Source organism: Lathamus discolor, chromosome 11 (assembly GCF_037157495.1).
Source record: "Lathamus discolor isolate bLatDis1 chromosome 11, bLatDis1.hap1, whole genome shotgun sequence".
In the NCBI taxonomy this organism is placed as follows: Eukaryota; Metazoa; Chordata; class Aves; order Psittaciformes; family Psittacidae; genus Lathamus; species Lathamus discolor.
Window position 1 is genome coordinate 9,479,072 of NC_088894.1, and position 111,100 is coordinate 9,590,171.

Consider the following 111,100-nt stretch of genomic DNA (forward strand, 5'->3'; position numbering starts at 1 on the left):
GCACGGCCGCAGCGCTGTACCTTGTTTGGTGTCTTGGCATAGAGTGATGTTCAACCATGAGCTGGGTCTAGTGTTCCACCACTGTCCACAAATGGCTTCACAGGCAACCAGTGAGTCCTTGGCAAAGAACGGTTCAGTGCCATGTCATAATCTTGATTTGTCCTGCAACTGAAATAGAGTGTTTCATGTCATTTTGGGGTTCAAACTTAAACAAAGGAAGTTCAGGTTAGATATAAGGAAGAAGTTCTTTACTGCGAGGGTGGTGAGGCACTTGAATGGGTTGCCCAAGGAAGCTGTGAATGTTCCATCCCTGGCAGTGTTCAAGGCCAGGTTGGACAGAGCCTTGGGTGACATGGCTTAGTGTGAGGTGTCCCTGCCCATGGCAGGGGGGTTGGAACCAGGTGATCTTAAGGTCCTGTCCAACACAAACCAGTCTGTGGTTCTATGATTTTAGTCAACAAAAGGAGGGAAGATTATCTGGAGGAAAGAGGAGGAAGCCTGTTGTCTGCTTGGGCACAGAGCAACGGGCTGGGGCCAGCTGGATGAAACACAGGGCAGAGACAGAACGACCAGGGTGAGCAGCTCTTGTCCCCAGGTGCATTCTGCCCCAACTGCAAGGCAAGAACACCAAACTACAAAGTTACTGAACTGGAAAATTCACGACATATTTGTTTTTCTCCACATAACCTGACAGATTCAAAAGCAAATATGGAAATTTCACAGGGTGCTGCTGTGCGTTCCTCCTGGTAAAGTTCCTCTGCAAATTGGCCTGGTTCTTGTGAAGAAACAAAGAAAAAAGAGAGAAAAATGAAAGAAGAGATTTTCAAGTAAAACGAGCCAGATTCAGTCATTTTTAAAGTGACCGCTTTGGGTGACTGGGAAATTGGTAAAATAAAGACGTTTTGCAAAGTATTTATTGCCAAATCTGTTGGATTTTGGTTTTGTTTTAAATAAGGCTTTGATCCAATGTTCTAAATTTATCAAAATTAGGAATAAAGTGGAATCGAGGGATGAGAGGGAAACACACAAAATGAAACAGGGCAAAATGAAACGGCAAAGGCCATGAAACTTTCATCTGGGATTTACAGCATCATCTACAGCCCGCTCACACTGAACAGTGCATGCTTGTTCCAAGCACAATAAAATAGTCCCAGGATAAATCTTTTTCATTTCTCCTGGCCCCATCCAAAGCTTTCCTGGTCTGGCAGCAAGACCTCGCAGGTCTGCTGGGGCCCAACCGTGACTGCACACGAGCAGCAATGTCCCAGGGCATCCCAGGAAAGGCTTTCTGCTTCCCATGGTTCTAGTAGCAAAACATTAGAAACTCCATATTTTAAATGGGATTTTATCCAGGGCATAAAGCAGAAGTGTGCTGTCCTAGTCCAAAACAGGAAAACATGTTAAAAACTCAGCAGAACTGTAAACAAGATGCACGTTGGCAGGTTCATCAACCTGGGTAATCGCTCATAAGTTTAATCACGGTAGAAGGGGGGGGAATTTGGAAGCACTGCATCCATGGCACACCTCCCTGCTTTGTCACATCACACTAAACACTTGATAAAAGCTCCCTTTGAAGAGGAGCCAAGTCCTTCCTCGCTTGACTATAGCGATATTGGATTTGCTAAGCTGGGTTTCCAGTTGTGCGAAGGATTTGTAAGAGTTAGAATAAGGGTAGGAGTGAACAGAAACTGTTGCAGCTCAAAGAAGACTACAAAAGATGGAGCAGTAATTAATTAGGGGGCTTCTTTTTTTGTTGGCAGCGGGACAGAAAGACTACTATGTTGGTAAAACGTATTATGAGGGGACCTGCCTTCTCTATAGATTCAGATATATGACATTAAGTATTCAAAACTCACTTGCCATCTCCCCGGAATCATGAGATTGGTAAGCAAATCATAAGATTAAAACAAATCCTAATAGTAATGAAGAGTTGTCTTTTGTCTCTTAGCTTCTGAGTTGCTAGCCTGCCAAGCCAATTTCAATAGAAACTTGGTTAGAGGAAACTGAAAAAGGGAAGGTGAGACTTTCCCATGATTACACCAGAAGTTTAGTTTCCCAGGAAGGCGAATCTGTAATGTGATGAGATCACTTCCATGTGATGAATCCGAAGTTTGTTTTTAAAAGGCTAAAAACAGAAAAAGAAAAAAAAAAAAAAAGAAAGAAAATTAAGAAAAATCCCAGCACCCAAATGCAGATCACTTGGGCATTGGGTACTGGGGCCCTGCCTATGCCCAGCCAGAGCTCGTAAAGACCACATCTACCTTCCCTGCTTCCCAGTTAGGGCTACTGGTTTCCCTATCAAAATTCATCCCTGGGTAGAGGTGTGAGCAGTGAATGATCTGCCTCCTCTGCCAGATAAGAGACTGTCCATCCCTGCAAGGTGTCTCCTGGTGTGACCCACACAGCAGCCAGGAGCAGGTCCACTCAGAGCAGGGCACTCATTCATTCTGCCTCTTGCATTAGCATGGCATTAGCATGGGCTGGTGGCGATAGCATCTTCCTCCCACTTCTGCCAGCAGCCCCACCCTGGAGACCAACGGCTGCACAAACAGCCTCTGCCCACCAGCCTCCACTCCCCTTTCTGCCCCGTTCCTCCCAGGCAGGTGTTGTTTGCTCTCCCATCACAGCTCTTGTTCCTAGAGAAGCTGACGACAAAAGCTCTGCAGTCGTTTCTATTTATCCTCAGGCCTGGCTCGGTTTTGTTGGGATGCCCAGGGGAGTGGCAGGCAGTCAGTTCTTACACTTATTTTCTAGTGGATGGGGACATCAAATATTTGCTTTCAGAAATATTTGCAGCAGCTCCACAACAATTAACAACATCACCTGAAATGCTCAAAAAGGGTGGGGGATTGTCCCTGTGCTTTTGCTCTCTCCTGAGCTTTGCTAAAAAGACCCAGAAACTCTTGGACTTTGTTGCTTTGCTCATGGGTGACACATTAAAATATATGATGGCCTTCCCTTTGGTTTCCCTGGAAGATGCCCACAGGGGGAGATTAGAGACCTTCTTGTTCCTGTTCCATACCAGACAGCTTTCAGTAACACTAGTACCAATGCAGAGCAGCTAATGGACTTATCTTAAATGAACACTATTGCAGAACACAATTTAGTCCTTGCATTTCAGGAACAACAAAACTGCCTGAGGTTATGTGCTAATTACAGACTACCATTCTAGTTTACATTGCAAGACACCATCCAACCAACCAACTTGGGAAGAGTGTTTCATCCCTGGCATGAGGAAGCTCCAGATGTGATGCATCCGGTATGGATGTTGCATTCAAGGTGAATTCAGGGAAGGGCTTCATTTTAGATAGGGAAGGCTGAGCTGAGACATTCTGTGTATGAGCCACACAGCCTGGTGTCAGTAATAGAGTCAATCTCCATTGCTGAGATGTGTAAAGGCCTTTGTGCTCTGAGGGACTCATAGTGTCTCCAGATGTGGCAGAGGTGGTGGGCATGAATTGTTGCTCACTGCTGCAATAGGTATTCAAAGCCACAGCGCAGTGTAAGCTCTACAAAAAGGGGGACAACTGCCCAGACCACAGGATTGCTTGGTACTGAGCGTTGCGTTCAAAGATCTGTTAGTGAAGTGCTACTACCTGCAGGGTGAGACACTGCACAGCAACATCAGGACAGCAGAGAATGGGGCCCTTCAACCAGGAAAGTCTGTGACAGAGACTTTGGTTGGTGGGTTCAAGCCATAGCAGTCTCTTCCCCAGCTCTCATTACTTCATTACCTCTCCTGAATGACTGACAACAGGCAGTGTGTTTTCAGGAGCGTGTTTTTAACTAAGTGGCATTGATCACTAATAGGATCAGACCCACATATCATGCAGGGTATGACTCAGCCCTAAGTGCCTTTTAGTCTGCATTCCTCCTAGGCAGAGAGTGTGCTTTTGGCTTCATGTACTCTGCAGTTTCTCTCTTTTCCTTCTCTTTTTTTTTTCTGCCTCTTGTAAAGTCTTTGCTGTGTCAGAATCTGTCAAACAATTCTTCGTGCCATGTTTTTACAAGAATCCTACTTGCTGTGCGGTGCCAAGCACCCTTTTAAACAATACTCAGTGAAGTATTGCGTTGCCTGTGCTCTGCTCTTGCATGCCATATTTAGACAAAAGCTAGGGAATTCCCTACCCCAGATGAGGGCTTGAATGAGTACATTCTTTTCCCACCTCAACTGAAAATGTATGTGTTCACATCAGCGAGGCGCTCCACCAAGCTTTATTATAATTGATTCCACACTTTGATTTATCTACCTAGAAATCAGAAGGTGGGGGAGGGATATAGGAAAAGAAAAGGAAACGAAACAAGTGAATGTGGCCGCAGACACACGCTCAGTCCTGCCGGGTGCATTCCCAGAGACCAAAACCCAGGCAGCAGTGGAAACAAAACACGCAGGCCCCACACTGACACACTACCTGACTGCACAGCTAACAACAGCCAGATCGCAGCCAAAGGTGGCTTTCAGTGCTTTGGCCCAGGGTAAACAAACAGCAAGGCTATGGCCTAACACTGATGAAGATTGCCAAGGGGGTTTCTGGCCATGCAGGAGGACCTGGTGGCCACGTGAATCTCTGGGGCATCAGATTCCTCTGGAGCGAAGGAAAGCGCCAGGAAAGCAGTCAGCAGGCATGTGGGGAGCAGAGCAGGGAGCTCTGTGATCGCTGTGCGTATTGCCCTGCACGTTCACCCTTTCAAATTGGGAAAAGCCGGAGAGCAGGGGCTCTTTCCTGACACTGCAAAAGTCAATGGGGCTGCAGATCCTTCTGGAGCAGCTATTGAAAGGCCACATTCCAGAGCGCTACGCTAATCGCTTTTAGCCGGCCCTCCAACATCACTCCAGTCACTCATGTTTAAATTCATTGCCATACTTTTGTCCACAGCACATGGGCCCCCCAGATCTTCTGACATGTGGTTCTTCCACTCACTGCCAAGAGAGGATGTTAGCCTCACAGGACCAAAACAGATGCCTTCCATGCACTGACTCTATTGGAAAAGCTTCAGTGTTCCCTCCTCCTCTGCCCTGCAAACACTAAAAAATATTCATTTTTATCTGCCCCAAGAATCTACTTAGGAGAAAATTTGAATCCTAAAATGGAGTTCGAGCATCGTCAAATACAGCCTGAAACACAAGATGAAATACTCAAAAATAAGGCAGAGTTTGCACTACATTTCTGTTTTCAAATACATACACATATAAAAAATCCCATCTCAATTATATCTGTACTGCCAGTAGCAATGATGGGGAACCTACTGCAGACAGGATGCAGACAGGCACTCGCCTTTTAACTGCTGTCATTTAATTCTGTTCAGTGTCGCTTGAGCTGACATAATAACTGAGACATCACTCAAGCCTCGACTAGCCTGGTGCTGTTAGTGTTATTTTCACTGCTGGGAGCATGACGGGGACAGTAAAAGAGGAAAGAAGTGATATGGACATAGCTTGTAGTGTTATAAAATGCACCCTTAGGATCATATGTTCAAAAGCACTCAGTTCCCATTTAGAAACCTAAATGAAGTTGGCAGGATTTCAGAAGTGCTCAGCATCTATCAGCTCCTACCGAGAACATGCTGAGCTCTTCTTAAAATTGTTAGAGAAAAACAATTCAAAGATAAGAGCCAGCTTGTAGCTCACAATTAACATCATTGTATGGGTCTTCAGAGCAGTTTGGCAGGAACAAGAATAGCTGCTTTCACAGAAGTTTCTGTATATGAATTCACATCTCTCAAAGCATGGGGCCAGGTCTATAAGCAGTCACCCCCACTGCCTGCCTCCTGTTAGAGCTCTGCACCCCAAGGAGAATTTTCCACTTTGTGTCAGAGTGATGCCTTTTATAGCACTTAGTAAGTGGGAGTCTGCACCTGATCGTGCTAGGAGCAACCACATCAGTGGAGGTGAGAAAGGCCAGTATGAGTACCTAACAGCTCAGAACATAACCCATTGTGCTGCAGCCAGGGCAACTGTGAAAACATCTGGAGAAATGCACTAATTTAGCCCTAACCTATATTAGTTTTTGACATATAATTAGTAGCGATATTAAATGTCAGTTGGTACCTTTTGCCTTTGAACCCTGAAGTGCTCTTTGTTCTGTGATGAGAAAAATGTCTTCTCCCAGCGGTGACAGAAACAATGGTCTGCCTCACGCAGTCATGGCCGGGCTAACACCAGTGTGAGCCTTCAAGAGACAGAAAGATCTGTCAAATCTCTCCAATTGCTTTCAGAGGCATGAGTCCAGCAAAGAACTTAAACACTGCAGCAGTCCCACTCACTCTGCTAGAACCACCGATCTATTTAAAAGGAAGGCTGTGAATTCAAATCCTCCTACTGTTTGCAGCTCACAGCTCCTCCAGCCTCGAACCAGTTGACTCTTGGTACCACGCCAAAAACCCTCAAATTGAGCACAACAGTTTGGGACAGGTTTCAGCTCTCTCATGGATGGGTTATGATTCTTGAAGAGGACTAAGAACAAATTCTCACAAAGATCATCTTTTTCATAGTGTCCTTCATCTTATGTAGATTCCAGAAGCTATCTTCCAGGAGTAGCTTGCTGATCATTATTTCCTAGGTATTCCAAGGGTTACAATGCCTGCATACCCCTTAGACTGCTATTTTTGCCCGGTCTAATTCCATAGAAAATTCTAATTCCATAGAGCTTGAAGGTTCTGATGAGTGTTGCTGCCAATAGCTCCCTTGACTCACCTTGGTATGGGAGGCGAATCTACTGTCCTAGATGAGGGTGCTACACCTCAATCAGAACTGCCATAGAACACTACCACTCACAGTATCAGGACAACACATGGGGTTTTTCTCTTTTAGCTTAAAAGTTTCATGCTTATGAACAGGTCAAAATCCCATTTGTTGAAGGCAGGGGCAAATGTATTGATTCCAGAGGAGTTGCTGCTCCTAGAGACCAGCTCAAGAACTCAAGAGAGAGATTAAACACTGTGCAATCAGCAATTGCAAGACATTACAAACTCAAGCCACAGTGATTTACTTCCCCACATCCAGAAACGAAAACAAAACAACAGCAAAATACATGACACTATTTTCCATTCTGACTAAAACAAGTAGTCCAGCGCATGCATAAATTTAGCTTGTCACTCCTCAGATATAACAATTCATTATGATTCATTTCTCCCAAGTATTCTATCCATCTCCTTTCTAAGCTAATTAATCTTTTAGAAAGTAATTCACCCAGCAGGCACCAACTTTACAGGGGAGCACTCTATTCCCAGGAGGAAGGCTTCACTCTCTGCTGCCTTCCTTATGAGCACACAGCTACTTGCCAACTTGAGAACACAACTAACACAACCATGGTTGGCCAAGGAGCGCTGCTGTCCTTTCTGCCCTGAATTTGCTGTTTACACAACAGGGACAGCCTGAGAAGACTCATTTGGCTGAGAAATGGAGAATTCTCCATGACAGTGAGCAACACATGCCCAATCCAAACACAGTCTCCTTGGGAGCAGGGAAGGGCTGGTTGATCATTGCCACAGCCACGGAAAGTTAACAAATACTCATCCTTTCTCACAGGTGAGCTGAGCTCAACTAGGCAGGAGAGAGGATAAGAAGGAAGATAAAGACATTAACACTCATCCTGGAGCAGGGAGAGAGGAACGGTGAGGTGACTAGTGCAGCCCTAGAAGGATGATGCCCTATCCTAGGAAAGCAAATGGCTCACACAATTGTGCAATAGCATGGAGTTTGGACAAGATCTTTGAATGCTTTTCTTGGTCCCTTTTATCCCCTGTTCAGGATAACACATCCTTTCAGATCTTATGTATATGTAGACCAAAGAAAAACACCATTAACATGCCAAGGAGACTTTCAAGACAATTGTGTTGTATTAAACCTGCTTCAATCCTAACCTCTGCTTCTGTAAAATTACTCACTGGACAGGACAGTTTAATCCTGAGTTACTAAGTGCCATTTTCACTGTCAATCGATTGCTGTTTTCACAGGTCAGCCACAGCAGGATTTACAGGCAGCCCCTTCTGCATCAGGACCCTTGGTGTAACACAAAGGCACATTCTTCACTGCAAAAGTCTCCCTCCTAAAGCGCCAGCTCTGAGACCTGGGTACTGCTGCTGCTATTGAAACACCAAATACCATTTTGCTGGCATGCACTCGCGCTGCTCCCATGGGCGCTCCGCAGGCGGCTCTGCAGGAGAGCTGCCGCCTGAGTGTCACCCGGTGAAACCCAAGAGCTGGGTCCACTTTTAGAGCCTGCCTGGAGATGCGTTGCATTATCTGAGCAACACGTAAGCGAACAAAATGAACTGCAGCTCCCCCTGCCCCTTATTTACCTCCTGTTTAAATAGAGCCTCTTCGGCCCGTGCTGTTCCCCTCCCATGCACCCACTTACTTGGCACCTCTCGCGGGGCTGCCCAGTCTATTTTTAAACGCATGCTGCTGGCTTTTATCTTAAGCTGCCCGTTTTGATTGGTTTTTTAGCTCTTGTACTCTTTAAACTTATTTAAAACATGCTGGTGGATAGATGGATAGGTGGATAGTGAGGGGAGATACAGCAAATGCATCACGGCTGGCATTGTGATCGAGAATTGAGGCAAGAAGTAAAAACCAAACAGATTAAAAATAACTAGACTCAATGATTAGGGCCAAACAGCAGTGGTCCTCACTAAGAGGAGTATCCCCCATGCACTTGAAGGGGAGATTGATTTAAACCAGGACTTTAGGACTTGCTCTTGCTGGCAGCAAACATGCATGGATGCTTGCAGCAGGGAAGAACAGCAGACTGGCAGCTGCGAGGAGTCCTTTCCATGGGCTTGGCCCTTCGGCTGTAATCCATTCTGACATTGTCTGGGGTTAAAGGCTCTGCTGCTCCAATTTGTGATAGACATTAACAGCACTGAAGGCAGTGGACTCGCACGGTCACACAGGTGGAGGGAGTATGGGCAGGAGAGTCTCCAGCGCTGCTCATAGCTGCAGGAAGGCAGGAGAGTGCCAGAAACATGTGGCTTGAAACACCCAGTGCTCCCACTCATACCCGCAGTTGTGCCCCCAGACCAGGATGCACTTTTTACCCTTCAACAGGGAGGCTGGTGTCAACTGCAAGCCTAAAATCCTCAGCAGCAACTAAAGCAAGCGACTCTTGAGGCCATAAATACTGGCACGCCTCTAGATGCTGTAAATAGGGATGATGCGATACATCACTGACACATCACCTACTAATCTGAGAAACCACTTCCAAAACTTCACGTTTGGTAGCTTGGAGACTTTCTAACCCATGCTTTTGAACTAGATTTTTCTCAGCTAATATTCCGGTGCCAGGCTCTGACACCACTGCAGACATGTCATAAGCATCCTGCTGGTGCTCCTGTGGTGACCAGACACATACAGCTGCCTCTGCCGCACTGGGCATGTTTCAGGCTGAGCTAAGCTCCATTTCAGATTCAGGACATCTCTGAGAACTGGCTGAAGTGAGGACTCACTAACGCTTCCATCAGATGCTGACAGGCCTTTTTGTGCCAGGAAAACGGATGTGTGCAACAACAGCAAAGTGCCTGGAAGCATCCCAAAGCCTGAGTGGAATGAGGGAATTTTGAGTGGCATTAAACAAAAGGAGCAGTGATTTAATCTCCACAGATGGGGAGGGGGGAACAGTGTCAGGAAAAGCAGGAGGATGAGATTAGCTAGGCAATAAAATGAAAATGAGCAAGAGGTGGAGCAAACTGTGCCGAGATAAGAAGAGGTGGATTACAGGGCTGGCAGATGGAGGGGGAGCAGGCAGCCAAACAGCGAACAAAAACTCAGGTAATAAATCTGGAATAACTGTAATCAGCAACATTAAATACAATTTTCAATCCATTTTCTCCAAGGAGGAAGGCTGTTATAGCAGAGGGATGTACAGTGAACACCTTCTGCTACCCCTCAGGGTAGCAATGACACTGTCTGTGCTGCTGCAGCGGCTTTCAGCCCAGGCCACTGCAAATGGCCAGCAAGGTTTATCTGCTTGGACTCTAAAGTCTCTCAAGGTAGCCATAATCTTTCTTGACACATGGATAAAGCAGTCCTTTAACACCAAAAGGTGAAAGAAATTGCTTCTCTCTGGAGAGCCTGACCATCCGTTTGACTCAGCCTAATTCAGGAAAGCGACACATCGTCTCTTTTGCTGCCGAAAGGAGCATTTCCTCCAGCCTTGCAGGAGCTCATTAGTCTGGTATCTCAGTTCCGGATGATATGGCAGCTTTTATCAAGAAACTTTCATTAATGCAGTTCTACTGGTGATAGTGATTGATAGTAAACAGACATTTGACGCTATGAAAGTCATTTAGCCCTTGACCATTGAGTTTTTTTGAGGATAATCTCTAGAATATCTTTGGCTGTGTCACTTTAGAAAAGCCATGCTGCAGCTCTCCAGATCTGTGCATCCCCCACACAAATCTTCCATTATCCCAGGAAGGTCAGTGCCAGACGGCAACACGTCTATCCCAGTTCTTCCTATCTCAGGTTACGTGAAATCATTCATCTGTCACTGTATTTGAGTCTGGGTACTGAAAAAGAAATAAAGAAAAAGGGAAATGAATGGTTGAAGATAAGTAAGTACCTTGTGAATCTGACACCTCTTTGGGGTAGGGACAGCTTTTTGGTCTGTACTGGTGAAGTCTCCAGCCCAACAGGGTTCGTGTCACAGCACTACTGCAAGGCAAAGGAACATCATTGCAAATGTCTGTGTGGAACAGTAAATACCTATTGTGAGTTGACAGTTTCCCACCCAAATGTGGGGCAAGGTCAGATTAACCCCATTGCTGCTGAGCTGGGTTAAATGATCCCCACTTTCAGCCTGCTCCTTTCTTATTCCCCAAATGGAAACCTCTTCCCCCTCTGCCCCTTTAGCTTATTTAATGTGTCTGTAACCTCCAGCATGACCAGGAGAGGACACAAGCAGCAGAGTGGGGTCTGGGGAGAAAGATGGGGTTAAGGGGAAGGCAGGGAGAGCCTTGATCAGGAGATATTTGTACAAGAGCCTTCTTGAAAATCTATGTGACTCCTATCTGTTGGCATGTCATTAGGAATAAGAATTAGGAACTCTACCATGCTGAAATGGCTGCATTTGAAAGCATTTCTTTTCTTAGGAAAGTACTGTGGTCAGCCAGTTCTTGGATAAACTGTGGGAGTTAAGTGCATGAAATTCAATACTTTATGTTATGTACCAGAGGTCAGGCTAAGGCTACCTTCAGATTTAACATAAATTTAGCAAGCCATTACCAAAAAAGCCCTCTCTCCCCCGCCCCCAAATTCTCCCATTCAGCTTCTAGAAAGCTCTCAAAGAACATGATCCGGCTGCCCAAAGTTAGCAGAGACCAAAGCCATCAGGACTCTACATCTGACTTCAGCCATGAGAGCACTCGTGCTCCACAGCCAGAAGGGAGGCTCGGTAAACAGCATCACCCCAATGGAGCCCGGGGCTGCAGCAAAAAGCCTGGGGCTCCCAGGGAAGAGCCTGGGGCTCTCAGCTCTCCAGGCACCTGCTCCTCATTTGACCCCAGAAGCTGCTGTATTTCACATGCTGTTCCTCCCTTGCCCAAGCAGTGATGCGAGATCCAGCTCGTCCTGCTGGAAACTATAACTAAACCATAGTCTAAAAACAAATCCTCTTTCTGTGTGCCCGGAGGGGAGGAGCAGTCCCCAACGAACATAGAAAAATGGAGCATGGATAAATAGCTGAGCTGAAAGCGACCCAGGAGGGCAGCCCAGAACGGCAGCTTCAGAGGAGCAGTTTTAGATGAGGAGAAAGAGGATTTCAGCACGCAGCACCAGTCTGAGAAGGGGCCTGGTGTTGACTTACCAAGCTAGGATATGCCCAAATCCAGCCCACAACACTGCATATCCTGTTGCAGAAATCAGTTGTGTCAGGTTCAGGCGAATGGTTGTGCCTTGGCACCAGGTGTTAAGAGGCGCTGATTTCCACCATAGGATTAGCAGCAGGATATACAGCACACAGTCACTGCAAAACTGCGATAATATCAAAGCTCCATCTGTACTCAGGCTGGAATGCAGAGCTATTAAAGACTACTGTGGGAGAGCTAACATTGTTTTCTTATTGCTAGATAAATAAGCTCTCCCGCACCTTGAAAACCAATCATCCTTTTCTGTTTAAAGATACGTGCAAACATACCATTTTTTCCTATTTTTTAAATGTAGGTAATACGTACACATATAGGAAGAATAGCACAGATTTTAAGGAATAGAATATTTACGATGCTCTGTTTACTCGTCTCTTTAGAGGAGCTCAACTGTTCTCTGCTTAGATGCAAATAAGGCACATAGTTCCACCCTAGGTATTTTTGGTCAGAAGGAGAAGATAAATAGATAATGCATTTCTAACGTCACACTTTCAGCTGGCTTTATCTAACTTTGGTCAAGAATTTAAAACTTTGCACTGGACGCGAGCACATTTCAAGCTTGAACTGTAATTCTGTTCTGACAAGAATTTGCTGCTAACCGAGCCTATCTGTGACATGGGAACCAAGGGGCTAAAGCTGAAACCATGGCTGTCAAGTTCACTTCACTTATTAGTTATGAAATGGGAAAAACCAGTAAGCTTCAGTGTCACACGGAAACATGAGTGCAGCGGTGACATAGCCTTTCCTACAGAGTGTCAGCACTAAAAACAGGGTATAGATTATTTGGAACGCGATAAACACTGATCCCGTGACTCTGTTCTGGGCTGATCCTGTGACAAAAAGGGAAAAGAAGGGGAAAAAAAAAGCCAACATCAGAACAAAGGCAGAAACCGAAGCCCAGAGCAATTCACAGCGGTGCCTGTCCCAGGCAGTGCGGGCACTGCTGCAGCTCTGCTGTTCTGCTCCCCCCGCGCACCTTCCGATCCCGGGACAGGCCGATGTACACAGGGACAACTGCTGAAGTTAGCACCCCCAGCCGCACGCAGAGCTTGGCTGCCCCCAGCCTGAGCACACAGCTGCGCAGAGCCCGCTTTTTCCTCTTTCTCTTTCTTCTCTCAAGGCAAACAGGCAGTGCCAAGTTACGCTGGTGGGCTGCGCTCACGGGTCAGACATGGCTTCGCAAGAGGTGAGCTGCCTGCAGCACGGCGCGGGCTGCGTCCCACCAGCCATCCCAGGAGAATGCGCCCCAGCCCCAGGACACCCATGTCTCCACTAAGCCTCCCACCTCCGAGGTCGGGGCAGATGTTCGGAATGGCTCTTTCTAATCTTCAGCATGTCAACCCTTATTAGCTGATTTTATCAAGTTTCTCTCCAAACATCTCCAAAGTAACACTCGGTGTTGCTTTATCCCAAAATAGCCACTCAGTATGAGCTTTTGGCAGACAGCACAGAGGCTGGAGGAGACCCTTGAGGGCCGGGTTAAAAAGGAAATCACTGCTCAACATGCTCATCTTTTTGACGTCCACTGCTCCTTCCCAGCCCCACATGGTGCCAAAACCCCTTTGTTACCTTAGGAACGCTGCAAGCATCCCTGCCCCCCCTCCAGCTACCTAGAGCTCAAAACCAGGTCCAGGGCAAAATTCTGCTTACAGACAACCCCGGATCTGCCCTTGGATCCAGGCTGTTCAGGTGCAGGCACCTTCCACCAGCACACAGCCCTCACGACTCTTACAGTTACAATAGGCCTCTTTTTCCTATTGTCAGAGAGATGAGGTATCTACCAGACAGCGGTACAGAGACACTGCAACTGCTAATTAGTGAAAGCATTTATCGCTAAATCTGTGACTGAAACGATAGGGATGGGTGGGTAGCAAATCTTTTGTGAGCCATAAAATTGCCATGAGAGAACTTCTCAGGAGAAAGAGCTGGAGGAAATCAGTGTATTTTAAATATGATATGAACTCCTATCAGTGACTGTTTTGACACAATTTTAACCTCTGACTACAGAGGTTGACAATTTAAAAGACATCTGGCAACCGATGATTTTGCAAGGCAGGCAATTGAGAAGACACCTGGTAACCGATGGGTTTTCAAAGCTAGAAGTCCATTGCATACATTCAAATGAGCTCAAAAACATCACAGATGCATCTGGTTTCATGAACCAGAGCTCAGAAAAAAAACCCATTCCCTGTTGCAACACTGCTGCTGCTTCTGGTTTTGCCAACAGCAAAGGTGAAGGCTAGTCAAAAGCAGAGCGGGTCTAACCTCTGAGGCTGGAGGATGTGCAGATGCCTGCCTGGGTTGAGCAATCTGGAGCTGGTCTGCAGGGAGCTTTCACCTGTCTTCACCTGCATCCCAGGCCTGTGGTGCCTCCTGCTTTCCCAGGGGAGATCCTGTATTTCTTGTCACCATGTTGATGGTTTTGCCATGCAGCCGCTGTGCAGTGGCCACTGGCTTGGCAAACCTGGGGCCAGTGCCTTGCTCACTGCTGAGAGGCCATCATCGACAGAAACAGGCCCAGAACATCACAAAATGCCGGTTGTCTGCACCGTGTTAGTGCTTCTGCAGAACTGAGCGGAGGAAGCAAAGTTGCTTTCAGCTCTTGTTTAGTTTCAGTTAGATATGATAACACAAATGAGTTGCTGTTCATCCACCAGCTGTAGCCTCCCTCTTCCCCCAGTTCACATCAGATCTAACAAGCAGTGGTGGTCCTGTGATATAGCAGGTCTGTTACTCAGTCCTCAATCCATCCTTCTTAGTGCCAGGCCAGGAGCCAAGGCCACCTTTCCTTATCCTGAATATCATCTTTCTTCACCATAGAAGTATTTACATCTTTTCTGTACAAGAAAACTGGACAGATTCATCCCTGAGCCAAAAGATCCTCATTTGGCCCTGGATGTGTCAAAAGCATGGGTCACTCACCAGAGCTGGAGTACAGAAAATCCTGGCTGTGTAAGTAATAGGGAATCCCACCAAAAAGGCCAGGGAATTTTCCTGTAGCTGGCCTTAGGAGAATGCTTTCTCTGACAAAAGAAAAAGTATACATAAAAAATCCATCCCTTGCAAGCCCATGAAGGCATGGCCATGTGCCATGGAAGCTAATGGGATTTCTAGCTCCCCAGCAACGTCCCCCATCATAATTCAAATGGCAGGAACACACCATAAGAAGACCTCACTGCCTCCTTCCCCTCCTTCTTTTCCCCTTTGTTTTAACCAAAGCCATTAGATCCTTGGGGAAGGCGACAGCTCAAACTGTGGAAAGAGTTTCCCAAAGAGCTGCTGGAGGTGCTGAGCAGCCCCACACAGCACCAGAAGGTAAGTTTTCCACAAAAACCATGTTCTCCCCCTCACAGAAGAAAGCACTGGAAGGGAAAACCTGCCTTTGATGGTGTGGGGGAAAAGGTCTGTTCCAGTCTCAGCTGAGCAAGGTACGAATTTCCTCTTCCTCCCTACCCCTCCCAAAGGGGGTAAACTGCCCTCTTTCTTTAGAATCAGCTGCCCTCGAACCTTTCCTACTGACCAGATGTTTTGCACGTCTCTTTATCCACCATGCTGCCCATGCTGATGGAGAGGCCACGAGAGATCTGCCATTTCAGAGAGCTCCTGTGCTATGAGCACACTTAGTTACCAATGTAACCTTGGTCTTCCCTTCTTCAAAAGGAACAAATCTTCCAGCTAGAAAACCGCATTTTCCTCTAACTGTCCCCATTCCACCACCTGACTGAAAACCTCACTGAATTAAAGAAACCATGGCTTGACTTCTGACCAAGCCTTGCCAGGACAACTGCCTAAAGTCCTATTCACCAGGGTCCTATTATTCACCAGTCCCTAAATGCTTCTATTGCATTTGACGGGAATTCCCTCCAGCCACTGACTCCAGTAAGGGGAGACTCAGCTCTCTGTGTCTGAGCCGTCAGTGCTCTCCAGGGTATGTGCTATCTGGAGTTTTTCCTGCAGCCAGGCTGGCTCTATTCCAGGGGCTGGGAATGAGCTTCCTGAGCCATCCCCTCTCTTATCACTCACTGCCTTAAACAAGTTTGACCTTTTGATTGATTCGAACTTTGGACAGCATTAAAACACTTGTTCTAGCAGATGAGGTCAGTCACTCAGCTTTCTGCTTTGTGTAATGGGGCAGTTAATGCTACAGGGGTTTTAAATCATGGCACATTCCCAACCGTGAGGACAGGGGGAAAAAAACCCAGCTCACCAGAGTTTGTCCCTTGACACGGGGCCAAGCCAGGCCTGAGCCTTGCACAGTTTATGCTTCAGCTCTTGCCTCATGGTTACTTCTGGTCAAGCACATTTAGAAGAAAAAGAAACCTTTCAAACCACCTAGAAAAAGTTCTTACCTCTCGATCTTCCTCTCCTCTCCCTTGTCCCCTCATGACCTCTCAAAGCCATCCCTGAACTGTGGAAGATGCCTTCTGCAAAGGATGGTTGGGTCACTGCTGACCTTGAGCAAGGGTTTTAATAACTAACAATGACAAAGAAAACCTCAGGACTAAGCGACTGTTTCCATGGTATTTAAAATAGACTTGGAAGGAAAGAGACTTTGTCTAAACAAATAAACATGATCCTCAAACTGTCACAGGCCAAATTTGTAACATCAGGCTTTATGTTAGACTTGGGAAGAAAAAAACCCAACTGGAAAAGGATTACAAGGAGCAAACTGAAAGAAATGCAAAAACCCAGCCACGCAGAGAAAACCACACTGGAGGGAACCCAAATCTTTTCGTCATTGTAAAGGTATTTTTTTGTTAACATGAAGAGGAGTTTATTTTATTATTAATGCTGGATGTCTTCTCTGCCATCTCTGCAGGATTCCATATAGACAAATAGACGCTGTCAGCATCTTCATTGCTCTCAGTTTCATATAAAGGGGCTGGACGCACACTAATGGGCACTTCTCTGAGCCATGTGACAAACAGGAGTAATGATGGGCTGGTTTTTCCCTCTTGCAGAAGAATGCTCGTGAGTTTAAAAGATCTGCTAATGTTTGCTCATATATAGTTATGGTTGGAAATATTACAAAAGGAGCTCTTACTTGTAGAAGGGAGATTTATATATAAACCTAAGCACTGAGAAATGGTGTTTCTTCAGTGGTCTCCATACTGTGTATGCAGTCAAAAAGCCTCCTTGTTGGTCATTGCATCACTGCTGTAAGAGGTCATGGCTATGAATGTGGTGTCTCAGATTGCTGGGACATAAACCAAAGTGAAAGTACCTGGTTATAGTCATTTCTAAGGATGGTGTGACCACCATCTAGGAAGATGGGCTGATGCCTTTTCTGTCAGGTGAAACTTTTTTTACTGGTCTGTAGATTGATGTTTTTTAGGTGCAATGAATTCCAGTAAAAGTGCATGGAAATCCGGAATAAACACATCACAGCAGTCCAGTTCAGTACAGTCTTGTGGCTTATTTTCTATGGGAACATTTTGCTGCCGTGGCTGTTTGGATTTCCATAATGTTGGAGAATTAAAAAGCACTGGAGTGTTAGAGAGGACCTCCTGGAAGCCCAGCATTCGAAGAGCAACATCTTGAGCATCACCTACCTGGTGTCATCTTCAGCCAGCTTATATCCAGCCAGAGGCTGATTCTGGTGCCACAAGAGCAACTTTCTGTGTCAACAGCAGCTTCTGGGCAGCACTGGTCACTAATGAACGGGCATCACTGGGTGCTGGGTTCTCACATGGCCCTGCTGGGTGGAAGGAAGATGAGGGGCAGCCACCACCACAACGGTGGAGCATCCAGCAAGATGGGCTGCCTGGAGCCTCCCAAGGCTGTGGCTGGTCCGCAGCCAGGCAGGGTGCACAGCTTGCAGAGGGGACACCCCTCTGTCCTGCAGCGACTCGGAGTATATGAAGCCAGTGCCGCTTTACTGCTTCCATGGGGCTGATCCAGGAAGTTCCAACACCAGCAAAACCTCCCCAGCCCATTGAGTAACACCACCAGGAACTTCCAGCCTGCAAACCCTGCAAGACTTTTCATGTATTTACAAAACCACTTACAGCCAGTGCCAAAAAGCTTGGTTCACCCTTGCTGTTTCTTTAGAAGAGATCCACAGGGCCCCAGAGGTCTGCAACTGCCACACTTCATTATTTCCTGCCAGCTCTAGTAAAGAATCTGGTGTTACTTGCCCAAAACATGTCATTTTTTTCAGGGGATTATGGCTAAATCTTGAGTCTGACAGGTCTGACAGTTGGGGTGCATCAGTGCTTGCCTACAGCAGACAGCAAATGATGCAGTGCGCTCCTGCCAGAGCCGTACCACAGCATGGTGCTGTCTGCACAAGGTGTTCTGAAGCTCTTTCAGGAAGACCAGAGCCCTGCAATACGGACTGCATTTGAATACAAAGGGAGGGAGGAAGGCAGGAGAGCAAGAACACTACCCTGAAGGCTCATCATTCAACATACACACACAGAAATCCACAGGGGCCACTTGTAGGGCCCTGAACATCTGCTGGCAGGGAGAGGAGATAACAATATCTATTTGTTTTCATTTTTTCTTCCTAAAACCAAGCACACAAATGTGACTGCCTATAAATTTTACGGAGCCACATTCTGTCCTTTGGATCATCTCCCCATATCATATTTGGAAAGTTAAATAAAGCTAGTATCTTGTAAAATATTAATTAGAGCAAGCATTGCACTGGGTCCCACAAATCATTTTATGTGTGTTCAATATTTGCAAGTGTCACCATGGTGAGGAGTTTCACCTAGTTACAGTGCATTGGTTATAAAGACTAGTGAGCAACTGCTCAGCCATTGCTACTAGCTTCCCAAACTATAAACTTGTCATCTGGACTATGACAGCTCAGAGACCACAGAGTATGGTTTACAAGTCAAAATTGCTATTTGAATTTAATCCATGGCTCATGTCAGCTGTAAAAGGTTACAAATACAAAAGTAACTACAATAGGAAAGTATTATCTGATAAATATGCACACTGACCAGATAAAATACAAGTGAAGACAGGGCCTTTCACAGAAACCCGAACCAATAAATTAATGGGCAAGTCACTAGGATATAATATGAAGAGTGAAAACTTCAGTGATCACAAGAACAGGAAAAGAAAGCTCCCTAGCGTGCCCTCCCAAGAGATTCTGTGCACCCCAGTTTCAAGGCATATCTCTAGATCACTAGAGAAAGGGTCTTGCAGATTACCTGTTTTGGAAAGAGATTTGCAGAATGTGCTCCTACATTCGCAGAGATCTGTGGCCATATACAATTTCAATGTCCTATGTAAAAGCCGTGTCTCCTGTCTAGCAAAAATAGCACTAGTTGTACTTTTAGCAAATTTGGATCCGAGTACAAGATACTAACTTTGTTTAACTTTCCAAATGTGTATATGGGGAGATGATTCATTTACCATGCAACGACTGCCACCTGGTAGACAAGGTATTTTGTATGAAGTATCTCATGTGGCCATTTAGACACTTATCCGAGTCTTTCTGTATTGAATCAGTCACAAAAAGAACAATTGAACATTACTGAGCACAACATCTGGATCAGACTCTGAGACAGAGGTTGGCTTCTCCATGGCTTGTGTTGTGAGGAGGTTTTCGGTACTCTCCCAAGCTCTGTTGGGGCTGCAGTAATGAGATCAAGCCATTCCCTGACACTAAGCATCTGACCAATCGAACCCAACACACCCCTCCTCCTCCCCTGCTCTCAGCCCACTGATTATCTCAGATCATCAGTGTTTTGGATGACCGAATAAACAGGATTATCCTCTCCCAGTGCCTGTTAAGTCAAAACTGCATGGCGATCCTATTAGTGGATCGCAATAGTGTGAGTATATCCAAGCAGGAGATTATCTATTGCTTGCTCTGTGAAGCTGAAAACAGTACCGGGTAATTTCTAATCTCCATGAAGGGGACACTAGAGCTCACAGAAAGAAAATCAGATCCATTTTAATTATCTTTCTCAATCAGCTGCTTAGCTCAAAAAAAAATATCCCAGTTGACGAAGTCATAACCTTCTCATTGATATAGTACCAGATTTGGGATGCCAGTGAAAAACATCTTATGCGCATAGCCTTTTTCATCCAAACTGATCCCAGAATGCTTTACAAGCGCTGCATGCAAATGGCACGTGGGATTAGCAGCACTTTACAGTGGTCTGTCTCTGTTCCCACTGAGGTTAGCGAGAACACAAGTGGGACTTGCCGTTGAGTAAAATGGGAACCGGCTGGAACACGGCCAGGACACTGAGATCAAGACTCGCATTCATCTGAAAACTGCTGCCACAATGGCCCTATTGATCAGGACTTTGGGTTTACGCCTTGTCCAAAACAATGTAGCAGGCTACAATGGGGCATAAAATGATGCCACTTTAAATATGTTGGTAATTCATCATCGGTTATTTTTCAAGCACTCAAAGATAAAAATATTGAAAGGAGGAAATACCCATATCTAAATTAAAATCTTCTTAAATAAACTCCAGATTTTAACAGGGTAGCATGCAACCAAAGCCAGCCAGCGCCAACCCTGTTATATACGTGCATGGAGAAAAATAAATACCTTCAAAAGAAGCTTTGAAGAGCATAATTAAGCATGAAAGTTACCATATATTAAATTATACATCTAGCAAAAAAGAGTCATTAGCCCAACAAATGGGCTGCTAATGATTTTAGGTTTGCCTAAGGCCATAAGCTAATAAACTAGTGATTAACCAGTATTTCTGGGATGCTGCTGTTGGAGGCTGGCAGCCTAGCATCACGGCATTCACCCACAGCTTAGAACTGCAAAACATAAAACCCAGTTAAAAACCACACTGTACTTGGGTCACAGAAACAACCAAAATTTTGGGTGGGTGAGACCCCTGCTCTGAGGCACCATGTGGTATCCAAATGGAACCAAGCACAGTGGTAGCCAGGAAAGCCCCTTCCAAGGCAAGAGAAACTCCCCACAGTGTGTCCCAGCGTAGACCATGCCCAGAACAGCCCAAGTCACGAGTGCCTCCCGGTTTAAATCACTGCTGGTACCTTCTTGGGACACCTCCCTGATGCTCCTGACCTTGGGAGCTGCTACCTCTGTCCTCTGAAGCCACACTCTGGTGACCCTAGAGCCATTTGTATGGAAAATAACACCCCAAAAGTGTGCTTGGCAGCTTCCTTCAGACATTTCTTAGCAGCTTAGCAACTGGTAGTGAAAGTATAAAAACAACAGGCCATTTGGTCAGCCAGCTCTCTCCAAAGCACCCAGATTTACTTCTCTTGTCAGTTTGGAGACAAGGATATGGGAATGAAAACCTGTACAAAAAAAAGTCCTCTCCAAGGCTGGAAATGGCAAAAGCAGGGAGGATGGTGCCCACAGGGTACATGACAGCCTGTACAAGTTACCTGGGCAGGGCAAACGTTTTGAAATGGAAACACAAGCGTGTGCACAAACCTCACCTCCAAACATACAAATGGACATTTATCAATGAATTTCAGACAAGTAAAACACCAACACAAATACAGAGCACCAGGTAATGTTATAGGTCCAAAGAACTAGATAAATTAAGCAAAGTTTCTCAAGGGATATAATTACTCAAAGCAGAGAAGGGAAGCAATCCAGTAAATAGAAGAAAAAAGATGTGCATCCCTCAACCAGCATCTTCACCACCAGCCTCAGCAGAGCCCCTCAAATTTCGCCTTACTGTGGGCAAGGGACAGTGCATGAGGTCCCATCCATGTACATATTGCAATTCACAGAATAGTCCAAAATGGGAGAAGGACTTGTAATTCACATCCCACATTGTCTGCTGGAGCTCAGTCACCAGGGCTGGCTGGGGATGCCGGAGAGCCCAGCCTGCCTCCCCCAGTGGCCGTTTCCACCCTGGGATGGCTCTGCTGCTCCCTTCATTGCCAAGGTATCTGCCTCTCTCCTCTCTGCCTGGTCTCTCCTCATCATTTGCTTCCTGTGGTGAAATGCAAAGTGTAGAAACTCTATTTCTTCACAGTGGCCCCGAGCAGTGTGCCGGTGCTTTGCTCTTTGCTCCCCAGAGAGTTGCAAATGGTTTGATCAGACATAAAGTTCTCACACTTCAAATAAATGGTATAAGCACAGCATTCTCCAGGAAGATCTAAAAGCAAAATACTTGATTTAAGGAAGCTTTTCCTCAAGTAATTTTTAATGCTTTTAACTAACCAGCAGTCTGATTACTTTTTTCTTTTAATAAAAAATTTAAGTATTTTTCTCCTTCACTGTTTTTGTGATTAAGGTCCAAGACAGGCTGAGCAAGAGAAGGCTGCATGGAGACCTCATAGCAGCATTACAGTATCTGAAGGGGGGCTACAAGGATGCTGGAGGGCTCTCCATCAGGGAGTGCAGCTATAGGACAAAGGGTAATGGGTACAAACTTAAACAGAGGAAGTTCAGGTTAGATATAAAGAAGTTCTTTACTGTAAGGGTGGTGAGGCACTGGAATGGGTTGCCCAGGGAAGTTGTGAATGCTCCATCCCTGTGGTGTTCAAGGCCAGGTTGGACAGAGCCTTGGGTGAGATGGTTTAGTGTGAGGTGTCCCTGCCCATGGCAGGGGGGTTGGAACTGGATGATCTTTCCAACCCAAACCATTCCATGATTCTGTGATTTACATTTCCACATAAGAAGAAAACCAAACTGGATCCTGTTTCAGTAGAGGCAATGGCAAAACCTCCCACCTACTGCAGTTAGCAGGAGAACAAGGCCCACGTGTAAACTTTGGAAGTAAGTTTTTCTGGAAACTACTGCAAAGAGTTCACATTTTTTTCTGACTTTCTACTCTCCTTACAGTAACATTTAAAGCACAACCTCAGACAGTTTTGTTGTACATTACTGTGTCGTGTAAGTCATATGCATGGTTCCCAATCCTTCACATAAATGCTGATTTTTGGGGGTTTTTTCTTATTATTCCTACAAAAGCACATGGTTTGACTTCGGCAGCAGCTGCATAGACTGCAGATTAAATATAGCAGTCATTGACTTTCCTTGAGACTCAAACACTTCTGAAAATAAGCTTTTTGGCACCCACTAAGGAACACACGGAACATCTCCTTTAGTTACAAGCCCTCAAAATAAAAAGAACTTATAGAGTTCTTACATGCATCTGTAAGAATTTTGATCTGAGATCTTATTTAACTCTCCTTATAAATATTCAGGGCTGGTCCTGCTCTCACTGAAGTCAGAATATCTTGGGTGCAATCAGTGGTGGCCTCACAGTGTGCAACCGGACAAATAAGATAATAATTAAACGTAAGAACCAAATTACTCCTTTTTGACAGCCTCACCTGTATTTGTTGGCTTGTACAACAGAGGTCATTTAAGGGGCACCGGATAAACAACCTAACTAGTTCCTGCACGCCGGCAGCTCTAAACCTCTCCAGTGCACACAGCTCTGCCCTCCCGTCACAGATCTCAATATTGAAAATGACCTTTCCAAATCTGTTTGTTTTTCATACGTTAAAAAAATCTTTCCCACTGAAGCGAGCGGATTTTCCAGTGAACCCCAGCACTTAACCCTGCAGCATTTTACTATTTCGAGATTAGAGCATGAGTTTCAAGATCTGTCCTGAAGAACAAATATCTGCATGAAGTTATGATGACGCTGTACCAAGCCAAAGAGTCATCCTGGAATAGAAAACAATCCAAGCAACAATATTTGGCCCTGGATAGAAATTTTCCCAGAAGTTGAGGAGTAATTGCCTTTTTTCTGCTAAGGCTACAAATAATTCTGAGTCTGGGCTCCTGTGCAGTGCTCCTGACACGCTGCATAACCTGCCAAAATTGAATATGCTCTTGTGGATAGCTTATATTATTCCTTTTCCGATTAGGTTTTGCCCCAAAGATGACTTTCTGAAGGGGGCTAACCCTGAAACATTTTTACCTCCTAATAAGTAGATATGCCCAAGTACGGATGCAAGCAGACTGTGAGGTCTTCAACATTTACCTTTACAAGAACTACAACAGATTTGTACTCTTTCTTACTGAAAGCATTTTGGTTTGCTATCAAAAAACCCTAGCAGGAGTGTTTTAGTACCACAGCTGACCACAAGATGGAAATCCTTTTCCGCAAGACATTGCCTGATTAGGAAAAATACTAATTAAAAAAGATACAGCCTTTTTTTCCAGGAAGGTGCTTTAGAAGCAAAGCAGGGTTTCTCATCCCATCAGCAATTTGTGTAGGAGGCCTCATCTAGTTCATGTTTCAGAAGCTGATAAGACCCTTTAACCCAGGTGCACAGCCAAGCTGTCACATATTTCATTTATCTAGCAGGAGTTTAGTTTAAATTAAACCCAAGTCTTTTCCTGAGAAGTCTTCCCTTTCCTGAGAAGGGCTGTTCCACTCAGAAATCACTCTGATGGAAAACCCTAGTCGTTAATGCCAGCAGCTCAGAAACACCAAGCAGAGAAAAGCACCTGTGCTCATTGTTTAATTTGGAAATGTGAAGGATAAAGTAAACTCTTTCTTCGTACCACTACAGGCTCTTGTTTGGAGTTAAAAATCTCTCTGAGGAATAGTTCCAGCCACCCAAAGCCTGGGATGGCCGAGCTCAGGGAGTTCAGTGGGATTTTATGTAACCTGCAACACTGTACCCTGCACAATCAAAACCACTGCTCTGGGATCTAAATGCTAAATGCCATTTATCTTTATTGCTTATTTACAAAAACATGCAGAGACTTGCACTGGGATGCCACTGGGCATGAACAGAACTAAAAGGCCATTCCTGTCCCCAGAAGAGGGTTAGCAAACAGGGTGTCAGGTAGGAGACTGTCCCACCTCCAAAGCAGCCCAGGCTGAGGTACCTTCTGCAGCCCAGGATGGGAGGGCTGCCTGCGATGCTGCAGGGACCATCCCTCACGCTGCCACTTCATGTAGCCAGCCTCACTCCAACTTGCTCTTGAACAAACTATTACTCTGAAAGAAATGAAAGAATTACTTTTATGTTTTTAATTATCTGATTGAGTTTTCCCCTCTAAATCTAATTGAGAAGGCAAGGAGGGAGCTACATTTAAAGACAGACAAGATATTTGCATCTGGTTTGTTGATTATAGTAGCTGCACATTTTACTTTAAACACCAATGGCTTGCAACTGCTATTCAAATTATATGGAAATTGCTACTTTATACCAAATTTTCCCTTAAGCAACAAAGGAAAGGATTAGCAAATGGCTCTGTTCTTTTTCTTTTTTCCTTTTCATTTTAATAAAACACAGTGGCAGTGGAAAACTCTTTGATGGCTCATGAACAACACCTGTATCTTTTAATATTTTATTCACACCAAGCTACAGAATATTTTAATCCTTTTGAGTAACTGTTATGACAACAATTTCTAATTCAAATATCCTTTATCTGAAGCACTGCATTAACTTATTTTTCACAAGACCTCTTTGCACAAAAACATGCATACACAGTCTATGTGGATAGTTATTCAAGGGAATTGAGGTACCACCAATAATTTAGCATCATTTTCAGATTTAGGTGAAGCAGATGATTATATAGAGTCTGTCTTGTTGACACATGCCCAAGAAACATCTCTCATGCGGTCAGTCCCACTCAAGACTGAATCCTACCCATTCCCAGCAGTACACAGCAGAGCCAGTGCAAATGAGAATCAGACCACAGTCGAACCACAGTGTTATTTTTTTCCACTGAAGCTGTCATGAGTAGAATTGGTTGTGTTCCAATAGTTTGCAGGAATCAGTCTTTCAATCCCTGTCCAGCTCTGCACAATTTTATGCTATCCTAAACTCAGCAACTTTTTAGTGAATCTTAACAGTAAACTTCATTCTGGGCAGTAGAGGTAAAAGAGGTGAGGGATGTATAAAGACGGCTTTAGCAGTCTCCCAAAAATGGATTACTTTTACAAGACTGATTTAAAGCATTTTACAGATTTCGAATGTTACTGCAAGTTACTGATATGGTACAGAAACACAAGCAAATGTGCACCACTGACTTCTCACACACCTTGAAGGTTCCCACCAAGGAATAGTTTCAAGAGGACCATAACCCTTTTCCATCGACTCTGTTGTTACAGAGTCTTCATCACCCCATTGTGTACTTTAATCTAAACATCCCCTCTCAGCACAGCTACCCAGAATCTGCTGAAGGAAGTAAAAGCACATTACAAACAAAATCTTTCAACAATAATCCCATGCAGACACACTGACAGAATACACTTGTAAAACAGTTTGTCGAAAGAGACTGACTCACAATGTTTCTATTTTGATGTCAAAGCTTTGAGGCTTCAGGGAGAAAGAACAGTAGGAAATTATCAAGTGTTGACCAAAACAGATATTTGGTTTTGCTTGAAATTAGTTAATTAATTTAAAAGCTAAGACAGTGAAGTCAATCACTGGGTTCTTGTGTCCCTTAAGCATCTAGAGCAGGATCTGGTGAGATCACACATAGGTTTAGAAGAGAAATGCAAACAGAATGATTAAACTCAGTAACCCCTTTCCTTCAGTAGCAAGTTTCAGCGCACCATCCACAACAGACAGTAATGCTGATCTAGAACTGCCTCCATTACACAGAGGCACTAATCCTGCTCTTACTCACATTCCCTTGCAACCCCATTACCTTTGGTGGGTTTTTTTTCTCAAGAATGTAAAAACATTACTTCTAAACATTTGCCCTGCATTCATCACACTCAATCCAACACAACAGGGCTGGCTGCAATACACTGGCCCAAGAGCTCTGGTAACCATACTTGCACTTTTGGTTTTGTTAGTCCCACATGAATATTTACACGCATTTCCATGACGTGTCTCGAGGTTTGCACAGGGCACAGGTTGTCAGCAGCTGAAAGCCATTCACATCTGACAGCTGCTCAAATAGCTTGCTTGAAACAAATAGGTGGTCCCAGCTATTGTCTAGCAGGCAGGTGATTAAGGCATCATTACAAACTGCATCTTCTTTGGCAGCTGCACGGACAAGGAGGGCCCTTCTTGCACTGCTCAGACCTGCCAGGTGGAGGGGAGATTTAATTATCATCACTACCTAAAGGGTAACTTGTGGAAGATGAAGACCTGACAGGAACAGACAGTGGGCAAACACAGGACACAGATCACAGCCAATGAGGTAATTACAATCCAAATAAGAGGGTATGAGCTGACTGGGAGCAGCAGATGTTGCTGTCCACCAGCATCTCCATATAAAACGTATGTTCAAATGCTACTTGAAGAAAAGGCAGCAGAACATCATATGCAGAGCTACAGGATACTTGGAGGGGAATGCTGAGGGAGGAAAATGGGATTCTCACACGGAAAACCCAGGGGATCTGTCAGGAATAGACAGGTGGAGGACATCGAGTGCACAGTGCAGGGACTGCACGGATGGATACTGGGAGGGACCAGGGAGGAAGATACTCGTTGGCCTTCAACCTATCAATGGCCTCCCCTTCCAAACCTGCTTCATGGATCTGATTCTCAGTAGGGAGAGTAGGAATGAGCTGATGAATTGTAATTGTACTTGGAGGAAGAGAGAGGAAACCTGTGCCCTGGGCAAGCAGGATCGATGATTGTCCACCATGGGAAGATGGTCACATGTGACCTCTGTAGGTGGAAAAGGTTGCACACAAGGTAAGTAAAAGATGCCACTCAATCTTCTTTCAAATCATGGCATCTCACTTTCTCAAAAACAAAAGCATGTGTGGGGCAGAGATGAAATGGGGTGGTCAAATACAACACAAGGGAGGTGCAGCGCAGACAGCCCTTCTGAGATGCTGGAAATGCTTGTCTTTATACCACACTAATAAAGGCAATTATTCCACTCAAGGCTATTTCGTAAGTTATTGAAAAAAAAAAAAACCACACCATAAAATTGGTGTAAAAGCAGGAAATATCCATATGTGCACATCACTTCCTTGCAAACCATTTTATAGGCAACCCCCCCATCCGTTCTACCTCAACCTTTCTTCCAAAAGAAAACTAGTATTTATCTTCATAAATGCAACATTTAAAGGATTTTTGAAATTATTTTACCTACACAGCATCACCTTGAGGCTCGCGATGCTGTCGCTTTCACCACACTTCATTCTTCCCCCTTTCATTCTTCTTCCAAATCTGTGTGAATAATAATAGCAACACCAGTGTGGGTTGTAAATTGCCATGCAGCACTGTGTCACATCATAAACAATGATGTACATGAACAGCTTCCCTGCCTTTGATGCAGAGCCAGAATCAGAACTTTTTAATGTTTTCTTATTACGGATAAATTACAGAACAAACCAAGCATCCTAGAGTGAGATGGCCTTGGTGGGAATGGTGTGCAGGCATTAGGGTTTCTTTCTTTCGCATTGATACAGCCTTTCAAATATTGCAGCCTTTTCTCTGGAAACATGTAAAGGTGTCAGAATCACGGGGTTTTTCAGTAAAAGCATAATTCCTAGGTAATGTCCACCTGAAGAGAGAGCCGTGTCTTTTGATTTCGTCTGAGCTCACAAGAAGCGGTGTCGGATAAGATGACCGTATGTGTCACATTTTAGGAGTGAGTTTCCCATTTCACTTTGCCCTTTCCCAGTTGTACCACCCCCATCAGAAAGAAGAGAACACCCCGGGGACAACCCAGCCGGATCCTAACGTCACCCACAGAGCACGCTGCCACCTCTGCCTTCTGCGAGCTGTCTGTACCACCCGAGGGAGCAGGGGTGGCCGGGACAGCAGCTGCAGCAAACCCCACTGTGAGCCTGAGCCCTCCCAGCAGATGAATCCTTGGGCCAGTAGACATCGGGTCAGGCAGCGGGGAGCAGGAGGCTGTCCTGTAAGTCCACCTCCTCACGGCAGCTCAGCTTCTTTTGAGCACATAGGGAATCTGGCCTTGATCTCCCAGCAGATTTTTTCCCATGTTCTGTGTACATGGTTACTATTATAAGCGCAATCATGGTGAATGTTTGTGCAAATGATTAGGTCTGAATCTTCTTGGTGCTTTATACATATTTGTTACTATTTTTATTCTACTTGTATTTTTGGAAACAGTGACCACGGAAGCACACCCTGCTTTTCTGGAAGCGTATGCACACTACGGCTCTAATTCACAAACCTTGAGGTTAAGCAGAACAGCAAACATTTATGCCTCAAATCATCTGTAAAGAACTGACCCCCATTATCTACTCCCAGGGCTTACAAAATGCTCATTGCTGCATGTTTGTGCTGTGTATTTTTAAAACAAGCCCGATTTAAAATATGCACAATTAATATTAACAAAGACCTGTAGTTCTCAGCGAGTGGCTGGAACAAGCGCTGCCTTCTGTCTGATGTGCAATGACCTTTGGAAATATTTTTAGGCACTGTCCTATAAGCAATGTGTCCTGCACAGATTACTTCTGCCCAACATTAACCATGAGGAGGGCAACATGGGATGAATTTGTGTTTTCTAAAATGGGGGGGGGGGGGGGGAGAGGAAATTACTGGAGTTTATAAGAGGATTCATAAACTGCATCATTTTCTCTCTTATTTAATCTTTCATACAGGATCTTGTGCCATGGATAAGGATATTCACAACTGAGTGAAGTGTTGCATGATTTTCCCATTTTTGAGTAAAAGAAGGAGAATACAGTAATTAGTTCCTTGTAAGAAACAGAATTAATAGGACCTATTCCGCACTTAATTAGCACTGTATTCTTGAGGAGGAAGATTAATTTGGGTAACAACTGAAAGTTTTCAATCTTAGAATCATAGAATCATAGAATCGTTAGGGTTGGAAAGAACCTCAAGATCATCCAGTTCCAACCCCCCTGCCATGGACAGGGACACCTCACACTAAACCATCCCACCCAAGGCTTCATCCAACCTGGCCTTGAACACTGCCAGGGATGGAGCACTCACAACCTCCCTGGGCAACCCATTCCAGTGCCTCACCACCCTAACAGGAAAGAATTTCCTCCTTAGATCCAATCTAAACTTCCCCTGTTTAAGTTTTAACCCATTACCCCTTGTCCTGTCACTACAGTCGCTAATGAAGAGTCCCTCCCCAGCATCCCTATAGCCCCCCTTCAGATACTGGAAGGCTGCTATGAGGTCTCCACCTCATAGCTAAAAACTAAAGTTAGAAGAAACCGGTATGGAGAAATATCACTCTTGTGTTGGAAACAGCTGCCTCTCCTAGCCACAAGAGAAGCCAAACTGCAGTGTGTACTGTGGTATAAATTGGCTGATGCAGTTACATATCAATATATATCAATGATAAAAAAGTCTAGGAAATTATCTGAGGGATTAGGAAAAGCTCAGTGAAACAGAGAAAGCAGCAACTATTGTGTCAGGCATTTTCATACCTTAAAATTTTTGTCCAAGTCAGAAAGGGAATGTAGAAACAAAGAAAATGCAGATTCAGACTCAGAAACTTAGCAACTACCAAACACATGCAAAATACACATGTACACCCGATACACTTTCTGTAATCTATTTCTATGGAAAAGTACACAGAAAATAACTATTTAACTGTGAACTGACCTACTGGAGGAGGAGCTACCACACAGACTAACCTGCTTCCTGCAGTGGCCAACAGTCAATCTGCACGGAGGAGTATTACAAGCAAGTACAATGCAAGTCTTCAATGGAATACCCCCTCCATGCTATAAGCAGCACTGCTGGCACTTCCTAAGCCAGAGAATCATTTAAACCCACACTGACTTTAACAACAGGGCAATTGTAGCAAGCAGTATCATTCTTAGAAGTTAAACTTGAGGTAGCAGAAAGATTTGGTATGGGCATAAAATATACATATATGCAAATACCACACATAGAATGGATATAAGCTATATTAAAAAATTGTGAATGTACAGCATTCATTATGTAAAAACCAAACCAAACCCCCTGCAGCCCTCTGCACATACAAACACAACCTATACATTTAAAAAATGAGGCTTTGTTTTTAACCCACAGATTTTTTTCACACAACCATAAGCTCGTGAAAAAAAAAGACAGAATCAGCTGTATTTTAACTGCCAACGAAAACCAATGGATGTGGTTACCCCACAGACAAAAGCTAATGTACCTGTGTTCAGTCATTCTGTAGCAAATTAAGAGCTTCCAGGAAGCATTTTATCAATAGATCATACCACAAACCAAACCCTTGGCAAAATTTAGAGAGGAAATATAAGATTAAGGGTCTTGTTCTTACCCACTTAATAGAAAAGCCAAATGTCAGAGAATAATCATCACCCTTTGAAAGATGAACCAAGTTCCAGTTTGGTTTTTTATCTACTTAGCCAAGATTCCTGAAAGGAAAAAAAAAAAAGGGGAAATAAAACTCAATGTAGAAATACTTTTGATGCAGGAAAAACACAGGGTATGAGTGAATAAAGGATCACCCGCTTTAGATGACACTGCCAGACAATTTCCTTCCCTGTTCTATCACCATTAGGTTCCTTATTAAGTTCATTTCTTCATAAGCCACCCACAAAGGCCCCATGGCACCAAAATGTCATATTCACAGGAGGCTTTGTCAGTGGGGACAGGGTCCAGGCTCTGCTGCTGTCTGAAGGCTGCAATGAACATCAGGGATGGGAGCGAGTGGTGCTTTCAGAGTTAACAGCTCTCGAAGCTTGAAGGTGAGCAACTTTAACATATGGGTAGAGATAAGCAAAGCTTTGCCAGCTGCCAGCGTCTGTCTTTCCGGATACTTTGGCCGTGAACCTTTTTTCAATACAGTGCTGCAGTTCTTTGTCTGACCTGATCCTCTCTGAAGCTCACCAGTGTAGACTGTCACCAACCCCGAAACTCGGCTGGGTCTGAAAGAGCGAGTCCTGTCCTGACACAGGAGCCAAAAGGCATCACATCTTACCAGATTTCAGCAATGTCACCTGCATATAAAAGTCTCAGTGCCTACATTCAGCTCCACAAGTGTTTGTTCTTCCTTTCCTTGAGAACTGTTTGACCCGTGTTGGCATGCTCAGTCCAAAATCTGCTGCAGTCACCTGTTTTAGTAACATCTGTTGTTGAGAAGGACAAACAACAAGCTAAATAGTCTAACTGACATCAGACTATGAAGAAACAATAAAATCTTCCCTCCCCCCATTAAACCCAGATTGAAAGGTGCATTCTGTGTCATTTTTCCTGTTTGAAACTTGGATATGAAATTCTTCTGGTGTAATGGTGCCACCAGCAGATAACAGTTAGAATTGGGTTTAGCTGAAAAACCTAGGTAAGAACACAGATCTCTCTACATAGGTTATTTAAACTTCCAAAAATGTAGCCTTTAATTATTGAAAACAGTATTTTGATAAGAACGTGGAAGCTAAAAGTGGTTCTAACAGTGATCCATCAGTAGATAAAAACTTACGTTCATAATTCTCTGTGTAAGTTCCTTATGACATCCTCTATGATTTATAAAGATGGGAAAGCGTGTCGCACAGGGTGGGTTTTTTTTTCCCCACAGTAGAAATTACTGATTTTTTCATGCCTGAGCAACTGCCAAACACTGGAGCAGTAACGACAACATTGAACTCTGAGAACTGAATGACTGGAACTCTTCAGTGTTGTTTATGTGAGTATTGATCTGATAAACCCTGAACATCCAAGTGGAGCAACTCCTTTTCTCCATGGAGACCCAGGACTCTTTGACACTTCTGTTGCACAGGGAGGAAGAATTGAGAGCACCCATTTCTACAGTGTTGATATTCCCAATGTTACTGTCACCTTTCTATCTATAGCAGCTTTATTACATTTAAAATTGGTCATTTCTCATTCATATTTACTTAGCTGTTTCAGGAATTTAGAATATAACCCAACACGTGCTTAGATAGGTTTGCAAGCATAAAGGACTCCCAAGAAAAAAGTGAAAAAGGAAAGCAGACACTAAAAGGTGTCACTGGTCAATTGGGTAGAAAGCCAAAACAAAGCCCCGGTGCCGAACCTTGCCACAGTTTACCAGTGCTCTTTCATTCCCTTACCAAATTGTCATACCTCTTGGAAGCTACCAGCCAGGTCCACCTCTGAACTGCTGACTGATCTGCTTCTAACAAGGACAGCCAGAGATGGCACACTCTGCTTCTTTGCTGTTGTAAGATTGGTCTTAAAAAGTCACCTCCTTCACCTCCAGCCTTCTAACCTGGCCCAGCAAGGTCTCTCAATGGGGAAATAGGGCAAAGCGAGACATTTGAACAAAGTTTCCCAAATACATTTGCAGAAAGCAGCTGTTTGTAAGGTTTTCCTTATGTAATGTGTGGAGTCATTTCAGAAATAGCTGTATTAAAAGCCTTCATAAAGCAAAAACTATGAACTACTAAAAATAACATACTGTGGGGTATTCAAAATTAAAAGGTATGCTAATAAAGCCCGCTCTAGCTGAGTTTGTCTATTCTCCTGTAGACAGGAACTACCTCAGGTCATAAATAAAACTTCCAAAAATGCTTCCCAAGTCACCTTTAAAACAAGAATACATTAAAAATGCATTCTTCATGCTCGTTCTGCTGAAGCGCTGGAAAGCCTTATTGCATCAATTCTAACAATGTAAAATACAGTTATTTGCCCTTTGTTTTATAAGATCAGGCTTAAATCCTACTTGACTGAAATGCATAAGCTAAGAATTTTAGAAACCGTAACCAATTAATGATATATTCTTATCTGTTACATAAATAATGAAATTACTCCATTTAAGCAACTAGCACATAGCCCTAAAATGCTTATATCTTTAACAACTTATCTGAGAATGTATTTTCTTTTTAAACATATATCAATTAGAATCAAGTAACCAATGTTTCTTTAGGGTGCAGGATGTATTAATACAAGCTATGCAATAAACTAGTTTAATTTCGTACAGTTTAATCTTTAAAACTTGTCTTGGGGAAAAAAAGCACAATATCCTTCACATAAAAAAGAGACAGCCAACAATTCAGGATGGGCTGAACAAAACTGATGCTACAAAGCAAAAATGACACAAAACTTACCTTCCTTGCAGAAAGCATCTCATGCGAAACTGTAAGGAAAGCAAGGAAGCATCAGAATAACAGCTAACCTTTTATTTCCCTCAAAGATATCCCTATATTTTGCTTGCTATGATAAAGATTTAACAAGAAAAAATGCTGCAGCCTACAGCTGGGCATGGCTTTTTCCTCCCATAAACTTCTCTAGATAGTAAGTCAGCCTTCCACTTCATCAGCTCCAAAACTACATAGAAAAGGCATTAATGCTTCCATGATTTCATAGGTTGCTTCTTTTTTGTGATTAAAATAATTTAAAAGATTACAAGCTTCTCAGTTACTATGGTAAAAGGAGCTTTAAAATGTCTTGGTATAAATTTGCCCTGGTTTTCTTCAAATACACTGAAAAGTAGTAATTGTCCATACAAGTAGTCACGTCCATAACATGAGCTGGCAGTGTGCACTTGCAGCCCACAAAGCCGATCGTACCCTGGGCTGCATCAAAATGAACGTGACCAGCAGGGCGAAGGAGGTGATCCTGCCCCTCTACTCTGCTCTTGTGAGACCTCAACTTTGAGCATTGTGTGCAGTTCTGGTGTCCTCAACATAAAAAGGACATGGAACTGCTGGAACAAGTCCAGAGGAGGCCACGAGGATGATCAGGGGACTGGAGCACCTCCCGTATGAAGAGAGGCTGAGAAAGTTGGGGCTGTTCAGCCTGGAGAAGAGAAGGCTGCGTGGAGACCTCATAGCAGCCTTCCAGTATCTGAAGGGGGCCTGTAAGGATGCTGGGGAGGGACTCTTCATTAGCGACTGTAGTGACAGGACAAGGGGTAATGGGTTAAAACTTCAACAGGGGAAGTTTAAATTGGATATAAGGAAGAAGTTCTTTACTGTAAGGGTGGTGAGGCACTGGAATGGGTTGCTGAGGGAAGCTGTGAATGCTCCATCCCTGGCAGTGTTCAAGGCCAGGTTGGACAGAGCCTTGTGTGGGATGGTTTAGTGTGAGGTGTCCCTGCCCATGGCAGGGGGGTTGGAACTTGATGATCTTATGGTCCTTTCCAACCATAACTATTCTATGACACCATGGATTTCCTTTCAGAAAAGGAACTGGGAGTTAGATCATGTTTGCAGCAATGTAACTGAGCTAAACTCAACTGCCCTCAAAAGTTACTCCAGACTGAAATATGAATTGGGCAATACAAGAATCAGATCAGTTATCAGCAAGATAACTTAAAACAAGCCTCCCATCAGCTGATGTACAGATTTTGAATATGAGTACATATGCAAGAAACATATTCTGCAATCCTTTACAGCCATAGCCTTTCACTGTCCTTATCTTAAGTTCAATGGAGCTCGTCTGGAGCACTCCTGGCAGCCCTGTGGGGCCCTCAGCGCACAGACCCACAGCTCAAAGTCACTGTCACCCGTTGTGTGTTCACACTATTGCACCTGCATATTTTACTTCGCACACAAAAGGTCAGAAGCTTGCCAGCAGGCTGCCTGCCTTCTCCAGCACACAATGCACAGAGAAAAAGAACTCCAAGGAGCCGCTTGCTGTAATTTCCTGCAATTTAAGACTATTTATCTTTAAAACTTCTGCTGCCAACCTCCCCATCTGACTGTCACACTCTCGCTGGATTTTATCATCAGAACATAGTAATTTATTAGAGATCAAATCCAACCAGTTATTTTATTGTCTTGGTTTTCAATACTACTCAGCCGTTTTAGCTCTGAATCCTCAGGGCTCTCTATAATTAATGTTTCTTTAGCAGAGGCAGTGAGGGGACTGGCTGTGCAAAGCCAGTGTTAACCCTTACATAGACCAACATAAAACCACAGTGAGGGGCTGCATCTGCAAAGGGGTTGCAACAAATGATCCACAGAATTGAGTCTACTTTTGACATTTGAAAAGTTCTCCTTCATACAAGTGGGCTGCGTACAGCCACTGTCTACCCACATGATTAGGAACTGGTCTGTGCCTGCAAACATTAATTAACAGATGGGGGGTCACACTCACACATATGGCATTTTTGGAGACTGAAACTTCCGTAAAAGCTTTTGTGGCAGCTGAAGGGAATTGAGATGAGAGAATGGGAATGATCAAGCGAAAGGCTGAATATTCGCAGTGTCAGGTATGCACTACGCTGGCTGTAAATAGTGGCACTGCAGGGAAGATGCATGTGAGAACCAGGGGCAAGCTAGCACGGAATATCTGAGCCAGAAAATTGGGTGCGGGGTGATCATTACACTTCAGAGAGCACAAGAAGAGAATAATAAGGATGCCCAGCATCAGGCACACTGATTTTTCTCCTTCACATTTTCCCCCTGTCATATTTGAGGGGTAAAAAGTGTGGCTACAAAGAAGATGGAGGCACCCTTTTTACAAGGAATCACATGGAAAAGACGAGGGGTGATGGGCACAAGTCACTCCCAGGGAGATTCTGATTAGACACAAGAGGAAAATTTTTCACAGTAAGAACCATCAGCCATTGGAATAATCTCCCCAGGGAAGTGGTGGATTCCTCAACATCAGACACTTTCAAGAGTCAGCTGGACAGGGTGCTGGGACACCTTGCCTAGGCTTTTATTGCCATGAAAGGTTGGACCAAATTATCCTTGAGGTCCCTTCCAACCTGGTGTTCTGTGTTTCTATGAAGAATATTTGTAAGTAAATATTGAATTTTATTCCTACCTCGGAAGATAATCTCCTGTCAATAGGAGCTCTTAGCTCTCTAGGTCAATATTGCCATAGCCCAGAGAAGGTCAAATAGCAGGTATTTGGCAAGAAGTAAACATCATCGCACAGTAAAAGAAGCCCAATAATGAACACATTTTCCTTTAAATTTTAGCATCTTGTTGCCACCCTTTTTTTCCAGCTATGTGACCTATTGCCACGAATAGAAAATAACACAGCATAGGAAAACAACGATATTAATCAAGGTCTGCTCTCAGCTATATATTTTTGCATTAGTGAGCTTTTCATAGTTAGGAGGGCTGGATTTGACCTCAGCACATTCCAATAATCTGTTGTGAAAACAGAACCACAGAAAAATCACTACATTTGATACCCACTTATTAAAAATTATTACTGCAATTGGAATTCTGAAGGGGCTGCCCTAAGAAAGCTTTGTCCTTTTCTGGGCGAACTATTTAAAGCAGTATCCTGGGCTGAACTTCCAATGTTCTCACTAATTCGACCATGTTTGTCCTCTACCCAAAGCACTCCCAGCAAAAACAGCTGCCAGAGCTCCTGTGCAGTTGTTGTCTCAAGAAGAGAGACTCTGATTTTTGCAGCTCTCTTATACTGTATTTTAAGAAGCTGTTTTCAAAGTCTCTCATCAAATAGTTTTTAGTAGTGACAGATATAGAATCATAGAATCATTAGGGTTGGAGAGGACCTTAACATCATCTAGTTCCAACCCCCCTGCCATGCCTGGTGTCTGTTAGTTTCCCACAAGCAAAAGCTTTGGGGAGACTTTCAAGAGTGTAAACCATAGACATGGAATGAACTATAATTAACTATCAAGATCTATGGTGGGTACAAAGTGCTGCTGTAGACGTTGCTGAATAAGTGACAGAAGGCATAAACTAAACAACCATAATATCAGACTATTGTTCTGTTACTGAACTAATACAAAAAAAGTAAAACTGTATTCTGAACTACACATTATTTCTAAGGAATTCCTACCAAAGTAAGCAGGGAAACACTGAATTTTACAGATCACATTTACTGTACTAAATGGAGTCTGAAACCTACAAACAATTTGTAATAATCAAATTCTAAACATACTAATCTATGTTGGCACAATTCTTCTTATGACTGTTACTACCTACTTATTTAATAATAGTAAAAACAAGTTTAAATGAATACTTGCATGAGAGTTATATGATGTAAACCACTATGCCTCTGATACTGCAGCCTTCATCAGTGTGAAAAGTCTCATAGCAATCTATGAACTGAACAATACTGAACAAAAAAGAAACCTTACTGAATAAATTGCAATATGAGAGCAGAGCTTTATTACTATAATGCCTTCACTGCCATGTACTTTAGAGGCAGGCACTTGTCTTTCCTATCACACTTTCAGGGAGTTTGAGCCAGAAGCTCAATGAAGAAGGAAATAACAGCAGATTAAAAACAGCTAAAGTGGTTTCCAGAAAATTTTATTCTTCCCCTGCCTTTGTGTTGGTAGGAAAGGAACATGCCTCAACATGCAAACCAGCCCTGGAGTGCACTAGGGAGGAACAAGTCTTTGTTTAAAGCAGCACAAGATTACCACTGCACTTCCTTATTCAGTCAGCTGCTGGTAACCATAGAAAACCGGTATACAGAACACACAGCCTGAACGGTGGATGTAAATGGCTGTTGATAAATAGGCTCATACATAATGCTGGACACTTTCTTACCTTCCTCACTCAGGCTTGGCTAATCAGGAATCTTCACGTCGTTTTGACCGTTAACGAACACTGTAACTTCTCTCAAAAACAAACATTTTGCTTCCAATCCCTTGGAACTCTGGTAAAAAAGAAAAGAAATTAAAAAAGAAAAATAAGAAAAATGAGAGGAGAAAAATTCACCTATGGGCAAAGACCTAGTATAAAATAGGAAGCATCCTGTGGTATACACAACATTTTAACATACACCGTTGTCTAAGGTGAAAACCATAACCTAATTTTTGGATTTGAGTTAGCTCTTGCCATTTCAACTCCTCAGTGAGCACAGCCTCTGTTAGGTTAAGATTTCTTATCCTTCCCAAGGTTAAACCCTAAGTGCCTGCAGATAATGGGTTACTTATTTCCTTAGTTTCACTCAGAAACACAACCACAAAGCTTTCGGATTGTAGTCCTACCAGTAACAAGCACAAGGCTTTGTTTTGTAACACTACAGAGCAGCATAAAATGATGTCATTATTTTTGTATCTTCTGTAAGGCGTGAACATAGGCATGGAACAGACAGTTAAGCTAAAAAGTATATGCAGCAAGGAACAGACCGCTGTCAATGATCAATACTATCAACAGTTTCTAAGTGCATAGTCATGAAAAACTGAGTCATATTCCAAAGGAAAAGACATTCCTAACAGCAAAGCATTATGGTAAATGTAAGCATATACCTATGCTCCCAGCGGGTGCTGATTCCCAGGCTTGATGCATGTCCCAGAGAGTGTGGGCTAGAACAGAACAAATTCCATCACTTCCTCACTTCCTTTGCTAATGCTTCTGTATCATGCAGCACAAGGACTTATGTAAGTTACTTCTTTATTAAGCAAGAGTACGCCTGCATTCAGACAAGACAGATTTCTCAAGTTAGAGCACTTAAAGAAAAACAATAAAATTTTCAGTTTCTGAAAGTCAGATTTGATCACGAATCTTATTCTTTCAAAGCCCTAGAGGCACTTTCACTGGTTTCATAAAAAACCACGGAACTACTTGAATTCTGAAGAATAAAAATTAACCTTTAACCAATAATTTCAGTGGAAGTTACATGAAGCAGATTTGTCTGTACCCATTAAGCAGAAGCTGCTCTCGAATTCAGGCTTGCTTTCACAAATAGGTTGAAGCACACCACTGGGTACCAGAGCATCACCCACTCCCTGTTACAGGCTGAACCACTGATGTTCCTCAAAGTTACATTTCTATTTTAATGCATTTTGAGACATATGAATACCTTTAAAACTACTTGTGTGCTTTCTAGGAAATCCAAATGGTTTCACCTTCCTCTCATTTACAATTTTAGGAAGCTAGGGCCACAATATCTAAAACTGCCACATAGCTGTTTCGAGACTAATTTTTGAGTTTTAGCTCCTAATAGTTAAGCATTAACAGCGACTAGTTATATGCTGAGAAATTTGATGTGCTTTCATTGCCCCTCATTCTCCAATATGATTTCTCATCTTAATGCTTTAGCATTGCTGATTTCTGTGTCTTTGTGAAGGGGTAGAATAAAGAGCTAACTTGGTGGCAGGGAATCTGCTTCTGTCCTGTCTGTAACTGTTCACTCTCCAACAGAAAAGCTTTTTGTATTAAATTGTAAAGAAGTCACTGGACAAACTCGAGGAAAATGAATCAGTCACTGTAAAAAAAAATGCACTTTCAAATTAAATATTATGAATTATGTATGTTCCTTCATTCATGTTCTTTATTGGTATTTGCTGTGAAATAACAGCTAGTGTATTCAGCAAACAATTGAACACTAAGTGGTATTTTTATGTTTAAATCACAACTATTTCTCTGTTTCAGAATGGGATTATTTCCTATCTACTTGCTGACAGAAGAAAACAAGGTCGAATCAAGAAAAAAATCAGAGAACTTTCTCCATTTATATCTCGTGAGGGAACTTCCTTGATTTAAGGCATAGGATGAAGTTCACTGCCAAGTATGTATTTACAAACAGAATCACTGCCTAATGCTTTGTGATTGGAGCTGCATCCTCAGGGTGCAATTACAGCAATTATCTGGATGGATCTTTCATCAGTAACCTTTGACTCATCTCCTACAAACTGTCAGTCTTCATCACCAAATGGGGAAAGCAGCGTATTGTTTCTATTCAATCATCTGCTTCTGAGAAAGAGGAAACTCCACTATTAGGACAGCCTGCCTGCTCATACATGCGACCTCCTGTAGCTGGCCTGCATCTGCCAGACGGAGTGGCAAGCCCCAGAATGAACAGCAGTTCACTCCTATACTGTTCTCCTGTCAAGATGAAGCCAGCAGGCATCCTCACACACTTCTGCATTTCTCTGAGGAATTTCATGAAAAGCAGAGGAAAACATATCTTGTTATATGCAAATACTCATTAAAATCTTTAATGAGTATTAAAAAATACTCACTGCCTGAGTATCTTAGTCTGAAGACTAAGTGTTAGTTATGCATCAAATCTTCACAGTCCGAAGAGATCACTGCCTCAGCTCTCATCTAAGTGGAATGAATTCACTGAACTAAATGGATTTACTATAAACTTGCACCTATGCAAAGATGGAGCACAGTCTTATATTAACACTATTATGACATTTATCATCACACAATTGTTATTGAAGTAGAAGTCTTGCAAACGTTTTGTCAGAGAGCATGGCCTGGAGGATACAGCTCATTTAAAACTAAGTGATTTCAGTTCACAGCCAGTAATGCTAAGTGACGAAGGGGTAAATAACTCAGTTCAAAGAGTGGGATATTTAAAATAGTATGGGAAAACAACTACTGTGAAGTTTTGTTACTTTCACTTCACAGTGAAACTGCTGATGACTTACTGTAATAGAACAACAAAAAAATCACCATTGCCTTAGAGGGAGCACAGCTTAGTTGTCTCAGCATGCAGTTCTTCCAGAAGAAGGATGGCAGTTCTAAGGCTTAGTTATGATCACCATTAGTTGCTACTGCCCATTTGATTAGTTGGCAATAAAAGCAAGGCTCTTTCTTATAAAAGCAAACAGCTATGTCACTCCTTTGCTTTCCTCCCATTAGCTGCAAATGTTACATGGACAGGGCAAGGATAAAACCAATAATAACTGAATCTGGGAAAAAAAACCAAACCCAAACCACTGAAGCTAAAAATACACAAAATCATTCACAGCAGTAACTCAAAGAGTCAACTACCAAAGCAGAAAGAAACTAAATTGTTCATTGTCAACTGCCAATTCAAAGTGAAAACAGATTGGACCAAAGCTGTCAGAAAATTCTTTACCATTCTGTAATGATCACACAGCCATAATGCCAGACAGAGTCCAGCTGTTTCAGTGACTAACTTCAAACAATAGCTGGGCTGTTTAAAAGCACAACAAGAGCGAATGATGTTTGTCTGAAGATATACTGTATTAATGTAAATTGCTTTCAAATGCACATTATGTGTCTTAAACAAAACAAAAAATAGATATTAAAACCTGTGTGAGTGGAAATTAGAGCCATACATAACATTGTCAGCTGTAATTCAGTCATCCATTCGTGACTGCATGCAGTGAGCTTACATCCAGTGGGAAAGACTGTGATGAAGGAAAACATTATTCATTTTACTCTTTCTACTTAAGACTATGGAGTCTGTGTTCCCTTTATGAAACTTCCAATTACCATCAGATGATACTCCCTTTGTATTTCCTTCTTAGGAGATGCTATACCACCACTCCTGCCCATGGCTGTTAGTCATGCTGCTGTAGTGCCTTCGTATCGTCTTAAGCACTGACCTTTAAGAAGTTATAAATGTTATTTCAGTTTTAATTCTGAGTTTAATGTCTCTAGAAGTGATTAACAGCATTGGCTTAATGTGATTTGGTCCTTGACCATTTACTCACCACCTTCTGCTAATGTAACTTAATCATTACATGCTGCAACACCCCAGGTTTCTATTTCTAGTTCAGTGAGATTAAACTAGTAATAAGCAGCAGCATACTGTATCATCAGTGGGCTTCATTGCTCCTGAAGGCAAAAGGATTAAATCAGAGATTAATTTTGGTCTGTGCATCATCTTTGTCATCCGTACAATGGAGACAACACAGCTATGGTTCGAGAGACAGCTAGGTTTCCTCACAACAGAAATTAAATTCCTGTCTGCTAACTTTGTGTTAGTTATCTCTGCAGTATTACTTGTGAGACTGTTGAATAACAAATTGATTTTAACTAACAAAAAAGTAATCATGTCAAAGATCTTCAGTAGATGCACTGACAGACAGCAGACATGTCTCCCTAATGCTGACTTGGTAATCAGCAAAAAGCTTTGAAAGACAGGAAAAAGATTAGTTGGGATACAAAGGAGAGGATGGCAGGAACTTAAAGATGACAGTTCAAGAAAATTTCTTGGAACATGCACAAGAATGGAAATCAGATGGAAATCCAGCTTCCTCATCTACTCTACCAGAATAATGCTTAGATGATGAGTAAAGATCATCGCATGGCAAAACCTGACATCACAGCATGCAGAGAACAAGCCTTTGTGGTGATGCTGCATATGGAGCATGCATTTGATGCTTTGTTTGCAGCATAAGCTTTGATGCTTTGTCTGCATGCATCTCTGCGTGCAGAGAACAGGTCTTTGTGGTGACGCTGACTGTGCACCATTTCCACACTGCTGTGTCAAAGTTTAACTTGGAGAAAACAGAAAACACAAGCTCACCCTTTTATGAAGGACCAGAACACTCCCCATGGCCTATGTGCACAATTCACTTCACCTTAAAGGTCTTTTAAAATCTGTTGCTTGTTAAAAGCCCTAAAATCTCTGCAACTAGAGAATTCTTAGATAAACTGCTTACCTTATCGTTAAATAATAATTTTACATGGTATGTTAAAATGGTTTGTCAACAACAGAAAATATACAAACATGCCCCCATTGCACACTCAGTACACCTCCCTTGCAGTGGTGGCACTTACCTGACCTTCCATTGAGCCAATGCAGCCAAGTAAGCCAGAGCAGCAGACAAACACAGTGAAGGAACATGCAGGTTGAAAAGCCATTGCAGTCAATGCACATGGAGGGACCAGCCGTACAGCTGAGGCTGTGCCAGCTGCACTGGGAGCAAATGCAGCTGCATCCCAGCAGAAGGTATGCACACCCCATCCCTTCCTGACAGTGACGACTACACTTTGTAGTGAACACTGTGACTTATTACCCCACTCAGGAAAAAAAGTTACAAAGAACTCTTTTTATCTAGCTTTGAGGTACACAAAATCATCAGCAGGGTAGCTTAACAAGTCAGAACTAAGACAAAAAAAATAAAATCAAAGCACCTTTCACATTTTTGCAAGGGCAGGTAGTGACAGGACCAGGGGTGATGGCTTTAAACTGAAAGAGGGAGATTTAGATAGGCCATTACGTCCAATTGGACAACATCCAGAAGAAGTTCTTCCCTGTGAGGGTGGTGAAGCACTGGCACAGGATGCCCAGAGAAGTTGTGGCTGCCCCATCCCTGGCAGTGTTCAAGGCCAGGCTGGATGGGGCTTGGAGCAACCTGCTCTAGGGGAAGGTGACCCTGCCCGTGGCAGGGGGTTGGAACTGGATGAGCTTTAAGGGTCCCTTCAGCACAAACCAGTCTGGGATCCTATGACATGAACCACTTGTTTTTCTGCCCGCTTGCATGGATGTGAACGTGTACTGCCATCTACAGGAAGCTACTCTAATTACCTCTATCGGTCATCAACTCGGCACAACGCTTAATTAGAAGCTACCACGCAAGCACACGCTGCAGCCCTACTCTTGCTGACAATAGCTACTTTTCTTCATTTCCTTGGAAGGTTCTAGGATGTGTGTGGAAAAAGTACTTCAAAGCTTCAGAAGACAACTCAGTCTAATCGATACATCAAATCTCGCTTTTGCATCACCATACACCACTTACTGGCATCATTGAGGGTACTGTGCTTCAAGGTCTCAGTTATATTATGGAGCCCAGTTAGTAAAAATGTACCCAAAGTCATGGTTTTACTCTTTCTCTGCTTTTATCTACTGGGTATGTGTGCCTGTGCAGACACTGCTTCTCCTCAGGCATTAACTATTTAAAGCATAGACAATTTCTGCTTGCAGAGGAAACCCACAATGCATGCTTCATCTCACATAGAAACCTTCTTTTCCAAACCAATTAGTTATCTAAGAAAACTGTTAGAGAACACTATAGAATACTTGAGTATTATCTATTTCATGAAATGAATAATTCCTGTATATTTAACAATCAGTAAGTTAAAATATTTTAAAAATGGCATCTGTTCCAAATATGTTCTGTTTTAAAAGATATTAATATTGCATACTGGTCTAAAATATATTAATAACATCATTGAATTGTCTTTGTAAAATAAACACCTTAAACCATAGCGATGCAAATTCTTAATCATGAAAAACCATCACTGTTTGCGGTCAAAAAATGTGACCACTAGAAATAACTCCTGAAAAGGTCATTTCTTCTTGATTTCCACAGGGACACATTTCTAGCTTCTACCTATTTAAATAATCACTTCGCAAGTTCAGAATTAACAAGAATTTTTATTATTACATTCATATTTCACTCACGTAGTCTGATTTTTAGATGTCAGCACAAAATCAGTTTGATATTACAATGAACAACGTATATGCAGAAAACTGATCAAATAATTTATACAACTTCTAAAATTAATTTTAACAAATCCGCTGCTTGGAATTTATGGCACAAATGGAAACAGCACAACAAGAATAAAGTCAACAATGTTATTTAAGCAATTATCATGGGCAAAAATATTCTTAAGTCCTGTGATAAGGCAGCCAAAACAGATTATTAACTTTCTAAAACTGGGTAAATATTACCATTATGAAAGCAGAACCAGTACACTCGAATAACACAATGAATAAAATCAAGGAATAATTTTGATAAATTCAAATACACTGACTTCTCAGTGACTGCTAAAAGCGTACGCTACAAAACTGACTGGGTTTCTATTACTAAAGTGGTAATTCCTGTTCATATAGTTGATTGAGCTGATTAAGGTCTTGATGACGCTTTTTAGTGTAGAGTGGTCTGTATCTTCTGAAACTGGGTCATTTACTCCTGTAAGACAGCAAGTATCTCTTGCTAATACTGACATTAAGAGATAGATACTTAAGAGACTGTGAGACAGTTCAAGTTCCCAAGCATGGTCTGAGTCATTTTAACAGCAGAACAGCTGCTGAATTTAAGTTATCCCTGTAAAACAGGCATGTAGACACATTACCAAGTATAGGATAAAGGTGTTGATTTACTATACTAACTGGCAAAAACTAAGCTTTCATTTTTAACAGACTTTCCAAAGTAGCAAAAGTTAAAAGTTTCAGTATTCAGATGTCAAACTGCAGTTCACCTGGACTGCAAAGTACAGAGCAGAATTCACTACCCCCAACCACATCAGCGTAACTAGCATACATAGCTTGCTCTACACGCAACGCCAAACCTTTTCATATTGGTCAAATTCAGTACCATATTTATAATGAAGTTAAACACAGATGTTAATCTTGAAGTTAGTATTTTATTTAAATTATTTACCTGTTATATGCTGAAATATTATTAAAATTGGTAGCAATGCTACTGCTTACTTATAATGAAACATAAGAATAGCAGCACTAGAGATGAATACCTTAACAGTAGTTGAGATTTTATGAATAGGCTTCCAAGTATTAATTATAGATGACAAAAAATGAGGGAAGAGTGCATAAATGGCAACCGTGATAATTGTAACTAATTATAAAAATCAATAGTACTTACTCTAATTACTCTAACTATAGTAATTAATTAAGCAGTAAAACCAGTAGTTCAAAAGCCAGTTGAGAATTGTGACAATTAAAACTTCCCTGACTTTTAAACGTGCTATAAACATGAGCTTTCCTATATAACACAAGTATGTTTGATTGAAGACCTAATTAAAATTAAAGTCATGGGTGTGTTTTGGATCTAGTACTAAATGTATGATCACAATCTTACACAGCAGCACTTGCAAGAGGCTATTTAAAGGGGAAAGAGAGGGGAAAAAAAGCTGCTATCATCTACACTTGAAAGCCAGTCAGGTTAAGGCAACAGAAAGCTTTGCACGCCAAGAAAGGGTGGTTTCTGACATCATCACACACTGCTGCTGCTTCATTTTTGTCGGGCAGCTCTACATCTGTCCAGCTAACTGCTCTTAGTTTCCAATTAGATCTGCATGCTAATCCAATGCACCCCACAGCTGTATGGCTGCTAGAGCTGAAATAAGAGAGAAAAGGACATGGGGAAAAAGACAGGACAGGTAGTGTAATCTAGCCATGAACCCATACCCCAAAGTTTGTGGGAACTTAATACCCCAACAAGAAGCCAAAATCTGCTTCTGCCACTACTTTTCATGATGAAGTAAACTAATAACATTCAACAATTACTATACTCATTGGGCATAAACCCCAGCATATTTCTAGAAAAAAAAAATAATTGTATTTTAGCATTGTGAATTCTGTTAGAAACAAGAGTGTTTGCAGAAAGGAGATTCAGTAAGTCTTCCTTGTATTAAAAAATCACCGCCTTTCAGGTGCTCACCTCAGGAAAGTACTGAAGTTCACGCAGCTCTCAATTCTATACAGCTACTGAGGAATAAACTTGCTTCAGATCTGTATGCAATTCTGTGAGTGAATCTGGAAGTAAATACAAGGTGAAAGAAACCTATCTACCTTTCCACAAATTATTCTGAAATACAGCTGTTTTCTTCTCATTCTTTCATTACATATATGTAATAAAACAGGTGAAGGTTCCCTGTAACTTCCACCCTTTGGCAATGTTTAGGTTACAGAGTAGAAATTGCAACAAGAATAAAAATGATCACAGAAAGGCTTCAACAGCTTTCAACCAACACCTTTTCTAGCTTCCTAACTGGACACACTTTGAACTGCCCAGTTACAGTCAGTGAAACAAGGAAGACCAGAATCTATTTATGCATATTTGGCCACCATGTTGAGACTCCATTTCACAAATCACTTCAATTTTCTGTTCTCAGAGTTGCTGTTTCTATCCCATCTAAAACAGGAACAATCTTACTGGCACAATATTGACTTTTCCCAATGGAGAAATCTTGGAATGATTCCAGGTCAAGTTTGAAAAGAAAACGCAAACAAAAAAATCATTGTGGTGATTAACCAGAAAGACAACTAAATATGTCAATAAATTTAACAATATATAACAGCATATCTTTAATCCTAGTTTATTTGGAGAATGAATGTATTTCAGGTTGACTATCACATTACAAGCCATGTTAGTGAGTAGTATCCATGGCATTCTTATCAGGGGAAAACGAAGCATTATTTAACTGGAAATTTAGTTCTCATGTGCATGCACTTTCATTTTAATTTTTGGTTACAGCAAAGCATTGACAGCATCAATCTGACAAGTAATCTTTTGTAAAGCCACATACAGGATCCTATAGGTCCCTGCAAGTTGTATAAGAAGTAAACTATATACTTGCAAATATCAACTTTGGGGAAAAAACCTTCTGGAACAAGCACAGGCATTCCTAATATTTGTGTGAGTCAATTAATGGACTGAGTATTTGTACAAATCATGTCTAAAGACACATTATCTTAGCTCCAGAAAATCAAGTTTCCAGATGAAGGTATCTGTAAGATACCAAAAAGAAACTGTTTGCACGTAGCAAAACATTAATAAACAGCAAAATCTAATTATTGCAAAAACATAAACACTGCAGCTGTAGCACTTCTAACCATACCATTACAGCCTTACCAGTGAAAACAGAAGTGTCAATGCTAATGTAAACTCAGCTGCTGATATATATTCATTAGATTCATTAGATTCAGAAAAGCTCCAACATTTCTTCTTCTATGTCAGATCTTATCTGTCATCAGCCACAAATCAGTGTAGATACAATAGGATATACCAGAATGTAAGGTTTCAGGACACCTAGGACTTAGATATATCTCCATTCTTGTCTTTTTCTCCATAAAAATCACCTGAAGAATCCTACAAGGAGACTACTGTGGCTTTCAAACAGCATCTGGGAAGCAGAGGAGCAAAAAAATGACAGGATATTCTGGTCAGGCAGAGCTATTTTTTGGCCTTGGTGGCCCTGAAGGTGACGTCAGAAACACACAACCAACTCTCACCCTGCAACAGTGCAGAGATTCAGCATTAGATCAAACACACAAACGGAAGGCAGGATGCACGAGGATACAAGGCTCCTTGCCCATGCCCTGACCTGAATATTGTATATTGTGCTTTGTCTAATTCAACAGAGATGCACATAAATGAAATTATGAGTAGACACCTCCTCTGGGTTAAAATTAAACTTTAAGGTGAACCTGATATAATATCACTACATATGTGGTGACAGGCTAAGATTTATTTAAGAGAGTTAAAAGCCCCCAAAACTTCTTAAGTTTTTAGAGTTGAAAATAAGACAAAACAAATGATTTTATCAGGAATGCACTAGCATTACCCAAGGCACACCACTTACTGCTCTGGAGACAATCAACTGACCAATTATTCTACCATCACAATCTGCCAAAAGCTGAACTTACTTTCTGGGAGTCTTAACCTAAGGACAAAAGATGAGGAAGCAGAGAAAAAAGAGAGAAGGAAAGAGATAAACAATGGACCATCCTTTGAATAAATGCTCAGTGCTCAAGAGCTACCCACAATGAGCACCACTAGGTAATTACAAATAACTTTCTGATTGCACAGACATGCTGAACGAAGAGCTCTATAAACTGTCCTGATCACCTGTGCAGTATGACTCTAGCTATTTAAATCAGTAGTATTTTTATCATTATTTGATCACTCTCAGGTCTAAGTAGAAAAGAAAGAAGATGAACAATTTCTTTATTTCAATGTGCTACATCTTTTGTGATTAACTTACAACTTGAGTTCTGAGATTTGAAAGTTTTACATCTGGTCTGTATTAAAGCAGTATATTATAAATTAAGAAAACCCACTATGGCTTAAGTCAGTAAATTATGTGCTTCATCCTCATTTATAAAGGCAAAGGGAATTTGTAAAAGGGGAAAGAAAACAACATTTGCAGGCATTGCTAAGCAGGGAGCATAGGAAGACATTTGCAGGAACAGGGGAACAACAGTCCCAGAATGGGCACCTGAGCAGTGACCCAAATCAGATGATGAGAATTTCTGACACACAATGAAGTATTCTTCCATTATTAGCACTTAAATTAGCTTCATTGTGAAACAGTAATTAAGCAGCAGGGAGAATCACTGTCTTAGCCTTTTATTCTTGATTCTAATTTACATGATTAAATTCTAACTTATTCGCTGATTACCTTGTTGCTTAACATGCTTTTGGTTCTCATGGGGTTTATTTTTGTCCTTGCTTCTTTTTCTGGGTGTAGCAGGTTTTGCCCTCACTAAGCCACAAGTTTCAGCATGCTTATGCATGTTATCCTGTTAGCATAATGAAGCATAAATATATGAATCAAATATTAATGTATGTAAGCAATTTAACACACACAGAAAAAACAAATATGGTTCTGACAGAAAAATTCTGGAATGCTAAGTGAAAGGCTGAATTATTTAAAAACTTTCATAAAACTCCTTAAGATTTTCCAAATTATATATTAAAATTCTGTTTAAAGGAACACTGCCATTTGGTGGGTATAAATCAAATATCTAATGTTCTGGTTCCTGGATAAACAATAAAGTTTTACATGTAAAATCTGTATGTGGAAAAAAGGTTATTTTTACTTCAGCAGTGTGCACAGTTAACCCCAAAGCACAGATAAGTTCTAACTGCATATAGCTTTGAAGTGAATAATAATTTCTTACTTTCCTTGCTGAACTGGTCCTAGCACTCTTTCTTTTAAAATTTGTACCTCCACACTGCCTTTTGATTAATTTTAAGAAGAGTCTGTATTAAACATTCAATACTGAATTCCACAAACCAGTAACAACACTGAAAAGATTAAGCAGCATATATTTTCTACCTAAAGGGGAATATAAAGTTCTTTATTAATCCCTCAATGTAAGGTTTGGGAAAGAAAACAAACAAGTTTTGCTGGCTTAGCATTAAGGAGTTAACATTCCTGCAAGTATACTGGTTTTTACTCTCAGTCCTTCCTGACAATGTGATCTGCAATACTTAGCTAAAGATAACTCCACTGAGATTCCTTAAAAGGAAGTATCTTACCCAGAGTGAATAGCCCTTACCACATTTAGGGCATTCATAAACTATAGGCTTAATATTAGAATCATGGTGCTTCCTAGAGTGAAGAGTAAGAAGCTCCTTCTGTTGAAAGGTTTTGCTGCAGCACAAGCAAGCAAAGGACTTCTTCCTAGTACGGGTTTGTTTATATACAATTAAGCGCTGTTCCTAAAACAAAGAAAATACCTCTAACATAACTATCCAGCTCTGAGAGTTCAATAAACCACACAGGCACACAGAGGAGTGCATGGATGTTGCACACTCCTTAATTATCCTCCACTGTAAGCAGATACTGAAGAACACACTGGGATATTGCCCACTGACTTGGAGAACATGAGACGTTTTCTCCTAACCTTAGTGAAGTTAGCAGAGAAAATCATCAGAATGGAGCAATGGTACATTCCAACATACCAATGCCAAAGATGTGCTACCCTAAATGTATTCTTAAAAAAAATTACAGTTCAGACCAGATTTATTCTGTGGCGCTACCGAAAATCACATTTAAGGCTCAAATATTACAGTTTGTTCCTATTGTAATGTCACTGAAAGTGATTTATGTTACTTTGCACTTCTAAGCAGTTCATGTACCAACGATTTATCAAGAAGATAGCCTCAGACTTTACAGCATTTCAATTTTACTGTTATTTGTGAACCATTTATCTTGCATATAAACATAACTACACCATTTTAGTTACATTGCAGTCACAGAAGTTTTTATCTTAAACACAACCCCAAAACCCTACCTTGCCAAACTCTCAACTCAGTAAGCAATATTTTTACAGTGAGTACCTGTTTACATGTGTAGCTGCACTGATCACATTTGAATCTTCTTTCATTTCTATGAGTCTTCTTGTGCTGAACAAGAGCATAGCGCTCATGAAATACAGCTTCACAGTCACTGCATTTAATTGCCACTGCCATGTAGGAATGCAGATTTCGTAAGTGGACACCTGAACAATTATACAAAGCAATTAATTTTTACAGTAAATTTTTAATTTCCACCATTCTGAAGAAGACTTACCCTGTAAATAGCCCTGAGTAATGTATACATTGTAGAGGATACACAAAAAAAGAACTTTGTGTTCTTTGCAGTAGGAGTAAAATTGCAAAATAAGTAATTTTTCAAGGAAGTTAACTGAGTTGCAGCAAGATGTAACTTTACAGAGAGATTTAGTAGTTATGAGCCTAACTCTTACTGATTTCCATGGAAAACATTTAACAAATCAAATCCTTTGGAAAATTCCAGTAACTGCCTGCTTTGGTCTACACTTGAAATTAATTTTAAAATGCTAGCCAAAGTAGTACTTACAATATTAAAATGAACAGCACAAAAATACATGAACAATGAGATTGTATATATATAAGTAACACTTCTACCTTCAAATACTTAACAGACTTCAATAGGATCTTTATTTGAAAATACAAATAGATGCTAAAGACATCTTTGTATGTCTAAATATTTAATATAGCTGTTTCATTTATTTCTGTAAACTTAAAATTTTATATAGGTTTTGCTGGCCTTGGTCAGCTATATTGCCTCAAATACAGCAAATATGCTATAATTCTAAAACACCGATTAATAAAATTCTTATCTGTACAAAACTTTTTTCTTCCTAGAAAAGATTATTTTGCATATGAAATACATGGATAAGGACAACTTTACTGGTACTTGAAGCAAGTACTGTTCTAAAGAAGAGTAATTCAAAAATTTTATATATAAATCCTTAGTAAATTGCTTGTATTTCAAGAACTGTGGTTTGTATGAGGAAAAATTTCAATCTATATTCTCAACTACAATTTTAATTTATACTCTCAGTTTGAACCTCTGCATAGAGAATGAAGATGAACTTATGCAGTGGTTTGTTCTTTGCACTCTGGAAAAAGATCCCAACTAGCTAAGAGACATTTGAGTTTATTGCATTACCATCAATGTTTCACAAGTGTTATACAGCTCAAAAATAATATTTGATATTGATGTAATAGGATTTAGAATTCTAAGAGTTTTGAATACTGGAGGCACAGTAAAAGCATTGTCTGATGAACCAATGAAGTAAAAATTTAATTTGCACTTTACTAACAAACGCTATTACATGTATTTCTTTAAATTACAGGGACAATGCACTCAGCAACTAAACATACAGTTCAATTTTAGATTAAAAGGTAAAAGCTGATTTGGCATATGCAAAAACCCCACATATACTGAAACATTCAATCTGTTTTAGTGTCTCATATAGCTAGATGTATATATTCATTTTAACTACAGCTGAGAAAGAAGCAGAATAGGAGAACTGAAATGGCTTAATAAAAATCTGACTGTTTTCTGTGGCTTTGAGGAAAAACTTCATTACAACCTGGGCATGTAACTTTGTGAGGTACATTCTTACGGAAAACCATAGGGTCACAATGCCACCAAGTATCAAGCAAAAAAACCCCAAATTAAGGAAATTAGCACATCAACCACAAGATGTCACCACATCTCCTTGCAGGAGGAACTTACCTGTAAAACTGAATACATTTTCTATAGAAATATTCCATAATGATACCAAGTCATATGTAACATATTTGGTATCATTGTAAGCAGTTAACAAGATTTCACCTCTAATTACCTCTACAGTTCAATTTATTACTTTAAACTCACCCAGGTCACTTTTTCGCGCAATAAAGGCACTACAATGTGGACACTTGTATTTTGGCACATTTTCTCCATGCTTCTGTAACATGTGGATTTTCATGGTACCACTTTGAGTGAATCTGGACTGGCAAATATAACATTCATAGGGTTTTTCACCTGTAAAATACATATTATAATAACATATGCTTAGAAACGCTACTCATTTGATACAAATGCAAAATTGCCACAGGTCTCAACATCTCAACAGCAACAGTCTTCAGACCAATGAAAATGTTACTGTTAGTGGGCAAAACACAAAAGGCTAAACAAGTTTACATAAGTTTACATAGCCGATTAGAATGCAAAAACTTGGCTTCCAGAATCTGTGAGTCAAGCTGATGGAGCATAAAGCTATTAAAATTCTAAACTATTAATCAGGAATTATTTTAATTATCTTCTACTCTGTCCTGAATATTTAATGCACAAAAATGCAGAACTATCCTCAAAAGTGCATGGAGAAAGTTTACAGCTGTAACAACATCATAATAAAAGTGAATCAACACTAGCCAATCATAATTGTAGAGGAGAAAGCGGGAAATTGTCTTCGTGCCTTTCTTCCCTAAAAAGTCACATAAATATAATAAAAAAAATAATTTTGATGATGAATACCATACAGAATTGCATCACGACTGACAACTGACTCAGTCTACCTGATCATTACATCAGAGTCCTACCTGAATGAGTTATCATGTGTCTTTTCAGTTTATACGCATCTTTGCTAGCATAACTGCAAAGTTCACAGGCATAAGGACGTTCTCCTGTATGTGAGCGAACATGTCGTTTCATTTTGCTTGCCTAGTATAAAAATAAGAACATTTCTGCAGTAACACACTGGACACACAAACAATTAAAATACAAGCAATTTTACACAATACATCTATTGCAATTTAAAATAATCCATCAATCCCAGAATTAGCACTCATCCACCCACCCCGTTTTTCCTGTACAATCAGCCTGGTGTGGTTTTAGTTAACGCTTGTGTACTCTTTCCCCAAATGGTCTTACTTTCGTATCTAGTGTCAACATAAACAAAAGGAGAAATTTCATAAGAACGTAAAAGCTAGGACTTTTAAAGGGGATATTGACTACTTTCAGGCTACTTGGGTATGTCAAACATGAAATTCTTTGAAAATACTCAGGAAAATAAATGAAAGACCAAACTCATTAATCAAAGTCTGTATTCACCGCCAAGTCCCAATGAAGCAGTTTAATTGCAAATTCAGTCCACTTTTCAATACTGTTCTTGTGACACATTCTATATAAATACTGTAGGTATGCAAGCTAAAATTAGGAGTTACCTAATGTTCCAATTCCTACATTTATAAACATATATGAACTAATGAACTCTCTGAAACAAGGAAAATAATGGGAGACTTTAATATAAACTGACAAGTTTTTTAAAGATGCAAGCCATCCAAGATCTAATTAGTAAGATAAGTTGTGTGGAATAAAGTTCAGGCTTGCCTGCAGCTTTAGATTTGGATACAGCACATAAAAAACTTTAGATATTGAATATCCACTAAACTGTGACAGTGATTCAATCATAGATAACCATGACTGTGATTCAATCATAGGTACATCACTGAAGGCCTATTTTTCCCAGTGAATCCTTAGGCAGTCACTAACTTTTTTATTGCTAGATTAAGAAAATTTCAGTCCTGTAAAAAACCCCAGACATCAGCAAGCATAGAAACGTAACACATGAACTTCATTTTAGACATTAGCCAGTTTTGTCCTACAGTACATAGAATGATGCGTACAGGAGAATTTGTGTAGGATGCTTTTGCATGATCAAAGTAATATAGATACATTGCCTAGCAGCAATTTTAGTATAATAAAGAAGAAAACACGCTTAAAATGTAATTGGTTTAAAAAAGCTAAATATTATTGTGCAAGTTTGGCTATTCTTCCTAACTCAGGATGCACATGTACATCTGCATCACGAGCCAAGTATTAATACTGTAACTTGACATCTGCAACTACCTCTGTAATGTATTGAGTTGATTTCATATAGAAATCTGACAGTAACAAAAGGCAATACATGACAGTACAATATATGCACAGAAACTTCACAAGGTTAAAATTTATGCAAAAATGATAGAACTTGAAGTGTATTAATATCTTAGTATGTGAAAGCCTACAAACCCTTCCAAAAGATCCAGAAAGGCTGTACTTACTTCCACGCTAGAATATTTACACAACGAACACTTGAAAGGTTTCTCTAAGGTATGCTTGTAACGCCTGTGTCGTGAAAGCTCACCCCTGGTCACAAATGCCATATCACAGTCATTGCATTTATAGGGCCTGGTCCCTGTAAGAATACACCATTTCTTAGAATTTTATTTATCAACACATCAGTATTATTTGTTTGCCTTAATTATCATGCATAATTTTTTACCAGAACCTTTTCTGAGTTTCTGAATTGTATATACTATATACGTACATCATAAGTTTACTATAAACACAATTTATCAGTTTGTTTCATATGGTTATACAGCAAACTGAAAACATCACAAAAAATTTTATTGTGCACATGGAATCAGACGCAACTGAAGTCAACATTCAGTTAACAAAAATTATTAGGATAGTATTTAATAGAATAAATGAATACATACACAGAGAGCTACTAACTACAGACAATTTCTTTCCAGTGTAGAACTCCAAACAAACTCAGAGCACAAAATGACCACAGAATACAGCCCTAAGACGATTTTGTAGATAATATGTAAAATGAAGTCTTTTCACATGTTAGATACCTGTATGCACATTCAGATGGTTATGCAGGAGAGTAGCTGTACGAAAAGCCTTAAGGCAGAGGTGACACACATGAGATTTCTCATCAGAATGGGTTTTCACATGACGATTAAGACTTGATATTCTGAGTGAGGTGAATGTGCACAAATCACAGCGGAAAAATTCTTTTTCTCCTGTGGGAAAAGACACATTTAGATTATATGAGCTAGAAAATAATGACTTCTTCAAAAAATAGTACCAATTTCAATATAGCTCCTCTACTTTGGGTAAAACTACTTCGTACTTCTACATAAAAATACATCATAAAAAAAATTAAGCTTTCAGACAGAAATCATTGTATCCAAGACTTCAGTGATTTGCCCAAAAAAGTAGTGCCACGCATTACTGATACAGTTTAGAACCTAGTTCCAAGAAACTTAACTCCTAATCTAGCTCTCACCTCCAAGACAGGATGAAACTTCCTCTCTTGACAGCACCAATAAAATGTGGTTCATCACGGCAATTACAACCTGTGCAATACACTTCCTGATGACAACTGTATGTTAGTACTAAGCAAGCTTGTTCAAAGATTTGGAAATTACAAGTTAAGCTATTCTCAGCTTTCTGATAGTCCTGAATCCATAAAGTATATGTAAAACAGATCATGACATAAAAGGTCTTTTTAAAATTATTAGTTCAATTTGAGGAAAAAAGATCAGTTCCTTGAAGAAGTCAAATAAAGTTATGCTTTCTGGATTACAGAACATGTCCAAGTTCATGGCATAGCAGTAATGAATTTGAGTTTAGTAAGTTAAAAGTGAATGTGTAACATTTTCAGTTTTGAAGATTTGAAACTGCAAAATGGCAAATATGTCATATTCGAAGAGCCTTTCCAGAACAGTTGTCTCAGCTCCCAAATGCGCTCTTTGTAATAATTTTCATGCTGAGACCAAAATGTATTTTATACAATGCTTTACACCACACAGAGATATGCAGCTAACACTTCACTTCAATAACAGCAAACAAAAACACTTTATGGTTATTTATTCATTGTGGATTCATGCCCACACAGAACAACACTGTTAGCTCTGTTAAAGCTGCTCAAATGTGCTTCCTATAAATGCAGCAACTAAAACAAGGGACATTAAAAATTTGTACAACATCCGTACTTTAAACAACCTCAGCCAAGATACCTTAATATCCAGATACTACGACACATGTTTACAGACTCTTCAACATTACTGATGTCATCCAACTTTTACAGTACACACACAGTTTCTAGGGAAACAGATGCTTATGATTCCCTTCTGAGTCAGTCCTTAACTTATGCAACATAATGTTATGTTCCTAAAATCTGAAATCAGCCATTTTCTGTTACTTTTACTCAAGTTCTGGGAGATACCTTGCTGACAGGCATTGATACTTGCCCATCACCCTCAATCAGCAACTTGAAACCACTCTAAGCTCATCCATAGCCCCCCAGACAAGCACATTTCAAAGCTGAATGAGGAAACTAAGAAAGACTAAGTTACTAGGTTTATTCAAAGGCAGTTATACAATATTAACTTTGAAATCTCCCCAAAGAATTCAAATACCACATACTGTTCAAAAGGCCATTAAATTCTAAAAGCTATCCAAAACATCTCTCCTGAACACAGCGCAGACGATATCAGCCTAAACAAGCTCTTTTATCAAGTAAGGTTGAAAGGTATTGTGCCTTCTTCCAAATTTCCATAGAATGTTAAGATGAAACCTAATCTAAACACTGTGAAATTTGCTATTTCAACCTCCCTTAAAAATCAAACTTAACATGTTACCTGAAAGTGAACTACAAGGATTGCTAACTTTTTTTACCTTGTTTCTGATGTGGAGCACAAATCTGAAATTCTGGATTCTCAGGATTTCTCACCGCTGCTTGTTCTGATGGAGTTGCAAGTTTCTGCTCTTTACCTTCATCACTTGGGTCTGATAAATCATCACTGGCTTTGCAGCTCCAGCTCTTTGTTTCCCCAAGAGTGAAAAGAAGTTCCTCTACTCCCCCCACTTCAGATGGTGTCAGCTGCTGGACCTTATTTTCAAATGCAGTAACATCGTTATCTCTGTCAATCTCTTTTAAAAAGTTTTACAACTTTGCTAATCAAAGCTGGTGGCAAGGCAACCGAGCTACCAACAAAATACAAGCTACTCATTAAGTTTGATTTTTAGCTTTAAATACGATGGGTAAAACTGCAAGAAAACCCAAACTGTACGTAACATACAGCTGCTATGCCATACAGTGAACAATTACTACAATTGTGCCCTAGCTCTTTAAAATTTTACATAAACTTTCAGAGCATCATTTCAAGATTACAGCACTGAGAACACAGAAACTTGCGTCCTGATTTTTTAAAAAGAATTTCATTTCAGTACATTTACCTTTCAAAAGAAAACAAGAAGAAAGCATGTGCTCAATTTTTCACCAAACTAACACAGGACTTCTGCCGCCTAACTGCAATGCCTTCTTTGTCATACAACAACTAACAAGGTTGTGATACTTTTTGCATTAAACTTAAATATGACCATACTTAGAAATTATCTAGGGTAGCAATGAATTTTCAAAGGAAAAAAATTATTATTTTATTATAAAACCAATAGCTAGCACAGGATAAATACCAATGTTTGCATGTCCTTTCAATGAAATGCATTTCAAATGAGATCATATTACACATCCAGCTTTAACAATGACTGCACTATTGTACTATTGCAAGAGAAGGGAAATTGTCTAATGCTTCTTAAGATATCTAGCCTGTCAAACGAAACAGCACCAAACTGGTGAACTGAATTAAAAACTCGTCTGAATTTCAACCGATCAGTCATCTAAAAAGGCCAAATTTTTAGTCTGCCTTTTTAAACATGGGATGATATTCTAAAAAGCTGTACAAAGGATTAGATACTTCAGTCCAACAAATCTGAATGCCTAGAAAAAATAATACTGAAGTCAGAACCGAATCAGTGACACTGCCAGCTAAGAGTTAACCTACTGCCATCTTCACCACATCCAGAACTCGTACCTCAATTAGCAGCATGTCTGGTGGTTTCTCTGTTGGCTTGCTTTCTGAACTAATTGCTTGCCCTTTTTCTTGTAAAACATTACTCTGCGTCAGCCCTAAGTCATAAAACACACAGACCCCTTCCCGCACGCTTACAGCCATGCCTGCCGGCACGTTGTGCAGCACCGGCTGCAGCACAACCGCCCCAGCCAGCGCTGCCACGGCCATGCTGTTCTGCGGGTGGGCACTTATCGGGCAGATGCCCTCCAAGTCCTCCTCCTCTGTGCCTGGACACACTGTCTGTAGTGTCAGCAAGTGCTTTTCACCCTCTTCAGGAAACAGGCACCACTCTGGGGACACACTCGCCCCCGCCTGCATGTTGAGTCCCCACTGTGGTCACTGGTGCTGCTCCTCTCCTTCACTCGGGTTTTCCTGTCCCCATCACACTCTTCTCTCAGTCTCTGGTTTTTTCTGCACCCCCTAGTTTGGTGAAAGGCTCCAGCAGCCCTAAGGCCACACACACTTCCGAGTGAACCTGTTCAAAAGGCAAAGGTTAAAAACGAGGGCAAATCACAGGCTTTCAGGACAATGCCCTTGACCACCTCGCTTCCGGCCCCCCGCCGCCTCACTGGCGGCCCACGCCCCCAGAGCCTCCCGGCGGGCCCTCACCCCTTCAGCTCTCCCTGCGCCTTTGCCCCGGGTTCTCCCCACCCCAATCCACCTGCCCGCCGCCGCCCTCCAGCCTCCCGCTGGCGGCTGCGCTCCAACGGCGGGGCCCGGCCCTCGCGGGGAGGGCAGGCGGGGAGCGCGGCCGCTGCTCCCCTCGGGTGGAGACGGGGCTGTGCACCTCGGCATGGCGGCCCCGCGCAGCCAGCGGGCAGCCGGCCCCGCAGCCGCCGCGGGGAAGCCCGCTCGTGGGCAGCATCGCCCGTGGGGGGAGCTGGTTAATTCCATGGAGGAACCTCCAGGGACCATGCCCGGTGCTCAGCACAGAGCCCATCTCCTCACTGTGAAAGCGGGCCGCGTAGGCAGCAAGGCCTCCTGTCACAGCAGCCTGCCATTTTGCCACACTCGAGCCCTCGATGATGATCTCTCGGTCTTTAATTGCAGGCCCTTAACCTTCTGCTCCCACTTGGCTGGAGGCCACGGCGCTGAGCTCATTTGGTTTCCCCACTTGCAAAGTATTTGAAGTACCTCCCATGTTTCTCTCACAGAAGCACTTCATCCTGGGTGCCGTGTCACTGGAGTGGTGCTGAAGAGCGGGCTGACTGCTGGTGCCGCAGCAACGCGTACCCCCGGAGCTGAAGTGTTTCACAGAATTGGCTGAAGTAGGTTTGCAGAGGGAATAGAGCAATACATAAGCATCATTATGCTCTACTTTAGGCCAGGATTGGTTATTCAGTGAGAACAAGAAGTTTTAGACTTAAAAGAGTTCTCCAAAGACATTGTAAAAATGTCTTTGAGGTAAACTTGTATGATTTCAGAGAATTAACATTTAATTTTGTGTACCCTTCTAGACTAGCAATTTCCAACTGTCAAACAGTTTATAAGGCTCCATTATGCGCTAGTGCAAAGTACATATTTGGAGCTCTATCACTAAATACTAGTTCTGTGTGTAGCAAAGTACAGTACATTGCACAGTGCCTGTAGCTCGGTGCGGTCCAGATCCTGCTAAACCATGTACTGAACTTTAAACAAAACCCCTGAGCAATCTGTGGCTTTCACTGCCTGTGTAAGTAACACATTAAAACTTGCATTTGTGAAATATCCTTAGCACAAAATAGCAACAGATGCTGCTGGCCTATTTAGCTGTACCATTGGACAAGGTGGTGTTTTGGACAAAGCCAATATTATACAGTGTATTTCTGGTTGCAGTTAACATTTTTGGGTACCCAGCAGCTAAGCGCCCCTTTTCCATGATCATTATTACTATTTCTGTGTTGTGGGTGCCTGAGGGAGCCGGCCTAGATAATGCTGCTGGAAAAACAAGTGATTCTGGTTACTGCAAAGGATGCAGCTGTGAAAAGTACATTGGTGGGGTCACTGTAACAAGTTTGAAGAGTGAAAAATTAAAACTTTTGTATCTTGATAAGTGAATCTCGTAACAAGCCTCATTTTAGGTCCTTGACTTTACTGGGCCTTATCTTCAGAGACAGAAAGTTTCTGCAACTCTGATAAACACCCTTAACAATAACTTCACCTATCCACAAATCTGTAGAATCCTAAATGCAAAAAGAATATTTATTTTTTACATGTAATAACTGCAGATTAGTCACAACTATTACATTACTTGGAATCAACACAAATCCAAAGCAATTATTTAAGGTTGAATATGTATTCCAGCAATTTAGGGCTGATATTTTAGTTAGATACCGCATTATTCATCATCTACAGAATCTGTGGGCTCTTGAAACCAAAGAACAGGATGCAGAATACGCAATATATTCGCATAATTATGCTGCTGGTGACTGTAGCCAGAGATTATACTTCTTACACATTTCTGACTCTTTTCAAGTTGCTATGTATACTGTGCAATTATGATAGTTGAAGAGCACTGAGGAAAAAAAGTTGTTATAATAATATATCCTCCTTTAGGAAATTTTAATGAGTTTTTATGCATTAGAACAGTCATCAGCATCCAAGAGCTGTCCTGCTTTCTACTTTTGCGTTAGTAATACCAGCACCATCCATGCAGCTACAGTTAAAGGTCTGTCATTGTTTCCATTATAAACTAATATTTTCAAGGATTTAGAACTCAAATAATAGAATTCAGTTCATTTTCATTGAATTTAAAGGAACCACTTAGATCAGCAATCTGCAAATTTAACCACTTTCTAATTACACCTTGACACAATAGAAGTTAACAGCTCCATAATGGCGGTTATGGTCTATTGTGTATACAATCTCCAGTCACCACTGCTGCCTGCCGCATCATCTGTCTCTAACTGCAGTCAAGCTTTTACCCTCTCCTCTAAAGGCTGTATTTCTTTCTAACAGATCAACAGTCTGCATGAAAAAAATCTGTCATGAAAAGAATAGAGGACCTTTTTATTTTATAAGTGATATTGTGGGAGTAAACATAATTATTGTTTGTTAGGAGTATTTTATAAAGAACATAAGGAGTTTAATGTAAGCACATTCTCTTATGCTAAAAAGTAATGTTACATAAAGAACCAGAAATCACCCACAAAATAGCAGATAAATTACTGGTAAGACTCTACCAGTGCATGAAAGTAAATGCACGGACAACTAAAATCCTAAATCAGCAGAGAAAATTCTACTCTTGGCTGTACTACAGCAAACCTTGTTCCAATATGTATTTTTCCACCCAAATATAAACAGTGCAGCTGACTTACAATGAGTAAAATGTTGGATTATCTGTTCAGATTATCAGTCTGAAATCTGAGTAATGTCTTTTATAATATTTAAGATACTTAATGCTGTTTAGATGGAGCTGACTTTTTTAAAAGCTCCATTATCATGTACACAAAGCATATTTGACCTTGAAGGTAGTTCAGTTTTCAGTTTTATTTCCTTCCTGTGTTTTAGAAAATCACTTTGGATGACTGCAGAGGCTGTATAACCAACCTCTACTGCGTATGCTTTGCATCTCCGTTTTCCTATTATAGATCCTAAACTGCAATCCTCTGATGCCCACAGAAAGATTGCCATCAGTTTAAGTGGGTTTGGAATTAGGCCCAGAATAGATAACTGTGTGAAGCAATAACGTGCAATTTATTTACATATTTTTGACCTGTCCACAAAACTCCGAGTATATCAGCACTGTTGCAGTACGCTTGAAAGAGAGAAAAAAAAAAAAAAAGTACAAGAAAGACCAAATCCAAAAAAGCCAAAACAAGTAAGTCCCAGTTTAACCTGTAATACTAATAACTGTTTCATTTATGATACTCCATCTCATAGTTGAAAACCCCATTCTTCTCCAGAACATGACTCCTGTTAGTCTCTGAGAACACCCAGTCTTTGTTGTGACTTATTTTGACAGCTTTAATATAATTTTCCACCTGGCATCTGGAAAGTTTTCCATTCTCACTTTCCTACAGTGTCTCACTTTTATTTCCAAGTATATGTCGCATTCACGCTGCACCTGTCATAGTGGTATCTATGTGCCTTAACACCGGTCTGAAAACATACACGTCTTTCCTTTTGCCCTTACACCAGGGACAATTGCTACCTTCATCACCTGTTTTGCAGTGAAATATTGCCCTACTAATAACGACAGTAGCTTACCTCCTTAACACCATCATCTGTTTCAGAGGAAGGGAGAATACCTTTATAATCCTCCAATTCGTGGGGCTTCTTTTAATGTTGTTCAGTTTATGGAGCTGTAGTCACTAAATGATTGAAATCTTGCTGTGCTTTCTGGTACTGTTGTCAACTTGTCCTTTTAGCGTCCCACTTACACACATGGAGCTCTTCTTCAGAGACACCAAAAGCTTGAATTAGAAAAAAAAAAGGAAAGCATGTCAGCTAATGAGCAAAATTAAATATATAGATAAATATATTATTTTGTACGCTTTTCTAAGCAACTCAAAGTTGCCGATTTAGAGTTAACTTAGTGCTTCAGTGCTGACCTGGAGGATTCTCAGGAGAAATTACACAGTCTGAATTTCAGAAAAGGTACTGGTACTGATCACTAGGAAAGAAGAATATTATTAAATATTTTTTTTTCTTTTTTTTGTTTTTGCCCCCAGGCCTCTGCTTTTGAGGTGGGAGCTGCAGTTTATTCTAGCAGACATCATTAAGTATTCAGATCTGACTGGGATTTCTTGTCTACCAAAGAGAAGACAATTCTCTGATCCCTGTCTCGTCATATGAAAGCTAGTCAGATTTCAGACCCAGTGGCAGAGCTGCCTCAGAGGCATGGTGTTGGACTGTGGCCATTTGTGCATGATCAACTAGATATGGGCTGTGCTTAAGGAATGGGGAGAGCTGTGCTTTGCTCTCTCTCCAGTGCTCATCCTGACTGAAAAGGCAAACCATCTCTTTAAATATGAGTGGATCTTGTAAAAGAACCAAAGCAAGTTAAAAGGCTGAATGGATCTTAAGTATTGCTCTTAAGTATTGCCTATGCTTTTAAAATCTTGCTCCATGCTGTCAATTATTATAATTATATACCATGACAAAAAAAAAAAAAAACAGGGCACAAGAGCATACAGTTGCGGGATATATAAAAGGGGAAGTGTTTAACGGACTTATTGGAGCTGAAAGTACCAGGGATAATTGATTGCTTAGACACAACTCGGGGAAGTGGTCTAAAAATTATTAACCATAATTGCAATTTATCTATTAACCGTTTCATTTAACATCATGATATGTTTAGAAACAATTCTGCCATCCAGTAATGTACCACTGCTTGTGACAAACAGCAGATTTGCATGCCGGAGTCTGTTTGGAAGAAGGAGGTTTACCCGAGAATCACATTACTTCTTCCATTTCACAAGACATTAGCGTGGTTATACAGTTAAGTACACCTCAGTGACTTCCACTGTTTTTGCAGAATACTCTTTAATCTGAGAGATAGCAAAGAAAGTTTTAAAGACAACTCCCCTTAGTTAGTTAGTAAAGGTTTCTGCTGCTGTTTGTGCAAGGGTCAAAGAGTTAAGTGTTTAAAAGGCAGAAAGTTTTCCTCTTGTTTTGACTAAACTGGAGGAAACGTGCTGGAGCTGTGCAAAGTTTGATTGCCAAACACAAAGTGAAGATACACAGTGAGAAAAGATAGTAAAGGTTTAACCCAACTGATGTAAGAAACAAACTCCAAGGATACCCATGTTTCCTTGCTTTTATCACACTGTTAATCTTTAATCATGAAAACAGTTCTGAGAACAGCTCTTCGTGCACAGCTAAACAGGCATCATTGCTTGGAAGTTAATAGGATCACCAGGGAATGAGACTATTAAATCATTGTCCTAATAAATCAATGAGTTAGATGTACAGCCCAAAGGAGTTCAAATTCTGCTTCCACGTGGAAATGCAGCAAGTGCACATTAAACCTTGCAAAATCAGCAGTAAGGAGTCAGTTGGTAGGTTCAGAAGAGCAGTGGCTTCCCATGCAGTTGTTTTCCAGCTCAGGTAACAAATTGTCATGGGTGCTAAAAGTTTCCGAGGAGCCCAAATCAAGCTTCTCAGTTCTAAAATCCAGAGAAATCAAGAAATGGCTACAAAATCTAAGGGCACATTTAAAGTCACTTCACTGGCAGCAGGTGATTGAGTCCCTGGTATTTATCAGTAGAGATATCTTCAATCTTAGTCATCCTCACATCTCCAAGATGACAAAATGCCTAGAAATGAGAACAGCAAAGTGACTTGTTTTGTGAATAATGGTAATTACTCTGTTCAGAGCAGCCTCTACAAACGTACAGTCTCTTGATCTGATATTCATACCCTTCTTTTGTTCTGTCTTAAACAAGATCTCCTGGGCAGAGAGTATTTAAGCTTCACTGAAAATAACCAGATACTGCCTTAGTGCTATTGCAGTGCAAATGCCTGAACAATACAAGGTTAACAAGCAAGTTACTTATTTTAATTGCAGAATGGCAGTTGGTTGCTAATGATTTGCACATACTAGTTTAAGCTCATGTATAAGAAGTTCCTCTTTACGTAAACAGTATTCATATCCATATGAATCATCCTGAATCAGTAAATTTGAAGATGGGTACAGATGGTCAGTTAACAGAAGCATGTACAAGCACAGTCAGAATTCTGTCTCCCTTAAAGCATAAGAAAAAAATTATGATCTCCAGGGCCCAGCTGAACCCTCGACCTCTTTACTGAGTGCCGTTTGTAGCAATAATCATACTTGTAGCACTTGTCTGGAAGGAGCCATTTACACTGGCAAAACAAAAATGCTTTTACACTGAGAAAATGCCATTACGGTCCACACATCTTGCCTTCCTCCTATTAGAAATGTGTTAAGCATAGGTGTACAGTATGTAGGATTTCACCTGACCTGTTAACTCTTACATAAGGCTTTTCCAGTAAACACAGGGTCTGTTTCAAAGGTAACTGTTTTTTTGTAATGTTGATTTTCCTACAGCCATAAGGTTCAAGAACCAAAAGGTATGTAGTGCTTGACATTGGCACGTTTGCTTTCTGACCTTTAGGTGTAGCCTGGCTTTTATTTCTGCACAGTCAGCTTCTCTATTCCCGTTGTCGCTTTCAGTGTTACAAAATGCTTTAAATATTCATCAAAGCTATTTTCCTGGGGAAAAGTAGAAAAAATTTCACTTGAAACGGAAAACATGGTTCAGCCCAAGTTGGTGCTTTTGTGTTACTGTCAGAGGAGAAAACAGGTTATAGTAAAAGTTTTTAATTTCAAGTAAGAACATACATTACAATAATCTAGAGAGAACCTAGCAGGGACTACCTGTGGCACACATGTAAAGATGAGATAATGACTTGCCTAATTAAACTCCTCTGGCCAGGAACTATAAACCTAGGAAGAATACACAGGAACAGAGAGAAATGGGCATTATCACTTCCCAGTGTCCTTCCGTTGGAACAGGAAAGGCTTGGAGATGCCCATTTACATGTCCAAAGTCAAATGGGAAATCCACAGCAGAAGTGGAAACAGAAGCTAAACCTTCTGAAGCTGCACCCATGCTTAGTGGTTAAAGCCATGCTTCTTTAAGGAAGTTGGCTGATGAAGGACATACAGAACCATGTCCAGTGGGTCAGACTGCATGTAACAAGGGAGAATAAAAATGACAAGAGAGACAAAAGGCAAATGAAAACATTTAAATAAATGACAAAAGCACATATTCATGGTCAACTAGACAGAGCTGTGTAACCATGAAATGACAACTGACAGTAGAGTGCTGCTAGCAAGCACAGGATTGCAGAGAAATAACAAATGGCATGCAAAAGGAAGGAGCAAGAGGAGCCAGGGTTATCTCATCCTAGAAGAAAAAAAAGTTTAAATTCTGAAAGGTGCTGCCATGTCATTTCCGAAGGCCTGAGGAGGTGAAGTCTCTGTAAAAGGGCACAATTAGCAGAACCCTAGTTACCAGCAGGAAGCCAATGACTGCTCTTGAGCAAGAGATTGAAACATCTCCTGTTTCTTGAAGCTGTGTGCAAGGATTTGTTATTTACCCCCTCCACAGGTAAGAAGCAGGGAGCCCTTGACAGCTGCAAACACACACCTCTGTGGGAAACAGATTTCACTGCAGCAAGGGTTACCATTTCTATTTGCAAAGCTGAATCTCAGTGCCATCTGGGCTTTGTCTGACTGGGCAGAGCAGATGCTGCAGAGGTGAAGGGAAACACAACCTTATGCTGACTGTTTTCCACTCACTTCAGTACGGTTTGTCCCCTTCTCTCCTGGCTGTGATTCTGCTGTTCATCCAGGAAAAAAAAAAAAAAAAAAGACAAAATGCAGTAACCATGCAAAAATCATGCTCATGTTCTTACCTTTGTACTGGTAAAGTCAGTCAAAGACCTGGTGGGCCCAAATTTTCCATGTGCCTATTAGACCTTCTGCAGCAGATGAGTAGAGCTCCCAAGTTCACACTTGACAGGATTACACATACCCAGCCACTGGTCAGGTATCAGTGGCTACAGAACCCTGTTACATTAACACTGATCCCCGATACGGGTTTTGTGAAAGATGACAGTGCTCCTTCAGGAAAGAATCTCCACATTAAAGTCACAGCTCAAGAAGCAGCAACTACTTCTCACGATTAAATCTACATTGCTCAATCCCATCTCCAGAGCTTATGAGCTGGTGCAAGAGAAGGATGAGCAGTAACATTCTGCTCAGAGCCACTAACTGAGCAAATGCCATCAATGGGGAGCTGCCTGCTGCTCTGCATATGGGGTGCTGTCTCCCACCAGAAGCTCAGGTGCAAATTTGGGGTCCAAACTAAGTGTCTTGTGTTGTTGAGAAGGGTCACCAGCAAAACAGGAGGTAATTACGTCCCCAGTATCCTTCATAGGCAATGCATGGAGGTGTCAAGGTATCTCCTTAGCCAAGATTCCAGGTTTTATTCCTTACAAGAAAAAATGGAAGAGACTCACCTCCCTGGTGACTATGACAATGTGTCAGAGCCTGTAAAAGTGAGCTTAAAAATGCAACAACAACAGAATAAATAGTTTCCTAGCCAAAGCAGAACAACAATCAAGAAACCAGTGTGCCTATGGCGTATAGTGTCAGCCTTGGCATGTATTGTGGCACAACCGGGACTGTCCCGAAAATACAGCTCAGGATTGAATGCTAGAGCTGATACTAAACTAAGCTTCAAAAGCTGGTGCCTTTTTTCAGAGACCATAAATGTGCACTAATGTATGTTCCTGTCTGCTGAAATTTACTTCCATTTGGCTTGGGAAATTTTAATGTGTCTGTTGTCAAGAGGAAAATGCTGGACAGACTAATGAAAGTATAGTCTAATTGTGCTAAATCTGTTTTCTCCTCTCTCATTCCTTGTCCATCAGAAAAGCCATTTAACTTTGAAAACAGGCAAAAATGTTACATCACCTTAGTGATCCACAAACATTATACCTTACAATCTGCCCAAGACAAATACTTTATCGTTTTGGGTTGGAAAGGAGGAGGTAAGAAGAAAAGCACTGTGCTCCCAGTTTGCTGATACCTGTTCTGCCTGGTCACAGAGGTTCAGTCTCATTGTTCACATGGTGCACGAGGAGGGGAGCGTGCAGCATGTGTGGCCAGAGCCCCAGACCTCCTGCAGCTGGGTCAGTGCCGAAGAACTGCCTGCAAGAAAAGGGGCTGTGAAGCGGAAGTACCACACAGGGCTGTGCAGGGTCTGGAATAAACACTTGGCTCAGTCACAGACTCTTTTGCAACTGCAGGCAATTTGCACGGTTCATGTTTTCTTCTGGCAATTGAAGGAACAGTCCCTGCCCTGGTCTCTGAGCTGTACACTTGCAAGGACTGCCCTTGGACCCGCGCTCGTGCGGCATCCAGTTCAGCAGCAGTTGCAGCTTGCTCAGTACCAGCTGAGCACAACTTTACAGCAAAAATAACAATCAAGAAGCAATGTTCTTCCATTAGTGGAATAGCTCAGAGAGTCTTTTTAAAAATCTACAATTTTATGACAAAAATACCTAAGTGCAAACTCTTTGGAGGTAACAATATGTAGGATAATTAGCAATGGGAGGGGAGTAGAATTTCTGAGTATTATTATATGCCATTAACAACTCTAAGATCTCACGTAGAGTGCTTTGTTGCACCTCGTTTAGTAGTGATGAGTTAAGCTTTCTTATGACGCTTTTTTCTGAGCAGCTAAGAACCTTTACATTTATTGCCCAGGTTCCAGTAAGTCCATAAAAGTCAAAGTGCTCAAAATCTCTATTTTGAACAGACTGAATAGTGTCCATCAATGCAAACATTCTAAAACCACTCCTTTTAAGGCACTTGTTGAACACTATCATCTGAAAATGTCAGATTCACACCCATTTAAATAATTTGACAGCTTCCAAGGTGACACCTGATGAGCATCACATTCAAGTGTCAAGAAGCGCAGAGAAAAAGTGCCAAAAAAGTTCAATCTGAAGAAATTGTATCAGCTATTAGATGAGTATAATACAGTTAGCACAAAAAAAGTTTTTACATTTAAATGGAAAAATAAACTTTACATTCAAGACAATTTTTAAGACCTTTCATTGCCCCCAGGCCATCTCCCGTGTTTGTCACTAATGAGACCCTCCAGAAAACTGAATCCAGAAGGCAGACAAATACATGGCAAACAGCAGTACATGCTGGTATTGGGTGTACCCCTCAAGACCACTGTAACTGAGCCAGTGGAGATGCTACTTCTGGGGTGTTATTTCTGTGGGAGACACTGGGAGTTCTGAGAATTCATTATCTTCAGATTAAACCTTTAATGCCTTCTGTTAGGTAACTAAAAACTGAATCTCTAAATGAGAAGATTCTTGGATAAGATAATCTTGGCTCTGATTTGCATATGCTCCAGTTATTTCATTGCACCAAATACTACACGTGTTTTATATAGGGGCTTGAGACTTACTGTGTGTTTGTGATATGCTTTGAGATCCTCTGATGGGAGGTGTTACCTAAATACAAGTAATTTAATGCTTAAATGTCTAGAATTCCCAGTGGACATCTGCACTCGAGCCCTGCTGCTATCGCAAATGAAAAACATTTGGAATCCTTAATGTGATTTTTAATGGACATATGTTCATAACACAGTGCCACCAATTTGGCATATTTAGTGTCTTCTCAAGAGAAGCCCACAGTTTGTATAGCAAGATTGTGGGAGGTTAGGATTGCAGTGTGAGAAAATTTGCACAACACCTGCCTGACTATAATTTAATTGGCAGAAATTAATGCTCTGGGGTTGGGGATTTTTTCCTCCTCTCAAAACTGAAGAGACACTAGGACAAATCCTGCTGTCTTACACTGTCATATTTAAGCTTTTATTCTGACTTTACTCATGCTGTAATAGGATTATTATCTGGTCTACTCTTTTCAGAGCCATTGCTGGTTTATTCGCGGTTGTTATTTGTGTATAATGACTTACTTGGCCAGCAGGAAAGACTTGGTATTTTTGTACTTCACGAAAAAGGGGTCTGCTTAGTATTACTTAAGATTATGCCCCATTTTATTTTTAATGAAGTACTTAATGAAAAGGAAAACAGTTGTCAAAAATATTTCTGATCATCTCCATCAGCAATACAATATACGGACTCCAAAGAGAAACACCACTGCTGTCGGTAGTGTCTCTGTTTTTACCTTTGCTTATGGCAGAGCCCTGAAACAGTCTTTAGCACCTCTTAATCCTACCAGATTTTTGTTTTCCTTTTCAGGAATATTTGGCCTTGCAGTGCATCAAGGACATTTTCTTCCCCTTACATTTACAAAATGTAATAAAAGGCTTTGCAGGAGAGATAGAGGATTCAGTCCCAAGGTTCCTGCAGTGTGGATTCAGCTCTACAATTCTTTAGACTTGCAAGGCAAGAAGGAGAGCTGCAATCCTGATGGTGCTGCTTTGCCAGACCTGCCTTTTCAGGGCTTGCAAGTCACTGCTGGTTGCCTCGGCAAAAGCCCTGCTGGAAACATCTCATTGAGTTCACAGATCTGAGAGGGTGGTGGATTACTGAATATCCTTTATATAAGATACATCAATTCCATTGCTTTAAAAAACTCCCTGAAACTTAGCTAGGATTCCCGTACTTCCTGTTCTACAAGCTGTCATTGACAGTATTTTACATGCATTGGTGAAAGCCCCATTAAGATAAAAAATGTCAGGTTGGCATGAAAGCACCACCTCATCCAGGCTCAAGAGCTTTGCTTGGACTGGGTGTAAGCAGAGTGAGATGAAATGAAGCAGGGTTATTTCTAATTTATCTGAACTACTTCATTCTTCACACACCCAGACTGCATAGACAAATGGACATGAAGATCAGCCTTTCTTTATGGGCATGATGGTCTAAAATGGAGCAGGGGAAGGTAGAGAACTGAAAGACGGGCAGGCAGGCAAGACTTCAAAATATCTTGACCTCACTCCCTAACCCTCAGAATTAGAGGAGTAGTAATGGCTATTGGTGGTGTAAACTGCCACAACAGTTATGTACACGTCTGTGTATGTACATATGAATACAGTGCACTTCACACATATAATGAAGTGTGCAGCCACATTCCTGAGCTGTTTTGCACCTTTGAGAAGTAGATTAAAGATGGGTTAATATTTCATGACCCCTATAGGACTCCCAGTAAAATAAAACACAACATTTGAAGGTGTGGATCAATTACTGAGACCGTTGCTGATCTGCCTCCTTTGAGCTTATAGCAATAGAAAACAATCATTCAGTATGTAAGAGCCTAAAGCAAGCCATAGGCAAAAAATTTCCCTCCCTCAGTGAAGGAAACACAACATTTAGACTTATATTGCTTGTTTTTCTAGAATTGCATGGACAAAAATAAGGCCTCCAGGCAGGCATATGTAGTGGTTATTCAAGCCTGTCAGTGCTTACTGTTGAACTTTATCCCTGAAGCAGGCAATGTTCCCAAGGTGAGTAAACAGACCTTGGACGAGCCTCCACTTCACAGCCAACTAGCGAGCATCTGCCTACAAAATGCGCCAACTGTGCTTTGCCTGGATGACCTCTGTGTTCCCAGTTCCAGATACCCGTTGCAATCAACCTTTTCCACACACTGAGAAGTTGTGACACTTTTGGTTTCAAAGCTAAACTGGATCAAAGTTTGGTTAAACTGCAAAATTTTGTAACTGCTGCAAACCAGCAAACCCAGGGGCTAAGAATCACCGCATTCAGCATTCATTAATTAAACTTGCTAAATGATTACCTCCTCAGGGCTGCTTTGTTGACAACTCTGCATGATGACAGTGTCAGTGGCACTGTCCCAAGACGCATGCAGTGGTGACGTAAAGGACAAGCCTCCCTCACCTCACTAGTGGGATGGACACTACTACGAAATAGGTATTTAAGGAAGGAGGACACTTCCTTGGAAAACAGTGATTGCAAGAGTGCGCTGAAGCAAGCGGGAGTGGAATCAACTGAAAGAGTCAGCTAAATCCTCTCTAACATTCAACTCAATCTTACAAAAGGCAGTAAGTAGAACAGCCTCTATTTTTTTTTTTTCCAGCTTGAAATTACCAGTGATCCAAATTCTCTATCTTGATTTTAAAGCAGAATACATGATCAAGTCTATTGCATATTCTACTTTGTACATTGTTACATTGCTAGGAAGGCTTATTGGCACTGGTTAGAATGTCATGGTATGCTAACACACCCAATATATTTGATTTTAGATTGTAATCAGTATTTCAAAGCCCAGCAAGATCAACTATAGATTCAGTAATGCCCCCACAGCTGAAAGCAGAAGTAAACGTCATGCCCAGAGTTGTCCAGGGGGATTTGGAGAGCCTGCCTCCAGAAGCAAGGGATTTCATTGAAAGCAATGCCAAGCTGTGCCAGCCTGAGAGCATTCATATCTGTGATGGCTCAGAAGAAGAAAATAAAAAAATTCTGGACATCATGGTAGAACAAGGCATGATCAAAAAGCTGAGCAAGTACGAGAACTGGTGAGTAGCCTAAAGGAAGTCAAGTATCATCTCAGAATTGTAATATGCATTTTCTATCCTGTTTACTTTTAACACTGCTTATAACCCTTCAATATTTGCTTTCCATGAACGTTTTGGCACTGTAGCTTACATAGCTGAAACACTCAGGAAAGGCAAACTTCTCCCTCTAAAAATTAACATAAAGCATATTATTCATTGGACTATCAACTCTACATTGTCTCTATTGATTAGCTACATCAGGGAACCGAAATAATGTCATGAGACTTATGTAACTAATCATTAGCAATAGTTAAATATTATTTAGCAAATGCATCTTTTGAAGAATTCTGCTATTTTAGTCAATTAGTTTATTCATCAAATACTTTCTTGTGGCATTCAAATAGCTCTGTGGGTGTTCAAATATTATTCAGTACAGGCATTATTCATATCGTGCCGATGAGCTTTGACTGTAATATATTCAGCAAATACTTTTTTCAAATATTTCATCATCTCTCTGAACTAACCCAACGTGAAAGGGGAATATTAACAACAAGTACATACTTAGGAATTACGTGCCGACCAAGAGATCTTCATGGAAGAAATCTGCAAAGACTTTTGAATAACTAAGTGCAGGAATTTGGCAATCTGTTTGCAGACTATTTGGGAGAGAAAAGGGCAAGATTCACCAGATAAATTATTCATTGTTAATTATATGCTTAGCTGTAGTGATGATGGTTATGACAGCCCAACTAGAACATTTTTATGCTCGTGGAAAATGTCTGTGCACAGAGGTGAAAATGTAAAACAATCTTCTCTATTGTAAATAGATGGCAAAAATTCTTTAGAGGGGAAAAAGAATCCCCTTTAACAAACTCCTACACTTTATGATCATGCTTATACTCAGTATTTCTTTTGTGATGCCTCTTGCTTAAAGGGCTATGTAAATCCACTAGGCTGGATTCTGATCCCACAGGCACTTAAACCAACACTTAAAAGTACTTGCCTGGCATCCACTTCACTTGAGGCATCATTTTGTGGTCCCCATGCAAAACAGCTTCACACTGATGAGAATGAGAATTAAATGAGATTAACTTTTCCCTGGAAGTTAGCAACAGAGAATAAGACTGAGATAAGAGGCAAAGGAATATTAACATGTAACCAGAATTTCCTAGGCCGTATAATTTGTTATTCAAACTGGAAAGTCTTGAAACAATTTGTATGAGAGAATGTATCTGATTTTTGGGACTGTCTGTTAGACTGGCTCTGTCAGTGTAGTTTTAGCCTTATAAAGCATTGTACCCTCTTGTACTAAACCAGTCCCTCAGAAGGGTAAAAAGTAATATATATGTATATAATTAAAGTCAGTCTAATTTCCTGATTTTTGATGAAATGTAGCTGGTTGGCTCTCACTGATCCAAGAGATGTGGCAAGAATTGAGAGCAAAACCGTCATCATCACTCAAGAGCAGAGAGATACCATTCCAATCCCTAAAACTGGAACTAGCCAGCTGGGCCGCTGGATGTCTGAAGAAGACTTTGAGAAAGCCTTCAACACCAGGTTCCCAGGCTGCATGCAAGGTGGGCAAGAAAAGAATGATTGCTGAAATGGGACTTTTGGATTACAGTGACACTACCAGTGCTAGTTACTGTAATCATTAAAGAAAGCAGTAAAGAAAGATTTTAGCTGAAAGTTTAGGTTCATACCCCCTCATATTAGTCACTTTGTGGGTTTCATCCAGATCTTTACCATAGATCCAAAAGGCTGTGCAAGGACAGTGCTCTGTCTCTTTCCAGCATTCTTCTCTCCATAAAGAGGAGCAAAATAAGGTAGGGAAATTGTGATTTTTTTCAGCACATCCCACAGGTACTAAGCTGCAGATAGGAAGAAGCAAGGCGAGAATGGAGGACCCCCATATTCAGCAATAATTACAGGTTGAGTGATTTACACCAACAGAGAACTTGGCCTCCACCCACATTTACCACCGGCTAGATAATTTGAACAGCTGCTTTCAGCATTGAGATAAAACTTATTGCTACAGAATCAGACAAACAAAGCTACAGCTCTTTAAACATAACCAGAAGCACCCACAAGACAAACAGCTTTTAAAGGAGTGAGGAACAACCTCCACATTAATAGAAATTATTTCCAAAGTTCCTTGCTTTGCTCTTTGCCACATCTTGCCACTCCCTGTTTTCCAGGACGTACGATGTATGTCATCCCCTTCAGCATGGGGCCTGTTGGGTCTCCTTTGTCCAAGATTGGGATCGAGCTGACAGATTCACCATATGTAGTGGCCAGCATGAGGATCATGACACGGATGGGAACAGATGTTTTGAAAGCCCTGAACAATGGGGAGTTTGTAAAGTGCCTTCACTCGGTTGGATGTCCTCTGCCACTAAAAGGTAAGAGACATTAAAAACTGTCACCCCTGGAAATTCCAGGGACACGTTTAGAGCTGATTTTGTGTTCTCAGCACATGGGAGGCACTTGCTACAGAAGACCTGGGTGGCTTGTGTTACAGCAATAGGTTCAGAACGCAAAGGAATCAAAGCTCAATGAGGGTTTCATGGAAAGGAGATTATTATTCCTAGTACTTAGAGGGGATTTCCTTTGAAGCATCTGGTATGTATGGGTTGCTATCAGAGGCTCAATGCTGATGAAGCACTACTGTGATCCAGCATGGAAATGGCTGCATTCATGAGTACAACATTCTGTTCTGCAGAACCATTAATCAACAACTGGCCGTGCAACCCGGAGTTAACGCTGATTGCTCATCTCCCTGATCGCAGAGAAATCATTTCATTTGGCAGTGGTTATGGAGGAAACTCCTTACTGGGGAAAAAATGCTTTGCTCTCAGAATTGCCAGCAGAATTGCCAAGGAGGAGGGCTGGCTAGCTGAGCACATGCTGGTAAGAGCTATTAAATCATGTGTGTTTGAACAGCCATTAAACCCTCAATTAGCTCAACATAAATACATCACATCTTGCTATCAATAAAACTAGGCTTATATAGGTAGTCCTGTGACATTAGATAGGAATTTATCACATGGCAGGTGTATGAGAAATAGGAAACTGCTTCAAGGTTAAGTACCAAACATTTAAAAATAGTATCTGTGAAACCAGAAACCAAAAAAGATTTGGAAATTCTGACAGTGGCTACTTGTAGGCAGACCCATGTACTTGAGCAGGGCTTAAATATCACCACTGGGCACCCACATTGCCCCTGCAAGTCTAACACCTAAAGATAATGCAAGTTTTGAAAATGGCCTTTCTTATAAAGAGGCCTGTGCACTTAGAAATCTGCAAATATTAGATTTGCTAAATGAGTTCTGCTGTGTACCTCTCCTTTACTTTCTGCTGTCATTTAAACATTCTACTACCATAAAATGCTACTAAAAACAGATTTTCAAAGTACATAAGAGAACAGTCTCAGAAAAAAGATCTATGGACTCTAAGGACTGCAGAAGAATCACCCATGAAGTGTTTTCACTTCACTCCAGTCATGCAGCCAAAAAAATATTGCCTAGTTTTCTTCTGTCTCAGATGAGAAACACAGCTGTATACAGTCTATGTATCTTTAATCAGCAAAATAAAACTACATGTTTGAATTATGTACATGTATTGACATTCTTGTATTAAAAATTCAAGAAATTACAGATGTGCTAAAGCACAAGAGTAGACTTTTTAGATTAATAATATACAGTTTAAGTTATTTGTCAACTATATTACGTGATGCTGCTTCTGCAGGAACAAATTTGCATAACTAAGTATCTTGCCATTACCACTTGCTGGGAGACAATCTTCAAAATGAAAAGTGGAAGAAAAAAAGACCATGTTTAACAGGTGCATTAATTTTTCAATAGATTCTGGGCATTACCAATCCAGAAGGTGAAAAGAAGTATTTTGCTGCAGCATTCCCTAGTGCATGTGGGAAAACTAACTTGGCTATGATGAACCCAAGTCTGCCAGGATGGAAAATTGAGTGTGTGGGTGATGATATTGCCTGGATGAAATTTGATGAACAAGGTATGAAGATTGTTTTATGTATGGATGAACAAGGTGTGGATTGTTTTATAGTCCAGTATGGGTTGCTTTTAGGTGCAGCAAGACATGCTACAAAATTCTGGATAGAATTAAACCATTTTGACTTACTTATATTTTGTCATTTAACTTCCAGGCAACTTAAGGGCAATCAATCCAGAAAACGGCTTTTTTGGTGTTGCCCCTGGAACCTCAGTCAAAACAAATCCCAATGCTATTAAAACCATATTCAAGAACACCATCTTTACCAATGTAGCTGAAACCAGTGATGGAGGTGTCTATTGGGAAGGCATTGATGAACCATTACCACCAGGAATAACACTGACTTCATGGAAGAACAAGGATTGGACCCCAGATAATGGTAACCTGTCCCGTTCCACAGTCTCTCTTGGTTTTCTCTTCTGAAGTCAAGTTAATTCTGCAATTATGGCCTTCTTATTATATTCTTTACAGAGGAACCTTGTGCTCATCCCAACTCACGATTCTGCACTCCAGCCAGCCAGTGCCCCATTGTGGACCCTGCATGGGAATCGCCCGAAGGTGTGCCCATTGAAGGGATAATATTTGGAGGCCGCAGACCTGCTGGTAAGAGATGCAGCAGCCACATAAAGGCTGAAGTGCTGACCACGGGAGGGTTGAAAACACAACTGGGCACAGGCATAGGTTTTGCTTTCACAGCTGCAAAACCGAGGAACTAACCATGTTAGTCTAACTTCTCCATGTTAGCATTTGACACACAGCCATTGCTATTTCAATGTCTGAATTGTTAGATGTTAACACAAAACAGGGGCTGGAGAGAGAGATCAGGACCCACTAACCCAGGTAATACACATAGCAAATTGCTATACTTGTCTCAATTTGCTTGCAGTTTAACTAGTTCACATAGGAAACGGTTAGAGAAATGAACCAGCTGTAGACACTTTACAGAAAAGGAAGCAAAATAAATTGGTCTGTTAAAGGTCACCTAAAGTTGGAAAAGAAATAGAAGCAATGCTAGGTCGGAGTCTAATCTATCCACAGGACCAGCTTCTATTCTAGTAAAATCTGCTGGGGATTCTGAGGTCCAAGATAACCCCTACTGAGCAACTAAACATGGATGTGTTCAGTAATCAGCAGCCAGTTTTGAAACATTCATAGAAATATCTTTGCTGTAAGAGGGCACAAAATGACCTGATTAAAAAAACAGGAAAAATAGAATACATTATACAGTAAAGTGCATTCAGCAGTGTCTCAGGTAGCAAAACCTATTATAATAATGTTTCTGGACCTGTAATTACTGAAGTGATTTTGTTCTTTACAGGTGTGCCTCTTGTATATGAGGCCTTTAACTGGCAACATGGAGTATTTATAGGAGCAGCTATGAGATCTGAAGCAACAGCAGCTGCTGAGCACAAAGGTAAATCAACATTTAATCTTCCCACCTGTATTAAGAGCAATCCTCTCTCTAGAGTACCTGCTCTGTTCTCCCCCCCTTCTCTTTCACATTTCAGTCTTGGCAGCTAATTTTGCAACCTGTGCATTTTCACAATAGAAAATATTTGTACTGGAATTAAAAGCCAAATTCTCTGTAAAAGTCAAATTAAGCAAAATAATCCCCTAGGTGGCAAGCATAGCGAACAGGCTTCAGGCATGGGGTTGCGAGAAGCCTTAATATGGAGGTTTTGTTGCAGCCTGGGATAAATAAATTTTCTCTTCTGCTAGAGCTCAACATAAATACGTGAATGATGAAAGCCAGCTCTTGAGGATCTTCGTTTAAGCTGCTTGCCCTGAGATTTAAGAAATTTAATTTCCACTGATTACAAAAATTAATGTAATTTATGCTTTTTTTTTTTTTTTTTTTTGCACATCAAGGATAATGCATGTGTTGTTCTTAAAGCTTTTTGGTTCAGATATAGAAGGATAGCAAAGGGTACTAAATCCTGGGAGGATGTGAATCTATGTGTTTTAGAATAAATGTGCTATTTATTACCTTTCATTCTCCATTTGTGTTTTGAACAGGCAAAATCATTATGCACGATCCATTTGCCATGAGACCTTTCTTTGGCTACAACTTTGGCAAATACTTGGCCCACTGGCTCAGCATGGCACATCGTCCAGCTGCAAAACTACCAAGGATCTTTCATGTTAACTGGTTCCGGAAAGACAGCCAAGGGAAATTCCTGTGGCCTGGCTATGGAGAGAATTCCCGTGTGCTGGAGTGGATGTTCAACAGAATTGAAGGGAAAGCCTCTGCCAAGCCAACTGCCATAGGTTACATCCCTGCTGATACTGCTTTGAACTTGAAGGGCTTAGAAGATGTCAACTTGACCGAACTGTTTGATATCTCCAAAGAGTTCTGGGAAAAGGAGGTAGAAGAAATCAAACAATACTTTGAAGTACAAGTTAATTCTGACCTTCCCTATGAAATAGAAAGGGAAATGCTTGCCTTAGAGATGAGGATAAAACAGTTGTAGAATATCAAAGGCACAATTATTTATCAATCCACACATAATAAGGACAAACACATTTTACCTGATCGCCACAAGAAGTATAACAGCACACTGATGGGCAGAGGGGTTATAATGAAAGTAGGTCTTTAGTTAGAATATAGTTAGGGGCATTCTAGAAGTAACTCCAGACCTAATGATTTATAACTACATCAGTTGCTGTGAATAGATGAGCAGCTGTGGGAATGTATGTGCACATGGTGTTCAAAAACCTGATCTGTCACTTACATGCACATATAGCCATGATGTGTGTAAATTATTTGCCTAGTTCTGCATATATAATCCAAGCCAATCCAGCCTTCAAGGTGTACCACATTGTTTCCATCGCACAAACCTCTAGAGTCTTAGGCTCTACAGGGAAGAAGAAAGAAAATTAGGTGCTGTATGTATGTATTACCTACATATATTTCATGGCGTAAATATTTTTTAGAAAAATGAAGTTGTAACTTTTATCAGAGTGAAAGATGACTTTGTATTACTAATGCATATTTAAGATACTGCTATTATATGACTCATGTTCCTGTGATTTCCAGATGTTTTGAATGGCTTGTTCTTTAAACTATTGAAATAAATGTTTATACAAAATATGACCTTATTTCCAGTATTCTCACTGTTTCTAAACTACACGCATATAAATTGGGCCTCCTGTCAGTACCACAGCAGAGGAAGAAATTCACATATGGAAGTTAGATACTTAGAAGTTAGTAGCAGCGCTGATCTACTGCTACTACTAAGCCAACTAGTTTAAGCCACATACTGTCTTTGAAACTTTCATTCAAGCCAAAGGAATGATCTGGAAGTGATGATACCAGCTGCGAGCAGTCATCCGTCTGGGCACATGCTCTCCAGAACTGGGCATTGTTAGTTACTTCAGGCATTTATTAAATAAACCACCCTCTAAGAAAGCCTCATGTTAGGACATTGTCATTTGCTGAAGTCATGGGGTTTGTCTCTGTTCCACAGTGCCTTGGCTTTTGCAAGAATAACTATTGAAGCTGTTGAAGTAAAGAGTTTGGGAAGAGTTTTCTGGATTTGTTGAGATGCCTAAAGCCTTAGAGCTCAATGAAACAGGGATAGGAGCCTATGTTGGCTTCCTTGTAGATCCAAGACACTAAAGCAACCCCATGTTCTTCCAATTAAAGATGTCCATTCTGTGCTTCCCATGTCCCTGACAGGTATCCTGCTTTTTCACTTTGAATGCTTGATCTCCCAAAATATATTGCAAATATTTGCTTAGCAAAAAGAAAATCATTTACATTGTGTAATAAGCCTTTTTATAGACTCCGCTTCCTTGCAAAACAAACAGTACCAGGGCTGGTCAACAGATGCCCTTCAAAGTTTGCTAGGAGAGGTCACATAGCCTGAAAAGCCTCTAACTACCTCCTGACTCCATGTTCAGGACTTAACACAAACATTATCAATTCTGGAGCAAGCAATACAGCATAAGTCAATAGACAGATCACACAAAACCCAGACAATAGAAGGCTGTCATGAGAGCAGAGCTGAGCTGAGCAGTGCAGCCTCTATAGAAATGATCTTCAGTTGACCTGCTTGCTGGTCAAAAACACATCTGCGTAGATGCAGGTTTCCTATTAGGGCCATCTGTAGCCTGTGCACTTTTGAATGGTCGCCAAATTAGAAGAACAATCAAGGTGGAACACAGTAAATAAGTCAGAGGAAGTAAGCCAAGAGAGACTAGTATATGCACTCCTCAAATTCAGGGACTATTACCATGCATATAAACCCAAGTTGTTTATAAAGTAGTTCTCTAAATAGTTGATGAAAGGCTTGGGCTATTCCCAAACTGATACAACAGTATTGGACCTGACATTTGGATAAGTCCAAGAGAAAACAAGGAGGTCTAAGAAAATCCGATAATTCATACTAATAATAAAATCTAGTAAGTCATACTAATACCAGAGAGTTATGGCCAGTTATATACTGAGTTTCTTATGGACCTCATGAGAGGATCCCAGTTCCAAGCACAGTTTGAAATGCTAGCCAGGAGATGTACAGAAGCTTGGGGCTTTCCAGAGTTCTGAGCAGCTCCAGTGTGCTGTTCTGCCTTCTCAAACACAACCAAGCTTAACAGTCTGAATATTACAGAAGAAACAACTCGTACTTCATGCCAGAGGAATCTGTGCCAAAGGCCCAGACCTAGAAGACACATGGACATGGGAGAAAAGAGCAACACTTGCCCCATAAAGTGCTGCTCAGTGAGGAGATAGGTACCATCACCATGGGCCATGTGATCTTGCAGCACGCACCCAGCTAGCAAGATTGGCATTACAGGATGCTAACTGCCTTGAGAACATCATACCCCCAGCCCAAAACACTGGATTTCATACTCTGACTAAACCCACGCCTTCTTCTCCTCAGCCCAGGAGGTTGGCAGACTTTCCCTTGACCACCCCTGCCCTCAGCGTTCTCTTCCAGGTATTCTTCCCATGTAACATAGCACAGCTCATGGAAAGTGGCCATCACCAGCCCTTCTGGCAAAACTATTTAAACCATTTGCAGTTCTCCCACTCCACACATTTTAACCACATGCACCTTTTTAAACACCACTTGGAGACCAATGGTCATGCAAATCGTTCCAGAAACTAGAGAGAATGGAGGGAAAAAAGCTGCTGTGCTGTTAAGGTTGAGAACAAGAAAATAACTTTTTGCGTGAGTCATTCAACAGCTCCTTTGTATGTAAATATATCCACAACCCATCAGCATCTATGGGGAGTACAATTTACATTTTGAATGATCAAAATGTTTAGTATTGGCAGAGAAAATGTTTAAAGAGAGAGAAGGTGGCGGTTTAAAATTTAGAAACTTAGTCAACCGTGCCAGATTATGATCTCAACTCCTCTCCCTCCAACAAATACTATGCTCCATAAAAACAAAATGCTTTTAAATTGAAATTTGGAAGTTCCCCTGATTTTCAAAAGAAAGAGGGGAAGGCAACAAATGCAATAAATTTTAACAAATTGGGAGAGAACTATAAAACTTGGCCCATTAAATGTGATTCAGAGAAGTACAGGAAAGACTAACACATGAAGTGTACGGAGCCATAATGTTTGCAACAGCTGTGTTATGAAATGCACTTGGTATTCTGGGAAGCAAGAAACAAAATACTTTGCTAAAACACTTGTGGATTACTGGTGGCTGAAAAGAGGAGAGACAAAAATCAAAATCACTAATTAATAATAATATAATAATAATTTAATTAATAATAACTATTAATACTATTGAGGGTATGGTCTTTGATACCTCATTTATGCCATGATTCACTGAACAAGACAACGTGGTGATTGAATGCACCACATCTAGGGGAGGCTGTGCTTGACTCCCTCAGAATGAGCAGTCCTTCTAAATGAGCCTTATCTACTCAAGCAAAAAAGCCTGGCTTCAGTGCCAAGTACTCCTATTAGCACAAATAAACCCATAGAGCTTGGACCCAGCCCTTGGTCCAGTCTTTCCTCAGGCTGAGAAGTCTCCAAGCCTGGTGCCATCCTTTGGTCTCACTTCTAATCTTTCAAGGTCAAATTTTGACTCTGTTTTGCCTTGTTCCTTCAAATCCCTTTCTCAGATGTCAGTCTCAGTAGTAATTAGTTTGAGTATATAAGATATCCACACACCTGTATTTTGTCAACATGATGAAGGTTAAACCAAATAAAACTGAAAAGCCCCCTTGCTGCAGAACTCTCATTGGAAATCAGTGTTCTTATTTCCACCTTCAAATCTCTCGCAGCTCTGTGGTGATAGGGCTATTTTCAGGGAAAGAAGTAAAATTCAGAGAAATGGCATTTGTGCTCTAGGAAAGAGTGTTTTCCAAAAACCTTGGCTGCCATAGTAACATGATTTATTCCATACTTGCTGCAGTATAGTCAATTAGCTCCCTAACTGAAAGACAATTACCGTAACTAGAGATGTACCTGGCTGGAAGACCACTGAAATGCTGCTTACGAATGGCAAAGCAGAGCGCTCCAAGTTCCAAATTAGCAGTCATTATTGTTGAGCATGGAGGACATTTCTGGCAGTGGTTTAACCTCAGCGATACGAAAGGGCACATTTGTCAAATGGGTGCTGGCAAGCCCCAGTCCCTGAGATTTCAAAACATGTCCTGCCACATCTGTGAATCTGTATGCAAAGCAGATAGATGGGGAAAAAAGAGAACGAAAAAAAATGCATTGCTATTGTATGCCGTTTCTGCACTCTGCAGTTATGTCACGGATACAACTTTCGGCTGCAGAACTTTAACAGAGAAGGATTTTCTGAGCAAATTGCGGAAATCCACATATATTAACATGCAGAATTCAGGCTGTATCTCGTCCTTGCAAACACAAACAGTGTCATGGTGCCTTTGTTGCAGAAGACCTCTGAGCTGTCCCGACCCAGCGTGAAGAGCTTTATGCTCGCCTTTTGCTACCATCAGTGACATGGGGCACTTTGGAATTCATTTTGCTTCTCCTTACACTGGGCCATTGGACTTGCCATGGCTTTTCTCCAGTGTAAGTGTGACCAGATATAGGTTCTGAGATTATCTGACTTCAGCTTTTGTTCACGTTGATAAACTGCTAGCAGAACTTTTTCTAACACACATCCCAGAAATGTTCTGTGTTGGTTTTGGAAATGTCAGATACTGGCCATTGGAGAAGAGAAAACATCTGTTTTAATCTTCCCAAAGGAGCATATCAAAATTTTTGTGCTGTTTTTAATGCAGCCTCAAGGCCTTTTATTCAGTTAAAAAAAAAAGTCCCTTTGTAAAACTACTGCCTAAAATTTGGGGTTTCATGGGGTGTGGTTTGAGTTGTCCCTTTTTCAAACCAAGCTACTAGTTTTGTTCTTTTTCTTGTAAAACATTACAATGCCATTTCCCAGGTTGAGGTGGCCAAGGAACAGTCCCTCCCATAAATCTGATCCTGACAAATGGCTGTTCTCCAGAACAAGCTAAGCCTATCCTGCATGGAAAATAGCTGATAATTAATAGATTTTGCCCCTGTTTTGAATAACTTTGGGGGCTTTAAACTGAACTAATAGTCTGAACTCTTCGCCCTCCTCATCTTCTCAGTGAGATCCTAGGAAGGTGCTATCACCATGGTGGAGGCTGGCACAAGAACAGTATGCGCATGCAAATGCCATCTCAGCTATGAATGTGAAGAGCACAACAAAACCTCTTTTTACCCGCTGGAACCCATCACTATATTTATCTGTGTCTTCCTGAACAGATGAGAAACTTCCTATGGTGTTCTGGAGCTCCAGATCCCAAGAGCAGCTATGAATAGCAGCTTTAAATTTAACCAAGGTTGGAAAGAGAGTGAAACCTAAATGCTCAAGATGATGCCAGTTCAGCTGGCTCAGAAGCCAACAGAGCCTTGCTTGCAAGTAGCATGTAGATAAATTCCAGCCTGCAAGGTGAACATCACCACCATCAGTATCCAGTAATGCTGCAAGTGTGGCATGACTTTGCATGATTTACACACCACTAAATCAGTATAGCTTCCACAGGAAATACTGCTGGTAGAAGGGTGCTGGTAGAAGGGTGGCAAGACCTAAGTGGACCTTCTGAAGATGCCAGCGCATTGCACTGACTCTCATTGAACAGTTTGACTCCGATGTTCCTTTTCCTATAGCTCATTCAAGTGTGACCAGGCTAAGGTAAGTGTGCCTGAACTTTTGTTCCACCTCAGTCATTTAGCCTTAATGCTAAACAGCAAGGTCATGAAGAGCCACATGGCAGGGACAGTGGAGCTGGATGGCAGAGCTGCCTCTGGCTTTGACGGTGACAGGAAGAATCTGTGGGTTCTTTGCTGAGGTTTGTTTTTGTACATCTGGTCTGGTTTTGCCTTTCAGTTTGGGATAATGCCAGCCATTACTTGAAGCTCCAGAGGTAGCCAGTAGAAAAAACAAAAGCTATAAATTTAACTGGGACAGCAGCTGGGAAAGGGAGGAGGAGGCTGTTTGGGAACTGTGGGTCAACTGGTGGTCTTCGAGTACAAAAACAATATCCTCCCGACACTGGTAAGTAGAAGCAGGCTTCAGATTCCACAGAGCTTTCTTAGCCTCTATTCTATAAAGACAGAAATCTGGCTCTATTTCATCATAGTTATCTACACTCAGGCACCCCTCCACCCTTGAAGGAGATTAGTAGTGATAATGCATCTCATACCTGCCCAGCAATAACATGTGATCTATGTGGAGAAGATTACAAGAAATTGTTTGGACTTCTGCCCAGTCCTAGAAGTCCCACCAGCCATTTCTGAAAGTCCCATCAGTTTTTATGGCTTGTCTCTCAAGAAGGCTGCCGAAACCTACATGAAGGGAAGACTTTAAAAAGATTTTTGCAGACATTTATTTCTGGCCAAATTATGATTGCTTGGAGGGAAAAGAAGCCACCATACAAATCTTGTTAGAGACTTCAGCAGGAACTCACAAACCCATGCAGAACTGAGATAAGCTAAAAAAAGCAATAGCATCCAGGAAGGAAAGACAGACCAGCCAGCCAAATGCAACTCTAATTCCAACCCGTGACAGACCCCTGGGGCAGCTCCAAAGCCACTTAGCACAAGCGTGGAGCTGGGCCAGGCAGAGATGCTGGCACCAGAAGAGAAGCTCTAGCAAGTCCAGGCTGCGATTTGGTGATGTGCTGAGGGGGACAGACTCGGATGGGCTCGGTACCACCCGGTACCACCCAGTACCACCAACACACAGCTCCCCACCTCTGAAACCCTTCCAGTCAGATCGCTCCAGGGACACAGTGGTCCCTGAGCTCCCTGTAGAGCAGAGCGTGTGCCGTGTGCGTGCATAGGAAAACAGAGTAACAGCACATCTGCTAATGACACAAAAACACACTGGCAATGCTCAGTGCGGCTTGGCAGGGGAGCCTATATCAACTGTCTGCAGTCCAAGGTCTAAAGGGCAATCTGCCTTCAGAGACTCCTGCAACTTCAAGGAACTGCATCCTGGAATGAAATCGGTGGCTCCGCAGCGCACAGCCTGCACTGAGCCCCTCCAACACGTACCGAACGAGCGCTGTACCCGCTTCACACCATGCAGGAGGTGAACTTCCCAGGAGAGATGGAGGAGGAAAAGCACCAGAGGCTGAAGGCTAATCCCTGTGCCTCTCAGGCCCCTCCAGCAGACCTCAGTGGAGGGAGCGACTGCTCCGCCAGCTCAGGCATTGTACAGGGGACACAGCATTACCAGCTGCTGGGAAGGTTTACCTCAGCAGGGTCTGGAAAACGCCTTGTTTTTCCTCAGGGATACAGGGCATAGAGCTGCCAGGAAGCAGACTGATTAGTCTTGTGCAGGGCTGCAGGACTGCTGGTAACTGCCTGGCCTGGGTGTCCCCAGGCAGCACTGCTCTGTGCTGTAAGAGGAAGGTAAAGAAAGAGGACCACAGACACTCAGGGACCAGACAGTTCTAGCAATGACAGCTGGAAAACTCCCCGCTGCTGTTGTGTCTCCAGACAAGCAGCTCTCTCCTGTATAGCTGCCCCTTAGAAAGCAGAAGCTGGAAGCATCTTCTGTTCTAGTTGCTGGAGAGCAGCTCCCAGCTTCCCAGTCTAGGTGAATGTGTTTGCTGGATGCTGTCCCGGCTGCAGATGCAGTGGGAAGGCCAGGGAGGGCATCTGTTCCCAAGACATTTATGGTGGTGCCATTTTGTGTGAACCATGAATTTGGACAGAAACCATGTTGCACCTTAAATGTCACTGCTAGGCAGAAGGAAAGTCATGAATCTTCAGCAATCTTCCAACATCATGATTTCCAAGCAGAAAATGAATATACATTGGAAGAAACACCACAGCTGTGTCTGCCTCAGTAAAGCCATTAACAAATGCAGTGTAACACGTCCAAGTGCAGTCAGCCCTGTCTGCGGGCTGCTGGGTCTTTCTCCCATCCTTCTTCTCTCCCCGTTGCTCTGCTTATTGTTTGCTTCATTGTTAATCCCACCTAATTTTAAAATAGGAAATTGATTTCTTATGTATCCATTACAAACCAAATCATTTCTTTATTACAGCAAGGATCATATTTCATAAGCAAGTCATGGAAAATTAAAACCATGCCTGTTGCTTTGATGAAATAATGGAGAGAAACGCTGGAGGGGAAGGCACAGACAGCTGGAGGCTGTCATGCAGCCAGTGGTGCACGTTAACTCTTTGCAGGCACCCAAGACTCCCAGAGCTGCCAGTTTTCCTCCCCCAAACTTCTGGCTGTAGTGCTAAGTGCTCCCTTATCACCAGACCTCAAAAGCATCTAGGAGAAGGAATGCAACCCCTCTGGACAAAGTAGGTCAATGATTTTGGTGGCTGGAGTTTTAGGTTAATGGAAGATCTGCAGCCTGCCTATGTGCAGAATCAGACACCTCTCGATATTAACACTATGGAAGTCTGGTGCCTGACAGTTACAGTGTACACAACACAGGAACCCACGATACCAGCCACACATTAGCACAGATCTTTTGTTGCATAAATATCTCCAGGCCTTGGCCATATTAGACCATTGTGCTTTGCTGCCCGGTAGGTGGATTTAGACGGAACGAGAAACCACATTTGCGTGCTGAGATATTCCATGTACATTGCACACAGGTTCTGTCAGTACAGCAGGCACCCCAGCCAGGTCAACAACAAATTAGCAGTGTACTGTCATTTGGGGCAGATTATAAATTAAAACAAAATCCACTGTGTGCATTACTGAGGATCTATGGACTGCTCTATGAACCTCCCTCCCTGCAGAGCAGACGGGACATGGGTTCTCTGAAGAGTAAACCAGATAAGTATACAGCTTGCAGGACATTGCAACATCCAACCCAAAGTTCATTGACTACTTCTTTAACATGCTGATCTCTAGGAATTACAGCCAAACAAAACCTCTTCAATTTTGCTATCAGAAATGAAAAGATCAGCAAGTTCTCACTGTGCAGAATGTTTTTTCTTATAATGTATTATCTATAGATGTATCCATATAAAAACAACCGTGTCTGAGGACAAAGAACAAGCAGAGCTATCGCAGCAGACCAAAAGCAGGCAGACTCCACGAGAGTGAAGGGTAGCAGGAGAGATCATTTCAGAGCAATAATTCATGTCTGGTCTGTTCCTCTCTCTGAGCTCACTCTTTTGGGCAGGAAACATTTCACCTTCACTTCTCTGGGGTAAGATTCTCCCATTTTGAAAAAAGAGCTGATGTTATACTTGCAGGCCTGTGTTACTCTCAAAGTCTGCCAAGGCTGGAGGACTTGCTGGTGTTCTTTCTGGAAGCTAGGGCCAGAGAGATTATCATACTAAAGTAATCCTTACACCAGTAAGAGGACTGCAAACACAGCCACCTCACCTAATCCTTCCCCTGCTTGGGGAGGAGGCCAGCCAGCAGGCAACAGGCACTTGCCAGTTCACTGCAAAGAGCTTCCTAAAGAGCGAGCCAAAGAAAGTCCTCTTAAAACTCTTTATGGTCCGTTTGTGCTGATGATTCTGCGAATGGGAAAACAAGTTTTGTAACTCAGTGGGAGTGGATGAAATGGGTTCCTTCCAGGAACAACCTGCATCATCTCTCCAGCCCCCACCCCCAAAGGGCCTGTCTAAAGCTGTGTCACTAGGAGATACCGTGCTTCTTTCTGCAAGTTTCTGTAATGGCTTCTTCAACCAACTTATTTATGCAACAGAGAGCCCAAGGAACAGTCTGTGTAAACTACCCCAAGTTACCACCAAGCAGCTCCAAGATCAGCTAAAATGGCCAAAGCTTTCAGCCTCCATAAAGTTCTCTTACGTAAGAGGCATTTCAGTTCGCTGTTACAGGAGATGCTTTACACTGCTTTCTAGTCTGACATGTAGCTCCTTCATCTGACTTTGCCAGAAACTCAGCCCTCTATAGTTTCTATCAGCATTTTAATGATTACCCACTACATTATAGAATGACTTTCAACACGTTTCCTCTTTGGAAAATATCCTCCAGGAGTTGTGACAAGTACATGTTTTGATGGTACGTTCGATAAGACATTCACCTAAAGAATCCAGAAATACGGAAACGTTCATTTGCACTTGCACAACAGAGCTAACTCACCGCGCTAATATTTTAATGGAACCACTGGATGTTTTCATTAGCTCTGTCTGCCACTGTGACAGCAACAATAACTCCCAGACAGAAGTCAAGACAAGACATAGTAATTAGGTCAAACCTTCAGGATAGAGCTGTCATCACTAAACATAAATGTAAGTTACTCTTCCACTGCCCGAGCTCTGTGAGATGTGCTATTTATTGCACTGGGTTGTCTAAGCAGGATAACGAACTGGAAGAAATGAGGGTCATTCTGCCTTTTGCTGTTCTTCACAATTACCCTGTGTTTAATTGATCTTGATTAATTATTTAAAGTAAATGGAGCTTTCCTGACCTAGTGGCAACATGTAAACTGATTAACTTTACAAAGCCAGCAAAATGATCTGCACAGTAAAGATTTGCCCTTGTATTATTTAGGCCAAGTTATCCCATGTCGCTACCAATGATGAGCTGCCAAACACAAGACATCAATTGTGAAGGTGTGATGCAGGTCCCCTTGGGATGAGGGCTGGACTCCTCCAGCCCATAGCACCAATGGGAAAGGAGAAGGAAGAGGAATATGAGGAAGAAGAGGAGGAGAAACTCTCCAGCGTTATGGTAGCATGTGGTGCCTCTTGGGGCTGTATTAGTATGGGCTTGGGTGAAAGGAAGGAAACAATTATCACTGTCAGGGTGGGATGAGGACTGAGAGCACACAGGGAGCCTGAGGGAGACAGCAGTGATGAGGAACAAGGCACCTTCAAAGGCCAGTTTGAGCAGCCCAGCAGGACAAGGCTGCAGTTTGTCTAGCAGAGCCAGACACTGCTGCTAGCACAGCCCAACCCGGAGAAGCAAATGCAAACTGGCCCTTTGTCTGGCTCTGCTCTGGCAGTCCTGTCATGGTCTCCATCTGTAGCATCACTAGGAGTTACAGGGAAAAAAAAGTATTTTGTGCAGATAATGCCTATCTTTGCCTAGAAATCAAGCCTCGATGAAAGCTTTCCAATAAATTTTGCTTAGATTTGAGTCCGATCTCTGCAACGGGAGCAGCAGTGCCCTACGCAGGCTGATAAGCAATGTGATAAAATTGATTCCTGATGTAACATGCACATCGGAAGAAAGTTATTTGTTTAGATATCTACAGTATTCCCCATCTCTTCTGGCCAGACACTAGGGCAGGTACACAGATAAAGGAGAAGAAAACACTCGTCACCGCTCTGGCTTCAGGAGAGAAGCAGATAAGGCTGATAAGATAGCAAGTGAAATTCTCCTCCAAGGCTCCCATGCAAATACTTGGGCAAAGGCAGCTCAGCTACAGCAGAAACACTGCTTTGGTTGTTTGAAATAACAGCACTTCCAGGCACAAACAGGGCAATAACCTTCCATATCCATCAAAGGCTCCTTGTTCAGGGAACTTAGGTCAAAACAGGCAAGACAGAGCAGCTGGGAGAAAGAGGAGACATCCAGAGGCCTCCTGGGAGACACAGAGATGAATGGGAGACCCAGCAGGAAGGGGATCTCTAGGCACAATCCAAGGAACCTGGGTCACTTAACTTAGGAACTTCCCTGGGGAGGCAGCCTCCTCCCCCCCGGCTGCTCCTGTGTAAGGGTGAGAATGCATTCATCAGCTTACAACATATAGAAGCAAGACTGATGTGGGCACCAGCAGCCAGCTCACAGGCCAGCACCACCAGTGAGGTCCCCATCACTGCAGGCTGAAGGGCACAACACCCATCAAAACTGTCCTGTGCTGCTGCCACCAGCCAGCAGGAAAAGTGCAGCAGGCAGGAGTATCCCCAGGCTGCAGGATGGACTAACGCCTGTTGCTGTGCAAGAGACCCGAAATCCTTTAGTCAGAACTTCCTTAATCTGGTTTTAAAGGCTCCGGTGGCATGGCCATCTCCCTCCTTTTTAAACAGAGGTTCACAAACTCTCATGAGCCATAGTACAAAAAAATGATAGAGGCTTTCTGCCAAATTGCTGAGACTTCAGGGTTCCCCCCCCCAGTTTCTTCCCTGTATTTACTTCTACTTAGTTTTCTACCTCTGGGACCCAAGCAAGCCATCAAACCTGGATTAAACATGCCACGAAAGAATTCAAGCCTTGACACAGCCAAATATTGGTTTCCAATGAAACAAAACAAAAGACTAGGATGAAGTAACCAATTCTGCAGCTCCTGCAGCCATGTAAATAGATGTTGCCAAGGGAGACTGAGGAGAGATAAGACTCCACCACCGCTCCAGAGCTAGCAGAGGAAGCACTGCATCCAAACCCCATTCCCCAGCAGCGTTCACCACCCGGCTTCAGCTGAGATGGGGATCAGTCACACTTGAGAAATAAATGTTTTAAGAAGGACAGAGAAATCCAGGCTTCCCAGCTGGGCCCCGGGGAGGCATTTCCTCCCAGCGCAGGCTTCATTTCCGAGCTGCAGGACATCTGCAGTCTCCTACCTGTCAGGAGAGGACTGTGCAGACCTCGGGACTGACCGAGGCCAGCAGCAGGAACAAGAGCACACGTTTGTTTGTATTGAAAGACATTGATTTCTTTGTAAAAGCACGTGTTTCATGGCAACCCCCAGACCTAACGGGCTGCTTCACTCCAATTTCTCCACAGGTAAAAACCAAAAAGTGGGGGCTGGCAAGGCTCAAGAGCAGAGCCCCACGTCCTGTGGTACCAGGATGTGCCAATGGGCCATGGGCTGTGCCTGGGGAGGTTCAACCTGGACATCAGGAAGGTTTCTCCTGGAGGGTTGGTGCAATGCGGTGAGGCTGCCTGAGAGGCCAAGGAGAATGTCCTTGGGGGCTTCCAGGGCAAGACACAGCCCTGGGAGCAGCTCAGAGACCAAACTAGAGCCCTCCTGAGGTCCCTCTCACCCAGCACTTCCATGAGCATTGAGGAAATCAGTGCAAAAGAAGGTGAATACAAGATTAACCACAGAAATACGACCAACAGGCACAGAAAAGAGGCAGCTCTAACACCAGTGGGTTTATCCCTGTGTGTTAATTAACACCGAGCCTGATAAAGCCTAACCACGCATTTGTTTTAATAAAGAGAAGGGGCCACTTGGCAGCTCCCCCATTGGCTCCTCTATCCCAGGGACACCCACGCCAGGCAAAAACACTCAGGAATGCAGCTCCAGCTCACCCGCTGGCGTAACGTGTTTGTTCTCCGACGTGTCAGATTCCAGCTTGCAGCCGGCTCTATTGGCTGTACTTTGGACCAGAAACATTTCACCTGCATGTATGAACCCAGTGCTACAGCCACCAGGGTAAACATTGGATTTTCAGAGGGCAGTGCATACGCCACTCTGTTAAGTAAACTGATGGACATGTTGACTTTGTTTGCATTCAGCCTTTCCAGCAAATTACCAGGGCAAACTGTGCCAGGTTCACAGAAACCACAGGGATCGTGCTGCCCTGGGGGGCTTTGCTCCATGAGAAGTGGTTAGGGGAAGGCTGGAGGCTCAAAGCATCACAGCAGCCACAAAGCTCAAGGGCTCCCACGCCACAGAAGCAAAACCAGTTGGTTTTTGTGATGGTCAGGGTCTGGAGCGGGCAGGGAGAAGGGAAGAGGCAGGGCTGCCAGGGGGCTCAGCCTGTGGCTATGAGGGGCAGGCAGCCCAGGCTGTGAGCACCATTTGGTTCTTGGGAGGAAACAAATCTAAGCAGAGCCTGCAAGCATGTATTAGTCCATACACTGAAGACACATTGGGAAATAGTTTGCAGCCCACTCCATCCTTCCCAGGGTTGTTGTTTGGGGGCAAAAGGGTGGTACAGGCCTGAGCCAAAGAGCTGCACAGCACTGCCACAGGTGCTTTTGGTGGTGCACAAGAGCATGCAGGGTTTCAAGGTGTATGCCCCCAGCAGAGGCCAGAAGCACCCCATACTTCAGACCAGTGAGCTGATGCACCAGCTCATATACATCTCCCAGTTATCCCACACTGCGCTGTTTGTATGAATCCTTCTCCGCCCAAACCAGCCCTCTGGTGCTAAGGGAATCAGCCCTTGTGAGCCAGGCTGCTCCCTCCTACACAGTGCCCCCATTAACACCAGCCATGGGGTGGGTGTGACACAGACCCCTTCCTGCATGAAGCAGCACAAAGTCCCTTCGCACAAGGCTGGATGCCCACCCAGCCGCGACAGGCACTGCAGAACCAGGGCACAGGCTGCCTCGGGTCACTTAACCTCAGCCCTGCATGAAGGAAAGTGGGATTGGGGATTTCTGTAACTGGATGTTTTGTTTGTCTTAAAAGTACATCTCGTTTCAGAGGGCATTTCAGGTAAGCACCAAAGGGAAGTTCAACATTAATGGTGCAAAAGGTCCCCTGAAGAATACACAAGTGTGTGCCAGTTTAGGAGGAAGCATGCTGCCAGGGCCTTCGGTTGCTCCTTTTCAGCAGAACTGCAGTCCCAGGCCACCAACTTGCTGCTAGCACAGACTGCATCAGCACACATGATGAAGACCAGTTTCTGTGGCTCAACTAACATTACCACTAAGCTCCAGTGTCTTTCCATGCGTTGGAGCCCTTTACTACAATCAGTGGTTAACCCCAGTAACCTAAAATGACCCAGCAGAAAGGTGCCTCACATCTGGATACCTGCCATGGAGTATAGAGCAACCTGAACAAACATCACCTCTGATGGCAAGGTGAAGCTGACAACGACTGCACTCATTGCAGCCAGGGATCTACCCCCACCCAGGCACCCTCCCAAGATAAAGCTTCTGTCCCAACTAGGACCAATAGCTCCAGTTTATCACATACTGTCCGATTGTGAACATAACACAGTGCTTATCTCTTAATATACAAACAGAGCAGGGCAAAATAACCCCTGTCTCCACTCACCTCCTATCTTAAAAGGACAAAGTAGACAGAAGTTCTGTGCACTAAAACCAAAAAATATATCAGGATACTCTGGACTGCCACAAACTGTAACTGCTCAAACAGATCTGCAGGTCAAAGCGCTACTGCAGGAGTGGGAGCTCTGTGCACTAGAGTACTAATTCCCATTACAAAACAGCTCTCATAACCACCCTCATTTGTCTTAACAGGGTAGTAAAGCAATTGCTGTGATACTGAAACACAAGAGGACTCTGATGCCTGCTCAGTGCTGCACCACCAGGGCTCCGTTCTGGAGGTTACAGTGCTTAGCACGCTCCTGATCCTGTCACAGCAGCCCAGCCAAGTCCCACTTCTAAATGGCAGTTGTGCAAGCACCCACCCCGAGGAGCAGCACTGGGGAACACACACATTCCACGTGTGCACATGTTTAACCTAACACCTTTTTGTTCCTGCTGCCATCTTTCCCAGTACAGGTGTGAGGGTTTCCACAGCTTCCCCAGCAGGAATACCCAGGGGGAGTAACCTGGCTGCCCCTTTTGTGAACTGGGGCAGAGAGAAAACACTCCCAGCCTGCATCACAGGGACAGGCTCGCTTGGGGATGGCCGAACCCTCCTGCCAGTTCAGATCCCCCAGACAAGCACCAGAAGATCGACAGCCCTACAATGGATGGGACAGCAGGAGCAGAGCACCCAGAGGGAAGGAGGCAGCCAATGAGACCTGACTACTTCAGAGGAAGGACTCAAATGAGCAAGACTTCAGCCCTGCTGCTCATCATCACCATCCCCCTGTCATCACCCAGAGCCTCCCCAGCCCCAAGCAGAACCAGCCTCCACCATTTACCTTCATGTAGCCGCACTCCCCTGCACCTAGGAAAGAGCCTTTGTGCTGCTCCACAGGCAGCAACTCCGAGCAGGACTCCTTCCTCTCTGCTCCTTCTTGTAGTGCCCCTTGTCAGCACCAAGAGGGCTGTGTTAACACCTCCCTACCCAGCCCCGCTCCTGCTCATCCCGGCTGCTGGGCAGGTGGGGAAGCAATTGGGTTATCCAGGCAGTAAAGGGTATGGGGAGGGGGTGCAGGGAGGCAGCCCCTCCCTTGGAGATTCAGCCTGTCAGAAAGGGGGTTAATCAGAGGGTACCAGCAGGACACGGCATTCTTATTCTTACCACCCTGGCTGTGGATGTGATGTGCCCATACTTGTTCCCCACCCTCCTCTCATGCCTTACTGCGGAACGTCACCCTGAGATCCGGCATGCAGCCGAGAGCAGAGCACCTTTCCTAGGACAGCCTGCAAAGAGGGTCCTTCGCTCGCCATCTCGTGGTGGCAGCAGGCAGCCTGCCACGTCCCACATCCCGCATCCCCACATCCCGCATCCCGCATCCCACATCCCCTCGCCAGGGGCACAGAGCACGCCGGGGCTGGGACATCTCCATGCCATGAGGTACCACTGTGCCATGGCGTGCTGAGCACCCACAGCACCCGCCTGCCCCGGGTGCTGATCAGGTCCTTACTCATCCCAAAGCAAGGGTGACCCAACCACGGCAGTGTCAATGGTGTTACCCCATGTATCCAGGACATGGATCTGGCCTCTCTGCAGAGTCACTGGTGTTGAGGGCTCGGTCATACACAAGAAATTTGCCACAGCTTTGACGGGAGATGCACCAGGAGATTAACACAATGGGAGCAATGATGTGTTGGCCATGCAGAGATTTCATGCTCCCAGTCTTGTAACAAGTTTGAAATTTGGCTCTTCACACCAGATTTGTGGTGCCCAAAACTGCCGTAGGTGTCATGGGTCAGGCATCTTCACAAGAGCCCACAATGGGAAGGAATGTGTCATAGGAGCCCCTCTGTGATGGGGGGACCACCAGGGCAGCGGGTGGGCAGCTTTGCACTGGCACAGCTTAGAAACCACCCGGCAGTGTGGTTACAAAGCTTCAAAGGCAAAGCTCCTGCCTCAAACACTTCCAGCATTTTGTTCCGGGCAGCCAATGCAGGACCCAGTGCTGTCCGTTCATCCTGAGCAGCCCCAGCGAGCTCCACCACGGTGCCACCCCGTGCTGCTGTGCACACACTCAAATGGTGGGCTCAGCCAAATGATTTCCATTAAACCTACAAAAGGAAATTCACCCCAGAAAGAGCAGATGCCTGGAAGCTCCTCCAGGCCTGGATACCAAAGTGATGGCTTCTGCAATGTGCGCCCTCAGGCAGGGTCCTCCAGGACCTGCTGTGCACCCCCAGCCCCTCCTGCAGCATCCCTCACCCTTCCTGCCCCTCCAGCACTCCCAGTCCTCCACCAGACTTACCCTTCCCCTGGTTTTCCCCTCTAATTTGGGATGAACAGCACAAAAGGAACAATTTTGCTCCTCACCCCCTTCCTGCCCTCCCTCCTCCCCTGTCTGGCAGGTCTGTGTTATTATTAAGACACTTGAGATTATGGTTGTCTGAAAGTCGAAGAATGACAGCAAAGAACCAGATGCTGTACACTGATAAATTACAAGGGCATTATGCAGAGGCAGCTGTACCATATAAAAGCCTAGTTTTTATACCACGCCATGATTTTCCATGTGGCATCGTGTGGTTCCAGCATCTGGGCGTCACCATCAATGTCTCCCATATATTTTGCTGAGCACTGTTATTATGATAATGAAGAAATTGCAGCAGACGTTAATTGCAGCTCCTGCTGGCTATTGCGAGCTCTCGAAGGCATCGGAGCGGGCTGGCAGGGCCTCTCTCATCTCACGGGGGGTTTCTTCACTGTGTTGGCAGCAGATGAGAGGCGTCTGGATGGCTCCGGGTGCTGTGAGCAGCATCGAAGCCCTGCCCTCCCAGTGGCTGGTCCCAGTTGGGACTGGCTGTTGCTGGTCAGCATGCTGAGATGAAGTTGGCAATTCTCTGCTCAGTTCCCACTGCAGACATTTGTAAATTTGCTTCCTCCACTTGGTTTTCTCATTAGTCTTAGTCAGAGCCTGTAGGGAAGGCAAAAGGGACTTACAAAGTCTATTCTCCATCACTCTGTCATGCACTTGGGAATGCTGAGGCCCTGAGCTAAAGCTGCCCCAGGGCTGGCAGCACTGCAGGAAGGAGCGCAGACCTCTGGCCACAGCAGTGGGCTTATAATGAGCAGCAGCTTATGGTGGGGAGGTGGGTCTCTTGGACAAAAATACTGCTGTAAGCTGCATGGGTATCTAGGGATCAACTGGCAGGACAAAACATCTTCATTTTGCTAATTAGCTCTGGGTTCCAAAACATGCAATTTATGGTCCTCTTTGGGCCTAAATATCAAGGATCACCTCTATGTTTGTCTCATTCCTCCACTCCCCTCAGTCCAGGGAATTCCAATTGCATTAAAAACTACTAATTTCCACATTAGTGGACAGTGCTATAGGATATATGGAAACAACATGCCCCAAAATGCTCATGTCGTTACAGGGGCTTCAGCAGGGATGAGGAACATTCACTGCTTCAACAAGCAATTGCCTTTGTACCTGTGTAAACCCCTTTGCAGGGCTGGCCTTGCCTGCTGATGCTCACCCAAAGCCTGGAGACCTGCCTTGACTTGAGTTGTAGTCTTAGGGCATCATGATGACTGCTCAAACCAGTGTCACTGTGTGCTGGGAGGCCCAGGGAGCACAGGGACAGGAAGGTTTGAGCCTCTGGTTTGTCACCCATCACTCATCTCTCTGCACGCAGTGGCTTGCAGCACTGTTCTACAGATGGTCCAGCCCTGGGACATGGGATACTGACAACCCCTCATGCCCTGGGCTGATTCAGTGAGATCTGACAACTGTCTCTGGGTGACGGTTTCGGTATCAAGCTGGGGTGTTCATGGGAAGGGTGGCATGCAAAGCCTCAGGGATCCACCACAGGTATGTCCTCAGTGAGGATGGGCAGAATTGCTGCCCTGTGAGTCACTCTGTGATAACCACTGCCAGACAGGAACCTTCCTGCTGCCTGCTCCACCACCCAGCAGAGCAGGGGCTTGTGTTGGTGCCGTGACTCACAGCACAGAGCAGGTTTTATTGCACCAGGCTGGTAACCTCCCATTTGCTCTGGTGGACATGAGGGGCAAGTGCCCACCAAAAAGAGCTGCAGCAAGGCAGGGGAGAGAGGAGACCCCCGCACCCCAGAGCCAGCGGGTTGGGTCAGGACAGCCTCAAAGCCTTCCCCCAGAGCTGCACCAAAGCTTTTACAAGTTTCCAAAGCCCATAAAAGCAGGTACCTCCACTTTCCCCTTCTCGACCCTTGCCAGAGACACATGTTTCTTTCCAAAGAGCTCTGTAAAGTCACAGGTGGGTTTGATGCTCTGCCAGGACACTGCTGGTCTGACCAGCAGCAGCTGAGCCTGGGAAATCCTTACATGTTCCCCTTCCATCTCTTGATTGGGAAGCAGGAGCTGTGCCTCTTGCCCGGGCCCCAGGGTGGCCCAGGGATCCTCCAGCACCGTCAGCCGGGGGAGCTGGCCTCTGTGTCTTACGCATTCCAAGACCTGACTTGAGCAATGAGCTCATTCACGTCCTCACCTCTCACCGTGGCCCATGGCCTCATAGACCAGCCCTTGGGGCATCCCTGGGCAGGAGGAGCTCCCCACAGCACCCTCCACCTCAGTTGCACCCAAGAAGACCTTTGCGGGAAGGACTCACCAAGGCAGTGTTAAACCTCTCCCTCTCCAAGGGCGGCGCTGGCAGTCCTGACACTGACCTCTTTTTTTCCGATGGGCAGCGGAAAGTACGATGGGGAGATGTGTATGGCTGCAGCGTCAATGGAAAACTACTCTGGGTGCCTGCGCCTGGTCGGCAAAGCTGTCCCATGAGATGCAGGCTGCAGCATAAGCAAGGAGGATGTGGAGTGACTCAAGCAGGTTGTAAAAAGGGGTGACTTTCCCCAGCAAAGGGGTGTTTTAGCTGCCTGCCAGTCAGAATGCATGGCTGTGGGTGCATGGATAGGTGGGGGTGGCAGGGAGGTGATTTGGGGAGCTGGGATCAGCAGCTGCACTGCACAGCCGCTGCCTGTGGCATGGGAATCACCACCTCTGCCGGGACGGGATGCCAGGCTCCTGGTGGAGATGATCCTGGGATGCAGGAGGGGTTCCATTCAGGGGCAACCTGAAGAGCTGATTCAGGGAGCACGACACTAAAAGGGATCCAAGAGGTGCAGTGAAGTTGTCAGGAAGAGGATATGGGACTGTCATGGGCTGATGCTGCTGACACTGCTATAAAATGAGAGGAGGAAAGCATCATCGAGCTCAGGCAAGCCAGGCACTGCATTCACTAGACTCAAAAGTATGTAATATTATACTGAAACAAAAAATGAAAGCATTTCATCGAATCATAGAATTACAGAATGGTTTGGGTTGGAAAGGACCTTAAGATGGGCAGGGACACCTCACACTAGACCATGTCACCCAAGGCTCTGTCCAACCTGGCCTTGAACACCACCAGGGATGGAGCATTCACAGCTTCCCTGGGCAACCCATTCCAGTGCCTCACCACCCTAACAGGAAAGAACTTCTTCCTTAGATCCAGTCTAAACTTCCCTGTTTAAGTTTGAACCCGTTACCCCTTGTCCTGTCACTACAGTCCCTGATGAAGAGTCCCTCCCCAGCATCCCTATAGGCCCCCTTCAGGTACTGGAAGGCTGCTCTGAGGTCTCCACGCAGCCTTTTCTTCTCCAGGCTGAACAGCCCCAACTTCCTCAGCCTGTCTTCATGCGGGAGGTGATCCAGTCCCCTGATCATCCTCGTGGCCTCCTCTGGCCTTGTTCCAACAGTTCCATGTCCTTTTTATGTTGAGGACATCAGAACTGTACACACTATTCCAAGTGAGGTCTCACAAGAGAGACAATTTGTCAAGATCAAACATTCATGCCAGCTATTGTCAAACCTCCAGCTACCGGGATGGCATTAAATCGATGGAGAGCAGGATCAGGACAGGCGGGGACCCTCCTGGGGGAAATGAGGCTGACCCAGCAGTGCTGGGGAGTTAGCTCAGTGCTCACGTATGGCTCAGCCTCGAACCTTTCTCCAGCTGCTCAGGCCCATGGCCACAATTAGCAGCAATGCCCCATCAGCTGTGTTGGATGGGTCTCCCCAGAGTGGGACGAGGGACACATTAATGCAGGGTCTGACCACCAAGCCCTGCCTCTGCCCTGGCGTGAGGGGCCTTTGGAGATGCCACGGGGTGGTCCTGGGTGACCAAGCACAGCTCCTGCCTCTGGGTTGGATACAGCCCTGTCCAGGGAGGATCCCCGTGGAGCTTTCTCTGGAATGGTTTTTACTCTTTGCTCTCACCAGAAACCCAGTATTCAGCAGTGTTAGAAATGGACAGTACTATGGTCATGCTTTAAAATCTCCCCTACCCACACTGAAATAAATAAGGCAGCTCTTCACTCAGGTTTCCCTTTTCCTGAAGAGGAACTCCCGCTGGGAGAGGGCAGCATGCTACCCTTCGAGCACCCAGAGGTGCTTGTGGAGGGTGACTCATTGATCCAGCACTGCCTGCATGCCTGTACATGTTGGGGACCACATAGCAGCCTCACAGCACATCCTTCCACATTAGCCATGGGCACACAGAGAGGTGCTGAGGGCAGCCCTGCGTAGGCTGGCACTGCTGGGTGTGAGGAGCTCAAGCCGTGCATGGAGGCTCCATGCCCCACAGTGCCCCATTGCCCGTCACTTGGAGCAGGCACTTCTGGAGACCCCAGAAGCATCAGCACAGGCCCCTTCCTGGTCCTAGCAGATGTCTTCAGTGGAAAGGCCTGGGGGACACAGGGGAGAATTTCCTGCAGGGAAAAGGGGGAAAAAGGGGGGGAAAAGGGGGAGAAAAGGGGGAAAAAGGGGGTGAAAAAGGGAGAAAGATGTAAGAGGGAGGCTGCCCATGGTGGCTCGGTGGTGCCTGGCACCTGTGTCCCAGGGCAGGCATCCAAGCGCGCCGGGAGCAGGCACGGTGCCATTGCAGCAGATGGGCACGGAGGCAGGCACCCCGAGCCGCAATCCTGCCACAGCTAGGGGAGGGGGGTGGCTGTTTAGGGCAAATTTCCCAGCTGAGAATGTCAAAACAGCTGCCAGTCTGGAGTTTATACACCTATAATTAAGGGGTACGTGATTTGTAATCCAGCTCAAACGGAGCTGGATTAATTGGCAAACCTAAAAATAGCATCCATGACCATGTAAGGCAAGCTTTTGTGTGTGGTTTAAATTAGGAAAGTGGGCTCTGGCTGTTTGGAGTGAGCTGGGAGAGACGGAAGCATCCTTCTGCCTCTAGACAGCCCACGGGGGCCGGATCCTGCTGAGGGACAGGGGGAGCCCACGGTGCACCCTAACAGCCTGGAGCCAGCAGAAACGGCCAGAACAGGAAGGCAGCACCCTCATCCCAGGGGAGATGTGTCCCAGGGCAGCAGAAGATGGCTCCCCTCGGAGGTGAGCCCTTGGCACCTTCAGTTGAAGCTGCTCTGCTTCTCCCTGTGCACCGAAACCCCAACTGCTCACCATTTTACCCTGTCATGTCATTTGTGAGCAGCCACAGCAAGTTTGCCGGCTCTGTTTGTGATTTCCATGATGGAAATGGACTTGGCGTTACTGGAGGCTCCCTGTCCCCCCCAGGAGACACCTTCACTTTCCCACACCACTGCCGGAGAGCTTCGCACCAACTTGGCCAGCAGCAGCAGAACCCCCATTGCCTTGTGCTCTGTGATCCGCTCCCTTTCTCAAGCGCTCATCTGCCCGCAGCCAGACTGCAAGGTTAAATTGCTTTTAATTTTTGTTTAATTATCTGCAGTGGCACAAATAACTAACAGCATCGATCTGAACTTGGCACACAACGGCAGGTTCCAAATGGCAAAGCATATTATGAGATCGAATTATTAAATGTAGCTAATGAGCAAAATAATGATGTGGTGCCAAGCTATAAAAGGTTAGACGTGAAAGTTGTCACAGTTCATGAGCAAGAAAGATTTAATCACATTCTTAATCAAATATTTATATGATAATGTGTTTTAATCAAAATAATAGCAATTAATCTGGAAAGGAATATATTGTGTGCTTCCTGTTCTTCCTTTACGGTGGATTTTTGGCAGTGGGCTTACAGAGCACATATTTCCTTACTCAATAATAAACCCATCTCAGTTGTAAGGTATTCCAGCTGTCTGTGCCTGGGGACACACTGGTGGGGCAACAAACTGCAGGAGCAATTCAAGACCTGCAGATGCCCTTCACCCTCATAGAGCCTCGTGCCCTCCCAGGTGCTGTTATGGGGTCAGTGCTTGGTCCTGCACCATCCTGCTGTGGGACCCACGCTGGCACCCACCGGTGAGCCAGGGCCCCTCACTATGTCTTTGAAGCACTTACTATTCACAAATGATTTAGCTGCTACCTCTTTCCCTCTGGATCCTGCCAAATCTCATAACTCTCCTTGGCAGCTGATGCTATCGCAATGATTTCCAGCTGTGCAAGAAGCAGCTTAAAATGGCTGCTGTTAAAAAAAAGGGGGAACACGGATCCTCTCCTTCCCCCTCCTCTTCTGTGCAGGGATGGAAGGGAATATATGGCTTGCCGGCTCCCATTCCTTCTCCAGGGCCCTGCAGCTCCTCCTGCCCTGCTTGGCAGAGCTTAAGCCTGCAGCTGGATGCTGAGCATCGAGATTCAGGGAGATTTGCTCTGGGCTTTTAGTCTGGTGTGTTAAAAATATGAAAATGGGCAGTTTAAAGAAGCAGCAACCCCCACCAAGACCAGGCTTCAGTTCCAAGTTCCTGCAAGGCACAGGGGTGGCTGTCCTGTCCACCAATGCTGGATACCACGTGTGAATGCTGTGAAGGAAGAGGCATGGAGGCTGAAGAGGTTAGACAGGAGTAAACTTGACAGTTTGAAGAAAAAAAGATGTCTAAAACCGTGCCCCAAAACTCAAAGTGAAACTTGCTTGAAATTCACACAATTCTGAAGGACCATTTCTAGCAGGCACTGCAGCAGCCAGAACTTCATGACCATCATGAGAAAACATCAGCTCTTGAGCACATCAAAATCCTTCCAATGCAATTAGCTGAAGGAAACATCCACACAATTCCAGTATTCCTTTTAATGGAGCCTCCAAACCACCAGCATTCACCAGTGTGAGGAAAGATCTTCAAAACCCCATGCCAAGTGAAACAGAACCTACTGAAAGGAGCATCACTCACTCAAAACCCCCAGTAAGGATATTCCATTACTCTATGCACAGCTGCAATGAAGCTTTCGAAAGAGAGGAATGAGACAAGGGCTGTCAGGACTGGAACAACCTCCCAGCCCACACGCTGCCTATGGTGCCCATAGGTGAGGGCAGCCGGTGCAGGAGGTGCTGCTGGAAGTGGGTACCAGGGACTCGCAAGGCAGCCACAGCACCATGCAGTGATCAGCCTCTGCAGTAACGTGTCAGCCTTAGAGCCATGTGGCTGCTGGGAATCGGACCAAACCCACCGTGACAGTGCCGAAACACTGGCCCTGCCTCTGGGCCCTTGGCACACACCTCTGTGCATGCACAGCTCTGTGTTTTCTCTCCTCCTCCATTCAGCCTCTCGTGCTGGGTGGATGTATGTGCACTTTTCGCTCTCTGACTTTTTAACACTTCATCAGAAAGCTGGAGGGTTTTTTTAAGTGCTAAGTTTGCTGTTTCTGTTGGAGCTGAGATGAAAAGCTTTCACGGAACCACCTTGGATTGGAATCACTTCAGTTGCCTTCGGTTTGGCCAGATGTTTCCTAATTACTTATCTGTCAAAACTTTTTTCTCCTTTTAATACACAGACATTTCCTTTAAGTGAAAACTGGTGCAAGGGTCTTGCTTAGTGTCTTTGCCTGGGTGAAATAAGCCAGGCTAAGCTTCATCACCGAGGCTGGATTTTATGCTTGAACATGCAACTTAACATCAAAAGCTTGATCTTTTTTATTATTCAGCACAGCCTTTTTAGACCAACTCCAGCAAGAGCCAAATGGCACATCATAACTTGGGATTTAAAACTTCTCTTTTTAAAGCTAGATCTGAGTCATGCAGCTTTCTCCTGAGCTTGAGATGGTTTCATGTAATAACTCAGGGCCAGGATCTGCCACCATTACTCACGTCAGTGAAGGCTTACTTACATGAGTAGACTTATTGAACTAGTGCTACTAGGGGTGAGTAATGGTTACAGAATCAGGTCTGATACTTATCCCATCAGAAAAATATTCCGTCTGATTTGAGTCAGTTGCTGGGTCCTGCAAAGGATGTCCTGCTAATGACTCATGCAGCAATTACCTGGGAGGTAGAAAGACAAAGTCTTGAAGGTTTCCTCCTTTAATTCCCCAACCTGACCACCACTGGTGGTGCAAACCTGCCCAGCGGAGAGCAGTGAGCTGATCTAATGAGGCACATGTCTTTACATGTCAGTCATTTGAGACATTCGCCATCGATTTGCTATTTGGCTGCTGTCAGACATCTTTTACTTCAGGTAAGCATCCCAACCCCCTGATAGTACTGAAGAAAGAAAGGGGAAAAATAAGCAGAACTGAGCCCTGAACAACTCTGTGGGTGCTTTAAAGGGTTTTTTCTTTTCCCTCTCTATTAAGAGAAAAATAAATCCTGTGCCTGTCAAAGTGTCTGTGGATAATACACCAATACACCAGAAGGGGACTGAATTAACCAAAAATAAATCCATATAACCATTTTTCAATAGCTCTAGCTGTCTTCAAAGCCAAGTAGCATTCTTTAATGAAAGCAGGATCAGGCCAGTAAAGCTTTAAGGGTTTAAAGTTGTTTGATCGCTAGTTATTTTTCTTCAAAAGACACTAAGTAAACCTCTGCCTTTAGCCTTCATCACTCCACCAGAAATGCTTTGTCAGTGCATTTGTGACAAATTAATTATAGCGATAGAAAATCTCAGTAGAAATGAATATTTAAACCCAAGTTTTTTTAGGCTGTTGACTTCAGGGAATGTTCTTCTGTTTCCAAAGCTGTTTTCCTCATTAGCTCTCTCCCTCCCCCAGCTCCTTTCAGAAACTTTGAGAAGTGATTAGGAATGGTTTTATTTTCAGCTCGCCTGGGGAATGGCATTAGCAGTGGAACAAACCAATGACGTTCAAGCCTTGCTAGCAACGAGAAACTGCCCATCAGCAAACTTTTCAGAGAAGGCATCTGAAATTACCACGTCAGTCCTGATTACCTGATGCTAATATGCAGTCAGATGCTTGCATGGGGTTATCTCACAAAGCTTCAACACTGAAGGAACTTGTCCTCGCAGCTCCATGGAGACAAAGGAGCACAGCTTAGCAGCTCCATCCTCTGATGGATCCTGACCTGATCCTGCAGACAGAAGAAGGAGCAGAGCTGGGAAGCATCATAGGTAGCTTTAATTTACCACAAAGGGATATATGCCTCTTGCTCACTGCAAAAGCTCCAGCAAGACAGAGGGCTCCTATTTGTCTCTTACTCTATTTATTGTCCATAAGTTGCACATCTTTCTCATCTCAATCAAAAGTCATTTCAAGGAGCACATTTCCCATTTGAATCTCATTAAGGCCAACAAAAGCAGGAAGCCACCAGTGCCCATCACCTCCCACACCTCCAAGTCATTCTCCTTACCTCCATCCCATGGTCACACTGGTCCTGTCCCAATGCTTATGCAGCTTAGTCCAGTGTGAAGTACTGAAACATTGGCCTGCAAGTCCTGGAGTCTCTTCTTGACAGATTGCTTTTGGGCTGTCAACAGGAATAAAGCTTCTCCGAAGCCGTGACTACATGACCCAGCTCAGGAAACTCCCATAACCAATGGCCCTGTGAGGAACCCCATTCCTGGCTCTGCAACAAGAACCAGGCAGAAACCCTCCCCATCCTTACCTCCCCCTGACAGCTCCATTTACAAGCTGCCTCATTAGCACCCTATACTTAATTAACAGGTTGAATTAATAAGTAGCCTGGGCTGCTTAATTAATAATTAATTAATCCTTGGTTAATAAGGACATCGGGAACTAGTTCATAAGGGAATCATTTCAATAAATTAAAGTGAAATAAGGATCCAAGGAGGTGTTAAATGCCTGCAGGAGCTGGTGCTGGCCCCCATCTGACACCTGGTGTCGCTCCCTGGGTCCAGCTGTGGGGTGTCACCTCACCTTCAAAGCTCCTGCCTCCTCTTGCGCCAAAGCAGGAGTGCCCACAGCCCTCATTTGATTCTTGCCCTCACTGGTGATGTTGGAGAGCTACTGCTCAGTGACTGCTCCCCAGAAGTGAGGAATAGGTACAAAATGCAGCCTAGAACATCCTTTCCCTGCCCTGCAATGGTACATTGTTTTCCAGGGAGGAACTACAAACGCATTTCAGTAATTGAAGCTGCTTTGGATGAACCAACCAAGATTTGCTGGGGCCAGGCAGGAGACTCACCAAGCCCCCTGACATGGTCCTTGAGCACCCTGGCAGTGAGAGTGGTGCTGAGGGTCCTGGTTCTGGGAGGAAGCATGGCTCCCTTGGGCTCAGGCAGCGCTCAGCTCAATCGTACCCAACTTTGTGTTGCCCACAGTTTGACAACACACAACATTTGGCATTTTCCAGTAGGAAAGTGTGAAGAATTATGTTGATGTTTCCTTCTCATTTTGGTACCGAAAGTGGCTTGTTTCCACATTAATATTGATCTCAAGGTGTACATACATATATATACATACACACTGCATTAAAAACAACCACTCATATTATCATATAACATTTCAAATGTAGCTAAATAGAAGCAGTTGATTTTTCCTGATGGTTTTGGTTTGAAATTTCCCATCCACAAACCATTCTTAAATTCCAAACAAAACCACAAAAATCAGAGTTATTTCCCACACAACAGATGCAGTGCAACAATCTCTAGGAAAATGAATTTTGAGTTTATTGTTGCTTATGGTGACTTCTGTTCATGGCTGGTTTCAAAGATGATATCGAATGTAGCAACAAAACACGTTTGCAGAGAGATAATTACCATTATTTTCAATTTTAATGTTGTCATTTCCAATCCAAGTATTTCAAAACTGGGAAATACAAACATTACTGTTGTTGCCACATTGATAAATTATGTTGGTGGTTTATGCAGAGAACAACAATTAATGGTGCGCAGTTTGGTTCCAAAATTTGTTGAAAATCCTGAAATAAACCACAAAAATTTGTTCCTAACAATGACGGCAAGCAGGGACTTGGGGGAAAAGCATTTGACAAAGCTCTCTTGACACCATCTATGAGCAAAATGGAACTGGAAATTCAGCTTGCTAGCAGGAAGATGTGAGTGGCATTGCACTACTTTATACTTTTCCCTCACACCTCTTATTTAGCTCTTTCTGGTATCTAATGTTTCTGTAATGTCTCAGACTGCCATTTGCCCAAGCATCAGTAGGAAGGAGCTGAATGCAAGTGCAACTTTTCTGATGGCAGAAGCAAGTTCTATTTCATTTTGTATTCGGTTTTTCTGCCATAAATCTGTTTTTTCATGATGTCTCATTCCCATATAGAGCCAAAAATGCATTGTCTCAGACTTAGCCCAGTTTTACAAAGGGCTTCAAGGAGGAGGAGCTCAGTGGGTTTTCCATCTCCTTTTATCCACTGCCCTCTTCACTGTCACAGCACAGGCAGCTCAGAGACAGCCTCCCCACTCCTGACCATAAAGGATAAAGATAAAACCAGCAATAACCATTAGCATCAGTAACTCAAAAAGAGCATCAGAAAATTGAAGAGTAGTCAGTGGTCTCCAACCCAAAGAGAACTTTTTGCTGGCTAATTGAAAGTATCAATAACCAAAAGGGTAAAGTTCTTGGAAGTGTTACCCAACACCAAGTGTAACAAAAAATACACCTCGGAACAATACCTGAGTGCTTTGTGTTTGATCAGAAGTCAAAACTCTTCCTCTGCAGTTTGTGTAACATGGGAATTGACACCCTCCTGCATTGTATTTCCAACAAGCAGCCCCTAAAGCCCTCTGTTTTGATGTACAAACCGTGGCACTTATTTTACCTGTGAGACAACATGAAGGTTATTGACTTCCAGAGCTTGACAGTACAGCATAGACCCTGTTCCAGCAGATACAGGTCATGGTGTACTAGTGTTCCAGTGGCTTAAAACCATTCAGGGTTGACACCACTTGTTATAGGTGGTAACCAAGCTATCCCTAGTGAGCTTCATGTGACTAGGATGTTGTAAGTGAATGTCTTCCATCACTTTCAAAAGAAGAGACCATATAAGAAGAGACCATGAAGTTTCTTGCTCAGGGCTTTTAGCAGGTCAGTAGCAAAGCAGATGTGCAGCCTATCCAGCAGGACATTTCTAATGTAAGACCCCCCTCTGTTGGCTGTAGCTTTACAGGGTCCCTCTGCTTCTTCTGCGGATCCCCTGGGACACTGTTAGAGCAAAACCTGTCAAGTGCTGGATGGAATTTATGCCTTAGCCAAGTTTCAGCTCTGTCATACATCGAGCAAGAAAGGATGGGAAAAAAAGAAGAGTGAGGCAATTGACTTCATCACTGGACTCCAAATGGCAAATGCAACTAATTGAGGTCAAGGACTCGTCGAGTCAGCAGCATGGTTATAGTATTGAGAACAAAAGCCTGCTCCCAAATGCTTCCTATGGTCAATGTTGCAGTAACACCTTGGAAAGGTGTTCAAAGTGTTTGCTAGTTGCAATGTCTATCCACTTACATTACCTGCTTTTCATTAGTTAGCATGTACAACACTGGGCTTCTGGCTTTGCAATGCAAACAGCAGTAGCAATCTGGTTGGCTTTGAGGCAGTTTTGGCTGTTCTCAGAGAGTTCAAAATCCAGCGGTGATGCTAAAGACAAGCAAAACCATCTACCCCTCAAGGCAACTTACCAATATTTTCTGTAGTCATTATTCCAGCCAGAAATTCCCCCTTTTCCTAAGCACCCTCCTCCAAATTTTGCCTTTGTGTAGTCATGTAACAATGAATCCAGATTTGGGAGGGAGCTGCAGTCAGAAAAGGCACAAACCAGAGTCCACACCACTCCCATCCCTCTGAGCAGCTGGGAATTGCAAACGTAACTACAAATTCTCATCCAGTGAAAACTGTATTTACTCACCCAAAACAAATCCACACACATCACCACTGCCAAGGGCTCTAGGTCTTATTTTGGACCACAATGGACCACACTGATTCATGCACCTCCTAGATGCCTTGCCAGAAGACTGGGCTCGCTGTGGGTGACTGGCTGTAGCCTTGCAAAGACACAAGCTGACTTAATTTCAAAGAGCAAGCAGGAAACCTTGCACACATCCAGGAGGGAAGCCCTGAGACACATAGAAGATCCTATCCTGTTTCTCACAGCTGAGCTCTGTCTGTCCCCTGTAGCAGGGCATGGACCTGTTGGGAGCTTCCAACTCTTCTCCAGCAGCTGGAGTTCGTGTGATCAACATCTGGGAGCTTTTGCTGCTGAGTCCCTGCATCGACACATCACCCGCTCTGAGGCTGGAGTCCCTCATCCCAAGAGTCCTGCCTTTGCACCAGATGTGGCAAGTTTTACCCAACCTTAACCTCCCACTCGTGCAGCAGGGCATGTGATAACACCTGCAGATTGGTTTTTAATCTTCGTGCTCCTCCCAGGCCTGTCTTGACACCTCCCGCCCCTCTATTTTTCATGAACTCCAGGCCAGCAAGGAGAAGAGGACAGTTCAGTGCATCTGTTCACCACTAACATCGACAAAGGGCACAGAAAAGCTTTGCTAACCTGGAACGTATTGGCATATCCAACCAAAACCCACTTGATCTCCCCTGCAAAGCAAAAGCTGTGAAAGGCCGTTATGAGCAGGTTGCCCTCGCATGTGAAGTAATGGAATCAGGAAGTGGGAGATGTGAGGCAGGAGAGCTTAGCCGTCATTTTACAAAAACAATTAATGCATGAAATGTATCTTAATGATACAATTAAGGAAAAAACTCCAATCAGCCATTAGTAGTGGCATTAATTATGGCAAGCACATTACATTCAGTATCACTGGAATGATTAAATCCTTTGTTATGCAGCTTTATTAACAAATAAATAAATAAAAACAGATTATCTGCTCCTCAGGAGAAGCCCTCATGCAGAATTTCTTTTGAGCAGACCTTGATTACTTTTGCCTGTTCAGGCTGATAGTAAAAGATGTCAAAGCAACGCAAGGAAACTGCTGTAAAATGCTAAATAACTGCTAGGACCCATCATGGGCTGCTGCTGAAGGTGTGCAATGAGAAAGTTGTAGGGAGCAAAGTTCACTGGTACCATCGAGGACACAGTGAGCCATTGCCATAGACTTGCAATAGGTATGTCCATTCCATGTATAGCCTGGGATACTGAGCAGCTGTCAGGACAATGTGCTTGTGAGCTCTCCCTGCATGTGGCCACCAGACAGCTGGGACACTCACCCTGAGCTGCCCCAGGCTGTGGTCTCTCCTTCCTCCCTGCTCCTGGATTTCAGGATTTCCAAGGTTCAGACTCCGGTGATCATAAATGGCTGGGAAGTTGCTCCATGTAATCCCCACCTTTCAAAGGTGCCAAAACCTGCGTTTGTGTAATCACTCCTGGTGCAAGCTGAGAGCAGTGATCTCGTGGCCACTTACAAATCCCATATGGGTAGAATTTGACCCTCAGGCAGTCAGTAAATATAACCATGTCATCCAATGCTCCATCCCATCTCACTGTGCTGTCAGCAAGCTCTTAATTCCTGGGTTTCGCAGCACCTTTCACAAAGAGCCACAGACACATTTTAACCTTTTCCATCACATGAGGTGTTAAAACCAGCTCATGTGAACAGCTGACTTCACCACATGCAAACCCTGCATTCCGAATTGCACTGCTCACATGCTGTTCTCGTAGGGTCTCTTTTGCCACAAGTCCCTTTGGAAGGGCCAAGCCATTCACTTAGCTCCCTCTCCTGCAGGCAGACGTTCAAAGCCCATTTGCTCCTTTGGATTCAGCTCCTTCCCCTGCTGGGCTTTCCTGCCTTCCCCTCAGCGTCCATAGGCTGCCAAACGAAATACA

The 111,100-nt window shown here is 43.1% G+C and overlaps 2 protein-coding genes and 1 long non-coding RNA gene across 32 annotated transcripts; 1 reads left to right on the forward strand and 2 right to left on the reverse strand.

Annotated features, from left to right (window-relative positions):
* Positions 1 to 9,773: 9,773 nt before the first annotated feature.
* CTCFL (CCCTC-binding factor like) lies at positions 9,774 to 95,146 on the reverse strand. 30 transcript variants are annotated; one of them, XR_010615360.1, is made up of 18 exons: positions 63,307 to 63,368; positions 63,004 to 63,168; positions 59,909 to 60,037; positions 58,736 to 59,249; positions 57,540 to 57,753; positions 55,709 to 55,879; positions 55,130 to 55,263; positions 53,627 to 53,747; positions 52,920 to 53,069; positions 51,071 to 51,231; positions 49,404 to 49,524; positions 46,661 to 46,755; positions 38,795 to 38,958; positions 38,091 to 38,199; positions 30,941 to 33,736; positions 27,809 to 27,885; positions 24,629 to 24,740; positions 9,774 to 10,509 (listed from the first exon to the last, which is right to left on the reverse strand). XR_010615360.1 is itself a non-coding variant. In XM_065691679.1 (18 exons), exons 9-17 carry the CDS (start codon positions 59,090 to 59,092, stop codon positions 46,697 to 46,699), a joined length of 1,488 nt encoding a protein of 495 aa, XP_065547751.1. In that variant the 5' UTR covers positions 59,093 to 59,249; positions 59,909 to 60,037; positions 63,004 to 63,168; positions 63,307 to 63,368; positions 64,927 to 65,013; positions 65,830 to 65,933; positions 67,026 to 67,066; positions 68,320 to 68,441; positions 94,961 to 95,146; the 3' UTR covers positions 44,959 to 45,172; positions 46,661 to 46,696. The 30 variants fall into 30 exon arrangements, 8 of the variants coding, with proteins under 8 accessions (XP_065547751.1, XP_065547752.1, XP_065547755.1 ...); XR_010615364.1 differs by having other exon boundaries at positions 24,603 to 24,740; XR_010615368.1 differs by lacking the exon at positions 9,774 to 10,509 and having other exon boundaries at positions 24,468 to 24,740; positions 30,941 to 31,751; positions 33,708 to 33,736.
* Positions 72,171 to 79,846, forward strand: PCK1 (phosphoenolpyruvate carboxykinase 1). Its single transcript, XM_065691674.1, has 10 exons — positions 72,171 to 72,279; positions 72,481 to 72,753; positions 74,128 to 74,309; positions 74,931 to 75,134; positions 75,455 to 75,642; positions 76,596 to 76,758; positions 76,910 to 77,134; positions 77,227 to 77,358; positions 78,074 to 78,169; positions 78,772 to 79,846. Exons 2-10 carry the CDS (start codon positions 72,530 to 72,532, stop codon positions 79,224 to 79,226), a joined length of 1,869 nt encoding a protein of 622 aa, XP_065547746.1. The 5' UTR covers positions 72,171 to 72,279; positions 72,481 to 72,529; the 3' UTR covers positions 79,227 to 79,846.
* Positions 95,147 to 104,068: 8,922 nt separating the features above from the next.
* Positions 104,069 to 105,931, reverse strand: LOC136020393 (uncharacterized). The gene is made up of 3 exons (XR_010615327.1): positions 105,698 to 105,931; positions 105,279 to 105,418; positions 104,069 to 104,374 (listed from the first exon to the last, which is right to left on the reverse strand). It is a non-coding gene; the product is annotated as an uncharacterized LOC136020393 (long non-coding RNA).
* Between the last annotated feature and the right edge of the window lie 5,169 nt (positions 105,932 to 111,100).

Excerpts from the sequence above, each read along its gene's own strand:
- CTCFL (XM_065691679.1), bottom strand. The coding sequence starts at position 59,092 with ATGCAGGCGGGGGCGAGTGTGTCCCCAGAGTGGTGCCTGTTTCCTGAA. Across the intron at positions 55,264-55,708 it reads CCATCTGAATGTGCATACAG|GGACCAGGCCCTATAAATGC; the intron begins GTATCTAACATG and ends GTATTCTTACAG. Across the intron at positions 51,232-52,919 it reads TGCGCGAAAAAGTGACCTGG|GTGTCCACTTACGAAATCTG; the intron begins GTGAGTTTAAAG and ends ATAATTGTTCAG.
- PCK1 (XM_065691674.1), top strand. The coding sequence starts at position 72,530 with ATGCCCCCACAGCTGAAAGCAGAAGTAAACGTCATGCCCAGAGTTGTC. Across the intron at positions 75,135-75,454 it reads ATGTCCTCTGCCACTAAAAG|AACCATTAATCAACAACTGG; the intron begins GTAAGAGACATT and ends TCTGTTCTGCAG. Across the intron at positions 77,359-78,073 it reads TGGAGGCCGCAGACCTGCTG|GTGTGCCTCTTGTATATGAG; the intron begins GTAAGAGATGCA and ends TGTTCTTTACAG.